Genomic DNA, 113,017 nt, shown 5'->3' with positions numbered 1-113,017 from the left:
TGTTGTGAGTGACTTTTACATATAATTGATTAGTTAATATTAAATTATGTTATTTATAACTAATCATTATTTATTATTGTTGTAGGAAACAATCTTCATACCTCCACCAATGTTAACTGCATTTAGAACACCTCAAGTTAGGCCTTTGGCACCAATTCGAATTATATTCCCAGATGGAGTATCTCATAATAGGAATCAATCGAATTACATGAGCTTCATACCTACACCAGGATTGCCCAATCGTCAAGATTCGAACAAGTGAAATATGAGATATATTTATCTTTTATTTACAGTAAATTTTGACTAATTATTATAATTTGAAAAAATTTGTAATGATTGATACACTATTACAATGTTTATTTTGGTAAACTGGTACAATATCTATTTTGGATAATTTTTACTATGACAGACAAATTATGGTTGATAATAAGTATTATCATTATTATTATGTTTGTTTTAAATTATGTTTGTCAATATATTTTTTTAAGTGATTATTGTAATGTTATGCTTATAACGACAAAAAAATGGTGAAAATTTACCTTAAAATTATATTTTACCCTTAAATAAAATGAAATTTTGGGTCTAACAAATTAGTCCAATAGAAACATACTGATATTTAGGTTCAATGAAAAATTACTAACATTTTCGTCCAATAATGATAACTTATTGACATTTTGGTCCAATGAAACGTACTAATATTTAAGTCCAAAAAAGAAATTATTGACATTTCCTCCAATAAAAAAATACTGACATTTTCGTCCAATAAAAAATTACTGACATTTACATCCAAAAATGATTTCTTACTGACATTTTCATTCAATCTAGTTAGCATGGTCACATTGACAATCGTTTCAATGACAAATTCGTCCTTCTATGCCACATATGCTATTTTATTAATAGTGACAAACAAAAGTTAATTGTCAGATATATTTGTCGCACTTTTTACACTTTCAGTGATTAAATTTTGTATTTTCATCTTCTAGGGACACATTTGTCAGCGAATTACACATTCAGGAACAAAAGTAGCTATTTATCCTTACAAGTATGCAAGATGAGGGAAAAATCCTAGTTGTCAGACACATATCACCCTTATCGATATCATGAACATGGATTCACAGTTACTCTAGGTATACATTCTAAGACATTTATATATTAATAGTATGTTTGGCTTAACGTCACCAAAGCTACCATGGAAGAGAATTTACGTCAAATATATAGAATAACATATTATAATTTTGAATATTTCAAAAGGTTACTATGCAATTTTGTGTGTTTCAAAAGGTTATTATTTATTGTTTTTTTTAACTTGGAGTATTTTCCAATATAATGACATTTTTTTCATACCTTTTTACTGTGTTAATTAGCCATAATTTATTAAGTCTGGCTGCGTCCAAGTCACATTGGACTATACCAAATGATTAAATCCGTAAATTTTTTAGGTTAACAAAGTATAAATTTTTTGTATTAACCTTTCATGCTTAAGCTACAGGTTCATATATATCTCTATGAGATACAAGTAGAAAAGCATGAACGGAAAGGTTCTAGACGATAGGCAGAATATCAGTCATTGGACGATACTATTTCAGCGTCCAGTCCTGAAAAGACAAGTGCTTCAGCACTTGGCTCACAATACAAAAGCAATGGAACAATTATTCTAACCTCAAGTGCTGAAAACAATCACAAAAAAGTAACGTTCATAGGCTCAGTAAGAACCTCGTGCCATAGCACACTAGAGGGAAGATTTAAATTCTCTTATCTTGATATTTTTAATTCCTTTTGTATTTTGCTGTTAACTTTTCTTTTGATTTGTACGCTGAAAGTCAGCTTTAAGCATTAGACGATACTTTTAGATTATACTTCTCTGAAGATTTTCTGCATAAAGTGTTTGTGGTCCCTAATCTGTCTCTTTGCATGGTAGTGACCTCATGTCAAACACCAAAGCTATTAGACAATGACTAGCTGAGATCTCTCAACGGATCAGAGCTCTTAAGTCTATATAAAGCTTGAAGATGTTCATGTTAATGTGAGTCAAATTATAAGAGAATAATTTGAGACAAAATGAACAAGTGCTGTAACGTTGTTTGTTTTATTGGACGAAGAAAACTAGAGCAAATTTAGTGAATCTTAGCTTTGCTAAGTTAGTGAGTTTCATTGTATTCGAGCTTATTGTGTAAACACTCTTTGAGTGATTAAGAATATATTTTATATCAAACATATATTGTTTGTGAAAGCCAGGAGTGACTTAGTGACAATGAATACTTGGATCTTAATCTCAGGGGAGATTAAGTGCAGTGCCAGGAGGCATAGAGAGTACTCGTTGTAGCCATAAATGACATAGAGAATACTTGATTATAATAAAAAAAATTGATTAGAGAAATCCTTCAAGGTTTGAAGGAGAATTGGATGCAGCCCAATAATTGGGGTGAACTAGTATAAAACCTTTGTATTTTATTTACTGCTTCTATATAGCTAGTTCTTTTGTATAAGTTACTCCTATTACTGGATCCAAATTTTGTAAACTGGTGTTCTAAGCACAAAGTGATTTCGAACCTCTTGAACGAAACTCATCGTCCATTGATATCTATTTGAGAAAAGCCTTTTAAAAGTTTATGTAAGACTAAGCTTTTATCCATCATACTATTCAACTCCCCTTCTAGTGTGTTTCAGGTACTTCATAATTCCTATTTTAAATTGGTTTTCATACCTCATTTAAACATAATAATTATCTTTATTATACCTTATTATTATATGACCATTTTCTAACTATAAATGGGATGCTTTTGCTATTGTTTTATATCCTAGAAAAAGCACAATTCCCATTATTCTCTCTATCTGTATTCTCAGTTTTTTTATCTTGCTAGTTCTGCTAACTTGATTAATTTGGGATGAGCTTGTTAAACCCTGGGAGATTTTTGCTTTACACAGATAAATACATAAGGACAGTGTGTCTAACACACGTCTTAGGCTATGTGTTGAAGAACCCTATGAGTTGGAGATTAGGTTCATGTTTGTGTTCATCAAAGTTTGAGCTTTGGCTTGTCTAGAACAAAAATCTCAAGGATTTAAGGCAGGTTTCTACTCTTAACCACTCACGTGATAGTTTTTTACAATGGGTAATCGAAAACATTGTGGGTCACAATTATTTTGTGGTATGTTCTTATGACCTTATGTGATAATCATGTCTTTCTCACTGCCATAGTGTTTTTGGAGTTTGTTTAGAAATCTTGTTTGTGTGTATGTGTGGAAATAATATTTATATTTTGAGGAGGAGTTGCAATGGTGGGGGTTGAATCTCAATAGGCTATTTGAAATTTATATCCCTCTTCTACCGAGCCACAATGGTTGATGCCACAATTTATTAATTTGTGGACTTTGAAATTAGCCAGATTGGGCGAGATAATTTGATTGCCTTGAGAATGTTTGGATATAACCAAAAGCATTGTTGTTGCATTTATAGAATAATTCTGAGTCAAAAGCTTTTAGAGATGGTGGCTTAAATTGAGAGGTTTTATATTCACGGTTGAGTTAAAAGCTTTTGGGAGAATTACTTTTTTGTTATGATAACGAAGACTTCTTATCCTGGTATGTGACCCTCTCTTTTTCCAGATGATTTTTTTACGTCTTGGGCTTACAAATCTGTGTGTCCTTTTTTTTTTAGCTTTGTGGGCATGCTTTCTTTCTTTTGATATGTGAACGGGTTTTGTGAGATTGTCTTTTTGTTATATGTGATTGGAGGTTTAATATGGATTTAATTAGAGTTTAGAGAAAGTAGAACTGATAAGATTGAACAATGCTGATGTGAAATGGTTATACTTGATTATTGTTAATGTTTACTCATTGGTTGGTTGGTATCTATGTGATCTTTAATGCTAGAAGTTGTGTTTGAAAATAATAATGATTTATATTCCTGTAACATAGATATAATTACTTAAAATATAAGGTGTTTTATTATCATACATATAGCAAGCATCTTACGGGGCTTTGAATTTGCATAATGGTGGACAAAAGTCCAAAGGTAATAGACATAGGGTATTCAAGAGGTAATAGCATAGGAAATCATATTGGTATTAACATGCTATATATCTTTATATTTGTTTATTGTGACTTTGTCAATAGCATGCAACGAACAAGAAAAATAGTGGCGATGTAATAAGTTATTTATTTTTTGGTAGACTAGTGTTGATTGACATAAAATTAAAACTATGATATTAATGATTGTATCTTACCTTTATAGTAGGAATATATATATGTTTCTTTTAATGACATTAATGTCATATTCTAATGTTTCTTTATCTGTTTTAATATGCATTAATTTTACATTTCAATTGGCCTTATTACTTGTTTTATATATATTAATTAGATTATATTCTGTTAATTAGAGTTATAATACCTTTTTCATAACATGTAAATTCATGTATGATGTTAAGTTCAGTTAGAAACAAAATTTATTTGATATTCATAATTTATTATTTTCTGAATTTAGGAACGCTATAAGCTATTGAATATGATGGTGAAATTGTTAGAATATGTTACATGATTTAATTTTTAGGACCATTCAATGTGGGGGTATGCTTTCTTTTTTCTTTTGGTTTTTATGGAGACTTAAAAGTGATACTTTATGAATTCTATAGTGACTAAAAGTTTGATCGCTTTAAATAGATTTGTATTGAAGAGTTAGAAGGTTTAGTAAAGTGATTGAAAAGCAAAGTTTAGTATATGTTTTGAGTATAAGAAAAAATAAGGGGTGTTTGGTTTTGCTGTTTTTTATTTTTATTTTTACTGAAAATATAAAATAGTGATAAAAATGTTTTTAGTTGGATTTTTGAAAACATTTTTAGTGAAAATATTTTCTCAAACGAACCAAAAACTAAAAATAATAAAATTTCGTTTTCAGTTGAAACCAGGAGCCTCATTTTGGGTAAAATGAAAACGCGGTGACAATGAATGTAATTTTAAGTAAATCTAAAAATACATTTTCTTTTGAAAACGCATTTTCAGTGCTTTTATTTCTTGAAAGCAGATCAAACCAAACATGTATTTAGAATTCTAATCTTTTGAAAATGAAAATAATTTTTAGAAAATGAAAACAGGAAATGAAAATAGAAAATAAAAATACAAACCAAATACACCCTAAAATTGCATGTTATATGAAATGTGGTTGTTGATTAAATTATGGTAATGCTATGAGTATATGCTATAAATCATGAAGATTTTAATGATGTCAAAAAGATCAAACCTTGGATAATGGTTGTCATTATCAAAAAGGGGAAGAATGTAAATCATGCAAGCTTTGATGATGTCAAGAAGAAATCACATGTTTGTCATCATAAAAAAGGGGGAGAATGTGAATATATGAATACGTGAATTTTGATGATGCCAAAAGAAGAATCAAACAAAGTTGTTTCAAAGGATAAACATGGCTTCAAGATTAATACAAGATTGTTTCAACAAACAAAGCCTTGCTTCAAGATTAACTCAAAGATCAAGCCTTGCCTTAAAACATAGTGCTTTCAAGACATGCAAGGCTCTGGTAATCGATTACAACGCAGTGTAATCGATTACCAGAAGACAGGGTTGACATGCAAAGTGCTTTCATTGATGAGACAAAATTTACTAGAGGTTGCATTAGTATTGTAGTGCATTGCTAAGAGATCAACCAAAACAAATTACAATTGAGTCACTGTTGTTACTCTAGAGATGATTGATTATGAGACTTAGTGGTTAAAATATCACTTAAGCAAATAATCCTTTGAAATATAAATTGAGAAATAATGTGATAAAACAATTACTTAAGAGATAAAATGGATTCAGCTGATCCTGTGACTTAAACTCCTAGGAAAGAGATTATTTCATGAAAATTAAGCCATTTGAAAAACAAACAAGTGATAGTAACACGACCTTTGTGATTAGAGATCCCATGAAAAAGATTCATATGGTTAAGAACAAGTCACTTAAAAAGGTTCATATGGGTAAGAACTAGCACTGCATTGATTTTAATCAATTTTAATTTTTAGTCCCTACCCATGGTGTGAGAAAATGTGATGTAACTCCATGTGAAACTTGTAGGCATTGGATCTTCTTCATCAATGAAGTCTTTTGCTTCTTGAAGTTTAATGGCAGCGGAATGGAGAAGGAAGAAGGATGATTGGAGATGCCACTACTTCAAGGAGAAAATGAGTCAAGAAGAAGCTCACCACCATAGGAAGCCATGGATAGGAGTTTGAAGATAGGAGAAGATGAGTAGAAGGAGAAGGAGCACGAAATTTTATGCCTCAAATGAGGTCTAAACTTTGAAGTGTAATTCTCAAAATGATCAAAGTTGAAAAATGCACACACAAGGTCTCTCTATTTATAGCCTAAGTGTCACAAAATTGGAGGGAAATTTGAATTCAAATTTCACTTGAATTTGAATTTGAATTGGTGGAGCCAAATTTGGAGCCAAAATTTCACTAATTATGATTAGTGAATTTTAGTTATGGTTCAGCCCACTAATCCAAGACCAAGTCCAAGATTCTCCACTAAGTGTGCTTAGGTGTCATGGGGCATGTAAAGCATGAAGGGCATGCACAAAGTGTGACTATATGATGTGGCAATGGGGTGTAGCAAGCAAATGCTCACCTCCCCCTTAGGATGGTTCAAAATTTAATTGGATTGGGCTTCTCCCAATTCAATTAAGTTTATCTCCCAACACACACACATCAAATAATGCACTTAATGCATGTGAAATTACAAAACTATCCCTAATACAAAACTAGTCTATGTGTCCTAAAATACAAGGGCTGAAAAATCCTACATTACTAGGGTATCCTCCATACACTATGAAGCCCTAAATACAAGGCCCAAAAATAATGAAACCTTAATCAAATATGTACAAAGATAAGTGAGCTCATACGGAGCCCAAAATCTACCCTAAGGCTCATGAAAATCCTAGGGCCTTCTCCTGCATCTTTGACTCAATCTTCTTAGAGACTTTTATCCAATGCCCTTGGGGGGTAGGATTGCATCAAAATGCTAGACACTGCATTAATGAGAGGTTAAGCTTTATAGTTAAACTTTATGTGGTTGTGAGAAAACTTAACAATATATATAACTTTTAATGATTTTCATATCCCTTATGGGTGGTGCATGATTTATACACTTGATGAAATCACCTATATGATTGTCAAGTGATGCTGCTTGTATGAGATCATGGCAAAATCTCTAAAGTACTCATGAATATAGGGCACGCGTATTGCTTATTAGCGCACAACAATGATAACAACAAGGATTGTGAGAGTGTAATGTGATGGGTAGGCCTCTAACATACGCCAAACATTTTTGGTTCATATAGCTTGTTACACCAACTACGTTGTGTGTTAGTCCTATTAGTCTAGGCTCGATTCATATAGTTTGCTACACCATGTCCCAACATTACATCTTAAATGAGAACCTATGAACTTCTTTATCCTTTTCAAACATTTTAAAGCTTTTCAAATATGTGAACTATTAGAAAACAAACTATTAACATTAGTTTTTTGGGACTTTCAACATTGATTATGAAATGATGTTCAAAATACCATCGTTAAAAATATCAATTTTAATATCAATTATAAAAACCGATGTTGAAATCCACTATACAACATCGATTTTTCACAAAATCGATGTCGTATGGTAAGAAATATACAAAAAATGCAAAAACAACATCTTTTATCAAAACCGATGTAGAAAAAATACTTTCTCGGTTTTGCCAAAATTGATGTTGTATAATAGTTACAACATCGGCTTTTTCTAAAACCGATGTAAAAATTGCCTTTTCCACATCAGTTTTTCCTGTAACCAATGTTGTATAGTCACATTTTATATCGTTTATTACATAATTGATGTAGAATGACATTTTTTTTTAAAAATGGTCTATTCTCTTTATTGCCCTCCCTGTAATTTTAAAAGACACATTAGCTTAAACAAATTTTTTAATGCACTTCTATTAACAATTTTAATGCAAAATAATTATCTTTCACACAATTCTAGGACTATAACAACAACAAATTAATAATTGCAATAGATACGTTGTTGAATAGACAAAACATTGTTATTCTTCTGGTTGAAGCATAAAGATAGTGCATGCTATAAATAATATTCTTCAGGTTGACACAAATTTTCTTCTCAAAACATCTCTCTTTTCATTTTTCACGAAACCTAACAAGTGATGCAAATCTTCGTGAAATCTTTGAACTTTGAGAATGATCATTTACTTCGTAGCATACAATAACAAGTTTTAGGACACTTAATAATATGTTAAAAAAATTTCTTAAAGAAATACTCTAATGTCTTGATAGTTTTGCTACAACAAAAAGTCAGAGGTGGGGGCACTATTGTCATTTCTTGTGCTCCCAAGAGTAATAATACAGCATGCACCTACATTTCAAAAGAAAAATAAAAGGATCATCAAACCCGCAAAATGTGCAACCATTCTATAGAAGTTGTGCAAAATGGGCGGCTAAGCTCATCCTGGTATGACAATATTTTGCAGGTAATATTGATTGGAGTGATAGGCAACATAGGGTTAGGGGGATCTTGCAAACTTTTCTTATCCTTTTTCTGATAAAATCTGCTTGCTAAATCAATTAGGATTAATGAAGCATAAAGTAAATATTACTATTCAAAATGTTCTTCCATGTGTATCATGGTATTTGAAATTTTATTAATTTGAGCTAGCTAGACTAATTTTTTTTAAGAGATTGGTTAAAATTAACAAAAGATGGAATAGAATTTCAACAGCTACCGCTAATGGGAACACTAAGAGCTCTCCTACTCCCCTAAAAAATTGAAAGTATTTTTCTAGGATGAAATACTCTAACTCAAATTTCAGATATTTTTTTTAATAAAAATTCATATTGTTATTTAAATGTTAAAATTTTGATCAAAATTCACAATGAAATTCTCCCTCTCCCTCCCTCCCCCCCTCTCTCTATACACACACACACATGACACAGTGGGATTTCACATGTCCTTACAATCAATCATGCAATTTGGTCGCAACCCACAAGCACAATTAAACTCAAAAGACCTAGCTAGACACTTTACACGCATACACACTAAACATTTAAACATTGAGAAAAAAAGTTATTTTTAACATAAAAACCAATTAAAATTTTTTAGAGATAGGGGGAGCAACATGAGCAACATGAAGACTTAAGTTTAAGCTTGAAGAAGCACTACTAGAAAATAGGCCTTTAACATTGGTTATTAAGGACTTTCAACATCGGTTATTAACCGATGTTGAAATTACCGACGTTAAAAGTCTCAACATTAACAAAAACCAATGTTTTTGACTGACAATATGAATTTTCATAAAAAATAGATGTTGTTTTTTAATGACAACATCAGTTTTTAGACAATCGATTTTGTCAGTCAAAAAGATCGGTTTTTTGGAAAACTGATGTTGTCATTCAAAAACAACATCGATTTCTTGGAAAAGTGGTGTTGTTTTTTACTGACAACATCGATTTTTATAAAAAAACAACATGTTTTGTATTTTTTTAATATTCTGTATGATTTTTTAATTAGCCCATTTAATCTGTAAATTCAAAAGCAATACTAGACCAGATAGTTTTTCTTAACCAATTTAAATTTTGTCCACTATATATAATTGAATATTTACAATGAATTATAAGAAAAATGAAAGTTAATACATAAAATCATTTGTAACCTAATCTAAATTAGCATAATAACTACTCTACAATTTTAAAATTACTTAAATTCATAGTGTTTGATTTTTAACTTTCAAATAATATCTTGCCCACTGAATGCAAATTGCCTTCATTCTCTTTGGTTCTAATGGTATTTGATCAGTAAAATACTACATAATATAATAAAACACATAAGTTAATAAATGAGTATAAAGAATAACAATTATAAGAAATTGAATTAGTTTTGAAGTAAACCATTATCGTTTCCTATTTATCCTTGAAACCTCCTAGGACTATTGTTGACATCCAATGCATTACGTAGTACCCATACTCGGTGCTTCCTTTTTACTTATTACACTAAATTGAATGGGATATTTAGATATGTAAAGTTAAATAAAGCATAATAAAATTTAATTTTTAAGACATGAAACATTATTTAAATGACTTACTTTAACTACAATCCATCTAGTAGCAGCCTTGGATTTACTTCCTTGGCTGTCGTTGAATCCTTTCAAAGCACTGATTCAGAGAAACATGCATATGAATTATACAATAAAAATATTGAAGTCAAATTGCAATCATAAAGTAAATGTATAACAAAATATAATTGACCTTGTTAATAATTTCTTTCAAGTAGCTGTCGTGCCTATTGTGCAAGGAACAAAACTAGATGACAACATTGTCCTTAGGCAAAATAACAACCATTTGCCAATGTGCACTGCATTAGAGAACATTAAGTTATTATAAAGCATACATGATTTAAGTTGATCTGTTCAGTTTAACTTACCCATTCAAGTAGGCTCCTAGGTACACATTTCTTTGTGAATTCTGGATCCATTTCTTAATATAATCTTTTTATTCAAATTGCGATTTCCTAAATCTTTGTATAGATTGTGGCTCGAGGAATCCATACACATCGACATTCCCTGCTCGCATAATTGTCTTAGTCATATGCCTATTATTGTTAAAATATAGTAAATTATGCACGAATATAAAACAATAAGTTAGGTAATATATAATAATGTAAAGTGACTTACAGAATCCATAATTGTATAATAGAGATACTCAGACATTGACCACCGTGAGCTATTTTAGAAAGATCTTCATGCTTTATGTACAATGGGAAGTTATCATTATACACCCCAAACATGTTAGCATCCCACGGCACCTGCAATGACTTCAGAAAAAGCTGTGGAATGATCAATGTCATCAGGTACAACGAATCGATGTAGGATCCAACATATCTACATGTTTCGTTGGTCCCTCAGCTACTTGCTTATCCTACACAATTAATAAATATTAAGCGAATGACAGTCACAACTTGATTTGTAACAAATCATTTATTAATAATTATTAAAAAACAAAATGAAATACCTGCTATGAAAAAGGCTTCACAAGATGTGTCGGCCGCAAGGAAGGTATTTCAGTGCCTACCCCACTAATTGAACCTCTTGAGTGAGTACAGGAACGCAAGCATGATCATCTCGAACTTCCTCAACACCGACCTTCAGTTGATCATTGCCCAAAGGAACATTGTGGACAATCGTCGATCCCTCATAAACTCTTCGAAGAGCAACGAGACAGGGAGGACTGTCATCGACATACAACCCAAATTTGTCTAAGTCACTCGTTTTTGGGTCCTGCCCCGAGGGATCGACACAACTTTCTTTTGTACTGGCACGAGCATCAGAAGGACCAACCTTAGCCTCAGAAGGCAGTGTGAGTTCCTCTGATTGCATCTGCTAATACATCTGGGACTTAATTGTTGAGTCACTTTTTGTGTAATCGACTCCTTCAACTGGTCTCTAATCTTTTGTGTTAGTTGTTCTAGGTCTTTAGCAGCCATGGACGAAGAGGTGCAGGAGCCCCTTGAAGCCAATCCAAAGTAGTGTTTTATTGTCACACCGACTCCAGCAGCATGGGCACGACCAGGGTGCTTTGGTCGCCCAATGGAAGCAGTCTATACATCCTGATGTCCATGGGCGATAAAGCTTCCCTATGAGGCCTGCTCCTCCAAGGAATCTTGTAGTCAACAGGAGAAACAATATTGGTCTACTCATCTAACAATTGTTATAAAAATTTACCACTGACAAATGAAAGTGACTTACAATCGTGTCTGCAATTTCCTTTGCAGCCTCAGATGTCATTTGACCAGTTTTCTTTGTGTGAGTCATCTTTCTGTAGAAGCAAGCTTCATGATGATGAATCAATTATGATTCAAGTAGTTTTTATGTTGGCAAAAAGCCTAAAAGAATGATGTCAAGATTGAGTCAACAAGTTCAAGATTAAGATTAAAGAAAAGACATCAAGAAGAATCAAGATTCAAGAGAAGATGAATTCAAGATTCAATAGAAGAAACCAAAAAGCAACAAGTCAATACTTCACAAGGGAAGTATTGCAAAAGATTTTTCAAAAACCAAACATAGCATAATTTTGTTTTACAAGAAAAGTTTTTCCAAATTTTTCTAAGTTACCAGAGTATTTACTCTCTGGTAATCGATTACCAATTACCTGTAATCGATTACTAGTGGTAAAGTTTGATTTCAAAAGCTTTTAACTGAATTTGCAACATTTCAAATGTTTTTTAAATGGTGTAATCGATTACAATATATTGGTAATCGATTACCAGTGTATCTGAACGTTGAAATTCAAATGCAATTGTAAAGAGTCACTTCTTTTCATAAAATGCTTTGTGTAATCGATTACATGGTTATGGTATTCGATTACCAGTGACAAGTTCTGAATAAAAAGTCAAGAGATGCAACTCTTCCAATAGTTTTCTCAAGATTTTCTCAAGGTTATAACTCTTCTAATGGTTTTCTTGACCAGACATGAAGAGTCTATAAAAGCAAGACCTTGACTTGCATTTCAATAACTTTTACAACTTTTGAACTTCTTTGAACAACTTTTGAGATATCTTGAAACCTTCGCTTCTCATATTTCTTCTTCTTCCTTTGCCAAAAAACTTTCTAAGTTTTCTGTTTTCCAAACCTTGTTCTTTTGCAAAAAACATAAGTGTGCTATATCTTTTCATTATTTTCTCTCTTTGCCAAAAAGAACTCAGCAAGGACTAATCGCCTGAATTCTTTTTGTGTCTCTCTTCTCCCTTTTCCAAAAGAACAAAGGACTAACCGCCTGAATTCTTTTGTGTCTCCCTTCTCCCTTTTCAAAGAATTCAAAAGGACACAGTCTGAGAATTCTTTTGATTCTTCCTTTTCCCTTAAACAAAAGATTTCAAAGGACTAACCGCCTAAGATATCTTTTGTTTCCCCTTTACAAAGATTCAAAGGACTAACCGCCTGAGAACTTTGTCTTAACACATTGGAGGGTACATCCTTTGTGGTACAAGTGTTGGATCAAGTGGCCTTAGAATAATTAAGAAGGGGGGTTGAATTAATTATTACTAGACCTTTACTAATTAAAAATTTACCCTTCTTAGGCTTTTACTATGTTGTTAAGAAAATAAAGAATAGAAAAGAAACTTAACCAAAAGTAAAAGCAGGAATTAAAGTGCACAGCGGAAATTAAAAGAGTAGGGAAGAAGAAGACAAACACACAAGAGTTTTATACTGGTTCGGCAACAACCCGTGTCTACATCCAGTCCCCAAGCGACATGCGGTCCTTGAGATTTCTTTTCAACCTTGTAAAATCCTTTACAAGCAAAGATCCACAAGGGATGTACCCTCCCTTGTTCTCTTTGAACAACCTAGTGGATGTACCCTTTACTAGAACTGATCCATAAGAGATGTATCCTCTCTTGTTCTCAGTTACAACAACCCAAGTAGATGTACCCTCTACTTGTACCACAAAGGATGTACCCTCCAATGTGTTAAGACAAAGTTCTCAGGCGGTTAGTCCTTTGAAACTTTGTAAAGGGTAAACAAAAGTTATCTCAGGTGGTTAGTCCTTTGAAATCTTTTGCTTAAAGGAAAGGGAAGAATCAAAAGAATTCTTAGATTGTGTCTTATTGAATTCTTTGACAAGGGAGAAGGGAGACACAAAAGAATTCAGGCGGTTAGTCCTTTGTTCTTTTGGAAAAGGGAGAAGAGAGACACAAAAAGAATTCAGGCGGTTAGTCCTTGGAGAATTCTTTTTGGCAAAGGGAGAAGGGAATGAAAAAGATGAATAGCACAATTTTGTTTTCAAGGTTTGGAAAACCAGAAAACTTTTGAAAGCTTTTTGCAAAGGAAGAAGAAGAAGTTCAAAGAGATTCAAGGGTTGTAAAGGATTGTAAGAATGTTTGAAAGGATGTTCAAGATTATTGAAATGCAAATCAAAGTCTTGCTTTTATAGACTCTTCATGTCTGGTCAAGAGAACCATTAGAAAAGTTATAACCTTTAGAAAAACTTGAAAACCATTTGAAAAGTTATAACTTTTAGAAAAAATTGAAAACCATTGGAAGAGTTACATCATTTGATTTTTGTTCAGAACTTATCATTGGTAATCGATTCCCAAATCATTGTAATCGATTACGCAAAGCTTTTTTGTGAAAGGATGTGACTCTTCACAATTTAATTTGAATTTCAACGTTCAAACACACTGGTAATCGATTAAGCTTGCTTATGGGGCTTCTATGGAGGCTGGATCTTTGAGCTTCAATGAGGTCCTTCAATGGTGATTTTTCACCATGGAGATGCAGCGGAAGGCAAAGGAGAAGAGAAGAGGGGAGGCACCATCCACTAGGGAATAAGCCAAGGAAGAAGGAGCTTCACCACCAAGAATTGCCTTGACCTTGGTCTTTCTTTGGATAAGAGTGAGAGCCATAAGATTTTGATGTAGACTTATTTTTAAGTTGTTGCTCTACCCTTATTTCCCAAACTAAGTTAGCCTCTACATTGTCCTTCCCGTGGAAGTATGGGAGGTTAATGTTAGCCTCTTAAGGCTTTCGTTCCTTTTCTCTTCTATGGGAGTGAGGTCTAAGATGTGGCTTATGCCTTCCTTCATAATAGTCACGAAGTTCTTCACTTAGGCTCTTGCAAGAGTTATGACTACTATAGGAGGCATGTTTTTCTCTTTTCATTTCTTTCATTATTTTTCTTCTTTCTTCCTCTCTTATTTTCTTTCTTTCATCTTGACTTATTTCTTCCACTCTTTTTTTCCTTTTTCTTTTCTCTCTTGTTTTTCTTTCCATAACTTGAGGGAACTCAACTCATCTAAGATTCTAGATAAAGGGTCTTTATGACTAGTACCCTCGCCATTAACACTAGATGAATGATGACTCATGTTGGTTCCTAAGTTGTGGTTCTTTCTTGTTGGAGGTTTGAAAACAAAAGGTAAAAGAGACTATGGTTGAAACTAGCCAAAATAAACACTAAAAGAGGTGTGAAAGATAAGGAAAAAAACTAATTGGTAAAATGCAAGCTATCTAGGTGGTTTGACAATGGAAGGTAAAGGAAATAAGCTATGAAAGTAAGCAAGAAAAGTAAACTAGGTGAATCCTAAGAGTGTTTGGATGACCACATTCAAGGTTCCCAACAAAACACTCACTATCCTAAGGAAAAACTGCCTAAAATCATTACACACAAATGGAAGTTTGGAAACCTATTGGAGGCTCCCAACACACTTCTAATGAAAGGCCTTTTTTTTACAAAACTTGAAGGCAATGAAGGTAAGTAAATTGCAAATTACAAAATTAGAAAATGGTCCTCAATTTTGGTGGTTGTTCTCTCTTTGGTGATTCACTCAATTTGGAGTGCTTCTTAGTCCAATAGCTCTTAAGGTGGTTGGCCCTTTCTTCTTGACTCAAATTCTTCAAGGGATGACACCAATCCTCCTTCCAATTCCCTATATGGCAACCCACAAACAAGGAAACAAAGAGACAAGCAATAACCAAAGACCAAAAAAAATGAAATGAAAGCTAAACCAATAGAATTTTAACAAGACAATTTTTCAACGATTACACAACAATTAAAGCAATGAAAAGGACATAGAAGCAAGCTAGGACTCAAAGAGAAACTTAGAATGGCTCTAGAGTAGAGTAAAAAAACTATAAAAAAAAAGACTCAACAAACCTCTAGCTTTGGCACTTTTTTTCACAGTAATTTTCAATTGAAATTTTGGAACTAAGATTGGTATAACATAGGCACCAATTATAGAATAAATTTTGAGCCAAAACAACAAGCACACTTCCCTTTCACTTTTTTTTCCTGGATATTGATTTTTCTGCCAACTTGTGTGATATTTAGTATTTTTTGCTTTTATCCAAATCACTTGGTTCTTTTTTTATAACTTTTTTCCAGATGTCTAGCAAATTCAGTAAAAAGTTCAGCTCAAAATTCGAAGTAACCAATTCTCAGAAATTTTTACAAGTTTGTATGTCCAAGTTGCCAGCACCAGCGATTTTTTTAAGCATGGTATATTGATTGCCTCGGGCTTGCTTTCAACCTTTCTATGTATGTTGAACTCACTAGGATTGTTTACCACAGTTTTAGGAGTTCAATATTCACTTAGGATCAACATTTCAGCCAACAATTCAATCACCAAAACTCAAATTCACAATAGACACAATCATAAGGAAACCTAAAAGTTCAAGAAAAGGTTCACAATCAAAGACTCTCTAAGAATTTTGCATGAACATGTTAAGGACTAATTAACATGAAAGATTTGACTCAAATAAAATAATAGGCTAAAAGAATTTCATACAATCATGAGCAAATGAGTTAGACAAAGAAACAAGAAAAATAAAATTCAGCACAACATAAGAAATCTTATGTGACAAGTTTCATGACCAGACATGACTTCTATGACAAAACTACAATAGGTGAACAAGTCACTCTAGATTTTTGAGGTTTTCTTCTACTTTAATATTTTTGTAAGAATTTTATGGTTTAGGTTTCAGCCACAAAAAATAACAAGACAAAACTCAAAGGAACCTAAACTCAACACAATTCATGGTTCAAGAACAAGAAATTTGAACCATAGAAAATCAAATCTAGCTTCTATAGCAAGTTTAATCGGTGGAAACTCTAAAGAATCATGTTAAAAACATTTATCACAAGACATGTGAGGAGATACATGGAGAAAAAAATGAAGAAACAACAATGGAAGAGAAGGTAAAGCAAAAATTAATGGAGGTTTAAGGAGCACCTACTTGAAGCTCTTGTGCTCTGATTACCACTTGATGGAAGCTTGCTTGTGGGGCTTCTATGGAGGATGGATCTTTGAGCTTCAATGAGGTCCTTTAATGGTGATTTTCCACCATGGAGATGCAGCGGAAGACAAAGGAGAAGAGGTGAGAGGAGACGCCATCCACTAAGGAATAAGCCATGGAAGAAGGAGCTTCACCACTAAGATGAGCCTTGGATAAGAAGCTTGGAAGGATGCTTCAATGGAGGAAAAAAGAGAGGGAGAGAAAGAGAGAGGGGGGAGCACGAAATTGAAGGAATAAAAGAGGGAGAGAAGTGGAACTTTGAAGTATGTCTCACAAGACTTTCATTCATCAGTTACAACAAGTGTTACACATGCTTCTATTTATAGACTAGGTAGCTTCCTTGACAAGTTTTCTTGAGAAAACTTCCTTGAGAAGCTTCTTTGAGAAAACTTCCTTGAGAAGCTAGAGCTTAGCTACACACACTCCTCTCATAACTAAGCTCACCTCCTTGAGAAGCTTCCTTAAGAAGATTCCTAAAGAAATTAGAGCTTAGCTACACATACCTCTCTAATAGCTAAGCTCACCTCCTTGAGATGAGAAGTTAGAGCTTAGCTATACACCCCCTATAATAGCCAAGCTCACCCCCATGACAAAAAACATGAAAATACAAAAAAAATTCCTTACTACAAAGACTACTCAAAATACCCTGAAATACAAGGCTAAAACCCTATACTTCTAAAATGGCCAAAATACAAGGCCCAGACGAATGAAATACCTATTCTAATATTTACAAAGATAAGCGGGCTCATACTTAGCCCATGGGCTCGAAATCTACCCTAAGGCTCATGAGAACCCTAGGGCATTCCCTTGGATCTCTAGCCCAATCTACTTGGAGTCTTCTACCCAATGCCCTTGCGGGGTAGGATTGCATCAAAACACACTGGTAATCGATTACCAAATCATTGTAATTGATTACAACATTTTGAAATCAATTGGAACGTTGTAAATTCAGTTGAAAGCTTTTTGAAAACCATTTTGCTACTGGTAATCGATTACAATAAACTGGTAATCGATTACCAGAGAGTAAAAACTCTTTGGTAATAGGTTTTGTGAAAAATTCATGTGCTACTCAATATTTTGAAAAACTTTTTAGTACTTATCTTGATTGAGTCTTTTCTTGATTCTTGAATCTTCAACTTGATTATTCTTGATTCTGGAAACTTGATTCTTGATTCTTGAAATCAAATTTCCTCTTGATCCTTGAAGTGTTCTTGACTCAATCTTGAAATCATTCTTGAATGTCATCATCTTTGTTATCATGAAGTGATCTTGACTTTTGAGCTTTTTGCCATCATCTTTGTTATCATCAAAACTTGTTGAATCAATCTTGATTCATCATGAAGCTTGCTTCTACAACAAGTAGAGGGTACATCTACTTGGGTTGTTGAAACTGAAAGCAAGAGAGGGTATATCTCTTGTGGATCAGTTCAAGTGGAGGGTACATCCACTTGGTTGTTCAAAGAGAACAAGGGAGGGTACATCCCTTGTGAATCTTTTCTTGTAAAGGTTTTTACAAGTTTGAAAAGAAATCTCAAGGACCGCAGGTTGCTTGGGGATTGGATGTAGGCACGGGTTATTGCCGAACCAGTATAAATTCTTGTGTTTGACTTCTTCTTCCCTACACTCTTTAATTTCCGCTGTGCACTTTAATTATCGCTTTTACTTTTGGTTAAGTTTCTATTTCTGTTCTTTACTTTCTTAACATTATAGTAAAAGCCTAATTGAATCTAGTAACATTAAGAAGAATAGATTTTTAATTAGTAAAGGTTCATTAATAATTAATTCAACCCCCCTTCTTAATTATTCCGAGGCCACTTGATCCAACACTTTCACTTCACGTGTCGTCTGATGGGAGATGGAGGATCAATGGCTGTATTAGTGATCCCTGATTGACTTGCTTCATCCAATTATTTCTTTTGCTTATGCTTCATCAACTTATTTTCTAGAAAATCATAGCCCCCACGAGACAACATGTGAGGGGTAGTGTTTTGTTTCTAAATGGCCTGTGCCTTCTTTCGAACATCTTGTGACAATAACACATAACAGTAAGTTGACAATAATATGTAAATATGATGATTTAAAAATAATGAAAATCAACTAACCTGCCATGAAGGCTTTCTATGGCTCTGACAAAACTGGGTCCACTTCTCTTTGCTTATTCCGTACTTCTCATCATCTTTAATATTAACACCAATTGTTTTTCCGTGTAGAACCACTGACCATCTTTCATCACAAGGATGTTGAACATAAAATACATGTTTAGCTTGTTCGACCATGATGAAAAGCTCATTCTGATAAGCAAGCTTCTTTAGATCTACCAAAGTAAATCCAAAATCATCGGTTCACACCCCGATATTGTTATATACCCACTTACACTTGAAAACACAAACACTAAATTTTACATAATTAACCTCCTAGATTTCTTGAATGACTCCAAAGTAAGGCATGGAAGCTACACGGGGATTGTCATCATGTACAATAGCCAAGTGTTGAGATTTAGCCCTTAGACTTACACCACTATTTTGCATTGTGCCCTTTTGGTCTTATGATTTCATGTAAAATGAATACTTGTGGATATTGTATCCTTTTCAAGTTATAACATTTCTTTTAGGCCCATCTGCTTACTTCCTTAATGTTTCAAATGCATTATGGTCATCGAAGATTATATCTTTAAACCAATTTAGGAAAGTCTTGTTATGCTCTTTCAACACCCTATTCTTGGTCATTTTTGGGTTAGTTTCCTTGACTAAAGCTTCATTACTGTTATTCAGTATATACAAATGAGCTTGTTGCAATTCTTCTAGAGTTGGAGTGATAACATGCAGTCCTCTTGAACCCTTACCTCCCACTCTCTCGTCATAGAGATACTCCAGAACCCCAACAAGTTTTGCCTTTTCCATGTACTCAGAACAAAACTCAATAGCTTATTCCCTAATATTCCTTTCAACAATAGATGCTTCAAGACGATGTAGATTCTTTGGATACCCTTTTAAGATCTTCATGTATCTCTTAACCGAGTACATCCACCGCAAATAAATGGGACCACAACATTTAATTTCCCTCACCAGATGAACAATTAAGTGAACCATGATGTTGAAAAATGAAGGAGGAAAATACATCTCCAATTAACACAAGATAATAACAGCCTCATTTTCCAGCTCATCTAACTTGAGAGGATCAATGACTTTGCCGAATATGACATTGAAGAAAAAACACAGGTGACATGCTTGACTTTCTTAGGCAAAATGTCTCATATCGTCATAGCGAACAATTGTTGCAACAAGACGTGGCAATAATGAGACTTTAAGCCAACTAACTTTAGATCCTTCAACTGCACAAGGCTCTTAATATTTAAAGAGTGTCCCTGTGGCACTTTGACACGGTGCAGACACTGACAAAAAACTTATCTTTTCCTTTCTGGACAAAGTATGACAAGCTGGAGACAAGTATATTTTCTTACCATCAGACCTTGGATGTAACTGGTCTCGTATACCCATATCAACTAGATCTTGACAAGTATTCAAACCATCCTTTGTCTTGCCTTGAATGTTAAGAAGCATGATGAAAACACTATCACAGACATTTTTCTCAACATGCATAACATCAATACAATATCTAACATCTAGATCAGACCAGTATGGAAGATCAAACAATATCAACCTCTTATTCCATATAGAAGTTTTACTTTTTTCCTTTTTTTGGGTCTTTCTAAAAATAGTATTGATGTCGTCAACCCGCTAAATAATCTGTTGACCAGTTAACGATATCGGCGTGCTATCATGCTCTTGACTTCCACTAAAAGCTTTTTTCAATCGCTGTTAAGGGTAATAAGCTTTCAGAAAGCGTCGATGCCAAGTGTATACTATTTTGCTTTCATGTTTCATTTGTACATAGCTTTTGTATTCTTCACAGATAGGGCATGCATGATGACTCTTAACATTGTATCCAGTCAAATTCCTGTATGCTGGAAAGTTGTTAATGGTACAAAATAGAATTTCACACAACTTGAATGTTTCATTTTGATACCCATCGAACACAATAACCTCCTCACCCCGCAACTTTGTCAAGTCTTCAATCAAGGGACTGAGATAAACATCAATTTCATTTCCTGGTTGTCTTGGGCCCGATATCATCATAGACAACATCACCCCGCAACTTTGTCAAGTCTTCAATCAAGGGACTGAGATAAACATCAATTTCATTTCCTGGTTGTCTTGGGCCCGATATCATCATAGACAACATCATGTGTTTTTGGTTCATGCACAACCAAGGAGGCGAGTTGTGAATTACTAGCAAAACAGGCCACAAACTGTGTTGAGTGCTTAAACTGGCATACAGATTCATTCCATCACTAGCAAGTCCAAGCCTAAGATTTCTTGCCTCTTTGCCGAATTCCGAATATACACTATTAATCTTCTTCCACTAAGAGGAATCAACCGGATGGCGGAGCATTCCATCGCAATTTCTCCCATCTGCATGCCATGTAAAGTCTTTTGCGTCATTTGCATTAGCGAACATATGCTTAAACCTTGGAATGATCGAAAGATACCATAACACTTCATTGGGGGGCCTTTCTTAGTGCTTTCATCATTGCAACACCTGGGGAAGTTATCTATTTCTTCAAACTCATTTTTGTACAATATGCAATCATTAGGACAAGCATGAATCTTCTAGTACTCCATACCCATCAAACATAGTATCTTCTTTGCCAGATAGTAACTTTTTGGCAAATTTTTTTCCCTTGGAAGCATATCCTACACCACCTGAAGAAGTGAGGTGAAGCTTTTGTCACTCCACCCATATCTGGCCTTGACATTAACCAGACTTAACACTGCTGACGACAACGTCAGAGACTTCTTGCACCCCGGATGTAAAGCCTTCTTTGAATCTCTTTGCAATGTATCATACATAGGGACATGTGCTTGGTGAAAAGATTCTTGTCCAAGATCACAAATCCTTTTCTCTAAGTGATCTCCCATTTGTACATCTACCAATTCAGATTGGGACTCCCTCTGCATGTCTGTCAATTCACCATGCTGTATAATTCTTCTTAATGTCATCATATAATAGATGTTCTTATATGTCGTTGAATAGTTGTTGTCTCTCGTTCAAACAGTTTATACAAGGACAAAATTATTTTCCATCCTCATGCGGTTGACTTCTTTCAGAGGCGAATTTCAAGAATTGTTCCACGCCTTCCTCATACACAGGGCTCATGCGACTTGAGTTCATCCAACTTCGATCCATCTAATTGATAACTCTATGATACTCACAAAGTTTTTCGATGCATGAAAATCTCACTTTTTCATTAAAGGTGTGGCTCTATCCCATTCGGGAAGACATGCTTTTATAGTACATTCGTACGTCAAGGTTAAGTCTCTTTTCTTAAATTTGAAAAAATTTTGGTAGCATTTCGCACTGATCTCCACGTACACGACATGAAAGCGATGATATTAATTCCACGAAAATCAAGTATGCATCCAGAGAACAAAGAGAAATGCATTGTATCGAAATATGACTCTTCCCAAATTGTCCAAACGGATAATTCAAGATTCAATACAATGATTAATGCAAACTGTCCTCAAGAATCATTATATTTAATCTCAAACGGGAATCTAAGGTTTACTCATGATGAACAATAATTATATACATGTGATAATGACAAAATTCATTACTAACATAAAACAAGGTAAAAAAGGAGTCAAGAAAAAAAAGCCTAACAAAAGTAAGAAAGACATTTGTACCTGTGATAATGGTCACTAAAAGTCTCTAACAATGAATATCGTGATCACGATGCGAACAACAAAAGTAAAAGTGCCTACAAAATTAAATAAGTAGTTAGCCTTAAGTCTACTTGACTTTACTTTAGGCACTTTATTATCTTATGTCTAATGGGAATGATCATATTAATAGACTATATTTCATTTGATTCTATCTTAGTATTCAAGTCTCTAAATTATTGGGCATAAGCATCTAAATCTAATGATCAAATATTTTACCAAGTTCATTTGGCAAACAACATTCTGTTTTGAATCATGACAAATTTAGGCCTAGGAAGCATGCATAAGCTATGTTATGATTTAGGTAGTGTGCATCACAAATATTCCAGATTACACCAATAGTTACAAACAACATGTTTTTCAAAATCACAAGTCATAACAACCTTTACAAAGGTCTACAACAGTGAAAGCACAGGTCAAACATGGAGTAGCAACCCAATAGGGAAATAGTAGTAGAAACTCGACTCTCTTGTCTCCAAACAAAGATTGCTTACAATGGTTAATTCAAGGATTGTGATATTATAGGAGTTAAGATGATACACAATTATTGATGATAGTTGATGAGCCAAAGTAGACACTTAGAAGACAAACTTTATTGAAGTTGTTATAATAATTTTAAATAGAGATAATTAACTTGCTTCGTACACATTCTACTTTTAGGCTTTTATATAGGAGGTTGTCTTAGCATTACATTTCTTTTCATCATTTTTTAAAATTAAATGACTATAAAACAAACCATAAAAAACCCAGGTCAAAATGCCTTGCCTATTTTACTGACCATTATTACTTAAACACAATAACAAAAGCAACCCTAGAAACTCAATTTTTACCAAGTTTAAGGTATGGCACAAATAAAATAAAGAGATAGAATGTAGTAAATGGAAGACTAACTCACAAGTCTATAAGCAAGGTCTGTAGGGCCCAATCTTTGGCAAATGCTCACGCAATGCTTCATGGTCACCTGCAAATCATAATGGATAAACAACATTACGACAATGTAGAATATATATTTCATGTTCTACTAATTTCAACAGTAATTCCAAACTATTTTTGACAATAAACTTCATTCAAACTAACTTTAATGTAAGATAGTGTTTCATCAACAAAAGTAAAACACAACAATGAGGGCATCCCAACGAGTTATCAGATAACTAAAAGAAGAACAAACATTGGAGGACAGTCGTGACTGACGGAACACGACGATGAAGGCATCACATAACAAGCATCCCAAACACGTACTAACGCTGGTGAACAATGACGACAAAATCGACAGATGGCGGTGAAAGTGATTGCGTGATGTAACACCCTGATATATATATATATATATATATATATATATATATATATATATTATTAGTAATTATGTTTGATGTTTGATTATTTGTTGTGTTATTTTTATCCGTAATTATTGTCAAGGAGGTTAATTTAGTTAATAGAAGCGTGTGGGTAGATAAGGATCTAGCTTCTCAAAGAAGTCTCTTGAGAAAGCTTCTCAAAGAAGCCACGGGGAAGCTTCTTGAAGAAGCCTCTTAATGAAGCTTCTTGAGAAAGCTACATGAAGCTGCCTCGGTAAAAACACTACCCAGCCTTCATTAACCGTTGGATCTTCTCGATATTTTAGTCTGCAGCTTCACAAGAGAATTGTCCACGATCTGACCGTTGGGATCTTTGAGAAGATATATGGAGTGTGCTCGAAGCTTCTGTTCCCGAGAGCATTTCTTATTTAAGCATTTCAACCTTTGCTTTCGTGTAGCTTAGGAAAAACGCTATTTCTTCTCCTTTCTTTCTTCCAAAGCCATTTCTAATGTCCCAAGCACTTTCTCCATCACCCACAGCCACCATTAGCCACCACAAACTGCCGTTGTTCTCCGTTGCAACCCCACACTAAGAGGAACCCTTCGACCGAAGCGGAATCTTCCAACTTGGCTTGCGGTTTTGGTAGAGAACGAAACCCTAATCTGACCTTTCGTTTTCTTTCGAGATAACCATGGTTCTACGCTTGTTTCCTGTTAGTTTCATCTTGTCTTTGCATCTTTTCTAACTTTGGAACCACCATTGCATGTCTTATGCTTCCTTTGAAAAACCTTAGAGAAAGAGACTTTGTTAACGTTATCCTTTCATGAAATGCATGTTATTTTCGTAACCTACACTGAACCCCAGTCACATTGGTGTGGTCAGAATTTCCAAATGATGTTCCTTTGTAAAATCCGAAATGCTCTCAGCTCTTTCATGTAGTGACTGTAGACAAAGGATCAAGCTGAATGTTTTGATTATGCCAAAGTTTCACATGCGTCTCAAAGATTTATTCAAGACAAAGAAATTAAAGATATTCAAGATGGATGATCAAGACAAGTCTCTAGTCTTAGAAAGGGTATATTAAATAGGAGGAGAATTCCAATTGAAGTAGCAAAAGGTTTGGCCAAGAAATTTAAGTTAAAAAGCCTTTTTCAACAAATTTACTCTCTGGTAATCGATTACCAGTGGCCAAAACTGATTTACAACAGCTATTAAAATTTGAATTAAAAATTTGCACTGTGTAATCGATTACACATATATGGTAATCGATTACCAGCAGTTTCTGAACGTTTTTAATTCAAATTTTAAAGCTTGTAATCGATTACACACATACTGTAATCGATTACCAGAGGAGTTTTTCAGAAAACATTCTCAACAGTCACATCTTTTAATTGATTCTTGAATGGCCATCAAAGGCCTATATATATGTGACTTAAGACACGAATTTGCAGAGAGTTTTGATTGCCCAAAAAGTTTTATCCTCTCAAAAGATTAAGAGAGTTTTTCTGAATTGAAATGTCTTATCCTCTCAAAGATTCCTTGGTCAAACACTTGCATATTCAATAAGGAATTGTGATTGATCTTCATTGTACAATCTATCTCTTTCAAGAGAGATTTCTTCTTCTCTTCTTCTTACTTCTGAAAAGGGATTAAGAGACCGAGGGTCTCTTGTTGTAAAGGAATTCTGAACACAAAGGAAGGATTGTCCTTGTGTGTTCAGAACTTGTAAAAGGATTTTACAAGAGAGTGGAAAATCTCAAGTGGGTTGCTTGAGGACTGGACGTAGGCACGGGAAGTGGCCGAACCAGTATAAATCAAGTTTGCATTTCTCTCTTCCCTTAAACTTCTTTTATTTATTACTATTTATCTTTGGTTTGAAAGAAGTTTATTTTGAATTGTCTTTTGAGTAATTCATATTAAGGGTGCATTGTTAATCTAAAAAGAGAGAGTAAAATTTTAATTGGGGAATAGTTCTTGTTATCTTAATTCAACCCCCCCTTCTTAAGATAACTGAGGCCATTTGTTTAACAGTGACGTGGGTGTTTGACCTAGAGCACTGTTACTAGCTTTGTTTTCTGAAATCCATACTAAGTCTCCTTCATTTTGGCATGGTAGAGGCTTGTGTGGAATCGACGAGCATGTGCGAAATGCGATTTGTTGTTGATGTCGCTATTAAGGATTTTAATTTTTATGTGATGATAATGATAATTATGATGATATTGATTTGAGATGACGTTGTTAATAAAAATCATGTCAACATGAATTTTTATTATTGATGAATATGTGAATATGAAATGAGGTTGCTGCTGTTGTTGATAACGTCATTGAGATGATATGATATTTTATGTTGTGAATGACATGGAAATGGAATATTGATTGATGTTGGAAATGCATTGGCATGTGCATGTTGTGTATGTTCGTGGGGGGCACTGTGGACTGACCTTCTAGGGTCTTTGGCACCAGCTTTTGGTCACGTTCATACGTTGGATGTTGTGTATGTTTGTGGGGGGCACTGTGCACTGACCTTCCAGGGTCTTTGGCACTAGCTTTTGGCCACGATCATACGTCGTATGGAGTGTATGTCATGGGGGGGGTATAGTGCACTGACCTTGTCGGATGGCACAAACGTGGGTAGCTAGTGTGGTTAGAGAATCTAAACATTTATGAGGGGATGCTTAGGCGCTTTAATTGGTCCATGGTCTTTAGCACTTGCTTTTGGCCGTGATCATAGCTCATACGACACAAGAAATAGAGTAATTGTGGCCAAGTGTACTTTGTACTAGGGGGCTGTCACCTGGTAGAGAACACCTTTGGGCTCCCAGGCTGATCACCTATGGGAGGGGGGTTGTTACGTGCACAACCGGGTGGTCTCGACAAACTCAGCACAGTTCCCTAAGTGAGAGTGTTGTGTGGACACGCTTAGGCTATTTCCTGAGATTTGGTTGTTGTTGGTACATACCACATTGCATTTGAGTGTTGAGTCAGGTGCATGCATCATTTTGTGCAGTCTTGATTGGGTCCATGGATGGATGATGAGTAATTGTTGGATGTGGATGATGAATATTTGTTGGATATGAGTGTTGAATAATGATTGTTGTGTATGCTCATCATGTTTGCCTATGTTCCTTGCTAATTGTGGTTATTTGGAATTGGTATTGGTTCCTTTTATAATGAACTCACCCTTGCAATTTTGTATCGTGTGGTTGATACCTGTGATGATCACGAACCTTGTTCGTGGGAGCAGAATGACAGTGGCAGGGTGCAAGGAGTAAGATTCTGGTGAGGAGCCGCCGAGCTGACGTGATGACGTTGGCGTTATTTTGGGAGAGAGTTGTGTTTTGTAATCAACTCCTTCGTAGTTGGTTTTTAGGTTTTATTTTGTTGAGTTAAAGATGTAAAACTGGGATTTTAATTATATCTATGAACAAATTTAATTTTCGTTATGTGTATGACGTGCACCGAATTACTGTTTCTATGTAATTATGCATATTCACTTAAGTAATGATGTGTTGTTGGATGAATTTATGTTGTGACAAAATCAATTCTATTTTCATAAGCAAAAAATTAAGGGAGTTATTTTTATGTAAATTGAAATTATCGAATATTAGAGTGTGGATACCGTAGCGACGAGGTTGGTCATTACACGTGACAGTGGTGAGAGTCACCAGTGACGAGAGTGACAATGGTGATAATCGCGAGCGATAATAGTGAGAGTGCTTAGATGATCTGGTGAAATGGGGGTTTGGGATAGTGAGCACGGAGCGTGAAGAGTTTTGGGTTTTTAATTAACTTAAAACACAACATTGGTTTTTTAAAAAAACTGGTGTTAATTACCTCATGTTACTTACGAGTATGCCGATGCATTTTTGTTAACATCGGTGTTTTCTAAAACTGATATTAAGCTAGCGATGTTGAAAACAATATTTCTAGTAGTGAAGAGCTTGAAGAAGTTGTCTTTTGCATGCCCTCTCTTGAGTGATATTTGTATTGGTTGTTATATTGAATGTTGCATCTTAGTCCATATCATATCTTTTGTGCATCATACATCATCATGTGTGAGTGAGAAGAAAATTTCTAAAGTTAGAAATTTTCTTCAAAAGGTTAAGACTCTTTGTTTTAATCGATTACAACCTTATTGTAATTGATTACATAAGTTATCTTAAGCTTGCAAAGTTATGTCTCATATCAGTTCAATCGATTACAACCTTTTTGTAATTGATTACACAATTGTTTTCGAGACAATGACTGATTTATTCAGGAGTCTCTGGTTTAATCAATTACCATGTGATATAATCAATTATTTCTCTTTCTATAAGTGTTTCAGAAGAGAACAAGAACACTTTAATAAATTACTTTGAGTATCTAATCGATCACATCGTTCTTGAGTTGTTTCCAGTTTTTGGAAGAACACTTTAATCAATTAAAAAGATAGTTTAATTGATTACTTCATTGAGTTAATCAATTACCCTATAGATTTAATCAATTACAGGCGGTTATAATTGTTTTCTCTATAAATAACCACCTTGTGTTCTCTCATATAACACAAATTTTTTGAGCTTTTGAAAAGCTTCAATCACGTGTTCTTACTAGTTAAAGAAAGAAGAGAAGAAAAGTGCTAGTAACTCATAACTTCAAATCTTTTGATTATGAAGATCTTTTGTGATAACTGAGTTGTGTTACTTTCTTGAGTTCAAGAAGCCACCTTATTCAGTCAATCAAGGGTTTGCGTAAAGGATTGATTAGGTTATTTCTATATTTGACTCTAGTTTTTGGTGTATGGTTTTACACATCTTTTTGTTTGAGCATGAATTTTTGAAGGCATGCTATAATAGGTGTTTCTAGTTTGGGCTAAGGGTAGGTTTCTCTTAGGCTCTTATTTACAGAGGACCTTAGTGTTGGGTGCCTGAGCCTCTTTGTTTGGGGTGGGAATTGAGATTGCTTGTAAGAATTCTATATGCATAGTGAAAATCTAATTTGGGTTTTGGATTAGATAACTAGATTAGCTTCTCTAGTGATATAGAGTGAGCCAATATAAAAGGTTGTGTACTTCTTCTCTTCATCTTATCTTTCTTTCTCGTTCTGATCTTATTAAGTTTACTAAAGGTTCAAGAAAATATCTTTGAGAAAGAAAGAGCAATAACAAAGGATCTTGTGTAAAGGGTGTATTGATTTAGTATTGATTGAGTTTGGTTTATCAAAGTTTTGTGATACGATCCACGCAAAAGAAATTTTTGCAACTCTAGGCTTAAAAGTTCATTTTGTTTTGAAAACCAATTCAGCCCCTCTAGGTTTGTGAGTACCATCATCTTTTTCAAGAGTGTCATAGGAAAAAGGAGAAAAGTTCTTATATAACAAGAATGTGTACCCCCTTTTCTTTGGATAAAGCAAAATATATATTAGTTGATGGAGCCTATAGACAATCCATACAAACAAAAAGCAAATAGAAGTGGAAAATTCAATAAAAATAAAGAAAGGGAGATAAAAAAATTCAAAATGTAAAAATATAAATAAACTGACTAGTGAATAGACTTGTCGAATTTCAACAAGAGAAGAGACATTGGGGATATAATTGAGGCCAACCAATATTTGACAAGTGCTGTAACTAACAGATCAGTAGGTAAACTATCATTTATTAAGTGGTTGTATTTAGGGGCACTGACACTAAGGAAACAACAACTTTAAGGTTAGGAGTAACCTATTTGCCATTATATTTGTAGAAATTACACTTTTCTACATCATACTTTGTGGCTAGTCTCCATATAAAAATACAATATTCAAGGTAAACTATTATGTAGTTTTTGAACCAAATCAACTTACATTTCTTAGGTCCAAAAATCCCTCTAAGTGTTATAATTTATTCAGAGACTTGTGTAAGGTTCAACAAAAGAAGGTTGATTTATTCCAAATGCAGGTAGTAGCATATATAAGACCACAAGTTCTTTTATAGATTTGAAATCAAACCAAATGTTGAAAATATAAAGATCCTTCGGTTCACACTTGAAATTGTGCTTCAACTTAAAGACTGCATGTGGAAGGGCCATACGTTTGAACATAATGGTATCAGTACCAGATACATAGAAATTGTCCTTAATAGTTCCTCCTTATCTTTTGCAAAGATGACTAAATAAACAAACACTAAGAAAAAAAGTGCATATATCAGTATATGGCACCATATACTTAAGCATCTCTTTTCCATTTGAAATTTACAAATATGCATATATGGGAGTAGATGCATCAAGTGCATTCACAATGCACTATGTCTTGCACATTATTAGAAAAACAACAATCGTAACCTAAATATTAACATCACTGTCTTCATAATCTTGAACTGCAATTTGGATACGCTATAGAACATCAATTTTTTTGAAATTAAAAGCCCTCATGGCCTATTTGTAATCTTTTCCTTCCCAACAAAACAAAAAAACTAGTTGAGGTGTAGTAGTGTATGTAGGTGCACATTTAGCCTTTTTTTCTCTCTTTCTCCCTAAATGATTGTGCTTCTTCTTGTTGTGTATTATAGAGTCGTTCGGGATTGGAGTTGGACCACTTCAGATATCGGTGTGAGCAAAGTCACCCTCACGCTCACACCCTGCCAAATGCTGCTGCGAAAAATTCCACAACAATGGACCAACCTCAAATCTTTTTCAACCTTAAATTCGACCTTTCAGTCTCACATCATTACACTCACACTACTAAAAAAATTATCTTTTACAATGTTTCTTTTATGATGGTTCTATAGAAATAGATGTTGTAAGTTAAACGGTGGTATTTTCATAAATAACTATAAATTTTTAAAGATGGTTTTAACAAAACTGTCTTTGAAAACACATTACGACATCAGTTTTTTCAAGAACTGACATAGGATGCGAGAATACAAAGAAAGTTTCAGAAAACCATCTTTGAAAGGAATGGAAGAATGCGTATTCTAGAACATTGGGCTGGGTTTTTCTCTTTTCTTTCGATTCCAACAACACTTAGGGTTTTGAAATCGACCACACCTTCTCCTCCCTCTTTCCCCAACAGCTAAGGAGATTCAGGCCGTGCTCGACGATAGTGGCCCCGTTCTGGCCTCCAACGGGGACGCCGTCATCTTCCTCCCTTGGTTTTCATTGATGCAAACACCTTGACTTCTCCCCCCTCATGCGCAGCCTCTGCTTCTGCCTTTGGCAAGCATGGAATGCAACGATCCCAAAGTGGTGTGTCTCTTTATCTAAAACATAGATCTTGTTCTCCACTACTGTAGGCTCTTCCTTAGAAACCGAACCACCAAGGTAACACTCACCTTCACGTTTTCCTCCATCACAGTTGCTGTTATGTTTCTGTTTGTAAGGTGTACAACGATTGATCTCAAGGATAGGACCAGCTTCCAGAACAAGAAGAACAATAAGAAGAATCAGAAAAAGTAGAGAGCCAAATCGGATGTGATTCTGAAGCTAAATTATGGCATCATTCTTGGCCTGATTGTGATGAGGTTCTTCAAGAGGGTGGAGAGGAAGCTGCTCAAGACGTTCATTTAGAAGAAGTACTTGGATCCCTTCAAGACAAGTTCCCAAATGGAGCCTCTCTTACCATTCCTTCTCGTCATGAAGGATGTTGATGATGCCATTGCCCCCAATCTCAATGAGGATGACATCTCATTTTGTGCACTCTGTGATTTTGAGGTTCTTCTATTATGGTCATATCATAAACTTCTCCATAAGCACTTGAGGTGAAGACAATTAGAACGTAAAATGTGTTGGACAAGTGGCCTCGGTTATCTTAAGAATGGGGGGTTGAATTAAGATACAAAAATTATTCCCAATTACAATTTAACTTTCTTTTTGAATTAACAATGCACCCTTAATATGAATTACTCAAAAGAAAATTCAAAAATAAACTTCTTTAAAGCAAAAGATAAATAGAAATAAATAAAAGAAGTTTAAGGGAAGAGAGAATGCAAACTCAGATTTTATATTGGTTCAGCCACCCCTTGTGCCTACGTCCAGTCCCTAAGCAACCCGCTTGAGATTTCCACTATCTTGTAGAAAGCTTTTTACAAACTCTGAACCACACAGGGACACCCTTTCCTTGTGTTCAAATATCCTTACAACTGAAGAGACTCTCGGTCTCTTATACAGATCTGTTTGAATAAGAAGAAGAAGAATTTTCTCTCTTTAAGAGAAGGATATTACAATTGAAGATCGATCAAGATTCCTTATTGAATTTGCAAGTGTTTTGACCAAGGAATATTTTGAGAATGATAAGACAATTTGGTTTTGAGAGGATAAGAAAATGTTATTCAGAAAACCTCTAAGGAATTTCGTATCCCAAGTCTTTAAAGGCCTTTGATGGCCATTCAAAAACTTCCTGAACAGTTGTGACTCTTGGGAGTTATTTTGAAAAATTCCTTACTGTGTAATCGATTACAAGCTTTTAAATTCAAATTCAAAACTTTCAAATTGTTTTAGAAATCAATTTAGCCACTGGTAATCGATTACATCCTCTGGTAATCGATTACCAGAGAGGAAATATCATATTTCTTAAAAGATAATTGTTCTTAAAATACTTTTGTAAAATATACCCTTTAGCCAAACCTGTGCAACATCAATTAAGGAATTTTTTCTAAGATCCTAACCAAGTACATCGTTCTTCTTGCATTTCTGAATTCTTGACTTGAATCGCTCTCATCTTTGGCATCATCAAAACTTCATATCATATATGCTTATACAATTTCCCCCTTTTGGATGATGACAATAATCTGTAATCAAGATAAACGATATACCATTGATAATGCATGCTCACAACCCTTACTCCCCCTTAAGATTCGAATTTATGCCTAAGTTCATCATAAATTCTATCCTTAAGTTCTCTCCCCCTTTGGCAACATCAAAAAGCCAAAAATGTTAGGAGAAAGGAACTAAGACAACAGTAAAATCATAGCACAATATATCCATAAACTGATTCAATCCATAGAATAAACCAAACAAGTCCGAATCATCCAAATCAAAGTCTAAAATAACCAAACACAAACCAAAACATAATGGTAAACATCCAAGACAACCATAACAAAAGTACTAAGCAATAAAAGCCAAAATACAAGGTGAAGGAAATAACCATAAAGCTTAAGGAAATAAAACATAAGAAAGATAACTAAGAGTTGGCCGGGGGATCGAAGCAACACCTGATGAAGCTCATATCATCTTCTAGCCTAGTGATACGAGTATTCATCCCATCAAAGTGAGTATCTATCTCATCAAAATGCTCACCCACAAATGCTCGAAGATCGTGGAGCTCTGTGAGGACTTCAGTCAGCAGAGAAGAAGAAGCATCCCTTTGTGGTGGAGGAGATGGGGTACATTCATCAGGAATAGGCGGTGGCAAGTCTTGTTTGTGAACCCACTGACCATCAACATCCTTCCGATAACCAAAGGAAGTAACAACACTGACATCAATGGAGAAAGACCTTTTAACCTTGACATATGGTTCATCAACCAAAGGAACATTGAAATGATGAAGAAAAAAAGTAACAAGGTGGGGATACGAGAGAGGTGCATTGGCCCGTAATGCCTTATGCATTCGGAACCGAAATAGATGGGCCCAGTCGATCTGACGACTAGTTTGAAGGGCCCATAATAGAATCAAATCTTGCTCAAAGGCTTGGGCGAGATTTGAAGACCGAGGAAGCAAAATACAAAAAAATGATATTATGTCAGCCTAGTCATTGCAAACCATTCTGTGAGCATCATGACTTGAATAATCAAATTTCTAGTCATCCACAAGAGTGCCCTCAAAAGGAACACCTTGACTGGGCAGTTTAGTCAATGAATAAAATAAGGACTGATCAACAACAATGGGAATATTATGCACCTCAGAATAAAGAGCATCATCTTGAATTTTTAAATTATTATAGAAAACTTTAACTAATTCAGGAAAGTAGGGAAGTTTGAGAGACATGAAATCAACCAAAGCATAGTTTTGAAACACTTGGTAACAACCAAATGTTTCTTCATAAAAAAATTCAAGGTCAAGGTACTTAGGGTCTAGAATGACTCTATTACAGAATTGAGAGTAGTAACTCTAACACTGATCATCGGAGGAAAATAATGTGGATGACCGAGGAGATGAAAAAGAGGGAGGAACTGGTGCTGGTGGGTCTCCGGAGGTTCCATGGCGGCGGTGGTCAGTAGCAGTGGAGGTGGAGGAAGATCCCTTTCGTTTCTTTGATGATTCAGCCATTTGAAGTTGTTTCAGCTGATTTTAATTGGTGGATTTTGAAGAAAATTGAAAAATATGAAGATTGGGCTTTGTTTAAAGCGATTTGGTTAAGAAATGGGAAAGATACGAGGCTTTGAAGATTTGGCGAGGGTTTGCGCTGTCACACGAAAAGGGAGAGTGAGAGTTCTGTGAAAATGCAGATATTTATAGACATGGACGCCTTGTAATTGATTACAGACCATTGTAATCGATTATAGGAGTAACCTGTAACTATTGGAGCCTACTAGTAATCGATTACAACCTTGCTGTTCTAAGGTAATCGATTACAGAGAATGGTAATCGATTACCAGACCCTTAAACAAGACTTTTTCAACTAAAAACTAACTATTCTTAGGTCATATACATACTTAAACTATAATAATCAAGCACAAGCAAATATAGTCAATCAACAAGCACAATCAAACACATTCAATCAACAATCATCAAACACAAACAAATCAAAACAATCTAACAATCAATTAACTACACACAATAAATTATATTACTATTAAAAAGTCAACCAAAGATAATAAAGTACAATTATTAAAAGACAAACAACAATTAATATGACTATTAATAGCTCAAACAACTATAATCAAAGACAATCATTTGAACATAAGGAAGATAAAACTCAATTTGAGTTACCTATTTGTCTAGATCATTGATATCTAAAAGACCTAATTCTCTCCTAATTGCAAAGAATGTTTCTTTAGGGAGAGGTTTTGTAAAGATATTAGCTAACTGATTCTTTGTATCAACGAATTCTAATACATAATCTCCCTTTTGAACATGATCTCTCAAGAAATGATGTCTTATCTCTATATGTTTGGTTCTTGAGTGCTGAACAAGATTCTTAGATAGATTTATAGCACGCGTATTATCACATCTTATAGGAATATGATCAAGAAATATTCCATAATCATAAATTTGTTATTTCATCCAAAGTATTTGAGCACAACAACTGCCAGCAGAAATATATTTTGCCTCAACAGTGGATAAAACAACACTATTTTGTTTCTTACTATGCCAAGAAACTAGAGTAGATCCAATGAAATGACAAGTTCCACTTGTGCTCTTTCTATCAGTTTTAGAACCGGCAAAATCAGAATCAGAATATCCTATTAAATTGCATGTGCAATTTTTAGGATACCATAATCATAATATCTTATAATTCTCTTAACTGCACTAAGATATGATTCACTGCTACAAAAGTGAGTTTCTACGACAGCTATTCGAAGACGGTTCTGTAGAACCGCCTTAGAAAACAACGTGGTGGAAATTTTGTAATTATTGCCATTATAATTGTTATTTACCTCGCGAGTTCTAAGACGGTCATAAGGAACCATCTTAGAAAGTCACATGATGACAATTTTGTAAGTACATTGAATGAATACAACGACGGTCCTGGTCTATGACTGTCTTTGTTCATTGTGTAAAAAATTAAAAGCGACTAGGTCACGCACATGTTGTCCACCTCCCTGAAGAGCTTACTTCTCTTGCCCTCCTGTCGTGCCTCTGCATTCTTGTTGTCGTCTGCCATCCCGCTCGCCATCCGCCGTACCTCTATCATCCCTCTGTCATCACCGTGGTCAGCTGCCTGGGTTTTTTGGTGGTTCGAGTTTGCTTGGTTTATCTGTCGCACATCTGGGTTTTTTAGTTAGTTTCGAAACGAACACGTTGCAAAGCCAAAGCGTATTTTCGACTTCAGTCAAGTCTTGGCGGAATCACTTTTAGGTCCGATTCCTCGTCCCAAACAATACTATAACCCAACCCAATTGATTCAATTTCTCATCCCAAACCCTAATCCCCAATTCCAACGAGATCCCAAGTAACACAGCAGAGCCCCAAAATTAAAATTCTTTTTCAGAGATCCATGTCTCTCTTGGCGCCTTGAGGAGCCACGTTGTTGTTCCTTCTATGCGCTTTCTACTATTCTCTCATCGCCATTGTTGGGTATCCTCTCCCTCTCTTTCTCTCTCTTGTTTTAACACCAATGCATACTTGATTTGTTTTGCGTTGCACTTTTCTTATATATATGTGTATTTTTGTTTGAGTATGTTGCAGAAAGAGCTATTACGATATACTTAAACTTTCTAAGGGTGCGTCGGACGAGCAGATAAAGAGAGCGTATAGGAAGCTAGCAATGAAGTACCATCCTGATAAAAACCCAGGCAATAAAGAGGCTACTAAGAAATCTCGCAGCCTCGTTTAGCCACTCCTACTTTGGCCAAATCCATGTTCAACTCCCCTAGCCTTTCTCTTGCACTTGTGAGATTCATTCATATCCTTTTTACCTTTTCCTTCTTATAAGTACTTTTTTTGGTTGGTTCTATTTACCTACTTTTCTTTTTCTTGTTTTGTTTTGGGAAAATGCAGCAAAGTGATATAGATGGAAAAAGGGATGTGAACAGATTAATGCCCAAGAATTTCGAGTAGAATGGTTTGAGAAGGAACCAGGAAGAGGTGCATGAAAGCAAATCTGGCAGTGACAACATGGATGGTGGTTCTAGTGATGATTTTGATGCTGCCGATAACCCACCAAGGAAAATCGCTATCACCAAAACACTCATCAGCAAATTTAAGAGCTTGAATCGTAGGATGATGTTTTCATTTAAGAAAAAAATCATCTTTTTAAAGATTTAATTTTTTTTTTGCGTGTGGAATTTTATTTTATGACTTTCTTTTGGAGGGGTTTTTTGATTCTGTGTTTTTGTGTTTTCTGGTGTTTTTTTAGGCTCTTCAAGGAGTTTCCTCGCCCGGATGAGAAACAAAGGCTTGAACTCAGCAAAAGGCTTAATTTGGAAACAAGACGAGTAAAGTTTTGGTTCCAAAATCGAACTCAAATGAAGGTAACAAATACACAACACCAACACCCTTGTCCCATCACTTTTCAATTTTTTCAAGTCATTTTCTATTACAATTTCATGCTTTTGGGACTCTGAAGAATAACCATGGATCATTTTTATGTCATTTAGACACAATTGGAACGACACAAGAACTCACTCTTAAGGCAAGAGAATGGAAAGCTTAGAGCAGAAAACATGTCTATGAGGGAAGCCATGAGGAATCCAATATGTTCAAACTGCAATTGTGATTGTAGCATCAAGGGTTTTAGGGTCTCACAACTGAAATTGCTGTTGCATTGGCTGCAATTGTTCACAGGGAGGGGTTGTGCACTTAGCTTGAACTAGTTGAGATTTTTTCAAAGTAGAATTAGGCTAGTAATGTAATTGCATCATTTCCTTGTCAGTTATCCCCTGATTCATTAAGTAATTTGAGGTATATTCTGGATTTTGTATATGGGTACATGTTCACTGTTGAAAATGTTGTTATTTCCAGATATATTAATATATTGGAAGTTTCTGATCATGGCCGTCCACACTTCTTAATATACTCAACTCAGCCTAGTGCACCACCATTAGTAGTAGGAGGGGGAAGTGAACCAACTGCAATTGCTGTAGGAAGTCCATCTACCCCACTTACATTTGATGGAAATGAGCAATCATCACTACAGTAGATCCCCAATGTTCAATCTCAGAGTTCTTCTTTAACTTCTGCCTCTACACACTTTATTTGCTTTGTTTTATAATTGTGTGCAGTCATGAAGAAACTATACTAGAATCAGTTGAGATATCCCAATTTCCATATTTCCTAAATACCTTGGTTCCTTGTATATTCAGGTCTCATTGCTTGTATGGTAGCAAATTCTGGGTACTTGCTATATCTTAGAATTTGGAATTGGGTCTAACTCAAACCTACAAAATTGGCTTGTGTGGGGAGGGATGCCCTCCACTTACTTTAATTTGGTCATATCATAAGTCAATGTGGAATCTCCAACACTATAAATAGTTCACCACCCTAGAATATATGGAAATCAATAAAAATAAAAAGGTCGAGAACTATTCTCTCAAGCAATTCAAAAATCAATTCTCAACTGAATCGAACAAAAGAATAAGAGACGGAGAAAAAAAAAAGTTGGGGAAAAGGAGGGCAAGGGGATGTGGAGAAAAAAATAGAACACAAACTGATAAAAGGTACTGATGTTAATGTTTAACAAGTTCATCATATCAAACCTTTTCCTCATCCATCCCCACCAGCTGGTCATTCACATCAACATAGCCTGTACAACAAGCTAGGACTATGTCAGTAGCACATTTCCAGTGTATATGGATGTTACAGTCAGCCTGCAAAAAGACATAAAATTATAGTGCCCTGTCTAACATATATAGTATATGTTTAAGCAATATATTAGCTACCTAGCAATGCTTCAGCTAGTCTAGAATAAAAGCAAAATATCTGCATAATTGAGTAAAAATGCTAGAGTAAGATTGCACGGTTTGAATTGCAACTCCGCCTCTTTTTTTTTTTTTTTCTCTGAATTGAATATAAAAACATGAATAATTGATGATTCAGATCGAGCAGCCGTAAAATTCATCTCAATCAGAGATTGGATACAACAGTCACCACCAGTTATAACTTGGAAGCACAAATATTAGCCTAAAAAGAAAAGGAATGAGATTGGATAGAACTGCACTTCCAGCTTCCAAAGACAACTACAATTATTCCCCATTGTAAAAATGCCTTTTTTGTTGGTGACCTAGAAACCTCGACATCATTGGCACCCTGTAGAGAACATATATCAGTGAAAAGTAGAACAACCATAGTTAATGCTCATATGCATTTTCTCTTCTTTTTTTCCCTTGTACCTCAAGTGCATAAACACTGGCATTAGTAAAATACCTTGTCAATTAGATCCAAAACATCTTGGTTATCAACAAACTCTATGTAACTCCAATTCATCTTTTCTTTGGTGTATTCTTCTTGCTCCATTTTAAAGACATGCTGCAATCATTCAGGGGGGAAAAACAAAAAAAAAAACTCAGTTATCCATAAATTTTTTTAATAATGTGTTAACATACCTATTTGGATATTGCTTTTCCTCCAGCTTCAGTTGCCACAGGCTTTGCAAGCATTGTTTTTCCTGTGCCAGGGGGGCCAAAAAGCAATATTCCCTTGCAAGGCTAAACCGAGAGCAAAAAAAATGTGCTGCACGCATGGCATTATCTACTTATCACTCCAGGCCTTAAGCTAATAAGAAGAAAAATAATACAACTGCTATCACAAGTAACTTTGTGTTGTTAAATTCATGGAAGGTGCAATTGTGCAATACATACATAGTAGGAGTACAATTGCTTAGAAAATTGCATTCATCCTATGAAAATATATATTTTCTAATACGAGACTAGGACAAACCAAAACAATTTCAAAATAAACAGTCTCGTCACTAAACCGTTACATAGGTTCTTAAAAAAAATTAATGTCACATGAAACAATTGATTAAAATATACCACTAAAGGTGTCATGAAAGAAAAATGTACTCGTACATAATAATATACATCATATTTAGCAGTTGTTATTTCTAATAGCTAAAAAGTAAGTTGCCCAATTCTTTCGAATTATTGTCATGGCGTCCACGTCTAATGCTGATCCATTCGAGAACCACTACAAAATTAACAATGGAAGACATTATTACTAATTAAACAAATATAAACTAACATGAAAATTGAAATTAGACTTTGTATATATGTCATCCTTCAAACCACCATTAACGATGCACCACATCCAATGCATGACATAGTATCCACACTCGTACCCTCCACTTTGAACATGACTCTATATTTATCAGTGAAAATAACTATTATACCTTGTACCCTTTAAAAATTACATAGGGGTTCATGTAAAGGACCATCTAACCTTGGGTTCAATCCATCGAGGCTGAGCTTGCTGAGGCATGCCTTCCAAAGAAGTACTTATTGTCTTCATTGCACTAGTAAAAAAAATTATATACAATGTTACTTATAAGAAACATTTACCCTGCATATTGAACAATAATGACAACTCGGCTATCTTTAAGTACATTTACACTCGTACCTGTTTATTATGGCTTTTATGTTAACATCAGGCTTCTTTCGCAATGAACAAAACCAAACAACCACGTTTTCCCTAGGACAGAGAACAAATAGTTGCCAATGTGACCTGAAGTGGACGATTAGAATTAGCAAGTTTAGAAATCATAACATTTGTTAAATACCACAAATTATTTTAACTTACTGATGCAAGTATGCTCCTAAGTACAAGTGTCGTTGTGATTCCTTCACCCATGTCTCAATATAAAGTTGACATTGTTGACGATCCTCCTTACCAATGTGTATTGATTGAGGCTCAAGGAAGCCATACACTGAGTCATGACCTTTGCTTTTAGCACAGTCATCCAAATACCTATTTGAAAGACAATACAATCATTATACCACAAATGTATTACATTTACAATTTGTTGCTTATGATAACATTTAGGGTTAAAGGTTGCAATTAAATGACTTACATCATCCATAGCTGTAGTATAGAAATGTTTAAACACTTGTGACCTGATATTATTTCAGCCATATCAGCATGTGTGATGTAAAATATTGCATCTATATTTGGAATTCCAAATCGGCTAGCCTCCCACAGGATTTCCACCGGATTCATATACACTTCATAAAGTATCTTCATGATTTGTCCAAGTGGATCATTTGCAACACCTGCATTTGATTGATCAACATGTCCTTCTAGCTTCCTTACATTTTCATTAGAATCCTATATGGTTTTATAAAATAAATATTAAATTTAATTGAACAGGAGGTATTATAATGTGCCATTTAATTTATAGTTGAACCACAAGGAAAATCATTTTACTTACATCAGGGATAGGTTTCACAAGATTAGTTGGCCAGCCAATGAATGTATTGATAGCCTCCCTGACGTATTCAATCTCGGGCATGGGAATTGGGACCCTTGCGTCACCATCATAAACAGTAACCATATAAACCCTCACGACTTCATCTGCGTAAGGAACATTGTGTATCATGCTGCTAAGTTGATACACCTTTCCTAAGGCTACCAGTTGTTTAGTGGCACCACAAACAACGTATAACCCCATGGTATGTCATCAACTGCAGATGGGTCCCTAGCAACAACATTTGCAACAACTTTTGAACAACTTTCTTTGGTGCTAACACCTTCAAGCAACACATTTAGGTTACCCGCTTGTATAGGGGCTAATTGTTGAGTTTGGATTTGGGACAACTCAGTCTTGATTGCATCTAACTCTTTTTGCATGATGTCCATTTTCTGTTTTTCTTTTTGTCTTCTACCTCTTTCGTCCACTCTTGCTTGAGATTACCTATGATTTGAACCAACTGATCTGGGGTTATCGTTGCCGTAGAACTGGTAGAGGCACTTGAACATTGTCCAAAGTAACTACTAATGGTGACACCATGTCCAGCAGCTAGGACACGACCAGGATGCTCTTCACGGCCAAGTGCAATGTTCAATATGTCATTTCGGCCATGTGGTACAAACGTACCATGTGTGCTTTGTTCTTGTAATTCATCCTGTCACAAATAGCCAAAAATCAGTGAAATGTTGAATGATATACCATGTATCTATTAAATTTGCCACCAAGGCTTTAATTCCACTTACAATTTTGTCAGATATTTATTGAGCTGCTGTAGATGTCATTTGGCTAGCTTTCTGTGTTCTAGCCATCTTCCACTTAGCGTGTCTTGCAATTGGGGATGGAGGGTCTACGACCATGGGTGTATTTTCTGTAAACTCACCTTGATTTTGTCTTGTCTTCATTTTCTCGTCCATCAATTTTTTTCCATAAGTTCGTACCCTCCATGAGACAATAAGTGGGGGGAGTCATTGAATTTTTGGATCTCCTATGCTTTTTTCCGAATTCCCTGTCCACAGTAACAAATACAATGCATTGTGTAATAACGTCAAGAAAATTTAACTAGCAAAACTTGTGAAATGTCAATTCAATTCAAACCTGCCATGTAGGTGGCTGTCGACTATTTGCAAATTGGTCCCATGTTTGTGGATCCATACCATACATAGAAGCTAGATCAAGGTTATCTTCATTGTCTTTCTCAGCATATATATATCTAGTGGTAAGGGAGGACTTAAATTGCCTCCATCTGGTCGCAATAGTAGACATCATCTTCTTGGTGGCAGCTCCTTCAGGGATGTCAAAATTTCCCCAAAATAACAAATAGTTTGTAAAACAATAACTGCAAAAATGACACTTTGGCCTAAAGAAAACACAAATGAAATCAATGTTTTTAGTTAAGCAAACTTACCAAAATGTCATTCCATATAATACTTTTAAGTGATTCTAGGACAACTTTCCAAGATTAATGCACAATAGGGATTTTCTCCCGTGCCACTAACCCCAAGTAACTGTGAAATTTTTATTTTTCAGGACCAGAACCTCGACCAGTAATGGGGTTGACGTTGACAGTTGGTCATGGTTGATCCAAGGATCTTGCAATCAATTTCCTCAGCTTGGTTGTTTGTCGAGTGTTCTGTTTTGTGATTGTGCTTGGTGAATCAGCTAGTGGAGGGGATGTAGGAGGTGGAGGGGATCTTGGGGGTGTTGCCATGGGTCCTGCAAAAATATAAAGTTACCCAAATGTTGATTAGAACAATGTGTAAGTATCTAAGTGTAATGAAAGACAATTGTCGCAACCTACCCTTTTGCGGGTATGCGAGGCGAGGCTCACGAGTGCGTCTTCCATGGGAGGAAAATGCGCGGAGTCACCACCAACGTTTATTGAAAGGAAAATGTTAGGAAAAACCAAAGGAAACCGGTCATAAAGAATATTCCAGATTCAGGAGTTATTTTTACGCTTGAGGAAGGTATTAGCACCTCTCACGTTGTCCCAAAAGGACAACAACCTTTGATTAGAGTTGGGTGAAATCATGTATCTAAACTTTTTGTCTCTTTTTATTTTTGAGGTCGACAAAAGCGGGGCTTTTGCTCCTACATAACCTCCATCAAAGAGGAAATCAGACCTACGTAGTTCTTTCAAAAGGCAGTGAAGTGATGTGTTGATTTTACGCTTTCGAACGGTCCATGTTAACCGATAAAAAGCAAAGCGGACCGTTTAAGGCGTTGGACCTTAAAACGGTTTTCAGTGATTTTTGCGGACAAAGCTTGATTTTGTGAGTTGATTTTAGCCTTAGTTTCACTTTAGTTATTAGTCAATTCAATTAAGAAAGAAAAAACCCAAAGAAAAACGTCCGATTGATTTTTTTGATTATTTTTACTAAAAGATATTTTTTTTATTATTATATTATTATTTTGCCTCTTTTTGGTGTTAAATGTGGTTACGGCATGACCGAACGGTCAGATTTCATTTTAATAGAAATTAAAAGATGTTACAATTCAAATGATTGGTAGAAATTTATTTTATTTTTTGATTAGGTGAGAAAATGACTTAAATAAATGACTAAAGCACGTCAAAAGGGGGTACGGAAAGTAAATGAAATGAAAATAAAAGCATGCGAAACAAGTGGGGACCACTCAGGGTACATAGAATGAATAGAAAAGTTCGATTTCAGGAACTTACCGGTTGAAGACCGAAGAACGAACGAAGAACGACGAAGAACGGCGGAAAATCTTCGCAAAATCACCCACGGAAACGTCTTGAAAGCGTTACGGAAGTGCCTCGGCTTAGATTTTCTTCACGGAAACAATTTTTCTCACTAATTTCAAGTGATTCTCAGCTATAAGGAGGGTTGAACCTTTTTGTTCTGCCCTCCTCCCCCTATTTATAGGGAAAAGAGGGAGAATTTTGCCACCCAGCTCGCCCAGGCGAGCTAGGTTGCTTCCTCCAGAAGGCACCGCCTTCTGGTGGAACTTCCTGGAAGGTCCAAGTGGGCCTGGTTGCTATTTGCACCCCATGTTTACTAAATACACCCCTTCCTTTTTTGCTAATTCTTTTTCCGTAACGTTACGGAACTTTACGAATTTCGTAATGATACTTGTCTTCTCTCCGTAATGCCATGGAACCTTACGGATTACGTAATAATCCCTTTTTTGGCTTTCGGAATGTTACGGAACCTCACGAATTGTGCAACAATGCTTCCTTTTGACTTCCGGCATGTTATGGAACTTCTCGAATTGTGCAACAATGGGTGCCAAGTACCTCGAAGTGGTGAAGCAAAGGTTGCATGCCATCAAACAATGGTCCCCAGATGAAATTAGGGTATGACAGTTGCCCCTCTTTACTTACCTTTTATCGAAGATAGGAGGAAAACAAAGATAAAACACTGATTTCGTCCGTCTTAGCCCTTTTCCGTAATTAATCTATGATGACTCCCGAAGGCCATCTTTTGCCTATCATGGGGATTTAATTGATCTCAATCACAATAGTTCCAACCCAAAACGATTTGAAATAAGTGACTCCTGTCTCTCCTTCTTCTCTCTCTGCACAACACAAAACAAAACAAACAAACACACAAAAAATAACATAATATATACGTATACACATGTTTGGTGAAGGAAACGATTGGAAAAATAACAAAAACCGTATTTTCCCCTCACTGGAGGCTCCGTACTTGATAACGGAGGATGCATGAACAACACTAGGCAATAGTTTCGTGGGGCTCCGGACTCGATGGTGGAGGATGCATGAATGACAATCAATTCATGGGGCTCCGAATAAGATTTGATGGTGGAGGATGCACGAACAATGCTAGGCAATCAATTCGTGGGGCTCTGGACTCGATGGTGGAGGATGCATGAATGACAATCAATTCATGGGGCTCTGAATAAGATTTGATGGTGGAGGATGCACGAACAGCGCTAGGCAATCAATTCGTGGGGCTCCGGACTCGATGGCGGAGGATGCATGAATGGCAATCAATTCATGGGGCTCCGAATAAGATTTGATGGTGAAGGCTGCACGAACAGCACTAGGCAATCAATTCGTGGGGCTCCGGACTCGATGGTGGAGGATGTATGAATGACAATCAATTCATGGGGCTCCGAATAAGATTTAATGGTGGAGGATGCACGAACAACACTAGGCAATCAATTCGTGGGGCTCTGAACTCAATGGTGGAGGATGCATGAATGACAATCAATTCATGGGGCTCCGGACTTGATGGTGGAGGATGCATGAATGGCAATCAATTCATAGGGCTCTCAATAAGATGGTGGAGGATGCACGAATAGCGCTAGGCAATCAATTCATGGGGCTCCGGACTCAATGGTGGAGGATGCATGAATGACAATCAATTCATGGGGCTCTGAATAAGATGGTGGAGGATGCACGGACAGTGCTAGGCAATCAATTCGTGGGGCTCCGGACTCAATGGTGGAGGATGCATGAATGACAATCAATTCATGGGGCTCCAGACTCGATGGTGGAGGATGGATAAATGGAAATCAATTCATGTGGTTCTTAATAAGATGGTGGAGGATGCATGAACAGTGCTAGGAAATGAATTCGGTGGGCTCCGGACTCAATGGTGGAGGATGCATAAATGACAATCAATTCATTGGGCTCCGAATAAGATTTGATGGTGGAGGATGCACGAACAGCTCTAGGAAATCAATTCGTGGGGCTCCGGACTCAATGGTGGAGGATGCATGAATGGCAATCAATTCATGGGGCTCCGGATAAGATTTGATTTTAGGACTGAATGGTCCACCGGGTTCTTTCACCTAAAAGGCGAACATGCTTTAGGAAGGAAAAATAAATCATTCACGAGAGCACCATATTTTTAGAGAAACAATATGCTTATGCCAAAATAGTTTTCCTTGTAACCGAAAATGAAGGGTAGGATGTCAACGTTTAGCTTTTAAATGAACATTCAAGGGAAGCGTCGAGTCAAACTGAAACTGGGAATAAAATCACTCATGGTGTATAAAAACTCACACAGGTAAGTGTTTTACCCTAATTCCAAACCATAGTTGCACCATGAATTTATTTTGCACATGATTTCCTATCGAACCAAGAGATTACATGCGCGATCATGGATCAATAGGATTTTCTCGAGGGTAGTGTTTTTGGAGAGGAAGCTGGGTGTTTCGGTCTTTTCCTCGTTGTTTATGTGGGGCGGGACATCGCTAGTCGGGAGCGACCTTGAATGGCAATCCCAAAGGAAGAACCACTTCAAAAAATGGGCTTTCCCTTTGTCGACGGTCATTTACCTCACCGAAAATTTATCTGGTCCAAGGATCTTCTGTTCTCTTTCCTGGTTTCCTTTATTGATCAGGAATTATTTTGTTTTCCTCCGATCCTTTCCTTTTTACTTTCTTCCGATATTCGATCGGGAATCCTTCTTTTATTTTCATTTCTTCCTTTTCATTTCTTTCTTTTCATTTCTTCCTTTTCATTTCTTTCTCTCCTCTTTTTTGATCTTTGATTGGGAATTCGAGTTTTAGCATTCGTTATTCGCTCTCCCTTGAGGAGATTCTACTGTCCACTTCTTCGGGGGGAAGGATGAGGATTCTCTTCATGGGCCAAGGTTCAAGGTAGCTTAAGGTTGTGTCTCAACATGGTCTTTTCATTGTGCGCGTAACAATGATGATTTGGAAACAACGCGCAAAATTAGTCATGCATATAGCTAGGTGGGTACTCAAGCATCCAGCATATGGCATTATGATACTAAGGCTTGGGATTTACGCAAGTAGACCCAACGTTTCCAAATTATGTTCTTTTATTGGTTCAGCGAATCCATCCATTCTTATCTCGGTTATTTTGGAAAATAAACTCTTAGCGTCAATTTCTTGTTTCCAAAAGATATGTTTGCTCTCTACGAATGATTTGTGCTTCCTATGACCATAACATGCCGACCTTCGAGGTCTTTCTTTCTCTTTTCTTTTTGTTTCATTTTTTTCTTATGCATGTTTGCAAAAAACTATACATCCATCACTATCTATGAGAAAAGCTTTTTTTCCCTCTATATACACACGCATTGAAAAACTCTTTCTCTCTATACCGACACGGTCTATATAAAATCTCTATTCCTTTTCAAAGATTTCTTTTCCCCTTTTCAATATACACTCGTTGTTTATATAAAAATTTCCTTTATATACACTCATTGCTCATATACAAGAATTTCTTTCCACACATTGTTTATATACAAAAATTTCTTTTCTTTTCTTTATATACAGATATGACATTTTGTCCACAACGTCTCTTTCTTTTTCTATTCTTGGTGTTATCACGACGTTTGTTCGTTTTATTTTAGGATGACGTTCCTAAATGAAAACTCTACATGGTTCCGGAATTTCAACAACCATTATCGACAATAATGACATAAGCACTAACACAAAAATCCAAACAAAATGTATGCACAAAACAAATGACAATCGAAACAACAAAAACAGACGTTAGTCCCTCAAGTCATAGAAATAAAATAACATGCAAATGACAAATGATGAAACATAAAACTGCAAAGAATACGAATCTGGGGATCCCACGGTCATTTGGCTCCGTTTCCTCCCAAGAAACCGAGCAAGTCCGTCATCTCCTCATCCGTATGGGCCTCCTCTGCATCGCCAGGAGACCCTACAGGCGCCTCCCCTGCTTGGGCCTCGGGCCAATCTCCGGGCCATGCGACCTCAGCCCTAAAGTGCTCTGGAGTAGGGCACGCAAAAGGAGCGAAACCCTGCCCCTGCTGACTAAGGCTAAAGCGGTAGAGACACTCATGTATCTGTGCCTGCCCCCGGTGGTTGGTCGCCTGCTGGCGAACCAAGTGCTGCAGATAATGCTCCATGCCTAGTGACCCAGTGGGATCGGCCTGATGAGGTGGTGGCGGTGCGTTTGCGTCCTGAGGTGCATCACCCTGCGCCTGTCTAGGTGTGCAATATTTCTCAATGAAGGCCCGGGTGATCGACGGTCGGATCACCTTACTAGGGGTGACGGGAACCCCGAATGACTAGCAGAGGCCCGTGATCAATGTTGGGAACCCCAGGGCCCTGTTAGACTTATCCGGGTCTAGAGGGTGCCTGGTGGGTGCCATACCTACGAACAAATAGATGGCGTCAGCAATCAACTGAGCCACGTGGACGCTTATCTGTGTCAGGATGGCATACACCAGCTGACACTTCAGCAGAGGGAGATCGGAGTTATGATCACTAGGCAAGACATTGCTGAGTAGCAATGTCATCCACATCTGGGTCAAGGTGGTCATGCTAGTGTGCATGATCCGCACCCGCCTCCCTGCAGCGATCCGGGCGAAATCCTGCCCCGGTGTGCATAACAGTTGGGCAATGGCCTCCTCGTCGAACCTGTCGGCCCGATTCCTCCTCTGACTGAACTCACACTCCTGGCCTTCCTCCAACACTAGCGGGTCACCCAGGAACTGGCTGAGGGCATCAACGTCAAAAGGAATCCATTGACCCCTCACCCATGACTGCATGTCTCGCACTCCCTCCTCTGTGGGCCAAGCATTAGCGTAAAACTCCAGGACTACCTCAGGGTCAAACTTAGCCATGAGAGTCACAAACGACGTCCAATGTCAGCGAGCTATCTCCTCCTGAAAATCTGTGTACTCATCCCCCCTGAGCTGGATGCGCCTCTCTCTGTGGAACGACCATCCTTTGATGGCCTCGAAGCGCTGCTGGTGCTCGGCACTCCAGAAATGGTGGCTATCAAACTCGGGGGCGGCACAGGACCCTTCCACCGCGGCGTCTCTCCTTGACCTCTTCGTGGAAAGCTTTTTCGGAGCCATTTCGTGCGAAGACAACGTTTGGAAAGTCCATTAACAAGGAAGTGTCAATTTAAAGGTTGACCAAAAAAATGGCATACAACTGCTTCCAACACAAACATCAATTTAGGGCAAACTCACATTCATACTTTTATGATCATGCATGCACGCGAGATGCTCAGTTACCTAAAAACCATACTCATGCATATTCAAAGCATTTTGCTACTCAAATTACATACATGCATTTCTTTGCTAAACTTATACACATGCATACTTGAAGTATTCCTGCTACCCAAGATCATATACACACATGTCTTTGCTAAATTTGTACACATGCATATTCAAAGAATCTTTGCTACAAAAGAAATTACATCTCATGCGTATTCAAGTATCTTGATACTCAAATTACATTTCAATTCAACAAGGTTTTTGGTGAGGTATCTTTTTGCCATCCACATGCAACATACATATATCTCGTGAGGTATTTTGCCACATATTCTACATCTATATGTGCATGATGAACAACATTCTCAAACAACTAGGCAAACATCATGGTGCAGCCAAAAAAAATCAGCTGCTGGCCTAAAGGGAAATCCCTATCACAATGCCTTCATTTTTATGCGTTCTTGCACTCAAAACGAAAGGCTTGGATCCCTAGGTCTAAGTCCTTAATTTGGGCACTTATTCTAACCTCTACATGCTGTCCATGTACACACAAATCAGCCCCACAATCCAAAGTTCACAAAACCATGCCCAAATTTCATTGAGGCATTTCACCGAGCACTTGGTGGGCGCACTTTTGGGTGCCAATAACAAGGGAATAGGGGCAATGTGGCTTTCCCCATTATTTCAGAACACAACCTATGCCTAAGGCCATCCCTTACAATCCTCCAATTCAAACAAACAAGCGCGAATCCAAGCATACATCATCTCATGAAATTGGCAAAAATTGAGCAACTAAGGCACTAAAATACATCAGTGGAGAGCCAAAGAATAAAGGGGAAGTGCACTTGCAGAAAGCAAATCAAAATGCAAAAGGGGAAGCAAAAACCCTGCAATGGAAGCTTGGGGGGCTACCTCTCTTGCTGTTTCCGTGAATAATGAAGTTCTTGAGTGAGAGGGGGAGTTTTGGGTGAAGAAAACTCACCCCAACCCCCTTTTTATCTAATTCGTGCAGGGGGTGCTCGCCCAGACGAGCTAACTCCCCCCCCCCCCCCCCCCCGTTTTTTTTTAAAAAAAGGGATACTTACCTCTCTCCATGCCCTGGATTGTGTGCGCCATGCAACATTACTGTAGGTCCCACAAGATAAAAAAAATGCAAATGCATGTGCATGTCCTTACTTTTGGTTATTTCCTTAAATTCGCGCTCCTGGCACCCCTATTGATCCAAGAAATAAAAATTTTAAAGAAACAAAGACTAACGCTATCAGTGGTGAAAAAGAACAGATACTCATTTTATTAGGCCCTTCTTGGTCAAGCACTATCAACCTATACATGCGAATGAAAAGGCTATTTTAGTGCCTCTCTAGGCATACTATCTTTTGACGACATCCGAGTTTACTGGCGAAATAGTTCCTCGTCGTTCATGTTAGTGAGTATCAAGGCCCCCCCAGAGAAAACCTTCTTAACAACGAAAGGCCCTTCATAATTCGGGGTCCACTTCCCTCGGTTATTTTTAACAGCGTGGGACACCTTTTTCAGCACAAGGTCCCCCTCATGGAACTTGCGCAGGCGCACCTTCTTGTCGAACGCGTTCTTCATCCTTTGTTGATATAGGCGCCCATGTCTCATGGCCATCAAACGCTTACCTTCAATAAGGTTGAGTTGGTCGTAGCGTGTTTAAGCCCACTCTGATTCTTCTAGGCCTGATTCCGCTAGTATCCTCTGGGATGGGACCTCTACCTCAAACGGGAGTACTGCTTCCATCCCATAAACCAAGGAGTACGGTGTTGCCCCAGTAGAAGTTCGTACCAAGGTTCGGTATCCATGCAGGGCAAAAGGCAACATCTCATGCCAATCTTTGTACGACACTGTCATCTTCTGAATAATTTTCTTAATATTTTTGTTTGCAGCCTCCACAGCCCCGTTCATCTTCGGCCGATAGGGGGTGGAGTTATAATGCTGGATTTTGAAATCCTCGCACATTTCCTACATCATTTTGTTATTCAGATTGGTGCCATTGTCAGTAATGATCTTCCTAGGGAGTCCATACCGACAAACCAACTCCTTCTTTATGAATCTGACCACCACGCTCCTCGTGACATTGATGTAGGAAGCCGCTTCGACCCATTTGGTGAAATAATCTATTGCCACGAGAATGAAGCGATGACCGTTCGAAGCCTTGGGTTCAATGGCCTCTATGACATCTATCCCCCACATGGAAAAAGGCAGCGGACATGACATTCAGAGGATGTGGCAGAACATTGACATTGTCTGCGAACGCTTGATATTTATGGCATTTCCTTACATGGGTGCAGCAATCGCTTTCCATAGTGAGCCAGTAATAACCTGCTCTAAGGATCTTCCTGGCCATAGCATGCCCATTGGCATGCGTCCCAAACGAACCCCCATGGACTTCCTCGATCATGTGGTTCGCCTCTTTAGCATCTACTCATCGCAGGAGGGTCATGTCATGGTTTCGTTTGTACAGGACGGTACCACTCACAAAGAAACCAGTAGCCAATCTCCTTAACGTTCTCTTGTCATTGTCGAAAATCCCTGGTGGATATTCTTTGTTCTTGACATATTGTTTGATGTCGAAATACCACGGTTTCCCATCTTGCTCTTCCTCTATTGCACAACAATGTGCCGGCTTGCCCCGAGATCTGAATTCAACGTACGGCAGATCCCTGTGTAGGGCAAGTTGAAACATGGATGCCAAGGTGGCCAATGCATCGGCCATTTGGTTCTCTTCCCGAGGTATGTGGTGGAAAGAAATGTCGTCAAAGAATTCGACTAACTTCAAGATATAAGTTTGATAGAGTATCAATTTTTGATCCCTAGTTTCCCATTCCCCTCTCAACTGACGTATTACCAAAGCCGAGTCTCCATACACTTTGAGTAGCTTCACGTCAAAATCAATGGCAGCTTGAATCCCAAGGGCGTACGCTTCATATTTGGCCATATTGTTGGTACAATCGAAACCCAGCCCAGCCGTGAAAGGGATACATTGATCATCTGGGGATACAAGGACTGCTCCTACTCCATGGCCTAAAGCATTAGATGCCCCATCGAAACAAACAATCCATTTGTCTATATCCTCGTGTGTCCGCTTCTCTTCGAATAGGGCCATGATGTCTTCATCCGGGAACTCAGGGTGCATTGGCCAATAATCTTGGAGGGGTTGTTGGGCCAAATAATCTACCAAGGCACTTCCCTTTATCGCCTTTTGGGTGACATACAAAATATCGAATTCAGATAGTAGTACCTGCCACCTAGCAATTCATCCCGTGACGGCCGGTTTCTCAAAGATGTATTTCACGGGATCCATTTTGGAAATAAGCCAAGTGGTATGACTGAGCATGTACTGCCTAAGATGATGTGATGCCCATACCAAGGCACAGCACGTCCTTTCCAACATTGAGTAATTCATCTCACAGGCGGTAAACTTCTTGCTTAAATAGTAAATGGCTTGCTCCTTCTTCCCAGAGTCATCGTGTTGACCCAACACGCACCCCATAGACTCTTCTAACACAGTCGTGTACAGGAAAAGAGGTCTTCCTGTTACAGGCAGCATGAGCACTGGGGGATTCACGAGGCTCTGTTTGATTTTTTCAAAGGCCTTTTGGCAGTCACTATTCCACAGGACTGCCTGGTTTTTACGCAAGAGTTTGAAGATGGGCTCGCAGGTAGGGGTGAGTTGTGAGATAAATCTCGCAATGTAATTCAACCTGCCCAGGAAACCTCGAACCTATTTCTCCATGCGTGGCTCTGGCATTTCAAGAATGGCCTTCACTTTCTCGAGATCTATCTTTATCCCTTTCTGTCTCACGATAAAACCCAACAACTTCCCTGACTTCACCCCAAAGGTGCACTTGGCGGGGTTTAGTTTCAGTTGGTATTTCCGCAACCTTCCAAACAGCTTACGCAGATTGATGAGGTGTTCGTCCCCGGTCCGAGATTTGGCAATCATGTCATCTACATAGACTTCTATCTCTTTATGCATCAAGTCGTGGAATAAGGCTACCATGGCACCTTGATAGGTTGCCCCAGCATTTTTAAGCCCGAAGGCCATCACCTTGTAGCAGAATGTTCCCCATAGGGTGACGAAAGTGGTCTTCTCCATATCTTCGGGTGCCATTTTTATCTGGTTATACCCTGAGAAACCATCCATAAATGAGAAAAGGGCGAACTTAGCCATATTATCTACTAGTATATCAATGTGCGGTAAGGGGAAATTGTCTTTAGGACTGGCATGTCTTGGTACGACCACACGAAGGTGTCTTGATATTCTTCAAGAAGAGTTATCAAACCTTAGCGGATAGGTGCGGTCATACCGGTTCCTACCTTCACTTATTTCTTTCCTTCTCCGGCCTCTAAGTCTATCAGTTCGGTTTCCTCTTGGTGAGGCTTCATTTCACGTTCTTCCTGAGCGATCAACCTCCCCAACTCCGGTGAAAGGATATCCTCTTCCTCTTCTTCATTTATTGTTTGACTTACTTCTCAGTCAAAATCAATTATCAAGCCCTCATTGTTAGAATCCTCAAAGGATCGATCCTCACATCTATACCATTCAAGACAAAAAACAAAAACATGCAAAATGATATGAGAAAAGGTGGAATCCCAAGAATAGATGAAACAAGATCTCTTTGTTATTTAATAAGATAGGTTTCAACAAAACAAAAGAGAAAGGAATCTATAGCCTCCAATTACATTGAATCAGTGGTATAGACTTCTAACTGGCTCGTCACGTGCCAATTCCCCAATTGGAAATTGGGATGGCACGGTCGCACGAAACTCGGCGGATCTTGTGGAGCTTCTCCTCCTATTGCCGCCACCTCTTCCTCGAACATTATCCCGACACTTGTGAAACACTGGTTAACATGACCGGGCCATGCCCTATCTGCCCGGAGTCTTGACGGTGCATTCCTTCTTCTAAGCTTCCCGAACTCATACCCCAACCCATACTTGTGCGGGTTACCCCTAATGTCAACCACATCGGCATTTCCGTGGCTGTCCTTGCCCAAACCCATTCTGGGCTCATAACCGTGTCTGAGCATTACCCGTGCCACCATCAGGGCCGCATTAGAGAAACAAGGTAGCAATGGACTTGTTTCCATAGAGCCGTAGCTTACCACCTCGAAGGATTGGAAAGCTGTTTCCAATGATTCCTCTGCTGCCTCTACATATGGCGTCGAGGAGGGGCAGCTTACCAACATATCCTCTTCGCCCGACACTATCACCAAGAGTCCACCAACTGCGAATTTCAGTTTCTGGTGAAGCGTCGAGGGGACCACTCCTAGTGCATGGATCCATGGCCTTCCCAAAAGGCAGCTGTAGGCGGGATTTATGTCCATCACTTGGAAAACCACATTGCAAGTGTGGGGACCTATCTGAATGGGGATGTCAATTTCCCCCATTACCTCTCACCGACTACCGTCGAAATCTCGTACTACCATCGAACTCAGTTTTAGATGTGATGCGTTAAAAGGAAGCTTCTCCAAGGTGGTCTTTGGCATCACATTTAAACTTGAACCATTATCAATGAGTACTTTTGCGACGACATGGTCCATGCATTTGACAGACACATGTAGAGCTTTGTTGTGCCCTATCCCCTTAATTGGAATCTCCTCCTCCACGAATGCAAGGTAGTTATTGGTAGTTATGTGATTAACAATGCCTTCAAAACCCTCGACTGAGATGTCGTGTGCTACATGGACATCGTTGAGGACCTTTATTAAAAGTGCACGATGAGGCTCGGAGCTCATGAGCAGTTCGAGCAAGGAGATCCTTGCTGGAGTTTTATTCAATTGCTCAACCACTTTAAACTCACTTTGTTGGATGAGACGAAGGAACTCATGAGCCTCCTCCAAGGTCACCGCCCTCCCTTGGAGATCTTCCTTCTTTTCAGCTCTCCTCTACTGTCGGGGGATCCACTTCTTTTGAGGGGGTGGCTGCACCTACGGACTCTTGGGTCATGAGTGCTTTCCCCTTGGAGGGCAGTTCCGTCGGGTGAGGGGGAGCAAACACCCGGCCACTGCGGGTTACGCCACTAAGGCTGGTAATGTTGGTCACCTTGGCTAGAATCGAGGTTGAGGACATGTAGTCCTCTAAACGCGAGGACGTGTAGTCCTCTATAGGTGAGGGCGTGTAGCTCTCTGAAGGTGAGGACGTGTAGTCCTCTGAAGGTGAGGGCGTGTAGCCCTCCGAAGGCGAGGATGTGTAGCCCTCTGAATTTTTAGCATGGCTTCCATCATAGAATCCATCTGATTTTTTAAAGCCGCATGTCGGCTTTCATCTTTTCTTGCACTCCCTCTTTGTTACCCATCTTACTTTTGGATCGGGTGTTATAGGGGTGCCTTTGCACTTTTTTAGTTATGGTGAGTTTCCTAAAGAAACAAACAGTGGTGAACATGCCACCAAATCATGAATATGTTATGCTAATGAATGATTAGAGCACTTAGATCCACCTCAAGACCCTTTTTAGATAACATGATGAGTTTCAGAACTTCTCTTTTTATAAAAATGGAACAAAAGCTTTCATCTAGCCAAGATTTCACAAAAGTGTTACAACAGACCCTAGCGGTTTCTAATTATATGGGCCATTAAATCTATCATGCGTTGACAATAATTGATTAGCCCGTGAATTTCCTCTGGGGCTGAACACACTTCGGCCATGGCCCTTGCTTTAGCTAGTAGTCGTGGGAGGTCTTGACTTCCATTTAAGGTCAAGGCGAACCTATCCATCCACATGGTCGCTTCTTGATGCAATGCATCAATCACCCTCCCTCTTGCCTCTTTCTCGGCGTATGCTTGTGTGAAGTCCTATACTAGCTTTTGCTCATGAGCCAAAGATTGGTTTAGCTCCTCTTTGTACTGCCCTATTATAGCTAGCATGCTTTGCTCCGTGGCTTCTAAGTGTTGGGTCAAACTCCTCTTGGATCTTGAGCAAGCAGCTAACTCTTCCTTTAAGACCATGTTATGTACTCGTGATTGGTTTCTCTCTTCCCTTTGAAGCTTGAGCTCATTGTTGTTGTCCCACAAAGCTCCATGGAATTTCTCTCGACCATGCTCTTCCTTGCGAGCCCTCTTGGTTTCTTGTTCAAGGGCTCTTGCGGTAGCTGCATTTTCTTCTCGTAACTCGGCACACTCTTTCCGGACGTCTGTAGTGACTAACTTGAATTTTTCTTTGGCAAGTCTTGCCTTCCCTAGCTCTGTTTTTAGAGCGCAGACTTCTTCATCCTCTTTCGGAGCTTCGAAGTTCTCCTCGTTGATAATTTTCAACTTGGAGAGCCAATCTAACCCCCGTGTACGAACTTTCAGCCATTCATGATAACCACCGATGATGCCATTACGGATGCCCCTAAGTTCTTTATCTTTTCTTAATGGGCTTTCCCACGCCTTGTGGACTCTTTATATAATCTTGAAACTTTGCGCGCCGAAATCTCTCACAAGGAAAGGAGAAAGGCTCTCTTCCGTCGGTGCTCCCCTCATGGGGTACCCTAACTATCTTATGGAAAGTGCGGGATTGTAGTTAATACAACCCTTTGTCACTATCAACAGAATGTTTGGGTAGTCCCCACATGAGAAAAGAACTCCCTTCTTTCCTTCCTTCCATCGAGGAAACCAGTTGATTGTTCTGCCTCCTATCCCAGCCAAGTATTGATCCCAATCTACTCTTATCTTTTTGACACACGAGCGATGACTTTGGAGCGGACATGGGTGCCTTATGTCTTGTTGGAATAGGTGCGAAACCAACCATACACAAAGAACGGGTAAGCAGCAGATGATCCGTGTGCTACTCTTCTCGCACCTTCAGTCAAATGTATCAAATAAGTCCGCCAAGATAGCTACCACTGGGCTCTCTTTGCTATGGTGATATGCAAGGAAAGCATCAATCGCGACTAGGTCCACCAAACCATCCACGTTTGGAAAGAGGACAACCCCAAAGATTAGCAAAGCTAATACGTCCGCAAAAGGGACCCACTCCTCTTGATTCGCCATGTCTCTTGCCTTGCCTTCCAAGTACTTCCGCGGTAGGCCCACTATGCCATTTCGAGTTTGCTTTACACGATCCAACTCTCTCGCTGAATCCCTGACCACAACTGCAATCTTGCTCAAGGAGGGAAGAAACCCGGAGAAAAGATACTGTTTTCTTCCCCCAAGAGGACATCCTGGAATCTCCTCAAATCCTTCAACAGTCGATACTATTTGGAAGTCCCCAAACGTGAAGCATCTCAATGGCTGGTCATAGTATTGGGTGAGGGATATAACGGCTTCTGTGAATACCTCCGCTACGGTCAAATCTAAAATCTTTTCGTATGGCGTGCGAAAGGCTTGCATCTGGAGGGGTCCCATCAACTGTCCCAACTCCTTAAGGTTGGTGACATCTAGGCCCTTAATCTTGACTTGATAGAATCTTTTTCCGATTTGATTTGTTCCCATCATTTACCTAAAAAAGGGGTGAATCAAGGCTCTGATATGAATGATGCAATGCACATGCATGAAACGAAAAGAAGAAAAACAAGTGGTAGTTCATATATATGAGAGTCCAAACAAGATCCATTTTTTTACTACTACGTTTTAGGCATTGCGGCGCCCCAACATATGCATTTAAAAAGTGACGCGTTAACTCTAAAGAGACAAGATATCACTAGATATACAACAAAACTATAATTTATGTGCTATTCGCAGAAGAATGCATGAAAACAAATGGTACAGAGCGTGCTTGCTCCATGCCCCTATTTGGGGACCTATAGGACAATATTTAGGGGTCTCTAATAACTACTCCCAACGATCCATATCTCATGTGGCTGTTCTCTAGAGGTATCATCACTCAAGATAATAATATTGCGGCGGTATGGAATACCAGCGACAACACATTATAAAGAGGGAAAGCTCTAGACGAGGTTTCACTATTATCAAGCAAATCGGAGACCTAGCATGACCATAGATCCACCTCCTCTCCTTAGATTTCCATGAACCCGAGTGTAGGGCCCCCCTTTTTTTTTACTCAAACCCGTGGATGCTTAGAATGCGGTGTAAAAATGTGGAAAAGACAACATTTAGTTTTTACACAGTTCAAGAAAAAATGCACACACAGTTTCATAATTCCACTCTTTCCTAAAATAGGCCTAACTCACTTAAAAAGTCCCCAGTGGAGTAGCCAACTGTCGCAACCTACCCTTTTGCGGGTATGCGAGGCGAGGCTCACGGGTGCGTCTTCCATGGGAGGAAAATGCGTGGAGCTGCCACCAACATTTATTGAAAGGAAAACGTTAGGAAAAACCAAAGGAAACCAGTCATAAAGAATATTCCAGATTCGGGAGTTACTTTTACGCTTGAGGAAGCTATTAGCACCTCTCACGTTTGTTCCAAAAGGACAACAGCCTTAGATTAGAGGTGGGTGAAATCATGTATCTAAACTTTTTGTCTCTTTTTATTTTTGAGGTCGACAAAAGCGGGGCTTTTGCTCCTACGTACCCTCCATCGAAGAGGAAATCAAACCTACGTAGTTCTTTCAAAAGGCAGTGAAGTGATGTGTTGATTTTACGCTTTCGAACGGTCCATGTTAACCGATAAAAAGCAAAGAGGACCGTTTAAGGCGTTGGACCTTAAAACAGTTTTCAGTGATTTTTGCGGACAAAGCTTGATTTTGTGAGTTTATTTTAGCCTTAGCTTCACTTTAGTTATTAGTCAATTCAATTAAGAAAGAAAAAACCCAAAGAAAAACGTCCGATTGATTTTTTTGATTATTATATTATTATTTTGCCTCCTTTTGGTCTTAAACGTGGTTACGGCATGACCGAACGGTCGGATTTCATTTTAACAGAAATTAAAAGATGTTACAATTCAAATGATCGGTAGAAATTTATTTTATTTTTTGATTAGGCGAGAAAATGACTTAAATAAATTACTAAAGCACATCAAAAGGGGGTACAGAAAGTAAATGAAATGAAAATAAAAGCATGCGAAACAAGTGGGGACCACTAAGGGTACATAGAATGAATTGAAAAGTTCGATTTCAGGAACTTAGTGGTTGAAGAACGATGAAGAATGAACGAAGAACGATGAAGAACGGCGGAAAATCTTCATGAAATCACCCACGGAAACGTCTCGGAAGCGTTACGAAAGGAAGCACCTCGACTTGGATTTTCTTCACGGAAACAATTTTTCTCACTAATTTCAAGTGATTCTCAGCTATCAGGAGGGTTGAACCTTTTTGTTCTGCCCTCCTCCCCCTATTTATTGGGAAAAGAGGGAGAAGCTTGCCACCCAGCTCGCCCAGGCGAGCTAGGTTGCTTCCTCCAAAAGGCACCGCCTTCTGGTGGAACTTCCTGGAAGGTCCAAGTGGGCCTGGTTGCTATATGCACCCCCATGTTTACTAAATACACCCCCTGCCTTTTTTGCTGATTCTTTTTCCGTAACATTACGAAACTTTACAAATTTCGTAACGATACTTGTCTTCTTTCCGTAATGTCACGAAACCGGTGCCTTCTGGAGGAACTTCCTAGAAGGCCCAAGTGGGCCTGGTTGCTATATGCACCCCCATGTTTACTAAATACGCCCCCTGCCTTTTTTGCTGATTCTTTTTCCGTAACGTTATGAAACTTTACGAATTTTGTAACGATACTTGTCTTCTTTCCGTAATGTCACAAAACCTTACGGATTACGTAATCATCCCTTTTTTGGCTTTCGGAATGTTAGGAAACCTCACGAATTGTGCAACAATGCTTCTTTTTTACTTCTGGCATGTTACGAAACTTCACGGATTGTGCAACAATGGGTGCCAAGTACCTCGAAGTGGTCAAGCAAAGGTTGCATGCCATCAAACAATGGTCCCCGGACGAAATTAGGGTATGACAACAATAAAATGTAAATTGAAAATGACTATTGAAAAGTTTAGCATTATTGTTTTATTTACTGCATTTAAGTTGGCATATTTTCCCATAAACCTTCATCATGATTGATACAATTTGCATACACATCATCGTCGTCATTTTCAGCATTTATCGAAGGCATTTGTGGTGCAAACGTAGGCATGTCGTTAACATCAAGGGTTGCATGATCAGTATCGACAGGGATACCACTTGTTTTCCCTTAAAGTACAACTGACCATGTTGAGTCACTAGGATCTTCAACATAAAGCACCTATCTTGCTTGTGCTGCCATGATGAAAGGCTCATCCTTGTAACCAATCCTTTGAAGGTCAACCAAAGTAAACCCCAATTTGTCTTGACGGACTCCGACATTTCCATTAACCCAATTGCACTTGAAAACAGGCACTCTAAATTCACAATAGTCTAGCTCCCAGATATCGGTTATGACTCCATAATAAGACATGGAAGCTCGAATAGGATTGTTATAGGATACACTACTAAAGTGGTCCGAATGAGCATCAATCATCACCCCACTGTTTTGCACGGTACTTTTATCATCTAGTGACTTTGTGTAGAAGGAATAATTGTTGATGTTATAACCCTTCCAAGTGAGGACATTAAGATTCGGCCCAACAACTAGCAATGATAATGTCATAGAAGCATTGTTGGTAGCAAATATTGTATTTCTAAACCAATTAATGAAACTCCTATTGTGTTCCTGCAACACCCTCATCATATTCATGTTTCGGTGAGAAGCTGCCACATATTCTTTGTGAGCATTTATGTATGGTATAACCTCAGCTGTGTTGTTTAGTACATATAAATGTGCTTGTGATACTTGCTGGTGATCATGTTACAACATTGAATCCTCGCGTGCCCCTACCTTGCCGTGTAGCATCATGGCAACTTTCAGGAATACCAACAGGTGATGCATTTTCAATGTAAGTAGAGGAAAACTCAAAAGCTTCTTCTGCCACGTACCTTTCGACAATGCTTGCTTCTGGCCTATATTGATTCTTTGTGTAACTTTTCAACACCTTCATGTACCGCTCAACCGAATACATCCACTGCAGATATACAGGCCCGCACAACTGTATTTCTCGTACAAGATGAACAACCAAGTGAACCATTATGTCAAAAAAATGCTGGTGGAAAATACATCTCCAACTGACAAATGATAATGGAAGTCTCATTTTCCAAATCATCCAACTGTTTGGGGTCGATGACTTTGCTGCAAATGGCATTGAAGAAAAAACACAATCAAGTTATTGCAACCCTTACTTTGTCAGGCGATATACCATGAATGGCAACAGGAAATAATTGTTGCATTAAAACGTGACAATCATGGGACTTCAAACCAACCAATTTCATTTCAGTCACAGATACAAGGCTCTTGATATTTGAAAAGCATCCTTGTGGGACTTTAACATTTTTCAGACAATGGCAAAAACTTTTTTTCTCAACAGTTGACATCGTATGACAAGCTGGCGGCAAATATGTTCGAAGCCCTTTTGACACTGGATGCAACTGTTGACGTATGCCCATTTCTGCTAGATCTTGACGACATTTCAAACCATCTTTTGTCTTCCCTTTAATGTTAAGCAGTGTACCTACCAAACTATCAAAGACATTTTTCTCAACATGCATAACATTTAAACAATGTCTCACATGTAAATTGCACTAGTAAGGCAGATCAAAGAAGATGGACCTTTTCTTCCAAATGTTGTTGGGGGAGGCATCCTTTTTCTGTGTCTTCCCGTAGATAATGCTAATGTTCTTCACCTGATCAACAACTTCAACACCTGACAAAGAAATCGGTGCATTGTCAATCTCAGATGTCCCATTAAATGCTTTCTTCATTCGCCTATATGGGTGAAAAGGTTTTAAAAATCTTCGGTGTCTTGTATACACTGTCTTTTTGCCATGCTTTAATTGGATGTAACTTGTGTCTTTCTCACATATGGGACATGCGTGGTGGCCTTTCACACTATATCCACTCAAATTACCATATGCTGGAAAGTCCTTAATGGTGCAAAATATCAACGCACGCAACTTGAAGGTCTCATGAGCATTCCCATCATACCCATCAACCCCTTCTACCCACAATTTTCTAAGGTCTTCAATCAACGGAGCAAGATACACATCAATGTCATTGCCTGGTTGTCTTAGACAGGCTATCATCATAAACATCATTATGTACTTCCACTTGATGCACAACCAAGGAGGGAGGTTGTAGATAATCAACAAAATAGGCCATGAACTATGATTGCAGTTTAAGTTTCCAAAGGGATTCATTCCATCCGAAGCGAGACCAACCCCTAGGTTTCTGGGATCTTGACCAAACTCCGGATACAACTGATCTATTATTTTCCATTGAGGAGAATCAACAGGATGACAGAGCAATCCATTGTTGATCCTGCCATCAGCATGCCATGTTAGGTTTTTTGCGTCTTCTGCATTAGCAAACAATCGCTTAAACCTTGGTATTACTGGAAGATACCAACACACTTTGGATGGACGATCTTTGTATGAGCTTGCATGTTCACTGCAATCGTTGGAATTGACTTTGTAGCATGACACCCCACATGTAGGGCAATTGCGTAATTCAGCATACTCATGCCTATACAAAATACAATCGTTATGGCAAGCATGTATCTTTTGGTATTCCATTCCAATAGGACATAATATCTTCTTTGCCTCATAATGATTCTTCGGTAGCATGTTATCTACAGGAAGCATATTTTTCAATAACAATAGTAATTCGCTAAAGCTTTTGTCACTCCACCCAAATCTTGCTTTCAAATTCACCAAAGCCAACACCCCTGACAATCGTGTGTACTTAGTGCATCCGATATACAATGGTTTCTTTGAATCATTATCTAACTTTTCATAATAAGGTTCGTGTGCTTGCCTAAAACCCTCTTGTCCAAGATCTCGTAGCATGTCTTCTATACGATCACCGACTTGTTGATCAACTGGAACACTTGGAGGGGTTGATGGCATTTCTGATAACTCACCATGCCATATCCATCTTGTATAAGTAGGACAAATACCATCACATATCAGATGTGTTCTAATGTCATCCAAAGATTGTCGTTGGCCATTCAAACATTTAACGCATGGACAGAAGTATACCCCACCAATGTCTGGAGCATTTTGTTTGGCAAATTCTAAGAAATCTTCAACCCCATTCTCGTACTCTTCAATTATGCGTGGTCTTTTCATCCAACTTTGATCCATTTTTGGTGTACTGTAAGACGAGGATCATTAACCAATATGCATGCGAACCTCTCTTTTTTCGTAAAAAGGTGTGACCCTACCTCTTTCAGGAAGACAATTTTTTATTTCATTCAAACAAACAAGTTAAGGCGGTCATGTTAAATTTGACTAAATTTCGGCAGCATTTCGCTTTGGTCTCGAAGTACACGACATAAAAGCGGTCACATCAATTGACGACAATCATGTGTGCACCCGGAGAACAAAGCAATATGCAGTGACCGAAATATAGTAAAAAATAACACAACATACTTAATTAACTTGTAAGTGAAAATGAAGTAAAAATAATTTGTCTTCCCAAACTATCCAAACGGCCAATTCAAGATTCAATACAACAATTAATCCAAACTATCCGTATTAATCGTTGTATTGAATCTCAAATGGGGAACTATGGCTCACTCAATGAAGTAGAATGTAATAATAAAAAATACTTACATGAGGGGGAAAATTATAAAAAAAAAAAACAGAACAGTGTAAGAATGACATGCATATGCCTTTTCAAATTTACACATTCAGGAAGCAATTGTGTATAAAAAAAATTGTGTTTGTGTTTGTGAGAATGACATGCATATGCCTTTTAGCTTTATATTTTCCATTCATTTTGAAACTTCAAGTTTGTCATACGAATACAGAAGTTAGTGCCATTGAGAAAGAGGCACAGATAGTGTGGTTTTTGGTTGTAGTGTTGATTGAGGTTGCCACAACATGTTGACCCTAGAGAAAGGGAAGTACGCTGCACAAATGTTGTGCAAGGAATAAGGAGAATGAGGCTTGGTGTGCATTAAGCTATGTTAGAATTGGCCTTTTTTATTATATAGTTTTTGTAATATTAGAAATTTAGCACATCCTAATTTTATGACTGAACTATATTCCTCCCACCAAATCTGCTAGAAGCTTTCTACAAAATGTGATGCAGTGGTTGTTGGTTGAGGCTCTGGAAGAGGGGTAGTAGCTGCAGTTCTAGCAAATGTTGGATACAAAGTTCTGGTCTTGGAGAAAGGAAGCTATTCTACTAGGAACAATGTTTCCCTTCTAGAAGGACCTAGCATGGATCAAATGTACCTCTCCAATGGTTTGGTTGCTACAAATGACATGTCTGTGCTAATACTAGCAGCCTCCACAGTTGGTGATGAAGGGAACAATCAATGCTGTTATAAGTGGAGAGTGTGTAGCAATGGGGTATGTTGTGTGAAACATTCCCAACAATGCTTCATCTGACCATCAATTTTGTTGGGTGGTGAATGGAGTAATAGAAATGGTCATAATTCTGTTAGTTTTCTTTTTATAGGAAGCAAAATCTCTTTGGACTTTTGGAGAACAACTCCAATCAGGCCATCAATGTTCAAAGTTTTGACTAGCATCACTCTCACTATTAAGCAGTTACTCCAAGTAATTGATGCTTTCACCTGGGCATGAGTAATCACACTTGGGAGATAGGTGAAGCTTGTAATAGCTGTGATTTATCTTGTTGTATACACTTTTTAATTTTAAAACACAAACTCGTGATTTATTCAAAACAAAAAGGATGAAATTAGGAGCGCACACGCAAGAAACTTACTTGTTGGTGGCTTACTTAACAAGGTTGGAAAAGACAATGCCAAGGCTGATATTCAACTGGAAACCTGTACGTATTCGTCAAGGTGCGATCTATGAAAGAAAAATTGGCACGACCTGTTGTGACAAAAAAATTAAAGCAACAAACATGAGTGAGTTCCAAGAACCACTTGCTATTACACAACATTGAACACTATTTTCATAAATAAAATAAACACACACATGCATATACTTGTTCTATTTTTAATTTTTTTGGGGGCACAACTTCGTGAAAACTAACACAAGCTTCAACGACATTTCTTTAGGGCCAATGATGCTAATACTTGTTATATTTTTATTTTTTTTGGCCCCTACTATGCTGTATGGGGATTCAAACAGGGAAACAGGTTCATGTGGCCAATACTAATAGTCATTAACTTGATACAATTGTGAAAAAAAAAAGCAACTTAATGAGGAATAAATTGATTGAGTTGTTGATTAGTAAAAAGGTTTCACAAGTTAGTTTTTCTCAAAGGATCTTTGTATGTACTTCACTTTTAATGGTATTATACATGAGTAATTTGCAACTTGAAAATGATTCTGGCAGATTCTCTAAAAGGAACTTTAAAATAACATGAAAGTTTATAGATTACAACATCAAAGACAACTATAAAACCAACCTCAATAATCTAAAATAATAAAACCAATATTAAACCAGAGAATCAATTCTTTGAGCCAGGGACTGTTATTTTAAAGAAAAGAAATAGAAGTTTCCTTTCAACAATGACATCTTTATTAATTATTGTCTAAAATTTTTAAATGCAATATCTCCCCCCAACAAGCCAAAAGATGATCAGAAAATCTTTGATCGTTGATAGTCTCCCCCAAACAAGTCAATTCAATAGGGAATGGATACTCACCCTCTTAGAACCTTCCACAAGGGAAAGTTACATACTAATATTTTACAGAGTGAGAGGGCTGATTGGGTAATGCTACAGTGGCAGTTATATAAAATTTCCCCCAAAGTGGCAACTCAAATATTTGATACTGCATTACAAGCAAGTAAAACTAACAAGGTCTAGACTAATGCACAGGAAAAATACATTGGTTGAATTCCTCCCTTTTTGCACTTCTGAAGCACCACTTAAAACATGGTTGTTGTAACAGATTGAAATCAACTAAACGGACTCTTAACTTCAATAGTATCTCAACTAAATCAGACTTTGGCATCTCTATCATATCATAGCAAGGATATATTAATATTGTACCACTACTAAGAAAATCATTTTTAACGACGTTCTATGACGATTACATAAAATCATTTTAAAATATTAAACAATGATAATTTTATAAATACTAAATTTTAAAATGGAGACAATTTTTAAAATGCACGTATTGGGATGAACTCTTCAATGACAACTATTAGTTATAAAACCATCTTTGAAACCGGTGTAGATGTGGAGAGCCCCAACCAACACCCTTCTTGTGCCTTGTTTTACTTGTTTCATCAAGTTAGAAGCACTAGGGTTTGGAATCCTAACATGTGCCCTCATTGTGTTGTTCAAGATCTGACAAGACTGCATAGTAGCGATAGTGTTGTTCTCGTGGCACGCCCTCAATATGGAAGCTGGCAAAATGCAAGATTGCTCGCCAATGATGGAAGGTTCTTCAAAAATGGTAACCGTGGTTCCATCAGGTGCAATAATTTTGATGTTTTTTTAATGTGTTTACTATATAGTTATAGGAGAAAAATTTGATGTACCCAAATTTTATTATGTCAACTCTAGTCTTGCGCTAATAATAAGAAATACATTAAGGTAGCAGTGGAAGGTCTTGGGGGAAGAAAATAAATTAGGTGCTAACCATGAGCAATCCAAGATGTCCAAGTGTATTTGGTTGTAACGTATTATATATCTAACCAGTATTTAGAGTATTGATTAAGAAATTAAACCAGGAAAATATTTATTACCTAAAACATAGGTGGGTATAAAAAAGAATATAGAAAGCATAATTTTAAAATGTTGTTGCCCTGTGTATATAAAGTGCTTACTTTAAGTTTTCTTTTCTCAATAATAAATTACAAGAGAGGAAATGTTTCATATATGTTGTTCAGGGTGTCTATACCTTTTTTCCCTTAATCAACTTGTTTTTTTCCTTGTTTGAGAAAAAATAATCTATTTAGAGATAATGGCACTCTTTCCTCTTCTTAAACAAAATATCTAAATTAGTATGGTTTATTTTCCATTTTAATATAGCCTTTTCATTTTATAATCTGTTGCTGCTATTTTAAGGAATTATAAATGATTGGATTTGTAATAAAATAGCACAGGGCAAATTAACTTGTATTGGTAAAGTGGAGGATTGGAAATCATAGCCGACCTTGATTAATTAGTGGTGGATTGGGAAGTAAACTGCATGAAATCCGAAGGCACGGTCTATTCTGCAAAGAAGGGGATAGCTAGCTGGTATAGGAAGTAGTGTGAATAGAATTGTTATGTTTGTAATTAAAGGTTGAAATAGGAACACATAGTGCTTAGTTTTGTTGGGAAGTATGCTATACTTGGTTACGCACGTATGTGCTTTTGTAGAAGGGTTGGTACCCCTTCTACCTCTTTTAATAGATTTCCTTTGGGTTGATTAAAGAAAAAAGTGGCAAGTTGTTGGGGGATTCTATTGGTTTCCCTGATTTGCAAGTCAACTTGCTAAATATAATAACAAATAAAGTAAAAAAATACAAATGTACAAACTTTACTAATAAAATATAAGGACAATAAAAAATTATTAAATATTGCATCATTAGCATTCGAAATTTTCTATCACCAATTAACCAAATAGCAGTCTTTTCCATGCAAGAAGGCAAAATAAATAAAAACAACAGTTCAAAAGAAATAGCTTTAATGTGTAAACAACTTCCCAAAAGTGTAAAATAAATAAATTAAAATATCATCTTCCAAGTTCCAAGTAAAAAAAAGTTGGGGGTTGACCTGTTCATAATTTTTTCTAATTAGCAGATTAAGCATGACAAGTCAAAGTGGAAATTTATTGTGGAAATTATAATTTGTGTGGATTTATGATTTTTCATATTTAAACTTAATACAATGGTGTTGACTATGAAGTGATTAGTGGTATATATATATATATATATATATATATATATATATATATATATATATATATATATATATATATATAGGATTAAAGATTGGTAGAAGTAGACTTTATCTTAAAGAAGTATATTTCTCAAACTTAAAGCTTGATTTCAGGTTATTTATCTTCAATACATAATTTTGAAAGACATGATTAATCTTTTTAAAATTGTGTAGCTACATAAGAAAATGCATGTAGTGGTTTAATGTTGGCTGGAATTTAAAGCAACAACATCAAAAAAATGGGAGTAATAAAAATAAGAATGTTAAGATAGACGTGTGATTATTTAAAAAAAGATAAAAAGATAAAATGATTATATATGAGAAAATATTGGTGTAGCACATTGAAAAATAAAAATAATAGAGAATTGATTAAGATGTTTGGACATATATAAAGAAAATCACAAGATACGATAGTTAGAAGAGTAAATTACATGATTTTTAGTCTTGTGAAAAGGAATTGAGGGAGTTAGGAAAGGATGTAGGAGAAACCATTGAAAGAGATCTCAAATTAAATAATTAATATATCTAAAATTTTGATTTGTAAAATATAAAAAAAAAGAGTATTCAAATCGTGGAGATGTTTAAAAATCAGAATCCTAAAGCAGAAGCATATTTTGTCTTTCAATTAATTTATTTTAATTCTGATTTTTATTTGATAATTTTTTTTAAAAAAATACAGTTAAAATCAGTTCATATTTTAAATTTATTTTATAAATCGTTAATGTAACGTAATTAAGCTAAACTATATGTAAATAACTTATTTATAGATAGTATTATCTTATGCAACCAGATGGATTGTTTTTTTAATAATAACTAGAAATCAAACACAAAATTATACGAATTAATATATTAAAATTAATTTTTTTAACAAAATTATAGGAATTATAGAAATCAAACTTTTATTATCATTTGTAACACAATCTTATTATTTGAAGCAATTTTTCTTTAATAACCTTATTACAGTTAAACCAGAAAAGCAAAAAGCTACTCATTCAATTCTTTCATTTCCAGTAACTGTTAATATCCATTATGTCTCTAGCAATCAAGTTTTGAATAGAGAACATTAGGAGTGAAGATAGGTAGGTGTTGGGCAGCCTTAGTTGCCCATGCAATGAGGGAAAAGGTGAAAAGATACTAGAGTCTGCAGGTGCATGTTTGTGCAGTTTGGTTTAGTTGTTGTCTTAAAGGTAAAACATTTGAATTTTTTTGGCTTCCATTTAGGTCAACATTGGTATAGCATATTTGACTTACTACTATTTATATTTACAAAGAAAACTAGGCCATTAACATTGGAAGACTGCATATATATTATAACAAAAAGGAATTAAAATGTCCAACCCCTACAATTTCTAGATCTAACTAACATGGTAATTAACTAATGAACAAATTTAAAAAAATCAACTAAACTTATTGCATATCTACATAAATTCACAATGCCTATATATTTGGAAGCTTAAGATCCTGAGTGCTGATAGTATAATACCTTTATGGATCTAACTTTGCTTAAACCTTTTTGTAGTCTACTCTCCATGTTCTTTAATTCCTTTAGACTGAGAGAGCTAATAGCATCACGAAGGATGTGCCTGGAATGCAAAAAAATGACATTGAATTTTTTCAATTCAATGGAGAATTCTGCTGAATAATATTTTTAACAGAATGTAACATTGACTTGTTTGGATTCTGAATGTCTCTGATTTGTCTTTTTTGGACGTGTCCTGATAAAACTGTTATTCATAAAAAGTGTCAACCAGTTAGAGAAACCTTGTGGAGGAGAATTTTTTCAACTAGCTGCAGCTGATACCATTTTTTCTACTAAATTGGTTTGTGCAATTTTTTTCAACAAGAATTTTTACAAGTTTCTCAAGTTTAAGTAAAAATCTAAATTCAAAAGATTTTCTGAAAAACCCTTAGCAAACACACAACAATAACAATAAATGTCTTATCTAGTGATGAAATAAACACAACATATGTTCTACTCTAGTCACTCATGTCTTTCAATGGTCTTCTTTGTATATGTCAAAATCATTGCACCAATATGTCTTCGTGTACAATTCTTGCCCACACAACATGAACACAACATTATTAAGATTTTGAATTAAAAAAAATCTATTTATAGATTCTTTATGTGTCTTTTTAATTAGAGCAGTTGATAACAACATTGTTTTGGTAAATATTCCTCAGAAGCACTCTTCAAAAGCAAAACAACTCCACAGAGGAACCAATGATATTGTTCGGTACAAAGAGACCAAATGGGCAGCAGAATGTGCAAAAGCTCTAGTAAAAGCTGAGCTTTCCAATGCTAAACAGACAGTGAAAGATCTTTTCTCTATGATTGGGGAATCCATGTACAATGCAAAAGCCAAAATGCGAGACATGGCACCACTAAAGAAGTATGTCAAATCGAGAAACGATGATAATCAGTATTCACAAGTTATGACAGAATTGGAACATGCTAAGCGGGAATTGTTCTAACTTAAGCTTCATATGGGTTCTGTTTTGGAGGAGAAACTGCAAGCGGAGAACGAAGTCAAAGCATCAAGATCCAGCATGTTTTTCTTCTCAAGAGTAGCACAAAAACTGACGAACGAGAGGAAGCCAGTGAAGAACAATTGGTGGTTCAATTTGACAGAATGGATGCTTTGAATGAACTTAGAGACATTGAACAACTTGAAAACAAGGAACAAATTGAAAGAGGCCATTGAAGCAATAGATGAGACAAAAGAGCTCGAAATGATATTGGCCACAACATTGTCTGATATTGATATGTTGAAGAATGAGTTCAAGTTTGTTAACAAAACAGGGAAAAGGTTACTTCAAAGAGGTGGTTAGAGCATTGACCATATAGAAGAAGATTAATCAAGACATGTTGGTGTGTTAGAGCCTACAAAAGAAGAAATAGAGGCAGCAAAGAAAGACTTGGCTTCCATTACAAAACAAGGTTTTAAGTTTATGGCCTCTATGGATGTCACAAGAAATCAACTGAAGCATGTGAGTGCAGCCATGATTCATTTAAAGAACACGGAATAAAAAATTGGTGCAAAAGTTCGAAACCTCAGTTACAAGCTCTTGAGAGAAAAATCTAAATCAGAAGCCATGTCTGTTGCAGAGGAAAAGGCCAAATCAATAGTGAGTAACTTGACACAAACTCTTGGTAAGCTCAAGTCCAAAACAGAAGCAGCAAAAAAAGAAAAAGACCTTATAATAAATGGAGAGGTTATAGAAACCAAAGAAGATATTAAAAAGGCCTTGTTGGAGATAAAGGTGAGTGAGGAAAGATTTCAAGGTGCCATGCAAGAGCTACAAGCAGTGAAATCATCAGAAGCTTTAGCCTTGGAGAAGCTCAAGATTCTTAGGGAGAATGCCATGAAAGACAAAATTAGTAAAGTAACAAAGCCTAGTTTGTTAATTATCATATATAAGTTTCAATATGACTATTTGAGAAACCATGCAGGGAAAGCAAATGAAATTGCTGAGAAGGTAAAATGAATTAAATTTCTCTCATAAGCATAAGTTTAAATCAACTTTTAGATAATCTAAATGACACTCTGAGAGGGTTTAGACAAATTAGTTTATTCTACTTTTAACTTGTGTGACTATTTTATTTTATTTTTCTTTTTATTTAATTATGTAACAAGTAGTATTTATTGAGAAATTTATCTAAACAACACACAAAAACCTCTGAGGTAATTGTGATGATGGTATGTTCCCACTTACAAAACAAATTAAGGGAACAACTTGTTTTTGACACTCTAAGGGGTGACTGGATGGTGGCCTTTGGCATATGGGAATTTGACCCTCTTAAGCTAAGTAATCCATTCCCTGATAATAGAATTTCAGCTCACATTTGGCAGGGCTATGAATATAAGGTAGTGGCCTCTAAAATCCAAAGGTTTGTTACATAGAAGCTGCCTTCAATATAGTATCATGAAGTTCCACATGGTGGCCATTTGATTGTGCACTATAGGGGCTTATGTGATGGCGGTGAAAAGGAGATACCCAGATTAATGTCATCAGTCATAAACCTAAGCTACAATTTGATATAGTGGAAAGAAATGAAAAAAAACAGAATTGAAAACAAATATTTAAATTAAAGTAATATATGAAAGTGTGGGACTCATCAAATTTTTCAAACTTTCCACTCATTTATCTTTCTTTCCTCACAAACCGAAATCCACCCTAAGAAAATAATTTCTTCTACTCTCACTAGTCTATCCACTAGGTGTTTGTTCATGTAATTCACTTCAACTAGAACACAAAGTTGGATCCTCAGTAGATAATTTATTTTTCAACTTCAAATGCAAATTTTGAAATAACTTCCACTTTGTTTCAGTTAGCAGCAAACCAGGAGAAATAAAAGAAACACCATACACACACACTACACAGAAATAGAAGAAAGAAAATAAAGGGGTATGCTAATGCTACATAATTGACTTGAACAAAGACTTGGATTTGACCTATCTTTACCTAAGAGAGAAAAGAAAGCACAAAAGACAACACTCTTATACTTCTATCTAATTCCTCCTCTTCCGCTACCCTTCCAACTTTATACTCTCCAAACACTACTTTTCCCTCTGTATTGATAAGTAATTAAGTAGTATTTGTTTTCTTTGCCCTGATAAGCGTTCAAAACTAAAAGCCACAGTCATATGATGAATACCTTAAGTGATTTTGTAGCGTCTATTACTGTGTGTACCTTAATGCATTGGATAAATTGGATCACATAATCTAGACCAAACCTCAGATTGTGTTCATTAACACAAAATTAAAATATTCAACATGATACGAAAACCTCATCCAGAGTAACATCCCTCACAAACTAAACAATTCTTTCTAATAACGGCTAAAGATAAAGGAATCTATGTCACTAACCACTGATTTGGGAATACCATGCAGCCTGATCACATCTTCAAAATAAGTCAGTGACTGTCTTGGCTATACACGGGTGCTTAAGCAACAAAATAGCTATATTTAATAGTCTATCATCAACACAAATAGAATGGCCTCATAGCCTCTTAGGAAAACCCATAATGAAATCTAAGTGTCTTCCCAATTCTGTTTATTACTCTCTAGAGGTTGTTAGAGTCCTGCATGTGGCTTGACATTTGTTCCTTCAACACCCATAATAGGACTTCACAAAATCCTAGACACTTCTCTTAGTCAATCCAACATACAAGGCAACAAGACAGGTTTGGCTCTCCCAGTCCTCACTCCAACCCAAGACTGGACTGTTTGAATTGACTGAAACAATTTAGCATTTCGTTTTCATCTAGATATAACAATTTAAATTGCTTATTAGAAGCATTCTAAGGGTTTGTAGAGGGTGTAATTTCTCACCACAATGAAAGCAAAGGTTTTTTCTTAACTCAATGAACTCAGGGTAAAAGAGGTGATGAAACCCTTTCATCTTCTCTGTTGAGACTCTCCAATGTTGGGACACCAGTCACAACACAAAGCAGAAACAGACGCGCTTATGAAGGAAATAAATAAATATCAATAGATGTGTGTAGTTGTTTAATGACTTACCTGTACGACTTGCACAGACGCGCTTTCCACGACCAAACGGCGGCAACTTAGTACGAGGAATCTTCAATGTGCGAGCTCCACACCAACAATCTTCACGGCGCGAGGTCCACAAGGTTCACGAGTTACTGGTTTTTGGGCCGAGGTAGAGTGTTTGGGGTTTCAGCTAGGGCACAACGGGGTAGACTGGTTGGGCTTCAAAAATGTTCGCAACTACATTTAGGGGGCGCGCGCGGGAAACAAAAATATTAACCAAAATACAAAGACGAGCTATTTTGCTACCCGTCGTTGTCTTGTTTGACCTTTACATTCTAAGACGGTTATTTATAACCGCCTTAGAATGTGCATCATAAATTTGAATATTTAGCCCCCGAATTACAAAAATGCCACCACATTTTTTTCTAAGACAGTCCTTCATAACCGTCTTAGAAACAACGTCGTGAAAACAACCTTTTGTAGTAGTGCCTGCAAGCCAAGATAGAGCACAACCATCAAAACAATCACTCTCTGATTCTCTGCGCTCCAGATTTAATGCAGTATCCATGAGGTATGATTTCTTGGAATCCTTGTGTCTGTAAACTCTATGTTTTTGTTAAGTTAACTTATCTAGTATTAAATTGTGTTGTGACAAAGATACAAAGAATCAATTTCGAAGGGCACAAGGGGATGGAAGGGGAGGCTAATATACTCTTATCTCATAGTATTTTAATAATTTATATTTTTAAAAATACAAATATTAAATTATCATATTTTTCAAAGTAAATATTTATCATCATATAAGAAATAATTGATTTTTTTTTTCTAAATAATTTGATATAAATTACGATTATGATTGTGACTACGTAAATGGCATGTGTACTAAATGGCATGTGTACTGATTAGATTTCTCCCCTAATACAGTTACCAGTCAGATTTAATGTACTAATTAGGCAGCTATAATATTTTCAAGAGACATCCTTTCTAAAGCAGCCCACGACAAAAAAAAAACATGAATAGTTAAGCATGTAACTTTTTGTGTGGTTCCTTTTAGTATTTAATTATATGCATTTGATCTAAACATGCATACACGTATGTTTAATTAATTAGTTTCTTTGTGCATATACATTGTATGCCACTATATTAAATAAGTTACAAAGCTCACAATATTTTTGAAAAATAAAAAAATAGATGCTAAATAACTGATACGCATTATTTTTTTAAAAAAACTGATAGGCATTATTAGAATTTAGAACTCCATGTGCGAATTTTGGTAAAAAAAAAATGCTAAAAAGTAAGTATTTCATCATTTTGAATGAATTTTAATTTTTTTATTTGAAAATGATTTTTATCTACAAATATATTATTTTAGTTTTTTTAAGGCATTAATATTTTAGATTTACGTCTCTCTTATTCTATTATTAATGTCATTTTATCTACTTTTAACTCATTAATGAGACATATTTTCACTCTTCCTTCATATTTAAATGACCTAATATAATTGTGACTAACTTATTTTTTAATCCTCAATCTATATTTATTCTTTAAAATTACTACAAAATTTTTACATTTATTTATTGTTGAATTTGCATTTTTTTTTATGTTTAAAAGTTCACAACTGCCCTTAAAAGAAAAGTTCACTGCTGACAACACAGTCTTATTGAATTTTTTTTTTACTTTGCCTCTCACTGAATCTGGTTGTGTTCATCAATATACTTATAAGTTTATTAATTTTATCAATATATTACAAAAACATTCAACAAATAGTATCTCTTGAAAACCAAGGCTTAGACCTGTTGGCTTTTGTAAAAGCTATAATGCAAAGTAAGCCTTTTAGGTTAGGCCAAGCAGAAAACGAATAGCCTATTTCTTATAATAGACTGGACTCAAACTTTATGTTTGAAAAATAGGCTTAATATGTTTAAGGCAAATCTGGTGTTTCTTATTTCCATGTCTAATTATGAATGAAAGTTATTTTCATTTATTTTTCTTGAGAAGTTGAATGATTGGCAAGTGTCTTATAGGTAAAACAAAAGTAAAGGATTTATTGCTTCAAAAAGATAATCGCTTTTGTGTTGATTGCAATGCTCCAAATCCTAAATGGGTGTAAGTGTATTCACCATTGTACATTTTTTTCCCGTGTGTGTGTGGTTTATGGTCATTGCCACTGATTATAATTAATACTCAAAACTGGAGTCTGTGTGCTGAATATTTTCTGGGAAGAATTTATAAAGCATCCTTGTGATTAAGTTTTAGGAAACTAGCTACATGAATTTTCCAAAATTGATAATGTGGAATGCATATTACCTCTTAGTTGTGAATCCATTTTTCTAACTGCTTCTTCAGGTCAGCCAATATTGGAGTTTCTGTATGCTTAAAATGTTGTGGTGTGCACAGAAGTATTGGTTCTCAGATATCAAAGGTAACTATTCCTGATCCACTTTACTTAAGAGTTTAGAAAGAATATTTTCACTTTACTAATAAGGAATTTAAATTGAGATCCTTCTTCATTTGTCTACAACAAATTGAGAGACTAATATACCTATAGATGTGGCTAATTTTTTTTTTGAATTGGGTTCAACTTGATTTGATGAGAAAAGAATCAACCACTCTTATATGTCTATACTCATGAAATATTCCGGTGAACTTTACTTTGTCAGGGGTGCATTATTTTGTTTCATTTTTACTGTATTATGTTGTGGGAGTTTGCAAGGCAACCTTATTCTTAGATTCCATCCCACAACATGTTGTGATATGATATATTGTGAAATTTAGACAAAAGAAACACTAATATAGCTGTAATCACTAATCTTTCTGTAATTTTCATTGTTAAATGAATAACACTGGTAGGAGTGGAAAATAATGTCTTATAGATAAATTTTGGCAAGGTATCTATTCTCATGTCTAATTATGAAATTTGAACACTAAAATTAGTGTTGCCTCTCACTTGATCGTGCTATTTGAGTTTCTGTTGGTCTTTATTGTCAAATATGCATATTATTCTTTACGTGGTTTAAAATAAAAATTCTGAATTTGTCAACTTTTATATTAGATACAAGGTGCTGAAAGGCGTGCCTAAGCCACTGAGGCGTGGTGCATGAAGCTTTTTTTGCTTTTTTTAATCATTTTATGCCTGCTATCTTTTCAATGAGTTGTGTCTATCAAGTTAATAGTGTGCTGAACTTATTTATTTATGCTTGGTATTGTCGTGCATTACAACCTTCAGACATTATTTTCTTACTTTCAGGTTTTGTTTGTGACATTGGATGAATGGTCAAGTGATGAAATAGATGCAATGATTGAAGTTGGAGGAAATTCTTCTGCTAATTACATTTATGAGGCTTATTTTCCCAAAGGATATACAAAACCTGGACCGGATGCCAGTCATAAGCAGTGAGCCAAATTCATCCGATTAGATGTGTTTTCATCTAATAACTTTACATTGCACATCTACCATTCTTAGCATCATTTTGCTTGTTTTATAAATCTATTATATATTATATTTATGGTCACCATAAAATGGGTAAAAAATGTAGTCAACTTTATATGATATAGATACGAACTTCTGTGTCCTCATTGCAATTTTTTTCTTTTTTCTTTTTTACCATTTGGCTTTGCTGAGTCATTTATGTTCAAGTTTCTATTTTTTTTTTGTACTCTTTTTAATTGCAGTCCATTTGTCCTAGGTTGATAATGGGCTAACCGGCATTGCGTTGGGATATTTCTCATGGTAGCATCGTCTATGATAGAAATCTGACCAGGTTAAAGTATGAGCGTCAAGAAAAAAAATTATATTTGAATACATTGTTATTGCCATTTGTGAACAAAAAGCAAAAAAATTTTAAAAAAATTATCCTACATCAATTATATAGCAAACCGATGTAGAATGCTTTAGCATGGGGTAAAATTGTACAACGTTTGACAACCACACCCGATGTAGAAAGCTGATGATTCTACATTGGTTATTAGGAAGTCCGATGTGGAAAGCTAAACATTTTACATTGGTTATCAGGAAAACCAATGTAGAATCATCAGCTTTCTACATCGGGTTTACCTAATAACCGATGTAGAATTGTCAGCACTCTACATCGGGTTTGGGTCAACATCCACAATGGAACCCAAGCCATTCTACATCTGCCATTGAACTGTCGTAGTAGGACGATGATGTTTCAACAACGCTGGCTACAACATCGCGTCAAAACCGATGTAAAAAGCCTACTTTGTAGTAGTGATTCTTTGGGATTTGATTGAAATCTAGCACACATACACTCACTAAACATTATATCAGGTCTGCTAGCAGATAAATAAAGAAATGATCCGATCATACCTCAATATTTCTTAATTTATATTGACTGACTGGTTTCATCTTTATCCACATAGCAAGCAGTACTCATTGGTGTAGTCATATGCTTAACATTCTCCATCCCAAATCTATGAATCAAGTATTTGCAATATTTTGATTGATTGACAAATATTTCATTCTTGGTTTGCTTGATTTGCAACCCAAGAAAGAAATTTAGTTCTATCATCATTGACATTTCAAATTCACTTTGCATGTCTTGAGAGAATTCCCTTTTGATATATCATCAATGATATTGTCAAGAGGATGATATCTAGAAGCTCTCCATTCTCTTGGAAGATCAACATTTGTTTTAATTTCATGAATGTGAAAATCTTCATTATTTCCATCTCCTTTGCCTTTGTGTTCTTCTCCGTGAATATGCATTTCTTCTAATGATTCTAAAATATCATCTAGTACATCTTTTCTTGGCAAAATTGCATTAGATTCATCAAAAGAAACATGAATGGATTCTTCAATAATCATAGTTCTTTTGTTATATATTCTAAATGCTTTACTTTGCAACGAATAGGCAAGAAAAATACCTTCATCAGATTTAGCATCAAAGTTTTCTAAATTATCTTTACCATTATTTAGCATAAAACATTTACATCTAGACACATGAAGATGTGAAATGTTTGGTTTTCTTCCATTATATAACTCATATGGAGTTTTCTTCAAGATTGGTCTTATTAAAGCTCTATTCATGATGTAACATGTAGTATTTATGGCTTCAGCCCAAAAATATTTTGGAAGATATGTATCATTTAGTAAAGTTCTAGCAATTTCTAATAAGAATCTATTTTTCCTCTCAAAAACTCCATTTTGTTGAGGAGTTCTGGGTGCAGAAAAATTATGCTCAATGCCATGTTCATCACAAAAGGATTAAAAATCTTTATTTTCAAATACTCCTCCATGATCACTCCTGATAGATGAAATTTTAAGATTTTTCTTATTTTGAATAACTTTAGCAAGTTTCTTGAATGCATGAAATGCATCACTTTTATGAGTGAGAAATAATGTTCATGTATATCTAGAGTAATCGTCAACAATAACAAGAGCATAATAGTTTCCTCCAAAACTCATAGTTCTAGAGGGACCAAAAAGATCCATATGCAAAAGTTATAAGGGTTGAGTTGTTGACACAATATTTTTTGATTTAAAAGAAATCCTTACTTGTTTTCCTTTCTGACATGCATCACATAATTTATCTTTTTTAAATTTAAGTTTTGGTAAACCAATAACTAAATCATTTTGAAATCAGTTTATTTAAATGTTCCATGTTTATATGGGTAATTCTTCTATGCCATAACCAAGGACCATCATCTTTACTAAGAAAACATTGATCATGGTTTTGTTTTTGATCTAAATTTATCATGCAAACATTATTTGTTATGTAGCCTATATGCTTTCTATTCCTATCATGCTTGTTTTCAATAACACATTTATGAGAGTCAAATGATACTAGATAACCTTTATCACATAATTGATTGACACTTAGCAAATTGTTCTTAAGACCTTCAACAAGTAGAACATTTTCAATGGAGGTAGATGAATTCGTACCTATTTTTCCAACTCCAAGAATTCTACATTTATTGTTGTCACCATAAGTCACATGTCCGCTTTTCTTGGGAGAAATATGAGTGAATTTTGATGCATCCCCGTCATGTGTTTAGAGCATCCGCTATCTATGTACCAACTATTGGAGGCCTATTGGAGGCTCCCAACACACTTCCAATGAAAGGCCTTTTTGTTACAAAACTTGAAAGCAATGAAGGTAAGTAAATTGCAAATTACAAAATTACAAAACGGTCCTCAATTTTAGTGGTTGTTCTCTCTTTGGTGATTCACTCAATTTGGAGTGCTTCTTAGTCCAATAGCTCTTAAGGTGGTTGGCCCCTTTCTTCTTGACTCAAATTCTTCAAGGGATGGCACCAATCCTCCTTCCAATTCCCTATATAGCAACCCACAAACAAGGAAACAAAGAGACAAGCAATAACCAAAGACAAAAAAAAATGAAATGAAAGATAAACAAATGGAGTTTTAACAAGACAATTTTTTCAAGGATTACTCAACAATTAAAGCAATGAAAAGGACATAGAAGCAAGATAGGACTCAAAGAGAAACTTAGAATGGCTTTAGAGTAGAGTAAAAAAAACTATAAAAAAAAGACTCAACAAACCTCTAGCTTAGGCACTTGTTTTCACAGTAATTTTCAATTGAAATTTAGGAACTAAGATTGGTATAACATAGGCACCAATTATAGAATAAATTTTGAGCCAAAACAACAAGCACATTCCCTTTCACTTTTTTTTCCTGGATACTGATTTTTCTTCCAACTTGTGTGATTTTTAGTATTTTTTCCTTTTATCCAAATCACTTGGTTCTTTTTTTATGACTTTTCTCTCCAGATGTCTAGAAAATTCCGTAAAAATTTCAGCTCAAAATTCGAAGCAACAAATTCTCAGTAATTTTACAAGTTTGTATGTCCAAGCTGCCAGCACCAGCGATTTTTTTTTAAGCATGGTATATTGATTGCCTTGGGCTTACTTTCAACCTTCCTATGTATGTTGAACTCACTAGGATTGTTTACTATAGTTTTAGGAGTTCAATATTCACTTAGGATCAACATTTCAGCCAGCAATTCAATCACCAAAACTCAAATTCACAATAGACACAATCATAAGGAAACCTAAAAATTCACGAAAAGGTTCACAATCAAAGACTCTCTAAGAATTTTGCATGACCCTGTTAAGGACTAATTAACATGAAAGATTTGACTCAAATAAAATAATAGGCTAAGAGAATTTCATACACTCATGAACAAATGAGATAGACAAAGAAACAAGAAAGAAAAAAAAATTCAGCACAACATAAGAAATCTTATGTCACAAGTTTCATGACTAGACATGACTTCTATGACAAAACTACAATAGGTGAACAAGTCACACTAGATTTTTGATTTTTTCTTCTACTTTAATATTTTTGCAAGAATTTTATGGTTTAGGTTTCAGCCACAAAAAATAACAAGACAAAACTCAAAGGAACCTAAACTCAACACAATTCATGGTTCAAGAACAAGAACAAGAAATTTGAACCATAGAAAATCAAATCTACCTTCTATAGCAAGTTTAGTTGGTGGAAACTCTAAAGAATCATGTTAACAACATTTATCACAAGACATGTGAGGAGATACATGGAGAAAAAAATGAAGAAACAACAATGGAAGAGAAGGTAAAGCTAAAAATTAATGGAGGTTTAAGGAGCACCTACTTGAAGCTCTTGTGCTCTGATTACCACTTGATGGAAGCTTGCTTGTGGAGCTTCTATGGAGGATGGATATTTGAGCTTCAATGAGGTCCTTCAATGGTGATTTTTCACCATGGAGATGCAGCGGAAGGCAAAGGAGAATAGGAGAGGGGAGACACCATCCACTAGGGAATAAGCCAAGGAAGAAGGAGCTTCACCACCAAGAATTGCCTTGGATAAGAAGCTTTAAGAGGATGCTTTAATGGAGGAAAAGAAAGAGAGAAGGGGGGAGCACGAAATTGAAGGAATAAAAGAGGGAGAGAAGTGGAACTTTGAAGTGTATCTCATAAGACTTTCATTCATCAAAGTTACAACAAGTGTTACACATGCTTCTATTTATAGACTAGGTAGCTTCCTTGAGAAGCTTTCTTGAGAAAACTTCCTTGAGAAGCTTCTTTGAGAAAAACTTCCTTGAGAAGCTAGAGCTTAGCTACACACACCCTCTAATAACTAAGCTCACCTCCTTGAGAAGCTTCCTTGAGAAGATTCCTAAAGAAGCTAGAGCTTAGCTACACACACCCCCTATAATAGCTAAGCTCACCCCCATGCCAAAATACACGAAAAAAAAAGTCCCTAATACAAAGACTACTCAAAATGCCCTGAAATACAAGGCTAAAACCCTATACTACTAGAATGACCAAATTACAAGGCCTAAAAGAAGGAAAAATCTATTCTAATATTTACAAAGAAGAGAGGACCCAACCTTGGTCCATGGGCTCAGAAATCTACCCTGGGATTCATGAAAACCCCAAGGCCTTCTTTAGCAGCTCTAGCCCAATCCTCTAGGAGTCTTCTATCCAATACCCTTGCGGGGTAGGATTGCATCAGGAATACAGCATCCAGATTCATGAGCTCCCCCACAGATGGTACATCTTGCAACCTGTAAAATAGAAGCATGTGAAGTATGTGCAGAATGAATTTGAGTTGGCTACTTACTTAATGTTTCAGTCAAGGTTTCCAGTTGCCTAGACAGAAATTTGTTTTGTGCCAACAATGCATCATGGGAGGTTAACTCTAAGAAACTCTTTTTGGTGGGAATGTGAGCTCTATCTCAAAAAATAGCAACGTCACTTGCATCCATATTTTTAATGAGATCCATTGCTTCTGTAGGGGTCTTCAATTTGATTTTCCCACCTACAGAAGCGTCTAATAGCTGTTTGGATTGCGGTCTTAACCCATCTATAAAGATATTGAGCTGTACCGGTTCTGAGAATCCATGAGTGGGAGTCTTTCTCAATAAACCATGGAATCTTTCCAAAGCCTCACTCAAAGATTCATCCGGAAATTGGTGAAAAGAAGAGATGGCAACCTTGCCTTCTGCAGTCTTAGACTCAGGGAAATATTTCTTCAGAAATTTCTCCACAACTTCATCCCATGTCTTAAGACTATTACCTTTGAATGAATGAAGCCACCTCTTGGCTTCTCCAGATAAAGAAAATGAAAACAAACTCAGTTGAATTGCTTCTTCAGGCACTCCAGCCAACCTAATAGTATTGCATATTTCTATGTAAGTGGCTAAATGTGCATATGGGTCTTTATTTGGTAATCCATGAAACAAATTATTCTGAATCAACTAAATCAATGATAGTGGATAAGTGATGGTTTGTGCTTGAACTTCTGGTTCTAAATCAACTGAATCAATGATGGTGGCTAAGTGTGCATATGGGTCTTCTTCCTCTGGAATTGCTGCTGCCTCTAAGCTCTGCATAAAATTTCTAATTCTCTCTTGATTACGCCTTTTACAAGTGGCATTAATCTCCAAATCAATGGGAATGAAATCACCTGCAGAAGATCTTCTTTGCATACAAGAATAGTACAACAGTTATCTAGTTTAAAAGAACAATGAATGTACTAAAACTACTATGTTAGTCAAAAGAATAAAAAAAAATTGAAAAAGTAAAAATTAAAGCAATGCTGCAACTTGAACTAAACTCTATTAACAGTTTCTATCCCCGAAGACGGCGCCATAAATACTTTGCTCGCTCCCATTACAGTTATTTTTTGTGCATTTATGTCTCAAGGAAATTTCAATGGGGAGGTTTTACCGAAAAGCGCACTGGATCGTCAAGTATTTAAAATTAAAACGGATGAATTCGAGTATCGAACACAGGGAACTAATGTTAGCCTGAATTAAGTTTAGAATCGAAGCATTGTTGAGAGAACATGTATAAGTGATAATTTCAAACAGAATTTAAAATAAACTACTATGCTAAAAACTATAAAATGCAAGGTAAATAAAATGACAACAGTAGGTAGATATGTTGGGTCTTTCTAACAAACAAGCTGATGCATAGAAATATATTCCTCTAATCAATCATGCTCTTGTGTTCTATGTTGTAGCCTAAACTACTAAACCTTCGATCCCTCATCAGGCTGAATATCCAAGCTTCATCCACAGATCCCTCATGTAAGACTACACTCGATTTAGACATCCCTCTTAGGTTTAGACTAACTTCAACTGAGTTTCATCCGCAGATCCCTTATGTAAGACTAGACTCTGTTTAAGTAGCTTACGGAAGTTTAGCCTAAGCTTTGTTCATAGATCCCTCATGTAAGACTAGGCCTAAACTAAACAACATTATTGTAACAACATAATTAAAACCAAAACTTAACCCCCAGATCCCTCAAGTAAGATTAAGTTTCGATCCTGCTTCAATCAAGTTCTAAGGCAACAATACATTTCACAATGCTAAAGTCACCTAACTGTGCACACAAATGGGTGATCAAACCAAAAGCATACAAACATTAAGCATTGAAGGAAGCATTGAACACAAGAAACATAACCAATTAGATATTAGGTATTAACATCAGCTGTTCATTAGAAATCCCCAACTAGGGTGTTTAGCCAGCCATTACAAAGAAACCCTAACAATAAATGAGATTAAAAACAGAGAATGATTGTTTCTTACACAAGAAGGGGGATTCCTCCTCCTCTTCTCAGCATCTCACACCCACTCTCTACTCAATAATCTCTCTCAAATGACAAAACCTAGGCTTCAATGCACAAGTTGCTCCTCTCTTTGCTTCTAGGACTCTTTTCCCTAAATAGGCACTATGGCTGCTGTGGAATTCTATGCCCTAGCCATTCTGTAGAAGCTATCATAAAAGGTGTCAAAAGTGTCTAAAGGGTGTACCCTAATTCTGCATAAGACAGGCTTTAAATAGGCTTTGAAATCGTGACGATGCGCTTAACACCACCCTCGCGCTTAGCGTGGGTAAGTGGATTCGGGCTTAGCGCCAGTCTCGAGCTTAGCCTGGCTGAAGGCACCTGCTGTGCTTAGCGCTGAAGCTACGCTTAGTGATGGATATGCGCTTAGCCCAACTGCTGAGCTTAGCCCAACTGCTACTTTTTGCAATTCAAAACTTAGACTCTTTTTCACCTAAAATTGCACAGATTTCATCATTAAATCCAATGGAAATGTTATAGAGACAACATTAGCTATAAAACAAGATTTATTTACACAGTTTACTCCAAAAAAACCATAAATTGGGGAACTATACAAGCTTTGGAAAAAGATTTCTATACAAAAGTTAGTCGTATAAAGTGACTAACAATTAACAATGCACCCTTAATATGAATTACTCAAAAGACAATTCAAAAATAAACTTCTTTAAAGCAAAATATAAATAACGATAAATAAAAGAAGTTTAAGGGAAGAGAGAATCAAAACTCAGATTTTATACTGGTTAGGCTACCCCCTGTGCCTACACCCAGTCCCCAAGCAACCCGCTTGAGATTTCCACTATCTTGTAAAATGCTTTTTACAAACTCTGAACCACACAAGGACACCCTTCTCTTGTGTTCAGATATCCTTACAACTTAAGAGACCCTCGGTCTCTTAAACAGATATCTCTGAATAAGAAGAAGAATTTTCTCTTTTTAAGAGAAAGATATTACAATTGAAGATCGATCAAGATTCCTTATTGAATTTGCAAGTGTTTTGGCCAAGGAATATTTTGAGAGTGATAAGATAATTTGGTTTTGAGAGGATAAGACAATGTTGTTTAGAAAAACTCTAAGGAATTTCGTATCCCAAGTTACCTATTTATAGGCCTTTAATGGCCATTCAAAAACTTTTTGAACAGTTGTGACTCTTGGGAGTTATTTTCAAAAATTCCTTACTGGTAATCGACTACATAAATTTGGTAATCGATTACACAGTTAGTTTCTGAAGAGTTGTGACTCTTCAGACTTGAAATTTGAATTTTTGTGTCTGGTAATCGATTACAAAAATGTTATAATCGATTACAGACTTTTAAAATTTAAATTCAAATTTCTAAAAGCTGTTACAAACAGTTTTAACTTCTAGTAATCGATTACATACTGTGTGTAATCGATTACGAGCTTTTAAATTCAAATTCAAAATTTTCAAATTGTTTCATAAATCAATTTAGCCAGTGGTAATCGATTACATCCTCTGGTAATCGATTACCAGAGAGGAAATATCATATTTTTGAAATGATAATTGTTCTTAAAAATCTTTTGTAAAATATTTCCTTTAGCCAAACTTGTGCAACATCAATTAAGGAATTCTTTCTAAGATCCTAACTAAGTACATCGTTCTTCTTGCATTTCTGAATTCTTGACTTGAATCGTGCTCATCTTTGGCATCATCAAAACTTCATATCATATATGCTTCTACAAAATGAATTCAGTTTCTTACACAAGTTTAAATTAGTTTATGTATGAGTTAATTTATAGAAACAACCCTCATTTAATTTAACTTCTTTGAAAGGTTATTTTATCTTATACATAAGCTAATTTTAACATATGAGGAAAAAGCTTAATTCATTTTACCTTCTTATTTTCTTCTTTTACAAGTGTTTATTGAGAATATTATCCAAACAAATTTGTATCTTTACCCATTAAATCTAACTCTCATATGAATCAGGTTAAAAAAACACAATAAGCACTACAAGACTTGCAATCACTGTGTTGAAGGGTTTGATCACCATTGCAGGGTAAGTAGTATTATGTTCTATCATTTCAAATTTTATGTATTTCTTCTCATCATTGGTTTCTGAGATGTAAATATAATTGCTATTGCTTGTTTGTTTCCAGTGGTTGAATAACTATGTTAGGAAAAGGAACTACACTACCTTCTTTGTTCTCATGATTTTCGTCTTGTTAATGGTCAATACTCACAAGTTTATAGACTCTTCCAGTTTTAGAAACAACAATAACAAGTGCTTTGGTTAGGTTAGTTGGGTTGTTTCCAACATTGTTTCTTATGTGTACAACTTTTGATTGAAGGAGGGACTGCAATTGCTATATTTATAGGTGCTTTTTTGATAGGAGAGGAATAGAAAAAGAGCTTTAGAGGAAGCTTTATGTAGATTTTCCAAAAGGAGTTCTTGCCACCATATGTGTAAGAGGTAGTTTTCTTCTTTCACATGGTTCTCATACGAAAGGCAGTTTTCTTTCCTGTTTCTGAAACTATCAAAAATCATATACTAATACGACTATGCTTTGATATTTAAGACAAGTACGGATGCTATCAAATCAATTTGCCAAAATGTATAGAAAAAGTACTTGCCTGAATAATCAGTTTGCCAATGTGCTTTGCCATCAATTTCTAGCTATGTCCTTTATATTGGAATGTTTATTGCTATTGAATCCTGTTGTGTCTGTTGTTAATGAAGGGAATGAGAACCTATGACTATATTCTAGCCATAAGGGAAGAGAAAAAAGCCATGGGATTGGAATCATTAGATGATTCTGAATTCTCTTCGGATGAGAGCATTGATTTTTACCTGAAAAGCCAACACTAATGTCAAGGTTTCTATGCAAAGGAAACCAGGTAAGAATCAGATGTTGGGAATTTTTTCAATAAACCTTATAAAATACCAAATGAGCACCATAACACATTATGTTGGATTATCAAGAGGTTTTAAGGAATACCTGGATCCATAGAGAGCTTGATCAACATGCAGTGGAATCTGACAGTGGTCACGAACAATTGGTTTAATGACCTTACTCAACCAAATTACCTTCTTCCATATGCGACCTTCATTTTCTCTTCAGATGGGGAGAGGAGAAACTGTTTATTGATTTGGTGTGTTGGGGACCATAACCATGCCTTATGTTTTAAACATATTAGGGTTTTCATTATCCCCTAATGGGTCAAACTAGTTTCCGCTCATTATTCTAATGGGCTCACTTAAATAGATCACTTTATATTGAACCCATTTAAATGTAAATAACTAATATAAATGTTATAATATAATATGCAGCCCATATTAATTAATTAGGAATTATAAAATTCCTAACAATCTCCCACTTGGACTTCATATTAACCTTAGACATTTATATCATAAAATTCTTTAGGTGCGCAACCGTATGTTATTTACTTTTAGACTCCTTTTATATAATTTGGTCCATCTCATATAGCAACAGGAAACCACTACAATTTTCACCACAATTTAGCTCGACTAAGCCACAATGATCACCACTATTACTCATACTCGATGACATAGATCAAATATGGATAAGCGGTATGGAAATTACATGCAATGTGATCTTAATCATGTCTATTTCCAACTAGTCCAAACTTTATTCTTTATAGAGATCAATCCAAAATGCAATACAAATATTGGACAAAACAAACTTATAATGAAATGATAAACTCCAACTTTATTTCTGCAGAAAATTTAAATAACAAAATGTTTGCAAACCGTAAGATATAGAACATGAGTAAGACTCCCACTAAACTAAAGTACTGTCAGGAATTATACTCATATGAGCAGTGTGCTCGTGAAAAAACTTTAGTGTCATACCTTTAGTAAGTGGATCAGTTAGCATGGAATGAGTTCCTATATGTTCTATACAAATATGTATTTTCTAAATTATTTATTCAATAACCAAATACTTTATGTCAACAAAAAAAATACTTTTACATAGTTGAATCCTTAACAAGACTGCTAAGATATTGTCTCAATAAACACCTGATGGCTACTTAACATTGGCGACAACAGGCAAGCTAGTTACAATAATTTAGCAATCATAAATTATGGTATAATGTCTCATAGCAAAATATTAACTCCACCAACATGGTCAAATGTGAATCCTTATGTGAAGTGATTGCTATTAAGACATTCTGAAATAATCGAAGTCATAATACCCAATGATCTCTAAACTTCTAGACTTTCGATATGAAAACATGTAGTTCCTTGTTCTCTTCAATTAATGCATAATGCACTTTACTACTTTCTAGTGTTGCATACCAAGATTACTCATATGTCACCTTAGGACTCCCACAAAAAAAATAATTTCAAACTCTAAATTTTATACATGCAAATTTGGGATTCACATAATATGAGTAATTTAAACCATAGTAGTAACAACAACAATTAAAGAAGAGAACAATAAACATGTAATGCACAAATAATCTTCACGGTAAATTTCAAGACCCAAACAAGATACCTAGCGCACCATGAATCCTCAATCTTTGGATTGAAAAAGACTAACTGCAAGTGGTACTCTCAACGCATTGATCAAATATTGGTGATAAGTCCTATCAAACAAAGGTTGTCTTTGGACACTCAATTTCTCACATGGAAAACTTATATGATGATTATTTTGGTCAAATAATGATTATCTTTGAACATTTCATTATTCACATGGAAAATCACACTATTTATAATCACCACATGTTTACCATTGCAAGCATGTAATTATTCTATCAAAATGTGTCTTCCTTTGGGCCGAGCACATTTCACATGAATAATTCCATGCAACATCCATGTAAATTCAATCAAATTAACTTACGCAACAGAGGTTACTTTGGCAACATGTTGTTTCAATAAATTTAATTAAAAAATACAAGACAATTTAATATAACAAATGAGAGGTCTTAAAATTACACAATTTAACCAAAAGAATCCTTTGAAGATACTGGAGAAAAGGTTTCTTTATAGTCAATGCCTTCCTTCTGAGTAAAGTCTTTAGCAACTAGACAAGCCTTATATCTCTCGATAGTACCCTTTGAATCCTTCTTGGTTTTAAATATCCATTTACAACCAATAGGTTTCACAACTTCAGGAAACTCGACTACATCCCAAACTTCATTGTCATTCATAGACTTCATCTCATCCTTCATGGTGTCAAACCAATTTTAAGAGTTAGAACTATGCATAGCTTGATAGAAGTTGATTGGATCATCCTCTGTAAAACCAACACCATCCTTATGTTCTTGGAGAAATATAATATAATCATTTGAGATTGCACTTCTCCTCTCTCTAATGGACCTCCTTAATGGCATTTCTTGAGGTTGTTGAGGTTGCTCTAAAGGTATTTGAGGAAGAACCTCATTGTTGTCTTGTTCTGGAACAATGTCAATAGTTTGAACATTGTCTTCTATTACTAGAGTTGTGTCTTGAAAAGTAATAGGTATGAGGACTTGATCACTGTAAATAAAAGGTTCTTCCTCAAAGACAACATTTTTTATGTTCTCTTCCTTCCCAAACTCAACTTCCTCAAGAAATCACGCATTTCCCATCTCGAAAAAAGATTTTAAGGTGGGATTGTAAAATTTATAGCCCTGAAAGTGTTCAGCATAGCCAACAAAATAGCAGCTAATTGTTCTTGAGTCCAGCTTTCTTTCATGTGGCCTATAAGGCCGTGCATCAGCTGGACAACCCCAAATGTGCAAATGTTTAATGCTTGGCCTTTTACCAGTCCAAAGTCCATAAGGGGTTTTGTTAACTGCTTTACTTGGCATCCTATTAAGGACATAAAATACGGTCTTTAAGGGTTTTCCCCAAAGTGACTCTAGCAAAGAAGAATGACTAATCATACTTCTCATCATAACCTTAAGAGTTTGGTTTCTTCATTCTGCTACACCATTCATGCTGGGTTTGCCCGACATAGTGTATTGCGGAACAATTCCACACTCTATGAGGAAAAGCGCAAAAGGTCCTGGACATTGTTCTCCTGATCCAACATATCTACCATAGTACTCACCACCACGGTCAGATTTGACAGCCTTAATTTTCTTTCCAAGTTAAAGTTCAACCTCAACCTTGAAAGTCTTAAAAACGTCTAGGGATTGGAATTTCTCATGTATGAAATACAGGTAACCGTATCTAGAGTAGTCATCTATGAACGTAATGAAATATTGTTGTCCATTCCAAGAAGTTGTAGGAAAAGGACCACAAATGTCTGTATGCACTAGTTCTAAAACGTCTTTAGCTCTTTTGGAACCTAATTTCCTTATGTTTGTTCGTTTTCCCTTTATGCATTCAATACAGACCTCAAAGTATGATAAATCCAAAGGGTCAAGAATTTCATCCAACACAAATCTTTGAATTCTTTGTTTAGAGATATGGCCTAAATGCTTATGCCATAAGGTGGCTGAATTCTTATTCAATTTTCATTTTGTACCATGTGAATTTATTTGCAGTATTTCATTATAGGAGCTAACAACATCAAGCATGTAAAGATTATCAATTAAAGAACCAGAACCAACCGTATTTGAATTTTGGTAGAGACTAACTTTATTATTTCCAAATGAATAAGAAAATCCAAATTTGTCCAAACTAGAAATAGAAATCAAATTCCGTCTAAAAGACGGTACAACAAAAGTCTCAAATAAATCCAAAATAAAATCAAGTTTTTAACTATAATCTAAAAGTTCCAATAGCTTCCACTGCAACCTTCTTGCCATCACCCACAAAGATGAATCTTTCATTATCACTTGGCAGTTGGCTCCACAGGCAACCCTGCATAGTTATACTTATGTGAGTAGTAGCACCAGAATCTACCCACCAAGTATCTTTAGGTACAAAAGCCAAATTAACTTCTGAACAAACTAGAGTAAGAAATTTACCTTTCTTCACACGCCAAGCGGCATACTTAGGACACTCTTTCTTCATGTGTCCCGACTTCGTGCAGATGTAACAGGTAAATTCATCATCCTTATTTTTCTTCTTTTGCTGAGAAGTCCTTTTTGTAGCACCCTTAATCTTCTTCCTTTTCTTATTCTAAGAGGTCGAAGTCAAGTAAGCACTTTCAGTCCTATCTCTTTGCAGCCTCTTCTCCTCTTGCACACAGTGAGATATAAGCTCATTGAGGGACCATTTGTCCTTCTGAGCGTTATAGCTCACTTTGAATTGCCCAAAGTGTGTAGGGAGCGAGATCAAAACCAAGTGCACGAGCAGGTCTTCACCAAGCTCTAACTTAAGTGACTTGAGTTTTGATGCGAGATTGGACTTCTCCATAATGTACTCCCTTATGTTCCCTTTGCCTTTATACTTCATGGAGATGAGTTTAGCCAAAAGGTTACTCATCTCCGCTTTTTCATTTCTGGAAAAGCATTGCTCAATTTCCTCAAGGAATTTCTTTGCACTTTGACTCTCAGAAATAGAGCCCCGGAACGCCTCTAGAATAAAGCGTTTCATGATCATAAGGCACATTCGGTTGGACCAATCATACTTCTCAAGTTTTACCTCATTAGAGATTTCCGGAGTGGAAATGGGTTGTTCCATCCTCCGTGCCAAGTCCAAATCCATACAGCCAAGAACAATTTCTACGGCTTCCTTCCAGACCTTAAAATTTGTCTCATTCAGCATTGGGATAGAATTCACTTGGGCAATAACATTTGCAGCACTGGTAATATTAACTAAACAGAGAACAAAAATAATAACATGTTCACAAATAATCAAGCAAGTCATATAAAGTATATATATAAGAAGACATGCAAATATTTCCCATAACAGATTCATCACAAGATACCTGTCGCAACGTGCCCTTTAGCGAGGCTCACGGGTGCGCTTTCCAAAGGAGGAAAGATGCGCGGAGTCGCCACCAACGTTTATTTGTGGGAAACGTCGGAAAAATCGAAGGAAACCGGTCAAAATGAAAATTCTAAGTTCGGGAGTTGTATTTACGCTTGAGGAAGGTATTAGCACCTCTCACGTTTGTCTCAAAGGACAACAGCCTATTTTTTAGAATTGTGAAAATTGTGTTACCTTAACTTTTATTTATTTTTATTTTTTGAGGTCGACAAAAGCGGGGCTTTTGCTCCTACGTATCCTCCATCAAAGAGGAAATCAGACCTACGTAGTTCTTTCATATGCGTGAATCAAGTGATTCTTTTACTTTGAAAGGTGATCATTTTAAGGCGTTGGACCTTAAAAATGATCCATTTTACTTGTAAGAAATTGAAATAATAAACTCTCAAAACCCTATTTTTGTGGACGAGCTTGACTAGGCGAATTGATTTTAGCCTTAGTTTCACTTTAGTTATTAGTCAATTCAATTAAGAATGAGAAATCCCAAAGAGAAAACGTCTCATTGATTTTTCGCTTTTATTTTACTAAAAGGTATTTTTTGATTATTATATTATTATTTTACCTCTTTTTTTATTTCCAACGTGGTTACGGCACGACCGAATGGTCGGAATTCATTTTAACAGAAATTAACGGATGATACAATTTAAACGATCGGTGGAAATTTATTTTATTTTTAGATTAAGCGAGAAATGACTTAAATAAATGGCTTAAGCACGTCAAAAGGGGTATAAAAAGCGAATGAAAACGAGAATAAAAATACATGAAACAAAATGTGGACCACCACGGATACATAGAATGAATTGAAAAGCTCGGTTTGAGGTACTTACCCGTTGAAGACTGAAGAAAACGAAGAACGAACGATGAATCTTGAAGAACGGTCGAGAATCTTCGCGTAATTACTCACGGAAACGTTACGGAAGCGCCTCGGCTTGGATTTTCTTCACGGAAATAATTTTCCTCAGCAATTTCGAGAGAGAGAGAAGTGCCAAGAAGGCTGAACCCTTTTCTTCTTCACTCCTCCCCCTATCTATAGCAAAATAGGGGAGGAGCTTGCCACCCAGCTCGCCCAGGCGAGCAAGGTTGCTTCCTCCAGAAGCAACAGCCTTCTGGAGGAAGGATCTGGAAGGCCCAAGTGGGCCAGATTGCTATTTGTACCCCCTTTTTTACTAAATGCACCCCCTTCTATTTTTTTGGTAATTCTTTTTCCGTAACGTTACGAAACTTCACGAATTTCATAACGATACTTATTTTTCTTCCGCAAGGTTACGAATCCTTACGGATTATGTATTTACTCTTTTTTAGCTTTCGAAGAAGTTACGGAAACTTACGGATTGCACAAAAACACCTCTTTTCGATTTCCGCCACATTATGGAATTTCACGGATTGCGCAAGCCTGTTTCCTTTTGATTTCTGACACGTCTCGAGACTTCATTCATTGTGCAACAAAGGATGCCAAGTGTCTTGAAGCGGCCAATCAAAGGCTGTATATCATCAAATAATAATCCCTGGACAAAATTAGGGTATGATAATACCCAACACAACATTAATTCTAGTCTTTGGACAGAGAAATTAATTTTTAATTGGTACTCTCAACGCAATGATCAAATATTGACAATTAGTTCTGTCAAATAATAGTTTTTCTTGGTACCGACTATTATTCACAAAAAAAAATTATAATTGTCACATATTTATCATTGTAGGTATGTTATTATTTGGCCAAATTGTGTCTTCCTTTGGGCCGATCACAATTTGCATAAATAATTTCATACTAGCATCCATGCAATTTAATTAAATTAATTTACGCAATAGAGGTTACTTTGGCAACATAATGGTTCAATCAATTTAATTAAAATTACAAGACACACAAATAAATGAAAATGATCCGTAATGGTTAAATTTGCACTCAATTATTATAGCAGTAAATGTTTGAAAACAACATCATGGTAAACTAATTACGCATCCAAAACAAACATACCACGGTACTATCACAAATTTATACTAACAACATGAGTAACATAAATTATTTGTCTATCGTCGATTCATTAAGAAAACAGTTGGCAAATAAACAATAAATTATTCATATAAGAATTGCCTTATTACTGATTCATATAAACAAAAAAAATATATATTTATGAAATTGTGCCACGTACTAAATGCCAACACCAGATATGTAGAACCTTATCCCAAATAGAATAATATGTCAGCAAACGTGACAAACAAAAAAAATTGTACAACCCCGTAAATCAAATGCAAAGGCCTTTTATTAATTCTAAAGAGGAGAAAAACTTTATGGCCATAACACATAAATTTAGGGGTTTTAAAATTTTATTGATCAAAATAGTTTCTCCCCAAAATAAAATTAGGGTTCATATAACTAAAAGGATCCAAATATAATACATATCAAATGGAGCTTTAAATCTCAATAATCTAATAGCAATGGTGGCTCTGATACCACTTGTTGGGAATTTTTTCAATAAATCTTATAAAATACCAAATGAGCATCATAACACATTACGTCAGATTATCAAGAGATTTTAAGGAATATCTAGATCCATAAAGAGTTTTATCAACACGCAGCGGAATCTGACAGTGGTCACGAACAATTGGTTTAATGACCTTCCTCAACCAAATCATCTTCTTCCTTATGGGACCTTCGTTTTCTCTTCAGATGGGGAGAGAAGAAACTGTTTATTGATTTGGTGTGTTGGGGACCATAATCATGCCTCATGTTTTAAACCTATTAGGGTTCTCATTATCCCTTAATGGGTCAAACTGGTTTTTGCTCATTAATCCCATATCAATTTTCTGACAATCTAATGGACTCACTTAAATAGATCACTTTATATTGAACCCATTTAAATGTAAATATCTAATATAAATGTTATAATATAATATGCAGCCCATATTAATTAATTAAGAATTATAAAATTCCTAACATCAAATAAATTGCTTGCCTCATTTTATGTTGTGCTTCTGATTCAAAACTAACAGGGCAGTTTGTTTTGAGCTTCAAAGCTCACCTAGGTTGTCTATCAGGATTGAAGGAGAAATTGAACCTTCACCCTTGATCAAGACAAAGAATTTCCATGTAAGCATTATCCCATGGAAACTCATAAAGTTGACCAGAGAGTAGGCCCTACTAGCAGCTGAGAAGGTCTGTGAAAAGATTAAGAGAAAAGCCAATGAGGGAGCATAATTCATTAAAACCTCTTCCATTGGAAACAAAATGCGGACCATTGATGAGTCCAAATAAAAATATGGACACTAAGGATTTTGGCTCTACATCTTTTATAGCAAAAGACAAAGATCTTTCTGTAGACTCTTTTAGTCTCATGTCGAATGAGATGCAAGAGAACATTTTCCTTGTATCATTTTCTAGTCGATTGGCCTCATAGGTTTGTCCCTTTGAGCTCTAAAGATGTACTTTAATTTTGATGTCTCACTGTTATTTTTTTAATCTTGAATCCTCATATTGAAAGTTTGAAACCACTGTTTGAATGGTAATTAATAATTTCATGACTTGATCTGTTTCCTGCACACTACTAAAAAAAAAGCATATTTTACGACGCACATCCTAAAACGGTTATGTGGGACCGTCTTAGAATGTGATGTGGTGGCAGAGATGTAAATAAATACAACCATTCTAAGACGGTTATGCAAGACCGTCTTAGATTCTTGCCATTTTACGACGTCTTTATACAAAACCCGTCTTAGATATTTTTTTATTAATAATATTTAATCTGGCTCTTTAGATATTTCACTGTCTGATTCTCCCTCTTCTACTCTTTAGTTCCTCTAGGGTTTTCACTTACACCCGCAGGCACCACCACTTACACCCGACGACGGCGGCGGCGGACGACATTAAAAGAATGATCATGGAGAATAGCAACTCTCCAAAAGGCCAGTCCAAGATGCTATTCTACTTGTTCCCTGAGCAACTGCAAGTAAAGAACACACCAACACTAACACTAGGCTTGTTTTCTTCTTCTTTACTCTTTTCTTCAGAGAAGAGTAAAAATAAAAAGCTTGACTAGAGAAAGAGAGAGAGAGAGAGAGAGCTTTGAATCAAAACTCAGAAGTAGAAAAAAACACAAATGACAATCGCTATGGCTAGGTACGATCGAGCAATCACCGTGTTATCCCCCGACGACCATCTCTTCTAGGTCAAGTACGCCCTCGAAGTCGTCCGCAAGGGCAATGCCATCGTCGGCATTCGCGGCATCGACAACGTCGTCCTCGGTGTCAAGAAGAAATCCACTGCCAAACTCCAAGAGTCCAGGTACTACTACTCTTTTCAATTCAATTCCCTCTGTTTCAGATCCCTTTCCCCTTCGATTACTAGCGATTAACCAAGAAAACTACGAGTTATAAGGAAACCAAACTCCGTTTCAGAGACTATCCAAAAAGTATGCGATCTCTAGTGAGAAAAAGATTACCAAAATTTACTACAGAGCAAACCAAACTACTTATTGGTTCATTTGATTTTATTGGTCTAAACTATTACTCCTCAACATATGTCTGTGATGCACCTCAGCTAAGCAATGCTAGACCTAATTACATAACAGATTCTCTTATCACTCTTGCATGTAAGGACTCCAATCTTTTATCATTCTATCAATTCCCTAAATTGCATATACTAGTTCAATACTTTTAATTTTGATAAAAAATTAAACTACCTCTTTTTATAATTATGCAGATTGCTTCTGATTTGATATATGTTACTCCAAGAGGAATTCGTGACCTTTTGTTATATACCAAGGAAAAGTACAATAATCCATTGATTTACATCACTGAAAATGGTAAATAGCAATTTTCTATATACATTTAATTTCCATTTATGAAATAACATATGTTGTACATGATTTTCAATTTCCCCAATCTATTGAAAAAAATGTGTATTCTAACTTATGTTTTACATTAAGGATAAAAGAAATTTATTGTTATGATAAAGTTTTCATTTTTATTAATTATATTTGTTAATTTACTGCATCTTGTACTGGGGGTTTGTAAAAGTTGATGACAGTAAAGCTCACTCTGTTCTCATCATATGGCTGGACAATAGAAATTGAACGAAGTAATTAAACAAAGCCACAAACTTCTTCTTCTTCTTCTTCTTTTTTTGAAGTACTACATATATCTATGGGTCACTCTTAAGAAAGAAGTTAAGGAAAATGTACTATATGTATACATATATGTATATCCCCAAGAAAATAAGCACGATATATTTATAATTTTTGCATCCTAGTTTTTTTGTTAGCTATGATATATCTATAATGGATTTGATTTTTCTCTGATTGATATCAGGTTGGTAATGTTGTTACTGATGATTATCATGATTATATTGGCACATTTGAATATTGGTGGACCCATGGTTTGGTTTCAAATTTCACGTATAGGATGCTAAGAATTGCCTGCAATTTTGGTTCCTCTCTGCATCCAGCAGTGCAATGCTGGCAGGCTCTCAGAGTTGCAACTGTGGAGCAGGGAAACATCGATCCATATAGTGTTCTGTTAATGAAAACGGAATTAGCTTTAATTTCTAATACTTATATTACTTCTTGAGAAATATTATCTCCTCAAGAAAGTTATTGAAGTGGTTAATAAGCTTGTGAAATCTTGGGATTTAACATAGGAGCATTTTGATTACAAATTTACAATCTCTAGGAATTTACTGAGGTGAGGATGATATATGCAGTATGATTCACTTGCAAAATAATTTAGATGTAAACAAAACATATTGGTCCTAAAAACTAAACCATATTGATTTTCTGTTGTGAATGCAATCAATTGTTTAAATATCATTCTTCTTAATTTTTTTATCTTAAAATTACATGGTTACTAGTCTATTTTTTTGAAAGGCTAAGGAAAATGGTTACTAGTCTATTTAAGATTAGGAGTTTAGGACTGTCATATTTTCTAGAATAACATTTTGCAATTGCTAAATTCCCTGAAGCAAATAGGTGTTTGAACTTTTCATTGCATGTTTCATTCTTTAAATGTATAGCACCTGTAGTTGTTTAATTTTTTCTTTTTTATGTTACTAAAATTATTTTATTGGTTGCTACTGATTTGAGCCAAGTAATTAATTTATCCTGATTCTATTCACTCCCTTAAGATTGGACCCTTAACTCAATATTGGCAAATTTATGGCTTCCATTCGTTGTGAGGAAATATCAATTCATAAAAATGGTTTCAGTTTTATTTATGTGATTATGTCATCTATGACAATAATTATTAAAAACCATTTGTATATAATATTCATATATTATGCGAAAATACAAATATTTAATTTGTGAAGTAGGTTGTGGTTTGCTGGTATTTTATACAAAAGTCGTTTTCAAGCTCTTTTTTTTTCTTTGTTCTTGTGACTTTTACGGACCTTGTTAATACCAGAATACTGGCATAAATTATAGCTTAAATTTATCACGTATCTTTCAATTGAATGCTCCTTGAATAAATATGTAGTATGTCTCTTCTCTTGTGTTCATTTATCTTGCTAAAAGTTTTCTACCAGCAAAATGGGAGGCAGGCAATCGACTGTTGCTAAATGATATTCCAAATTTTGAGTTTTCTGAACTGACTAAGTACATGTGAATAGATTAAGGTTTATATTTTTCCCTCCTTTGTGTCCTGCAAGTAGCCTTCGTGAATGAAAAAGCAGTTTTTTTAACCTTGGAAGACGATATTGTGCAGACCCGGAATGATGTTGCCTCATGGGTGAAGGAGCTGGGTAGGTTCTTCATAGGATGACTATTTTTATTAACATATTTTCTAATTAAATCTATTTAATCGTGCATTATAAGGGTTTGTAGTCATTAATTTAAATCCATTAAATTATTTTTTTTGCATTTTTATTTTTTTATTTTTGCTCTCATTTATGATGCTTTCCTCCTCCTTTTTAGTAATGAACGATCAGAAAAACTGTTTCTTTGAAGTTGGTTAATCTTTTTTTTTTATGAGTTAATGCACCATGAATTGATTGTGGATTTGACCTATAATTGTTTTGATAGGGTTGAATTGGAATTCTTATACTGGCTAATAAATTCAGAATATCATTTTTTTTTCACTGGACCAACAGCTTGCAACTACCATTTTGTCTCCGACCTTCGATAAATTGTTTGGGCCGCAGGATTGATCTCATTCATGTAAGTCATGTCAATTCATTTGCTTCAAAATTCTTCTTGCAAGCATTTATGCTTATCTAACTTTTGCTTATTATCTTATACTAATCCTTAACTTTTCCAAGGTTCTTTTACTAGTGGCTGTGAATGATTTTTTTTTCTTTCAATCAGTATGATTGAGATGGAAAACATTAAAATTAAATATTTAATAAAAGTAAAATAATTTGATTTGATTCATTTTTCATATCCACCGCATGATATTTTTGGGTCATCCCTTTATTTATATATATAGATATATCAAATATCTAATTTAGCGTCTTAGGGAATAATTATAAATACAAGAGACTTGAAATATAACTTAATTTAGGGATAACAATAAAATATTTTCACGTGGATAAATTTTGACCTATAATGTAGCTTATAATTAAAACAAAATACAGTCTTTGCTATCGTTATCTCTATACTTATAAGTTATATAATGTTTTTTTTAACGGATTAGCATCATCAACGTTTATATAATTTAATTTGTCCACAAAACTGTATGCTTAAACGTTAGGAATAAGTCATAATAAATTTAATTTATAGGTTTATGTAGACTGATTCGAATAATTTATTGGTTAAATGGGTTGAATTTATCACTTCAGAGATCAATCCATTAATTAATAACAATAATTAAATTTCTCAAAAAAAATGGTTTTCAAATTAGAAAGAACATGTAAAAAGTAGAGTAACAAGAAAAAAAAACCCTTGAAAAAATATAATATGTGGACTAACGCAGTGACGCACGGACTAACTCATTTATAATTGTTTACAACTAACCAAACTTGCTGCTTTGTGCAGGCAAGAAGACTCGGGAGGATACTAATGAGGAGAGAGCAATCGTACTTTACAAGGTTAGCAGGGTCTTTAACAATTAATACCCTCACTACTAAAAAAAAGGTCTTCTACATCGGTTCTAACAGCCTTTCTACATCGGTTACGACGCGTGGTAGTAACACAGTGTCATTGAATACCGATATCGGTTGGAGGACCGTCTTTGAAGGACGACCTTTCTACATCGGTTGCGTAGCTCAACCGATGTAGAATGTGAACTTTCTACTTCGATTCTAAGGTTGAAACCGATGTTGATGGTAGGGTTTCTACATCGGTTATCAGTCAACCGATGTAGAATGGGTAATAATGGCAAGGTTTCTACATCGGTTATAAGTCAACCGATGTAGAATTTGAAGGATTTCTACATCGTTTATTATTGAACCGATGTAGAATGGATAGGAATGGCAAGGTTTCTACATCAGTTATAAGTCAACCGATGTAGAATAATGAATTTTTTATTATTATTTTTGCAAAATTTATAATTTTCCCTTCAAATATTGATGCGATGTTAAAGTGCATGACTGTGGTTTACTAAATGTAAAAATACACATATTTGAGCCAGTAATAGAAAAATCACAAACTGTGTAAGACTAATGTGAAAAATCAAGAACACCAAGAAACAATTTTATCATAATTAAATACTAAAAGAATCCACTAGTGACAAAGCCAAAGAATGTATAGGACACTAAAGTTATTATTTTTAGTATTTTGCTTCTACTATATTCAACAAGTTAAAAAAGAAACATATTGATATACCTTTTAAACGCCGCCGTTACATACAGGCAAACTAATAAAAGAATTACACTCGTAATAGCATGGAGTATATTAATTCAATGGGTTAGAGCCCTGCAAAAAAATAAAAAACCAAAATTAAACACGTTAATGTTTTAACAGCATTTTAATAGAGTTCATAAAAATATTGTAAGATAAGGGCAGGACCTCTGTTATGTAAAAGCAAAAATCCTATAAGTAAAACTTGTGCGGCATATTGGACACTCAGAACAAGCAAGTGAACAAGATTTACACACTGCAAGATCAAACAAGAGGCTATAAATTCTAATATATTTTAATTTTTAACTTGTATATTTTATTTAATTATTATTATAATTTAAATAACTTGACTATTAACATAGTTAATTTACACACTACAAGCGTGCTCACACACGGGCAGGTTTAGAAAATATTATGAATGTAAAAATTCACGATTAAATATTATGAGGTTTTTTTCTATATTTTTAATAATTCACAACATGATTGCGTAATTTTTGGCACAAAAATTCACGATTAAATAGTGATACTGTAAAGTAGCAGCAAATTTAAGTGGTTCATGATTTCTTTCACTTTAACTTGCGGACCACCCATGATAACTACCATACCTAAAGGCTACACGGTTAGCAATACCCACTTGATTTTAATCTTATATTAAATCAAATTTTTTAAGAGAAAAATAAAATACTAAAATAAATTATTTTTCAGAAGTTAAAACTACAGTGTTTTATATACTTTCATTTTTTTTTATAAAATTTCACATTTAATTTTTCTAACTTAAATATATAAATTAGTTCTAACTTATGAAAAAAATTTAGAAAAAATAGGCTATTATAACTTTTTTTTACTGTAAAAAACTTGTTTTTTTAAGAATATTATAACTACTTGATTCAATAAGCCTAATTATTTGTGTATAAAAAAAACTGAGCAAAGCTATGAGTAGTGACAAATAAATCCATTATAAATAACTATTTTTTTATCCTGTAACTATAAATAAATATAAGCATAGATTGCATAATCTCAAATAAATATAAAATGAATAACACAAAAAAAAAACTATTAAATTTGGATAGCAACCCACTAGAATCACTGACTCCTACTCCACTCTTTCTCTCCTCTAACTGCATTATAATATTTTTTATAAAAATTTGTTATATAAGTAATACAAATCTTATATATTTAGTCAATACACGACATGTTAGCGTGAACTAGCTTTACTTTTATTCACAGGCTGTGTCTTATCTTGGTCTGTAAAAATCATTTATTTAATATTTTTAGAGAGAGAAAATAATGAGTGTTGAAGCATAACTCATCAAGCACAACCAAATTTTGAAAACATGTACATGAACCTTCTGAACCTAGGTAGGCAAGACAACTGCAAGGATGAGAAAACTTACTGAGTTACCTCCTCTAGCTTTTGCTTCTTTAGATGCCTCTAATTGCTCCACTAGCTTTACAGAGTTAATACTTCAAAACAGAGTGTACTACTGAAAAAGACAAAAAACACACTTGCTTCAAAGTTATATTCAATCAAACAAAAAAGGATAACAAGTTGCTTGCTGGTAAAGGATAGCGGCAATTGCCACCTCCACACAAGACTAATTCAGATGCAAGAACCAAAAAATATCTTCACTACAATTTTGTCCAGGCTCGGGTTTTCACTACAAGTTATATGTTAAAAAATTACTTGGATTAAATAAGTAGGGCCTTTTTAGTAGTATCTGTTAAGAGAAGTATAAAAACTTAAGTATACTGTTGGTAAAAAAAAAAGAAGCTAAAGTATACTTATTACATGGCATATGATTAAAAGGAATCCATTTCCCCATGTGACCTGCATGTTTTTTTACTACTTAGTATCAGCTATATATAATTGAAACGGGGTATACTAAACTTTTAATTTTATATGCATCAAGTATACAATATTAATTTTCAGTTAATCCAATGAGAGATTTGGTAAGAAATTTATATATTTTTCTTTATAAAAAAAGTAGTAGAAAGATACACTTGGAGTTGTAATACTAACGAGCAGACGCAAATGACATGTTGGAGTTTCCAGCAAAGTCTCACTTGAAAAATTACTGCACTAGCCTACGACATACAGTTTTATGTAGTTACAATTATACTCAACTAGTTCATGAGACATTAGCGGGCTCATAAAAATATATTAAATGATACTATATGTATATTAATTTATGCCAACCATAGGGTATATTGTTCTAACCTTAATTTTGCTATGAAAAAACTCAGGAGCAAGTAGATTCCTTGGGAATGCCCACTGCAGTCCATTAGACCTAATGATGCCATTCCCCAGCAAAGGCTTCAATGTTTTGGTTAGATACGATGGCCGGCCTAGGTGCAAGGACTTGTGCATGCCTATCCATTTTACTAATTCGGGTGTCTCCACATATAGATGCTCATTGGTTCCAGTGGAGTACTAAACTTCAAAAATGCCTTGGGCTTTTCTATATATGCTTTCTCTGCACTGTTCTCTCTTCAAAGCTTAGGCCTGTCTGTGTTGATTACCTCAGAACTAAGCAAGCATGTACCAGTGTTGATTACCTCATGTCAATATATACTTAGAAAGAGTAAGAGAAACAGATATAAGAGATAAAGGTTAAAATGTGATAAGTCTCCAAGGGGGGCAAATCCATATTTTTTTAAGGGGGGCAAATCCATATAAGAGAAACACTTTATTTTTAAGTAGTAAGACGGGAACAAGCAAAGCGTACCTTTCCAATGGGATTCATTTTAAGCAATTCAGGAGTTCTATTAGAGGCACCAATGACTCCAACAATGGTAAGCCTTAAATACTCAAATAATTTTATTGACTAAACAATCATTTCCAAATATTGTTCTTCTCCTCCATCTTCCATCATGAAAATCAATATGTTCTTGCAAGTGGACTCCATTCTTAGCAGTACTATTTGGTGCATCTTCATCTTCATCAGAACCAGTCCCAGGCTGATATTTATCCAAAGCTTCTATTTTGTCATTCTGTTCAACATTCTTAGCATTACTACTCATTAAATTGTGCCATGTTCATCACCTGGATACATTTACAAGGCAGATTGGGTAGAGGAAGAAAATTCAGTGAGAAGAAACAGGTAGAAAAAAGTAAAGAATATAAGAAATAGAGTGAAACTAAAAGGTTGTATGATTGAAGAGAAACACATAAGTAAATTCAAATTCCCAAACACATGTTGACATTGGGATAAATAAGCCAAACAGGCTGAAAGGCATCTGCGAGGCAAAGATTAAAAAAAAAAGAATTACCCGCTCAGAAGTTCAGCATAGAAATTAATAGATTATTAAATCTGCTATAAATAATTCAAATTGTACACATATCTAGTATAACATTTTACAAATTTTAAAATTGATCTTTTTTTAGTGTTGAACTTAAAAATAGAAAGAAAAAAAAACTAATATCTAGTGGTAAACTCTCGAGCATTGCATAATAATTTCATTACAAAATCCTTAGAATAATCTGCTGAAGCAAACATTAAGCAGTGAAGCATGTGAATTATGAATAACATGGATTTTTATAAAGCTTCTTCAAATATTAAGCGTTAATTTTGTTGCAATATCACCTAGTACCGAATCAGCCAAATATTATCCTGGAATTGTTTCCTCCATCACTTCCACTTTCAAGTCTGATCCACTAAGAATGCCATGAGCATCCGGAACCATTGCTCTACCATCTTGTAGAAGACTAGACCATGAACAGCTAAGTGCTTGCTGAGCATGGACAAAAAATGGGTGTAGAAGCTTTTCCAGCCAAATCTCCCACACATCCAAAGGACAATTTTTAACCAAAGGAATCAAAGTGGAATGAGCAAGCTATCTTAGATACAGAATTTAGTAAAAAATAGGTGTAGAAGCTTTTCCAGCCAAAAGGATTTAGTAAAAAATTGAAATGTGCATAAAGAACAATAAAGATGTCATAGATACAAAATTATCTTTTTACAAGGAACTTTATTTTGTCTTTTCTAGAGATTTGGTGCAAAAACAATATTGAAGGGGAAGACCAATCATATTTGGACAGCAGATAATAAATTATAAATGAAAAATAGAAATAAGATATGCACACTTACCCACTGTCTCTGATGCCTTTAAACCAATTTCGAATATCTGATTCATTGGGTTCAGTGTATCCTTCTTTATTCATGTCAATCTTAGATCCATCTGTGACACCTTTTGGTAATTTAGAGTTCCCTTCTCCAAGAAGACTGAACCTCTCAACATCACCCATGACCATTGCAGCTCTGACCTCACCAGGTAAAGCTTGACTTACAGATGGAGACCAAAGGGAATGTATACAGCGAAGTAGCTGGAAAATAAGAACATGCTACACTTATTAATACAAAGTACTTAGAGAGCAAGATTACAAGCACAATGATCCTTTTGTTGAAAATACTACAGGAAACATAACATGGCCAGTCTCTTAATGCCAGTATACATACTTTCAAGAGAGGAGTCACCATCCATGATATGCGAGAGGCCATTGGATTTAAAGGGATTGAATTTGGTGTTGAGCTGTTTTCTGAATTCCAATTGGCTTTCTTCAATCCACTCCTCTTAAGTGCCCTCTCAAAGAATGTCACTGTATGAAAAATTGACCACATAACAGGCACATCTGAGCACAACTGAACCAAACCGTGTGGACCTGACAAATACTTATCCTGCCACTCCAATTGTGTCCACTGAACGCTTAAAGGTTCTAGTAACCACCTTAAAACATCTTGTTGTTGTTGGATCCTGAGCCATTTATAGCAATAACAAGAAAAGGTTACTTACAAATATCAACAGAGTATTAAACAAAAATTAACAGAATTATCTCTTTTGTTTGATCCTTACCCAGCAGAAGAAGACATAACAAGAAATGCTTCGCCTAAAAGATTATGCTCTCCCTGAAGCAAACGACCCTCCCTTTGCAAACATCCCATTGTATCAGCAATACCCTACATATAAAATTGATAAATTAAATAAACACTATCTCCTTCCAAACTACTTTCTAGGCAGTGGGGCAAATTTTCTCTAGAGCATATAATGAAGTGTCCAATACACATAACAAATTCCAAGTTTGTTGGTTTACCTTAAAATACTTTTCATCTATCAAAGGGGTAGAAAATTAATTCAAAGAAGCAAAATGCTTAAGATGCAAAAAAGAAATTGATATGCATCATAAAACAATTGAAGACATATCTCTACAAACATGACTCAGATCAACCACTTATTCTATAACAAGAAGATTCAGGAAGCCAAATAAAATTGAATAGACTAATTTTAACCAACTAGATACAATAGGTTGTCAGTCAGGAAGCCAAATAAAATTGAAATTTTTTTATAAGCAAAGTAATTTATGGATATAAGAATGCTTGCAATGAGAACAAGAGATGCCCAAAACAATACTCAATACAAAAAATGATGCTGCATAATATAAAGCTCAACAACAAGCTAGCCTAAAACAGAACTTCAAGTATATGGAATACCTACATGTGGAAGTTCCCAATCATCAATATCATCATCAGCAGCATCCTTTTTCTTCTTTTCAAAATCATGTTTATTCTGTGCCCAAGCTCTTGATTGTGGCTTCCTAACATGACATCAATCAGAAAAATTAAATAAAACTAAATAAATATGGGAAATATAAACTTGGCTGCATGATTGAAAAAGAAAGGAAGAAAAAAATATCTTAGGTCCGAACCCTCTTCCCGCAGAAACAATAATATCAAACTAATTTGTCAATAAAAAAATATAAATTCGTTTTTTATTTTGATAGGGAAAGGAAAGTAAAACAACCTCTTTCAGTTCCTTCTAGAAGCTTCACGGGCCTTCCTCTTGATCTTGTCGTCTTTGTTCTCAGAGAACCTTCTGCGTTTGCACTCCTGAAACACACCGACTTTGAGGACCTCCTTCTTAAAGGGGTTGATGATTCTGTCCTCGGGCTCGTCCTCGCCCACCACGATCTGCACATTGGAGTGAAGAATGTTGGAAAGGGAGAGTGCGAGGTATAATATACTCTTAACTGGGGAATCATTATCGATTCCAATTGCACGTGCAGATGCAGATGCTAATGCTGATGTTGTCACGGCAACCGCTCAAGACCGCTACCTCCCTGTCTCCTTCAACCAGGCCATCAGCGCAACGATGCCGTTCTTCACCGCGATTTTAGCGTTTTTGATCGCATGCAAGAAGGAGACTGGGGTGGTGTTCGGTATCGTTGTGGCGGGCAACAGTGAAGCGGAGAAGACATCACCACCTCTCTCTCTCTCTCTGGCGCGATGGAGACGACGAAGGCCTTGGTAGGGATGTTAGGGTTGCTGCTGGCTGCATTTGCAAATAAATAAAACCAAAATAAATAAAATAATTAAAGATTAAATCAAAGGCGGTTTTTTTTTTAAACCGTAGTAGGTAAGTAGACTAACAAGGACGATCTTTATAAAACCGTCTTCGTAACGTTGTTTAGAATAAATACTATTTTTTTATTAATCTCGTATATTATTATTTAATTTTTTATAAATCTATATAAATTAATTTTTAAGATTTTAAACTTTTTGCATAATATATGAAATTCAAAGAAGTAGAGATATAAAAATAACATATTTTATTAAACAATAGTTGTTTCTATATATATAATTTCTTTCTTAATTTAAAACATGTTATCTTTAATTTTATTTTATCTAATAAAAAATCAAATTTAGTTCAATGTGCAATTTTATCATTATTTAATACAAAGTATATTTACATTTATATATAATATACGTTTAATTTTTTTGCAGGTGCAGATATTTTTCTCAAAATTTTAATTAGGTCTCTCTTTTTTCTTCTTCTTTTAATTAGGTCCAGATATATTTACATTTATATCATAGTTCTACTTTGACTTCATTCAGATTTGTTAATTAATAATTGTGTCTATCTTCAGTATTGTTTTTTTATCTTTACCTTGTCTGATTAAACATGCCCCTAGTGGACAGTTATGTTTGGATGGAAATGTTTGGAGGGGAACAGAGAAAAGTTATAATTTTTCATTTTCAAATAAAGAGAATAATAAAATGTTCATAAAAATAAATAAGAATTGGTTGGAAGGTTACATATAATCTCTTATTTTATTATCATGTTATAAAATTCTGAAATGACATTTTCTATCTATAGTCAGACCATCCATTTTGTTTAGTCTTGTCTATAGCTAAGCTAATTGACTATCATATACAATTTTTTTTTTTGGAATAGCTTTTACGGAATAAGCTTGTATCTACTGCACAAAAAAGCATGCAGAGAAATGTTAAATTGAGCCAGTTATACCAAAATATGAAAGAAGCATATGATGAAATTCAGACTCCATTGGTTCCCCAAATGCCAACTACATTTTCAAAGGTGTCCATAATTCAAGAGCTGGATGCAACGGCATACGAGGAAGCACCTGCTATCGCTTTCAACATGTCCTTTGAAGTAAGTAGTTTGAACCATACTAGTTTAACTTTAACCAATATTAGATTGAGAACACACTCTCTTATTGGTTAACATTTATAGCAAACTACAACAGGAGTGGGAAATTTTTTTTTATTTCCATTATATTTCAACCAATAGTAGAGTGTTAAGAAGTGTATTACTAACATTTCTTATATCAGATTAGTATAAAAATGAGGAAGCATACAGTGTTTTTGCCTTATTTAAGTGAGGTAATTTTATTAAGCCTCAAAATCAAGCTTATTACTTAGTTTACATTCGATAAGAGCTTATTGAATAAGTTGCAAACAACACCTTTGAATACTTGGATCACATTTCTGGCAAAGCTCATGTTCACTGTTTAATGCCAATAAATTTGCATCCCCTTGAGTGAAATATGCACATTTAACTACTAAAAACATAGAGAAATAGTTGTGAAACGCTACTTCCTTCCCAAACCCAAAGGCAAATTCACGCTTTTCCCAAAAATTGTCCCCATTTCCTCTCTCTTCTAATCATAACCTCCAAAGCTGCATGCATCCTTGTGGATCCCACTCACTCTTCCATATCTTAGGACAATAGCCTAACTGCTGCAATAGCAATACTAAGTCCTTTTACTGGGTTTTAAGAAATTTACGTCAAAATTATGGTTGAGAGTTGGGGCAACAATGTGAAAGTACTTTTCAGAGTTTTATTAATGATTGTAGTTGATATGTGGGTCAATATTTTGTTTTGTTTCTTAAAACATTTGATCGATATAGTCTCCCATGAGAGTTTAAGATGATATGCTTTGTACTTCTCCCTAGTTGGTTGGACTAATTGATGCAACTCTACCCCCAAGGGCATTGGATAGAAGATTCCAAAAAGATTGGGCCGAAGATGCAAGAGAAGGCCCTAGGATTTTCATGAGCCTTATGGTAGATTTCGGGTCCATGAGCTAAGTATGAACCCACTTATCTTTGTGCATATTAGATTAAGGTTTCATTAATTTTGGTCCTTATATTTAGAGCTCCATAATGTAGGTAGGGTACCCTAGAAATATATAATTTTTCAGCCTTTGTATTTTAGGGCACCTAGACTAGTTTTTGTATTAGGGTTAATTTTGTAATTTCACATGCACTATATTTGATGTGTGTGGTTGGAAATAAATTTAATTGAATTGGTAGAAGCCCAATCCAATACTCAAAGTTCAACTTCTCTCCCTTTTTTCTTCCTTTAATTTCATGATCCCCCCCTCTCTTTCTCTCCCTCTTTCTTTTCCTCTATTGAAACATCTTCTCCAAGCTTCTTATCCAACGCTCATCTTGGTGGTGAAGTTCTTTCTTCCATGGCTTATTCCCTAGTGGATGACGCATTCTCTCACCTCTTCTCCTTTGTCTTCCACTGCATCTCCATGGTAAAAAAATCACCATTAAAGGACCTCATTGAAGTTCAAAGATTTAGCCTCCATAGAAGCCCCACAAGCAAGGTTCCATCACTAATTGTGATTTAAGTGTACTACTACTACATTTCTCTTGTTTTATTGTTTTTGTTGTTAATAAGGGCTTTCACATAATCATACAAGTCTGACATGTGAATGATCAGGAAAAGAATTTAAAAAACTAGGAGCTAAAAAAATTACAAATAATAAAACGACACCAAAAATAATTTTAAAAAAAAAGTATTTTAAGACGGTTGTGAGAAAATTTGTCTTAGAAAGTAAGATATACTAAGACGGTTGTTGGGAAAACCATATTAGTATGTCAATGGTAGACATGAGAATCTACGTTGATTATGTACATGACCGTCTTAGAATATGATATACACTAAGACAATTATAAAAAATCGTTATAACCATCTTAGTATGTCAATAGTGGACGTAAGAATCTATGACGGTTACAGAGAAAACCGTTTTAATATGTTTCACTTTTTAAGACGGTTATGAGCAAAATCATTGTAGATTTCCATGTCCATCATTGGCCTACTAAGAATATGATATATACTAAAACGATTTTCCACCCAAAATAACCTTTGATAAACGACATATTCTAAGATGGTTATTGGAATAATCGTCTTAGAAACCTCACTATACAAAGACGGTTCTAAAATCGTCGTTGAAAATATTTAACCATTTTATGACATTGTGTTTTACGACGATTTAAAATCGTCATAAAATATCCTATAGAACCGACTTAAAAAGCTACATTTGTAGTAGTGGCAATTTGATTCATTTTTATTTTGTTACTTTATTTACTTTGGTTTATTCTTTTTGTTTCTCTTGTCTATGAAATTGTTTTTAAATATGTGTCAACGATGGAGACTAATCATAACCATAATACTCAAGCTTTGGAAATCAGAAGTAGAGAGCCCCACAAAGACAAGGTGGTCCGAAACAATGAAAGTGTCTTTCGAAATTGGCCTTTAATGCCATATATCATTGTTTATTGCCTTTTTTTCACTTCATGACAATGCTTATTAAGAGGTATTATTCCTACTTAAAGATGTTGCTATATATTTAAAGGTCGTTTATTTTGAGAAAATATTTTGTTTTTATTTTTATTTTTCTTGTTAATTATGAATTTTTCACTTTTTTAATTTATTTTTATTTGCAAAGATCTTTACAAAAAATAGAGAATATAAAAAAATTTTATAGTGTTTACAGGATAAATTAATCTTTAAAACAGGGAATAGATTTAATGTGAAAATCAAAATAGAAAATAAAAACAAAAAAATATTTTTCAAAGTAAATATTTCATAACTTTCTCTCTTTCTTTTTGCTAAACGTCCAAATATGCTTCCATATTATCTTATCCTACAAGGATTAAGAGTGTTTGGTACTTCTTTTGTATTATTCCATTTACGCTTTAGGTTGGGGACTTATATATTGACAATCTTATATTACAAGAATTATATAATTTTGTTAGTTTACATAAATCTTGGCCTTATTTCATCTATGCAGGAGTTGAAACGTTAGGCATAGGCACAAAGCGCACAAGATTTAATTGTTATTTCAAGTACTTCTTGGATTCAATTTTTAAATTCTTCACCTTTTTGTTACTAAGGTTTAAATGGTTCATTGCAGTGTCACAAAGCAAAAACTTTGGTCCCTGAATCTAGTAGTCAGCCGACACAAACTGGAGAAGCAGTGGTTGGTATCAAGGTTTGTTCTTCATTCCCATTTTTTGAAATGATGACCAAAAGTTTCTATATTGTTTGTGTTGTTTTCTTAGTGAATTTACGTTGAAGTGGGTCTTCATTCATCGGAAAGATATATTTCTATTGTATTTTAAATATACTTTTGGTTATACTTATAATCTCCATTTATTTTTATAAGTAGTATTTTTAGTAATATTTTTAATATGGTGAATCTGAATAAACATTCTATAAGATATGTGATATCTAAGCTGAAATAAAGATAACAAAGAAAACAGTGGTATGATTTAATATGCCTAGCAAATGCAACTTGTGATACATGATATTGTAGTATGTTTTTGTTTAATAGTTTTATTATTATTATTTTAACATTTACAAAATTTGTGATGTGAAATGAATGATTATAAGAATATATGAAATTAGAATAACACTGTATTATACTTAAATTTATTGTTTTAATTTTTTTTAAAAGACATTTTAAGATGGTCTCTCAAAATACTCAATTTTTAAAATTTTTTTTATTAAAAAAGATATTATAAGACGGTTCTGTGAAAAATCATCTTAGAATGTCTAATTTCTAAGACGGTTTTTGAAGAAACAATCATAGAATCATCAATTTTTTTTTAAAAAAATACATTTTAAGATGATTTTTCCATTTTAGAAAGTAAATTTTCTAAAATGGTTTTTGGGTAAGCCATTTAAATTTTTTTAATTTTTTTAATTTTTTTCAAAAAAAATTCTAAGACGGATTTTGGACAAAATCCTCTTAAAAATTGTATCATTCTAAGACACTTTGAAAATGATCATGAAAAGTCTTAACTTTTTATGATGATGACTTTAACGACGATTAAAAGCCGTCATAAAAAGTCCCTCAGAATTGTCGTAAAAAACACTTTTTTTAGTAATGTAAAAAAACTAACCTCACTATTCCAACAATAAGTAATCCTACTTCATTCTCTCACCATTATTATTATTATTATTATTATTATTATTATTATTATTATTATTATTATTATTATTATTATTATTATTATTATTATGCACACCACCACCGCACTACACACAAAACAAACTAAATAATTTCCACTTATCACTTAGTGTTTGTAAAAGAATAGTATATCTATATGGTAGACAGTACCGTACTAATCAATAAAATTTCAGAGACGAAAGAGTCCTGATCGTGTGAATCAAATGCAAAGGAGCATCAATCAACGCTCACGGGCATAGAGGAGAAGAGGCTCAAGTTTGATTCAAGAGTGACAACCACAAAGTTGGAGTTGCTATCGCGTGCTCTTAGACCCACTCGCCATGAGCTTCATTCCTAAAACCTAAATCCACCATTGTCGAACTACTAACTTAGCACATTCTCAAACTACTTCATCCTAGGAGATCTTGATGAGGTTGGGGTTGGAGGCCAAGCTGGCATCCATGAAGGAGAGGGAGGAGGAGGTTTTGTGGTGGCGGTCAAAGCAGGTTTAGATCTGGGAGGGGCGGGTTTGGGTCTTGGTGGAGTTACAATGGTGCACTGGCAGAGAGGAGGATGGCAACGACAAGAAGGAGGATGACCACGAAGAAGCTGTTAATAGTAGCAATTGAACGAGTAGGGGTTGAGGGTTGAGTGAGAGAGTGACTGAGTGAGCAGAAGAATGAGGTTCTAAAAAATTGATGTTGTATTTTGAGGTTAACATCAGTTTTTATTACAATTGATGTAAATCTTTAAATACAATATCAGTTTTTAAAAAATTGATGTTAACTATCTTTATTTATTTATGAGTATGTCAGTGTTTTTTTTTTATATCGATTTTAATAAAATCGATGTTAAAATGATGATGTTAAAAACACCTTTTTTCTAATAGTAGTGGGGGATTGTTGTAATTTTGTGTTTTTCAAAACATCTATGTATTGTTTATTGACCTAGAGTATTTTCCAATGACATTTTTGTCATACATTTTTACTATTTTAATTAGTCATAAATTGGTTTTAATATCTCATTTAAACATAATAATTACTCATTATTTTAATTAATTACTTTTATTACACAGTATGATTATGTGACCATTTTCTAAC

The 113,017-nt window shown here is 35.5% G+C and overlaps 1 protein-coding gene, 1 non-coding gene and 1 pseudogene across 2 annotated transcripts; 2 read left to right on the top strand and 1 right to left on the bottom strand.

The window, feature by feature from the left end:
- Window positions 1–24,522: 24,522 nt before the first annotated feature.
- On the top strand, window positions 24,523–24,604 carry MIR10413A (microRNA MIR10413a). The gene has a single exon (NR_161674.1). It is a non-coding gene; the product is annotated as a microRNA MIR10413a (primary transcript).
- A 6,207-nt stretch (window positions 24,605–30,811) lies between these two features.
- LOC100778429 (protein S-acyltransferase 18-like) lies at window positions 30,812–95,005 on the top strand (annotated as a pseudogene).
- A 5,210-nt stretch (window positions 95,006–100,215) lies between these two features.
- On the bottom strand, window positions 100,216–105,324 carry LOC102661011 (protein HASTY 1). The gene is made up of 6 exons (XM_006575186.4): window positions 105,227–105,324; window positions 104,833–105,127; window positions 104,464–104,699; window positions 102,594–103,418; window positions 101,770–101,859; window positions 100,216–100,450 (listed from the first exon to the last, which is right to left on the bottom strand). The coding sequence occupies exons 1-4, from the start codon at window positions 105,313–105,315 to the stop codon at window positions 103,415–103,417; spliced, it is 624 nt and encodes a 207-aa protein (XP_006575249.1). The 5' UTR covers window positions 105,316–105,324; the 3' UTR covers window positions 100,216–100,450; window positions 101,770–101,859; window positions 102,594–103,414.
- Window positions 105,325–113,017: the final 7,693 nt, after the last annotated feature.

Source organism: Glycine max, chromosome 2 (genome assembly GCF_000004515.6).
Source record: "Glycine max cultivar Williams 82 chromosome 2, Glycine_max_v4.0, whole genome shotgun sequence".
In the NCBI taxonomy this organism is placed as follows: domain Eukaryota; kingdom Viridiplantae; phylum Streptophyta; class Magnoliopsida; order Fabales; family Fabaceae; genus Glycine; species Glycine max.
This window is presented reverse-complemented; position numbering and strand designations above follow the sequence as displayed.

Excerpts from the sequence above, each read along its gene's own strand:
- LOC102661011 (XM_006575186.4), bottom strand. The coding sequence starts at position 105,315 with ATGGGATGTTTGCAAAGGGAGGGTCGTTTGCTTCAGGGAGAGCATAAT. Across the intron at positions 105,128-105,226 it reads GTTATGTCTTCTTCTGCTGG|GATCCAACAACAACAAGATG; the intron begins GTAAGGATCAAA and ends TAAATGGCTCAG. Across the intron at positions 104,700-104,832 it reads TGGTGACTCCTCTCTTGAAA|CTACTTCGCTGTATACATTC; the intron begins GTATGTATACTG and ends CTTATTTTCCAG.